Source organism: Nuphar pumila, chromosome 12, assembly GCF_984573655.1.
Source record: "Nuphar pumila chromosome 12, dmNupPumi1.hap1.1, whole genome shotgun sequence".
NCBI lineage: Eukaryota > Viridiplantae > Streptophyta > Magnoliopsida > Nymphaeales > Nymphaeaceae > Nuphar > Nuphar pumila.
In genome coordinates this window covers 32,988,516-33,132,694 of record NC_143260.1, presented here as the reverse complement: position 1 = coordinate 33,132,694, position 144,179 = coordinate 32,988,516, and the positions used below count along the sequence as shown (strand labels likewise).

The 144,179-nt window shown below is 39.4% G+C and overlaps 3 protein-coding genes across 6 annotated transcripts; 2 read left to right on the top strand and 1 right to left on the bottom strand.

Annotated features, from left to right (window-relative positions):
* Positions 1-5,017: 5,017 nt before the first annotated feature.
* On the top strand, positions 5,018-17,503 carry LOC149820601 (ABC transporter C family member 14-like). 3 transcript variants are annotated; one of them, XM_089983860.1, is made up of 12 exons: positions 5,018-5,184; positions 6,038-8,179; positions 9,586-9,906; positions 10,031-10,117; positions 10,968-11,597; positions 12,176-12,340; positions 13,609-13,903; positions 14,538-14,752; positions 14,901-15,206; positions 15,567-15,630; positions 16,495-16,734; positions 16,928-17,503. In XM_089983860.1, exons 2-12 carry the CDS (start codon positions 6,098-6,100, stop codon positions 17,026-17,028), a joined length of 4,506 nt encoding a protein of 1,501 aa, XP_089839986.1. In that variant the 5' UTR covers positions 5,018-5,184; positions 6,038-6,097; the 3' UTR covers positions 17,029-17,503. The 3 variants fall into 3 exon arrangements, with proteins under 3 accessions (XP_089839986.1, XP_089839987.1, XP_089839988.1); XM_089983861.1 differs by having other exon boundaries at positions 5,175-5,312; XM_089983862.1 differs by lacking the exon at positions 5,018-5,184 and adding an exon at positions 5,582-5,645.
* A 7,269-nt stretch (positions 17,504-24,772) lies between these two features.
* Positions 24,773-80,507, top strand: LOC149820600 (uncharacterized). Its single transcript, XM_089981831.1, has 10 exons — positions 24,773-24,854; positions 25,102-26,372; positions 34,351-34,430; positions 34,532-34,631; positions 34,726-34,824; positions 46,620-46,712; positions 46,812-46,931; positions 79,010-79,113; positions 79,539-79,611; positions 79,725-80,507. Exons 2-10 carry the CDS (start codon positions 25,383-25,385, stop codon positions 79,785-79,787), a joined length of 1,722 nt encoding a protein of 573 aa, XP_089837957.1. The 5' UTR covers positions 24,773-24,854; positions 25,102-25,382; the 3' UTR covers positions 79,788-80,507.
* Positions 80,508-81,438: 931 nt separating this feature from the next.
* On the bottom strand, positions 81,439-97,185 carry LOC149820599 (kinesin-like protein KIN-13A). Of its 2 annotated transcripts, XM_089983827.1 has the most exons (13): positions 96,866-97,185; positions 96,290-96,516; positions 95,530-95,751; positions 93,282-93,464; positions 93,058-93,162; positions 90,801-90,878; positions 90,583-90,664; positions 90,118-90,280; positions 84,047-84,343; positions 83,535-83,753; positions 82,870-83,458; positions 82,686-82,751; positions 81,439-81,763 (listed from the first exon to the last, which is right to left on the bottom strand). In XM_089983827.1, exons 2-13 carry the CDS (start codon positions 96,461-96,463, stop codon positions 81,581-81,583), a joined length of 2,361 nt encoding a protein of 786 aa, XP_089839953.1. In that variant the 5' UTR covers positions 96,464-96,516; positions 96,866-97,185; the 3' UTR covers positions 81,439-81,580. The 2 variants fall into 2 exon arrangements, with proteins under 2 accessions (XP_089839953.1, XP_089839954.1); XM_089983828.1 differs by lacking the exons at positions 95,530-95,751; positions 96,290-96,516; positions 96,866-97,185 and adding an exon at positions 94,631-94,758.
* Positions 97,186-144,179: the final 46,994 nt, after the last annotated feature.

The following is a 144,179-nucleotide window of genomic DNA, read 5'->3' as shown; positions in this document are numbered from 1 at the left end:
ACCCCTATATGACATAATGACATTACCTTGCTTTGTGGTTTTTGTTTTTCAAAGGCAAGCTGGGGTTAGGCAGACCCAACCAGTTATTATTCAAAGTACCACTGGGATTTGAATGCAACGTCCCACCACAAGGAGACCTGTACTGACAGCTCCTACCCAACCACACGGAGCCCTGTTGGTAGGGTTATTATTCAAAGTACCACTGGGATTTGAATGCAACGTCCCACCACAAGGAGACCTGTAATGACAGCTCCTACCCAACCACACGGAGCCCTGTTGGTAGATTTTCTTTAGTCTGTTTTTTTAAAGGCAAGCTGGGGTTAGGCAGACCCCACCAGTTACACAACATACCATTGGGTTTCGAACTTGCAGCATCCCAACACATGAGGACCTGCACTAACAGCTCATACCAAACAAGCAGAGCCCCCATTGGTGCGTTTTTTAGTCTTTGCTTACAGCCTTACATATAAAGAAGGTTTTTAAGTAATGTGCCGATCCAGGCTAGTATCTATCCAGGACTCTAGAAGTAGCTGGTACCTAAATCTGGCATGCCTTGTAACTAGCTAAGCCTTGGCTAGATCTGTTTACTAAGCCTGGGCTGGGCTCGACGCCATAGGGGTTGGGATCAGGTCATATTTTCAACATCCACCACACATCTTGTCCGTACCACCAGAATGTCCTGGTAGTACAAAAATGCTCTTGTGAGGAGCTTAAAAGGGCTCACCATGGTGGTGCTCCATATATACCACCATAATTAGGGGTGGAAAATGGGTCGGGCATGGGCCAAAAACCGACCCGGCACAGGTCAGGTTTGGGTCAAGTTTTTAAGCTCTGACCCCATTAGCTACCTGGCCCGGGTATGAACTTTGTTCGAAAATAACCTACAAATGGGGTTGGGTTGGGTTGGACTGACCCGCTAAACATTTGCCCATTAAGCCAATTGGTCGGGCCATAGGCTGCACTTCAAACCCCAGATCATTAAGAACCAAGTTACACTTAAAACTCGATGGGCTGAGCTTTAAACAGGCTTGGGCCGGGCTGGCCGATACCCACCCCTAACCATAATGAAGGTGGATATTGAAAATATCATCATTGGTGGTGATTTTTAATATCTTCTGATCTCAACCAGGGCATACCCTGCTAAGTAAATAGTATGATTATCAAGTTCAGTTCAGTCAAGTAGGCCCACATACTAGCTTCTAGATAGATCTGATCAGGCCATAGGCGGAGCTGGGGGAGGGGGGGGCGGCAGGGCTGGGCTGTAGCCCAGTCCTGCCTCCCGAAACAGTTAATTTTTTTTTTTGTAAAAGCCCAGTCCTAGCCCAGCCCTGAATCCATATGAAATAGATTTTTATCCATTTTTTTAGCCCAGTCCTAGCTCAGCCCTGACTGCAGCAAATAGTTTGATTTGTCCATATGAAATAGATTTTTATTAATAATTGTAGCCATTTTTTATTTTATCTCAAAAAAAATTTTGGGGGTGTGTGGGGGGGGGGGGGGGGCGGCGCTGCCCCCGAACCCCCGACTATCAAACCAGTTTTTTTTTTTCTACACCCCTGTTTGCCCCTCCCTCACATGAACCCTAGCTAGGCCACTGGATCAGGCCCCACCTAGCCCACCTATATAGTTGACCATTAATTGGTTAGGTAAAGTTTTGTTTTTAAGCCAAAAGTAGACGTATTCCAACCTATTTGGCCCTACTAATAATAAGAGCAAATGTAATTATTTTTTACTTGAAATTAATTGCCAGTTGCAGGCATTTTATTTCAAAAAAAAAAAAAAGGAAAGAGGTGATCCGCCTACTCCAAGGCTTGTGAAGCAACCTCTTTGAATGAAGTTCTTCTTCTTTCTTTTCACAGTTAAGGGCTAGACAACTAAGTTTTTGTGAAGTCCAAGTAGCAGTTTACTTTTACATGGAAAGGTAAACTAAGATCTTCTAATATTACAGAAGAAAATAGTATGGTATTAGAAGAATTTTTGTTACTAATCTAAACTAATGATCATGTAAATACTCCTTTGATCCGTAGGTGAACCAGCTTAGCCTATAGGACTGAACTTCCTAGATTTTGCCAGTCGGCTCTTGTATCTCCTGTTTCTTAAACACAATGTACTGCATATGCTCCACTTAGTTACATCGAGTCCATTGGGCCAATCTGCCTATCCCTAACTATTGCCCACAAGTGCTCATTTGGGAGGGAAAACTCATAAAAGTCACCAAGTTGAAAGGACATCATAAGGTCGAAACCACGGGTACACGTCCCTTGCTGTAAGGTCGAAGCCGGGCCTACTCCCTCATAGGCTGGAATTTTTATACCAATTAGCCTGAGACTTGTAACTAAGTGAGGTTGTTTAACCTAACTATTAAAAGAAAAAAAGAAACAATTTGGTTCTTTACTATTCACTTTATATATATATATATGAATGATGAATTATGATCACTGTTGTCGGTTTGATTTGCTTGATTATTCAGAAACATTTCATCTTCGACTGCGGGAATCTGCATGCACCTTGGTGCCGGTCATTGCAAGCATCCCACACCTGTAACACCCCTCCCCCTCTGAAAAAAAAAAGAATTTTTTTTACACGAATAAACCACTCTCAGGATCAGAGACTTAGAAGTGCTGACTCTACTTGCCATACTTACGGTAGCTTAAAACTCTATCATGAACTTACCCTTTGCCCAAAGATCACACACCCAAGGGATTTGAACCTAGACCACCGGGCCTAGGTCCCATGCCACTACTCCAAATCCCCTTGGGGAAAATAAAAAGAAGTTGAATATTATATTAAATGTCTTTAACTGGTCGGCTCGCAATTAGGGCTTGGGTGTTGATGATCCCAGCAAAGGTATACCTCGTAGGGGTGGCAGAATCTGACCCGACCCGCTTCTTAGCCGGGTTAGGGTTTGGCTTAAACGGGTTCGTGTCGTAAACGGGTTGATCCGTCTAACCCGTTTATTAAACGGGTCGTGTTCGTATTAGGGGTATGCCAACCCGCCAACCCGTTTAATAAACGAGTTAGGCGGGCGGGTCAACCCGTTTACACGAACCCGTTAACCCGCTGACCCGTTTATATATATATTAACTTATCTAACCCTAACTCCGACCCGCCAACCTGTTTAATAAACGTGTCGCCGTGTCGTGTTCACCCGACCCGTTTATTAAACGGGTTAAGCATGTCGTGTCGGGTTACCCATTTAATAAATGGGGCGTGTTCACGTTTGCCACATTCTGACCTGCCAACCCGACCCGATTGCCAACGCTATTACCTCGCATGGGGCGGGCCCATTAAGTGGTCCAGTTCATGGTAAGGTATAAAAAATATAAAAAACAGAAAAGAGTTTAGTAAAATCATGAACTTGGTAAACTATTTTTTTATTTGATAAAGGCAATGGAATGCATCCAATGGAAATTTACAAGTTTATGAAAGCTTGAAATATTTCACTAGCAAGTAAAATACATGAACGTGGTCACTAGTAGCAAGTAAAATACTGAACGTGGTCACTAGCAGCAGACGGAATAGGGTTTTTGTTTATAATGGAAGAAACTGCAGAGAGAGACCTAGCCACGCTGGCTCAGCCTGCTGTACTATGGTCACTGTCCATGCCGGCGTAAAACTCGGAGGGCTTACCCCTGTTAAACTTGTTTGAAGCAACTTTTGTTACTGATAAGAGAACAGCAGAACTCTCTGAGATTCTCATCACTTTTTAGCAGGAAAGGTGTGGGCCGAGTTTGAGGAACTTTTGTTTAACACGTGTCATTGGCAGACACGGTGAGGATTCGTGGTGGTTGATTTACGTGTGGCTGAAAACGATCAATGGTGACCTCATGCAGACAACCAAAGTAACAAAAAAAATCTTGTTGTTTTCCATGAAGAAAATGCATTTATTACTGAAATTTATGATGGCCCTCGTGATCGCCCTTGGTTTGTTGACTTTATTTTATTGTGTTTGTTTTTTCTCTTTTAAAAAATAGAAGGGAGGGGCATTTTGTGGGAGTAGCCGTGAGTCATTAATGAGGGAGTGGACATAAAGAGAATTGAGTACCCGACGACGTCCACGAACGAATTTGAGCAGCGGTTAGAAGGATCATGACTCATGAGGGTGCAGTTGGTCGTATGGGTCCCACCATCTGTGTATCACTGAGGTACCACTGTAGGGCTGTCAAGCCGGCGGGTTTGGTTCATACTCAGGTAGAACCAAACCCAGACCTGATTTGAGATGATAGCATCGGGTTCAGACCCGAGTCTAATCGGACTCACCATAAGAGAAACCATACCTGAATCATATAAGGATTCCATGAACAGACCAGAACCATATGCAGTAAAATAATATTTTTTTATCTTTTTTGCATTGAAAATTTGTGGATATTAGTTAGAATTCGGGTCAGGCCCTATCAGGTTTGGTATGAAATTTCACAAACTATACCCGGCTCTATATATTAATTTGATCCTTCGAGTCACACTTAGATTCTAATCAGACCTTCTTGTTTATGACCAAACCTTAACCCTACAGTTATGGTGCGGGTTAGGTAGCAGGCATACTTTTTTTTTTCTTCTGCCTCTGAGAGTCAAGTGAGACCACCTTATGCTTTTATGTATATAACTCCTAAAATAGATGATTTGAGATCACCTTTTCATTAGAATTAGCAAAAGCAATGTGTATTTGCATAATATGAATTTCAAACATGATGAACGAGTCGATTACTTATCCTACTGCCTAAGAAAGAGAGAGGCCACCTTATAACCACGTCGGGAAATTAAAAAAAACTGAGAATACTGTTGACGTCTCCCTGTTTCAACACACTCATTTTACCACCAACTACCAATACTCTCCTCTATATATATATATAAGATTTTATTAAATATTCAAGGCTAACAAATTACTTTTTATCAAAAAACATAATTTAAGTATCGTTTCTTAATAAATCTATCATGTCGAATACTGATCTGTATGGCCAGATTTAAGTGAAAACATGGAAAAAACCTTTCAAAAGCTCGATTAACTAGCCAGTTAGTTAGAAAAGTGGTTAGTAGCTACCACCTCTCTTTCTCTTTATATTTATATATATATATATATATATATATATATATAACAGGAGAAGTGCAAACTTAAAAAGTTTTGGTTCAGCTTCTTATTATTTGCTTGTAATGATTGGTGACGCCGATACTGTCTAGTCTTAGAAGGTTGGTCCTTTTTTGCTTCACTTTTTTTTTTCTTTCACGAGATCAGAGATGGTGGTGGTGAACTGCTCACTTTATACGGTGGTGTATTATGGTGTTGGTGGGATTAGATGGTTTGCGCTACTTTGATGGTATCTTTATGTGATTTTACAAATTACTGAAGAATGGTTTTATTTTGCTTTGTTTATGTTTTTAATCGAGCTGTTTAATTTATCTAAATATTTATCATAGACGACTTTCATGTGTCTGTGTGTGTGTGTGTGATTTTAGTAGATATTTTTTTTCCTTTTATGACCAACTTATTTGGTCCGGTTTCCTTGTTAAATTTATGTTTGGTTTTTGGTCTCTTTCCTTTTCATTGTTTACATTATTTTTCGTTTTTTTTACGCATCTTTGGAGCTTGTTTTGCGCTTACTGTCTCTAAGTCTTGCCTGTATTGCACCATATTGTGCTGCTACAAATCTGTAATCTGTTGGAAACTTTGATACCAGTTTCATTTTTTTATTCTTATAGTTATTTTTTTCTAGTTTCTGATAATAATTCAGTTTATGCTTTTTTTAAATAATTTAGAATAATATTCAGTCAAATTCTTGAACTTCATATACATGTTTAATATCATCCTGCTAGCGTAATCCTTGCCTGAATTTATGGAGTTTCCAATGTATTGATCCATATATTTGGTAGCAATATGATGTTCTAGTAGAACCAATATGTTGGTTTTTTTACAAACCTCAACTTACGATGGGTTTGTTATTCATAGAGTGTGAATATTTTAGAATTTGTGAAGTTATGTTTTATAATTGTTGTGGTGGCTCCTTTGTGGTTTATGTGTTTGTGTTCTCTCACTTCCTTGCAGGAGACGGTTAGTGTCGCAGTTGCAGAAGGTTTTGCTTTAAAAGTCCTTATATAGACGACGATGCCACCTTCTTGGATCGCATCTTTTACATGTTCCCCTTCCTATGTTATCTCTTCACAGGAGCTTACTGGCTTGTTTCCATTGTTATTTCAATGGTTGAGATTCATTCTCCTCTCACCATGTCCTCAGCGGCTTTTAATCTCTGCCATCAATCTCATTTTTCTACTTACAGTTTTCGGATTGGCACTTCGAAAACTATGTTACAGATTCTGGTTGTCTGGAAATTCATCTGATAAGGCAATGCTGAATTTTCCAACAAAGACTGGTTTTAGATTCAAGCTCACTTTGTTACTAACATGCTTATTAGCTGTAACCAATGCCGCACTCTGCATAAAATATTTCACACAAGGGAACAGTACATTCGGTACTCTTCATGATGCAATTTATAGGCTGATAGAATTCATCAGCTATGTCGCAGCGTCGATGATCGTAGCCCACGAGAGGAAATTCAAGGCACTTTATCATCCGACCTCTCTTCGTAGTTGGTGGATTGCTAGTTTCCTGCTCTGTTTTCTAATGTCTGTCTCTGCAATTATGCGGTTGAACTGGACTGTCGACTGTGAATTGAGGATCGAGGACATTTTCTCTCTGGTCACCCTTGTCCCGGCAACAATTCTGTTTGTGTTTGCAGTTACAGGGTCTACTGGTTTAAGCTTAATTGGTGAAGTTGAGGATGATGAATCTACAGATACTCTTAGAGAGCCTCTTCTTGATAAGTCTGTTGTGGACAAAACAACAGCATATGAGTCGGCCAGCTTATTGTCTAGATTAACATTTACATGGTTGAATCCCCTTCTTAAGAAAGCCTACAAAAATCCTCTTAAGCTTAATGATGTACCTCCACTTGCCTCACTTGACAGAGCTGATGTAATGTACAACCTCTTCCAATCGAAATGGCCGGATTCTGTGGTTAAACATCCCGTCCGGGTCACCTTATTGAAGTGTTTCTGGCCAAATTTGTCTTTAACAGCAGCACTTGCTGTCATCCGTCTCAGTGTTATGTATGTTGGTCCCACTCTGATTCAGAGGTTTATAGATTTCACTTCTGGCAAGCGAGAATCTGCTTATGAAGGTTATTATCTCGTTATCATTCTCCTTGTGGCAAAATTTGTCGAAGTTGTGTGTTCCCACCAGTATAATTTTCATTGCCAAAAGTTGGGTATGCTCATCCGAGCAACCCTGATAACTTCTCTCTATCAGAAGGGTCTTAGACTCTCTTCCTCAGCCCGGCAATCACATGGAGTGGGTCAGATCGTCAATTATATGGCTGTTGATTGTCAGCAGCTTTCAGACATGATGCTTCAGCTTCACTATATATGGCTAACACCTATTCAGGTTGGTGTGGCATTAGGCCTTCTCTATGGTTACTTGGGAATGTCCATGACTTCAGCAATGGTGGGTATAGCCGGAGTCATGGTGTTTGTGCTAATGGGCACTCGGAGGAATAACCGGTTTCAGTTCAATTTGATGAAGATGAGGGATTCGAGGATGAGATCGATGAACGAGATGCTGAATTATATGAGGGTGATAAAATTTCAAGCATGGGAAGAACATTTTAAGAAGAGGGTGCAATCATTTAGGGAGTCTGAGTATGGGTGGCTAAGCAAATTCATGTACTCTGTTTCAGGGAACATAGTTGTGATGTGGAGCACCCCAGTTCTGGTTGCCACATTGGCATTTGGAACCTGTATACTCTTGGGGGAAGAGTTAACAGCTGGGAAAGTTTTCACTGCCACTTCCTTTTTCAAGATTTTGCAAGAACCAATCAGGAACTTTCCACAGGCTCTGATTTCTTTGTCACAGGCCATGATTTCCTTGGATCGTCTGGATAGGTTCATGACTAGTCAAGAGTTGGATAAGGACGCAGTTGAGAGGTTCGCAATTGCTGACATGAGAGATAATGCAGTCAAGATTGAAGATGGTACATTCAGTTGGGATGATGAATACGGTGCTGGGGTACTTAGGAACATCAGCATAGAGATCAAGAGAGGATGGCTTGCTGCTGTTGTGGGTACTGTTGGATCCGGGAAGACATCGCTAGTTTCCTGCATACTTGGTGAAATGGCAAACATTTCTGGAAAGGTACGATAGCATAAAATGTAATTTTAACAAATGAAATTTGTTAGTCCAGGCCTTAAAAGAGAAAGTGATGAGCCACAAGTTAGATGAATGAAGAATTGGTTGTTTCAGATTCTTGTTCTAAGTTCAAGAATACTGAAATGGGTTCCTCATAAGTCATAAGTTATGTCAATACACCTGCTGTTCAAGATTATTTAGGATGATTGCCCCAAGCTAGGACTTTGAAGGGCAATTAATGCTTTGATTAGGTCAATTTAAATTATGCTTTTAAATCACTTTAACAAAAAACATATTTTTATTTTATAGTAGGAGCCTTTTGCTTAATTGAATGGGTTTAACTTTTTGGGATTTCTGGTCCCAATGTGCTTACTTCTTAGTGAATTAACCCTTGACTTGAGAAAAAAAATCAGTTTAACGTTATTTCCTAGTGTTCTTAGCAGCACCCTATGATCAATCATCAATGCAACACTTCAGATTCTCAAGGCAATAGAAGTTTTGTAGGTTTCCAAGTAAATTTTCTAAAATGAGATTTCCAAGGTACCCTTTTCTGTAAATGAAAGAATGCACTTGTGAGATCTACTTCTATATAGATATTGTATATGGTACTTTTATCATTAATCTTAGTCATGAGGTGCACTGATAATTTTTAAAATTTAAACTACTTTTAAAATGGGAAGGAGCTTATCAATTTTACCATTCTAAGGATTCCTGTGGTTCTGGTGCTAGCTAGAGAAGAACCAGGAATATCTCTACCCTAAATGAAGTGCATCATTCACTGTTCAATTTTTTAAATCCTCTATCAATATAGCATATTTTTATAGAACACCATATATTACTTATCCGTTTTTCTATCATTCAATGCCTTTTCATGCTATTTTCTATTGGTGATGGTGCATTCCAAATCTTTGGGAAAACCCATCTCCTTTGAAATTCTTATTTAGTAATTAACTGTAGCCCTTTGCCTCCTAAAAGATTAAACACATAAAAATATATCCATATTAATGCAAGAAGCATGGTTCTTTTTCATTTTTGTGATTAACTTCTAGTATAACATTATTCTCAAGAAAAAGCTTCTAGTACAATATTTCTATTTAATTCATCTCTTAGGAAATATTTTTGCTTCTGCAAGATGTGCAGTAACATGGCACTTAGGCATCCGTAGCTAATTGGCCACCAGATTTTCATTTGCCAGAAACCGATGTCTGTGGGATGTTTGCTGCACAATAAAGCTCATTATTTTGTAATATCTCATAAATGATTATCAGTCCCTTATAGAACTCGCCTTGAAGATTATTCTTGTAAAATTGGATGTTTTAAGAGACTCAAGACACTAGAAAATAGCCTCGAGTTATTGTTTTGCTTCTTTTTACTGCTTATGTTATGTAACTTAATGGTTTGTAAAAGCACAGGTGAGAGTGAGTGGTACCACTGCATATGTAGCTCAGACAGCATGGATACAGAATGGGACTATCCAAGATAATATCCTCTTTGGATTACCAATGGATGTTGGTAAATACAAAGAAGTGTTGAGGGTGTGCTGCTTAGAAAAGGATTTAGAGATGATGGAGTTTGGAGATCAAACCGAGATTGGAGAACGAGGGATCAACCTCAGTGGAGGCCAGAAGCAGAGGATCCAGCTAGCTCGAGCTGTTTACCAAGATTCAGATATCTATCTTCTAGATGACATCTTCAGTGCAGTTGATGCCCACACTGGTTCAGATATCTTCAAGGTGGTTATATGTTTCTCCTTGCTTCAATTTTATGATATCTTGTTAAATGGTTGAAACTTAGTCCTATATGATAGAGGAGCTTCATAATTGTGATTATGCTTAACAAAGTTTTCCTGGTGGCCAGGACTGTGTTCGAGGCACTTTGAAAGACAAGACTGTTTTGCTTGTAACTCACCAGGTTGACTTTCTACACAATGCTGATATCATCTTGGTAAGTATGATACTTTGAACAAATTAGTTGTTCCCAATGTTAGGAGGCTAAGAAATTAACATAGCATTGAAAGGAGAAAATTGTTGTGTTTTTTTTTTGTGAAATGCAGATTATAAGATAGCTATTGAAGTTAAGGTTAATTGTATATGATAATATCTTAAGATAGTTAACAAATATGCAAAGGTTATAATCTTCATAGCTCCTTGACTTTTGAAAATTTTAGTTAATGTTTTGACAAGGAAAAAACACTACCTTGATCATCTATAGCATTTAGTTCTTACATCCTACATGTCTTCATACATCCAAGTACATACATGACACTTATTTCATGGATGTTTGTTTCAGAAAATATATACTAGTTTATGTGTGATAAATATTATGCAAATTCATATTTTTGCTGTACGTCCACCTTGACCTGATAACTTTACATCTTTCGCTCATATCAATGTAATTCATGTATTGTTTAAAGAATAGCTAGACTATGACACATATATCAGATCTTCTAGTGACGAATGATGTTGCTCTGATTAACAGATTTTATCTTCAAAATCCTAAATTGATGTCATTGAGCTATCATGGGTATTGTACAAGGCCATAATATGGAGCGGATGATCATGCCTTTATACCCTAGAATAAAATAGTAAATATTATAACAGATTCTGCAAAATTCTTGTTATTTAAATTCTGATATATAGTGTTATGACATCTCAGTTTCTTCTTAATTGTTCTGCCAATAATGTTGGCAACATGCTTAACGCCTCAAGTTATCTAATATGTTTGAAATTCTGCATAAAAATAATTGAATCAATTAGTTTTCCTGACATCAATTTCTTTTCATGTTCTATAACAGGTTATGCGTGAAGGAATGATTGTACAATCTGGAAGGTATAATGACTTACTAGAGTCTGGGACTGTTTTTGAAGCACTGGTTTCTGCTCATGACACTGCCATGGAGCTTGTAGAAAGAAGCACGACCATTATCAGTGATCATCGCAGTTCAAAACCAACAGATGATTCTTTAGCAAATGGAGAAGAAAATACAAAGGATAATCATTCCAGGGATATTTCCTTGAAGGAAGATAATAGAGCATCTAAACTCATAGATGATGAGCAAAGAGAGACTGGCCATGTCAGCTGGCACATGTACCGCACGTATTTGACAGATGCATACGGATGGTATGGGATCATTATACTTCTCATATTTCAAGTATTGTGGCAAGGATCATTAGTAGTATGTGACTACTGGCTTGCATATGAGACGTCAGATATGAGCCCAGGATCATTCAATGCAACAATGTTCATTTCAGTATATGCAATTATTGCAGCAGCTTCATGTGCCTTTGTGGTACTCAGGGTCTTCTCTATGACAATTCTAGGACTAAAAACCTCTCAGATCTTATTCAAACAGATGCTTAACAGCATACTGCATGCTCCAATGTCCTTTTTTGACACAACACCTTCTGGAAGGGTTCTTAGTAGGGTACTTCCGTTCAACTTTTTGATGTTGTCTCTTATCATTTATTATATGCTGCAAAAAAATCTTTTTTTAATTATATGCTATAGGATGCTCATTATGGCCATTATGGATTCATAGATTCACTTGTTCGTATAAATTAGCATTAAAAATTATCATTGTATTTTGTGATAACTGAAGTGCTAGATTTCTTTATGCTTTTGAGGTATAGTTCAGCAAATCATTAGTTGTACTTTACATTAGGCTCGTCTTTGTCAAAACTAAATATTAGTGAGATCTTCACTTCCAAATTATGGCAGCTAGTGTCGTTAACAACATAATTTTATTATTCTTGGATATATTTCCTAAAATATTATTCATAAAATAAATCAACTGGGTCAAAAGAAAACAGAAAGTGCATCAAAGTCCACTCGTGGTAATCTAGTACTAAAACTTAAGGTTTTTTATTGGATTTGTAATTAGTGACTCTCTTATGATTTTGTAAAAGATTAGTTTTAATTAGACATTTCTTTTTGTTTTCGTTTCATTTACCTTGATGAGGGATTTATGGTTCTGACTTCTTAGTTTTTGTGTTTCTGTTGCAGGCATCTACAGACCAAACTAATGTAGATATCTTCCTCCCTTTCTTTATTGGATTGTCAATAGCCTTTTTCTTCACAGTGTTGAGTGCCATTATTGTCACTTGTCAAGTTGCTTGGCCAACAATTCTAATTGTAGCACCACTTGCTTGGGTGAATTTCTGGTACAGGGTAAGGAAAATCATTATCATATTTTCTATTTCTAGTATTTTACGGAATCTTCTCTCAGTTTATAAAATCGTGATAGAGAAATAGATAGTGGAGTCTGTGTTCAACGCAGCAATACTCTGTGTGGTACACATGAAAACTTATTGAAATCATTTGATGAAGTCATTGAGGTGAAACTTGTTACATCTGCATATTTTCTGACAGATTCCACGTTGTCTATATACTCCTCATTTTCTTCAACAATATACAAGATAAGATACATACCAGATATGACAAAAGAAATCTTTGCTTCTCTCTTTTTCAAGTTTTACCCTAAATGCCATTTTCTTGCAATGGAATGCCGTTCATAATAAATTTTGGAACCAAAGTCGCAATTTGGTCATTTACTTGAGAAATATTGAATTATCTTTCAATAGAGCAAAGTTCTGCTGGGTTGCTTGGGTTATCTCACACCAGGCATTGTGATGCAGGAGCAGGAGCGAGATACTACCGGGTCTAAACGGATCCAACTTGATTATTTGTATTTTTTTTAGCTATTTAGTTGGATATTGAGTTTTGGATCTATCTCAGATCTACATTAGGATTAGGGTTTCTATGGTTTTCCTATTGTTCGGTATATATACTCTTGTAAAGAGGAGAGGGTTCAGGAGCGATCCTCTTGTTCATTGCATCACATTGCCTGTGGCTTGACTATGAAAGTTAGTGAACATTTACTTATATTCTACGTGGCCTTTATGATGACATAAGCGAGGTATTTTGTAACCCTTGATTTCATTGAAGACTTTATTTAGGAGAAATACATTATTCTTTGTTGCATACTTGCATCTTGTGAATAATTGTAATTGCAATGAGTAGCATTTTTAGTCCCTGAACATGACCCATTAATAAACCATATAATTTACATAATCTTAAGGCAATGAAGTTTGCAGAGCACAGTTTTGGAGTTTTGAGTTTGTAGAAGAAAGAAGATTTTGTAATATAGCTCTTTTTATGAGGAAAAATATATGAAATTTCCGGATAGTGGTAGCACAATTAAAAAAGTTGGGAGTATGTAATTAGTGGAAAGTTACATGTCTTATATTGTTTCTTTCTCATTAATTGTTTTATGTACATGTTGGTCAAGAATTATAATTCCTGATTAAGGGTGCATATAACTTACACTAGCATTAGTATCTCCATTTGAAACTGCACTATCAATTTTGGTCACTGATGCTATGACAGTTCTTTATCCTTTCACCTTGTTATATGTTAAGAAAGTTTTCTCCATGCAGGGATATTTTCTTTCAGCATCACGTGAGTTAACTCGTCTTGACTCTATCACAAAAGCACCTGTAATTCATCACTTCTCAGAGAGCATTGCTGGATTTATGACAATCAGATGCTTTAACAAAGAGGGAAACTTTTCTCAGGAAAATATCAATAGAGTTAATTCAAACTTGCGTATGGACTTCCATAACTTTTCATCCAATGAATGGTTGGGGTATCGCTTAGAAATGATTGGTAGTAGTGTTCTCTGTTTATCTGCTTTTTTCATGGTAATGCTTCCAAGCAATATAATCAAACCAGGTAACCTCCTGAACTTGTATAATCTTTTCTATTTTCAAATTTGTCACCCTTTTATTCTAGGAGAAGAAAATCCTATGAACACATTAGTTACTTTAGCAAACTTTGCTTTTATCCTACATAGTTGTTCGAATAGTTCAGGCAGTGTGACATAGATTACTTCTCTTTGTTATGTGACATTCAAGTCATAAGGCATTTGCACTATCAAGGTTGCACATTGGTTGAATCTGCACTTGTTAAAAAAAAATATTCCTCTACTGCTTTAATTTTCAACGAAGTTTTCCAAGAAAATATGAGAATTGCATTAAAAAAATCCCCTCTAAAGAAAGTGTTTGGATGTCCCTTGTTGAGTGGCTTTTACAGCAGGACTAAAATCATATGTTTTTTTGTGTTACGCTAAATTTTCTGCCACTGTCTTATGGGTTTTGTATTGTGGCCTGACGTATGTTAGTTGTGGGTTGCACTAGAAAAGGCTAGAGAGTTCATCTAGTAGAGGTTATCTATGCAAACATGTAAGCACCCAGTCATGAATGTTCTATATTTCACTTGTTTGTGCCTTTCCAAGCTCATCAATTTGCTCCTGTGATTTATTTTCTGGCAGTGACCTATCATTTCTCCCCTTCTGTTTTGGATGCAGAGTTTGTGGGCCTATCTCTCTCATATGGTTTATCTTTGAATTCTGGACTCTTTTACGCAGTACTAGTTAGTTGCTTTGTGGAAAATAGAATGGTCTCTGTTGAGAGAATAAAACAATTCACCAACATCCCATCTGAAGCATCATGGGTTATCAAAGATTGCCTTCCATCTTCTGATTGGCCTACTCATGGCAATGTTAATCTTCATGACTTAAAGGTACATAATCATCCTTTGAGACCAGTAGGCCTTTTTAGGAATACTGCATAATATTTTGAGAATAGTCTGAGCACCAAACTGCATGTTCATTTTTCCTAATGAAAACAGTCAATGAATTGTAAATTTTAGCATTTTCATGATATTTCAGGTAAGATATCGGACAAACACCCCTCTGGTCCTGAAAGGCATAAGCCTTGGCATTCATGGTGGTGAAAAGATAGGCATTGTTGGTCGAACTGGAAGCGGAAAAACGACACTTATCCAAGCTCTGTTTAGGATTGTGGAACCTTCAGGTGGTAACATAATTATTGATGGTGTTGATATTTGCAAACTTGGCCTCCATGATCTCCGATCTAGGTTTGGTATCATACCTCAAGAACCTGTTCTCTTTGAGGGAACAGTGAGGAGCAACATAGATCCTATTGGACAATATACAGACAATGACATTTGGAAGGTATGCAAATTTCTTCCTTGATTTGCCTGTCTGTAAACCAATACAAGAGCCTGATTTAGTTGAGAACAGAATTGACCACTATATCCTGCATCTCCTGCTTAAGGAAAAAAACACCATACAAATTTCTAGGATAAAGAGTTTGATTTAGTTTGTACTGTCAAAGAGTAACAATTATGTGAGCTTTTTCTGTCTAAAATCCCTCTGGGGTCTATATTCTAGCTTGCTTGTAAAAACAATGATAAGAAAATGTGAATGAGGACAATTTATTCAGACATATCTCTTTGAGTTCTTTATGTAAACCAGTTGCCATCAAAATTATGTTGCTTGAACATAAAAAGTTCACTCTTGTATGTCTTGCAGAGACTTGAAAGATGCCAACTGAAAGATGCTGTGGCCTTAAAACCTGATAAACTCGACTCACTTGGTAATTTTTCCTCTTTTAGGCTCTTGAAGATACATAGCTGAAAGGAGAAAAAGAGAATCTTTCTTGTTTTTCTATTCTTTTTTAAAATTTGTTTTGTACTCAGTCATGCACTCCTACATGTACATGCATGTCTAGAATTCCAATGATATAGGTTCCCTGTTTCTAATGACATTTTATTGTTTCCTGTGGAATTTTATTTTTTACATAGTTGGCAAACCCTGCGAGTCGACATAGGAATCACCCGAGTCGACCCGGATTGGACCTTAACTGGGTCACCGATTCAGGACCACCTATCCACATGCTTCTTATGTGTTTTTTTGTCATGCATTTTGTGGTTTTAATGTATAATGTTTATAAAAGAATACTTGTTATAAAGAATCATATGTTTTTAAATCATAAATATTAACAACTATGTATAGTTGAATACTTATATAACTTAGTCATTGATGTCATGTGCTAAATTTAGTGATTCTATAGTATAGATTTTGATTTTTTCCATATCTTAACACTAGAAAATGCATACTTCTAACTCGTCTGAGTTACCGATTTGACTCGCTGACTCACGAGTCAAGGGTCAAGCAATCCGAATCCGGGCCATGAGTTTGCCAACTATGATTTTTTATACTAAACTTTAAACTTTATACCCAATACAATTTAAATTTGGGCTTTTTTGGACAATAAGAGAAAAGACAAATAATTGTCATCCATTAGAATGACAATGCATAATCAGTTGGTTATTGGGATTGAGGATACCAATTATTTTTACTATATACTCCCTCTTGTTCTGTTAGCTTTAAATTCATCAAGTGTATATGAAATATTTTTTAGTTTCACTTCATCTTTTGTTGCATTTGGTCTTCTCAGTTGTTGACAATGGGGAAAATTGGAGCGTGGGGCAGAGGCAGCTTCTTTGCTTGGGTAGGGCCATGCTGAAACGTAGCCGGATTCTGTTCCTTGATGAAGCTACAGCTTCAGTTGACTCGCAAACAGATGGTTTGATACAAAAGATAATTAGGGAAGACTTCTCTGCTTGTACAATCATCAGCATTGCTCATAGAATCCCCACGGTCATGGACTGTGATAAAGTTGTGGTCATGGATGCAGGTAATGTTCTGAAATCTTTTGTTATTATATTGAAGCATACCATGATTAAACCAGTTAAAAAACAAAGGCTAGATCATTCAGAAAAGCATCCCCTTGAAGCAACTTAGAGATATTGAGATCCTTGTTTTCTTACAGCTTGTTCATCATATGATTGTTACGAACCTAAAACTAAAATTGCAATTTGTTTGATCAGGACTGGTTAAGGAGTTTGATAAGCCATCTCGTTTATTGGAAAGGCCATCACTCTTCGGGGCACTTGTTCAGGAGTATGCTACTCGGTCATCAGGCCTATAAGCAACTGTCTTGCTGCTTTCAGATTTGGCTTTGATGGTGATCAACTGGTGATGCTGCTGCTGTTGAATTCTTTGCGGGGACCAGCTTCCAAGCTTGCATCCAATGTCATGAATCTCTGGGAACGATGGTTGTTGTGTTTTATCTGCGAAAGAAGGAACAAAAAAAAAACAAATAACATAATAGTCAATCTCAATTGAGAATGATAAAACACCAATAGAACAACTTTTATATTGAAGTCGCTGTGAGTACTAACAATAAGATTCTTGTAATAAATGTAGTTTAATGCTTGCATGTCTCATCAACAATGGCTCTTAGCAGGTAGAGCTTTACAGTTTGTTATACTTGTGTTGCAGAACTGTATCCTCAGTGCATTGTATTATATCTATTAGAGGCTCAGTGCATTGTATTATATCTATTAGAGGCATTGTTTCTAAGCAATTCCAATCAGTAGTTATCACATCATTCATTCTGCTAATAAGTTTTTATTGACTTTCCTTCAATCAGCAAATCCCTGACAAGTACCACAGTTAATTCTTGAGCAACAATCTCACCGTCAGTGACCTAGATTAAACCAATAAATGAAATGTTGATTCATACATAATCTGTGAACATTGCTTGAAAATGGAATGCTCTTAAAAGTTCTTACTCAATTCAAAGTCTTTACAAAGCAGCTTACAGGATGTGCAAGGACAGAACAGTAGCACTAAAAAGCTCCTGAGTATGGTTTGATCCAATGTTATCAGAATTGAATTGAATCAGTCAAATTGATTCACTTCAGGGTCGAATCAAGCCTTAAAATTGGCAGATTCAACGCCGAATCAGAAAAAATAGTTTGAAATAGGCCCCTTTTTTGTTGTGTGTTTTTTTTTTTAATTATATGTTTTTTTATTGAAAAAAATCAAAGGACAGATTCAGCCCAGGTTGTCCGTTTTTTCTGAATCTTTTTTAAAATAGATTCTAGAAACAGATTTTGACCACATTTGCTCGCGCCAACTTACCATGCACGGCATGTTTGCATGTCTGAGGTTCTCATATATAAATATATGAAGGTTTTAGCTTTTAGTAAGAGCTCAATAATTACAAAGTGCCACACTTCAGCTTGCGCAAGGGGTTACACCCATGAGATTTGAACCTAGACCACCTGCCAAGCGGGCTAAGCCCCAATCCCACTATGCCAAACCCCTTTGAGGGGTAAACCAAACTCACTACAAAGGCACAACTCTTTTCATTATTTAGTTGGTTAACTTTTTAATGTTTTAATGTATACAATTGAATTAATGATTAAAACCGATACAAAAAACTATTAAAACTATCAAAAAAATAATAAAACATTGTTCATATGTATAATTGGCATGTTAGTGTCGTGTCCCTAGACTCAATCCAGGAATGGTGTGTCCTGTGTTGGGTCCAGCCCTATCCCTCCATTAATGATGCGGGGAAGTGGAATAGCCACCCACTGCTTCCCATTAATGCATAAGAAGTTGAAGGGCCAAAACCCCTTCGGTTTCTGGAATGAGTCTAGAAGGCTCTATGCCATCTATAAAAGAAGGTGCAGTGGCTGTGTGCAAGAGTAGAGTGTTGTGAGTAGAGTGGCAGTGTGTGTAGAGAGAAAAGAGAGAGAGGGAGTAGAGAGAAGAAGATGAGGGAAAAAGGTTCGTCAACACGCATTGATCCTCAGAGAGAGGTGTTGGTTATGGTGTGGGTTTTGACTCGGGTTGTGCACCCGGGAGGTAATCTTGTATCCCTTTTTTTCTGTGATCTTTTTGTTGTTATTCTCTTTAGCTTTGGGCAAGCTATTGGACGTTGTACTGTCTACTCTTATTATAATGGATTATTCTCTTTGTGCCCTGTGGATGTAGGTCGTATTGACCGAACCACGTAAACCCTTGTATTGTGATTTGATTGTGCCTTTGTTAGATCCTATATTGCTTCCACAAATTTTTTGTTATCTTCATTTCATTACAAGTGGTATTAGAGCTGGTTTGTGAAAAATTATGTCTTATAAGTCAGTTTGCTCCAAGTTTGAGGGCAAAGAAGGGTGAAGGCTCTGCTTGCACAACAAGAGTTGCACAAGGCCCTTGTCGGGAAAGCCAATAAGCCATAAAGAGAATGATCGATGATGAATGAAATGATCTTGACTTGAGGGCCGTTGGTGTGATTGAGCTGTCTCTATCAGATGAAGTCATGTGTAACGTGATGAAATAGATGACAACGGCGGGATTATGGTTGCGGCTAGAGAGCCTCTATATGACCAAGAACTTGTTCAACAAGTTACACCTCAAGAAACAACTTTATACTCTTTGTATGAAGGAAGGTACTCTCATTCTTGACCATCTCAGTGTGTTTAATAAGATTATTGTTGGTCGGTTTAGTTTGGATACTAAACTTGAAGATGAGGATAAAACTTTGTTGTTACTAACCTCATTGTCCTCATCCTATGAGCATCTTGTGACAACCACAATTTATGGAAAATAAACATTGGATATGGAAGAGGTCACAGGTACGCTCATTTTAAATAAAATTAGGAGAAGACCATCACTGAATGAGGATTCTGGTGAAAGATTGATGGTGAGTTCATCCAAAGGCAGGGGTCGATTAAAGGACAGGAAAAATGACAACATATATAAGAGCAAGTCCAGGTCAATGAAGGACATCACTTGCTACAATTGTGGAAAGAAATGACACTTCCAGAATCAGTGCAAAGAGCCAAAGAAAAATCAGAAAAAGAGGAAAGAGACAGAATCATCAGAAACTAAAGAAAATACCACAACCACAGTTGAAGGTGAGTTTGTGATTTTGTCTACTACTAATGATCCATGTATCTGTGTGTGCCAAGATACATATTGGGTCATAGACACAGGAGCCTCGTACCATGCCACACCACAGACAAAATATTTTAGTACATACAGGACCTGTAATTTTGGTGTTGTTCGAATGGGAAACACAAAAACATCAGAAATTGTAGGGATTGAAGATATTCATATCCAGACCAATCTTGGGTACATGTTGGTACTCAAAGATGTCTGACATGTTCCAGACTTAAGGTTGAATTTGCTTTCAGTAGGAAAGCTTGATGAAGAGGGCAGAAGCAGTGTTTTCAGCCAAGGACAGTGGAAACTCAACAGCGGGTCATTGGTTCAGGCCAGAGAAAAGAGGTGTTGTACTCTTTACAAGATGCAAAGCAAAATATACAATGGACAATTGAATGCAGCTGAGGACTCTTCTATTGATTTGTGGCACAGTTGATTAGGCCACATGAGTGAGAAGGGCTTGTAGATTCTTGCTAAGGGGGAACAACTTTCAGAGTTAAAAGGTACACATCTAAACCCGTGTGTTCATTGCTTAGCTGGTAAGCAACATATATTATCTTTTGTTAGAAATGCCTTTAATAGAAAACCTCTCATTCTGGAGCGAGTTTATACTGATGTTTGTGGACCTCTGAGAACAAAAAACTGTTAATGGTTTTATTGATGTGAAAACTTTTAGTGGTGCACTTTATTTTGTTACTTTTATAGATGACTTCTCCATGAAGGTTTGAACATACCCTCTGAAAACCAAGGATCAGGTTCTTGATGTATTCAAATAATTTCATGCTATGGTTGAGAGGGAAATAGAAAAACAACTGAAATGCATCAGGTCAGATAATGGTGACGAGTACATAGGTCTATTCCATAAATATTGTAAAATTCATGAAATTTTCTATGAGTTGACAGTTCCAGGTACCCCTCAGCACAATGCAGTTGCATAAAGGATGAATCGTACAATTTCAAAAAGAATCAGGTGTATGCTTGCGCAGTTCAAGCTACCAAAGAAATTATGGGGTGAGGCTTTAAAGACAACATTTGATGTGATCAACTTGTCTCCTGCTCATGCCTTAGCAAATGATGTTGTAGATATGGTGTGGTTAGGAAATGATGTGTCTTACAAGCATCTGAGGGTATTTGCAAGTAGGGCATTTGCACATATCCCTGCGGAGGAGAGGTCCAAGCTTGATGATAAAATAAGGCAATGCATTTTTCTGGGATATGGTGATGCTGAATTCGGCTACAAGCTATGGGATCCAGAGAAGCAAAAGGTATTCAAATCCAAAGACGTGGTATTCTTTGAAGACCAAACACTTAAAGATATCAAGAAAGAGGTGTCAATTCATACTTCTATAGGTGAATCTATCCACTTGGATCCAGTTACTTCTCTACTGGCACAAGTTGAAAGAAGAACAATGCAGGAAGATGATGCAGAGGCTGATATTGATTTACCTGCAGGCCATGTTGAGTAGGAAGAAGTTGGAGAACAACCTCCTCCAGAACCCCAACTGAGAAGATCTTCCAGAGAGTCACAACCTTCTAGAAGATATTATCCACATGAGTATGTGATGCTTACTGATGCAGGTGAACCAGAGAGTTACTAGAAAACACAAGAGTGTGAGCAGAAATAGCAGTGACTAATAGCTATGCATGATGAGATAATTGTAGAAGAACCACGCTTATGACTTGGTGAAACTACCAGAAGGCAGAAAGGTCTTGAAGAACAAGTGGGTTTTCAGATTGAAGACTCAAGAACAATGTTCTCAACCAAAGTACAAAGTTAGATTCGTTGTGAAAGGCTTTGGTCAAAAGCAAGGTATTGACTTTGAAGAGATTTTATCTTCTATTGTTAAAATGTCTTCTATTCGTGTTGCTCTAGGTATTGTTGCTAGCCTAGACTTGGAGATTGAGCAGTTAGATATGAAGACTGCTTTCCTCCATAGTGATTTGGAGGAGATATACATGGAGCAACCAGAAGGCTTCAAAGTCAAAGGTAAAGAAAATCTTGTCTGCAGGTTGAAAAATAGCTTGTATGGGTTGAAGCAAGCTCCAAGACAGTGGTACAAGAAATTTGATTCATTTATGGCTGAAAATAGATACAAAAGATCGGTTTCAGATCATTGTGTCTACATAAAATGGTTCAGTAAGAATTTTGTTATTCTCTTGTTATATGTTGATTATATGCTTATCCTTAGGAAAAATATGTCTATAATTGACAAGCTCAAGAAGGAACTGAGTAAGACGTTTGCAATGAAGAACATGGGTCAGCAAATAAAATATTGGGCATGCAGATCTCGCATGATAAAAAAACCAAAAAGATATAGATATCACAGGAGAAGTACATCGAGAAGGTGTTGGACAGGTTCAGTATGAACAATGCAAAGCCAGTTGGTTCTCCTTTTGCAGGTCACTTTAAGCTAAACTCGGAGCAGAGTCCATCAAGTGATGAGGAGAAGGAAAAAATAAATAAAGTTCCTTATACTTCAGCAGTCGGAGACTTGATGTACGCGATAGTACGTACGAGACCAGATATCGCATATGCAGTAGGTGTTGCTAGCAGACTTCTTGAAAATCCAAGAAAAGAGCATTGGGCATCAATAAAGTGGATCTTTAGATATCTCAGAGGGAGCTCCAAAGTTTGTTTAAGCTTTGGGGGTGGACCATCTGTCTTGACAGGTTACACAGATACAGATATGACTGGAGATATTGATACAAGGAAGTCCACATCAGGTTTTGTACTCACTTTTGCAGGGAGAGTTGTATAATGACAATCAAAATTGCAAATGTGTATTGTTTTGTCTACTACTGAGGCATAGTACATTGCTCTTACAGAAGCTTGCAAAGAGATGCTATGGATGAAAAGATTCTTGAAGGAGTTGAGTTTAGAGCAAGACAAGTACTTGGTGTACTGGGATAGTCAGAGCGTCATTCATTTCGCCAAGAATCCGAGTTTTCACTCAAAGTCAAAGCATATAAATATCAGGTACCATTAGATCCAATATGTGTTTGAGAACAAATTACTTCATCTTGCAAAGATCTCCACAAATGATAATGGTACAGATATGCTGACAAATGTCTTATCGATAGAGAAACAAAATACATGTTGGCAGTTGGCCGACATGGGCTCTAGTTGATTAGTTGAATTGAAGTATCTATTTGGGCTGCAGGAGGAGATTGTTGGGTCCAGCCCTATCCCTCCATTAATGATGTGGGGAAGTGGAATAACCACCCACTGCTTCCCATTAATGCAGAAGAAGTTGAAGGGCCAAAACCCCTTTGGTTTATGGAATGAGTCTATAAGGCTCACATCTAGAAGGCTCTATGTCATCTATAAAAGGGGGTGCAGTGGATGTGTGCAAGAGTAGAGTGTTGTGAGCAGAGTGGAAGTGTGCAGAGAGAAAAGAAGTAGAAGAAAAAGAGTAGAGAGAAAAAGATTAGGAAAGAAGGTTCGTCACCACACATTGATCCTCAGAGAGAGGTGTTGGTTGTAGTGTGAGTTTTGACTCGGGTTGTGCACCCAGAAGGTAATCTTATATCCCTCTGTTCTTGTGATTCATTTCTTGTTATTATCTTTAGCTTTGGACCAACTATTGGACGTTGTACTCTCTACTCTTGTTATAGTAGATTATTCTCTCTGTGCCTGTGGATGTAGGTCGTGTTGACCGAACCACGTAAACCCTTGTGTTGTGATTTGATTGTGCTTTTGTTAGATCCTATATTGCTTCCGCGATTTTTTTGTTATCTTCATTTATCTACATCCTATGCCATAGCGGCATAAAATTTCCAAACCGGGTTCAACTCTATCTCACCATAATCTTGTTGGTCAGTTCAATTTCTCAAAATTCAGAATTCGACTTAAAAGAATGATCAGATCTGTTTGCACCGCAGCAATTGATACTCATTCCTGGGCCCAATCCAGCTCCTCGAACCTGAGGGTCCACTGCTATGTCACAGGACACACCATTTTGGTGGCGTGTCCATAGTGACATAAGTGGGAGTGTTCAAACATGTGGACACAGACACCATGGGTGCATTGAATACTTTAGTACTATCTTAATATTTGTTAACGTTTTTACTGTTGTTTCAATAAAATGCATGTTTAATATTAAAATGTCAAAACAAATAGTTTTTTGTTTATTAAAAATTTTAAAAATTCCGTGTCCTCCTATCTTATTTCCCCCCCCCCCCCAAAAAATGCACTTGCGAATTGAATCGCGCGCCACGTATTCTTTTGTTTCATAAGCCTGATGTAAAAGACCCAATCCAAAACAAAGGGTCTGACTCGACAATCAGGTCGGGTAAGCCATCGTATATATATGTGACCAATCCGATGAGAAGTCGACCCGCTTTTTCTCCTCTCTCTCTGGTTACTTTATGTTCTCTTTGGGCGGGAAGAAGATCCAGAATTGCCTCTTGATTATCCCAAATTATCTTGCTTCTTTATCTCTACGAAGTGTTTATCCGACAAAATCTCAAGTTATCCCATTAGTTCATTGGTTTTAGTTAAGGGTGTCAATGGGTCTGGTTTATCTGGACCTGACTCGGAGCAAACCCTATAGGAACCGGGTATGGTGATAAATAAAAAAACTTGATTAAGACCCGTGTTCAGACCCGAAGGCCCAATTAATACATGGATTCAGATATAATTTATGAAATTTTATACCAAATTCTGAATTTTGACTAAGACCCAGAATTTTTCAATGTAAAAATAATAAAAAATATTATTTTACCAGGTATGGTCCCGGTCTGGTTCATGTAGTTCTTATCGAATCCCGGTATGGCTTCTCTTACGGGGGATTCGATTAAACCCGGGTCTGGACTCGATATCATACCCGAAAATTGAGCCCAGGTCTGGTTCCACTTGGGTCCGAACCAAACCCGACCCGTTGACACCCCTAGTTTTAGCGCGTTTCCTTTTTCCAACTTTTTCCCGAAATTTCCTTTTTTCTGGTTTTTGCTTGATCCGCCGATTCTAAGGTTCTCTTCCGGTGGGAATCGGAGGGTGTTTGTTTGTGGAACGAGGTAAGTGTGCATCGATTGGCTATCTCTGATGTTTTCTGAGATGTCGTTTTCCTTTTTTAATTGTTTCCGCTGTTCGTTATTCGTTCTATTGTTTGGCGTGTCCGATGCTTCACCGATCGTTTTGAAAAACCATAATTTTCTTTCCTTTGGTCGATTGAGTTTTGAATTTCAGTTTCGTTCCCGTTTGGTGTTTTGGAAATCCAATAATTGGGTGTGCGTGTTTTTAATCCCATCTTTTGATTTGTAGGGTGTTTTTCTACTATTAGTTCATCATTACTTCGAAGGCCCTAGTGTTTTCTTATCCTTCTATCATATATTCGTTCGATTTCTTGAGTTTAGATTGCGTCTAATTGGGTTGGAATCCAAACAGATCTTGCCTATTTCTTTGAGTGCATGTTGGGTTGAGTAAATTGGGTGGGGCTTTGATCAGTTCGTGTTGCTTTGAGTGAATTGGGTGGAGTTGGTATTCTATGACAATTATCAGATGGGGGGAACTTATGGGAATTATGTGGTGGTAGAGCGTATTGAATGGGTGCATTAACAGATGGTAGGAAGCGAGTCCTTCGCGCTTGCTCATGCTTTGGAAAAGGTGAGAATGTGTGCCCCCCACATTGCTCTGACTCAGGAGTTTTCGAGGATTTAATGTCTTCAAAGAAGCCAAAGATTGCGCCCACACAACTTGTTTCAGAGCCCTTTGCGGCTGCTCAATCTTCGCAGCCATCGTTTGTGACGAATACAATTGGATCGAGAATAACCCAGTTGCCGCCGCCACCTCCGCTTCCCCGTGAGGTTCATGGTCCCCAAAGATCACTGAAGTACATGGCACATACAAGTTCGTCCTGGCGGCAGCGGGGAGGAGTAAGCAAAGAAGGCAGAGAAAGTGATGTTATTTCTTCTGATGTTAAAGAGAATTATATGGTCAGGGAAGGTTGGTTAGTGGAAACTAGGAGAGATGCACTTCGGTTCATACGTGCAACAGGAAAAGATAAGGCTGTGTTTGGTGATTCTGGCCGAGGTTCAAAAAGTGTGGTTGCCAGATCAGACAAGGGAATTTATTCTTCTTCACTCTCAGTTGCTGAAGATATGCTTACTGAAGGTTTGGATGTCGAAGAATATAGAAGAATGGTTGATGGTCGATTAGGTGATTCAAGTTGTGGCACCAGTATTCATATTCATATGCCCCAGAAGTCCCTTGGCGCCTCAGTTCATACACCTCAGAAGTCTCTTGATGTCTCTGTGGTGAACCTAGATGATTATTCTCAACCTTCTACTCCGGGGGTATCTGTTTTAACAACCCTGCACAATAAGATTGATGTGGCTGAAAACACGGAGACACAAGCGACAAGCAGTATAATAGTTGTTGAGCAGGGATGGAAGAAACCTGCTTACAAAGGGTTGCAGGAATCTATAGATAAAAACCGGGAGCCGGCATTACGCAATCTCGACCTTCAAATTAAATTAACTGAAGCAAGGTTTGCAGCTCTTGGCCTCATCAGGAAGCAAAAGAAACCTGTAGAGGTGGTAAAAGCTTTTTATTATCTATTTCATTTGAGTTGGTATTATTTCTGTCACATGCGCAAAGTTTTTTTATTTATGCTTTAACCATATATTCTCTCTTATTTATGTTATAATCATTTTGTCATGTTGAACACATAGTTGCATTGGTGGAAGCTTTTAGCAAAGATGATTTTCTACTTTGGAAATGATTTAGGTGAAAGAATGGTGTGAACACGTAAGATTAGAAGCACATCTTCTGGAAGAGTCCTTTATATATATATACCCTCTTGGGTAAGGAACCCCCTAGTTGGAACTCATAGGGGGAGGTTGTCTTGACCAAATCTACCCTCATGGATGTGTTCTGCATGGTCAAAATAGTAAGAATCAACCCATGGATCATAGTTTTTTGATGTAAAAATATATTTTTTTGAGGTTTGAAAATTTGGTAGTTTGTAGGCCATTGATTTTTTAACGCTTGTAAAATCTGGCATATACGTCAAGGAAACATGATCCAAATGTCAGTTTCTACTAAACTTAATATGTAAATTACATCTGGATGGTCAAATGTGGGAAAAAACTGAAAAAATAAAATATTATATTTTTTCACTAGGGGCTTCCTTACCCACAAGGGTAGCAAATATTACCCCTATATATATCAGTGTCACCAATATCACCGATATTTTCAAAATATCGCTAGGAACAAAAATACCATGGTAATATCATGTTATTATAGCGACATTTTTTGGAAAAAATCATAGTTTATATATTTTAAGCCCTTTTTTATTTTTTGGTTTCTTTGTATTTTAAAAGCTTATCAAAGTTATTTCCTTATATTTTGCTTAGACTACCTATTATTTTCTTATCTTTCTTATTATTTTTCATATTTTTTGAAAATTTTAAAGTCCCAAGACTTTCCTACTTTTAAAAATCTCTCTGAGAAATACCCTCGCTGAGAAAACACCTTGAACGATATATATATATATATATATATATATATATATATATATATATATATATATATATATATATATATATATATATATATATATATATATATATATATATATATATATCTGCCATTGTGTTATCACAAAAAATGAAAAGACTAATTGCACTATTAGAGGCTCGTGGTCCACATCCAGTTTGATCATAACCTCCCTAATCCAGATAGTATTTTTAGGAATACTTTTAAGGCATGGGATAACATGACAATAAAATAAATTTAAATGAAGAATGATATCTTAGAAGACTAAGATGTCTTCATTGTTTGGCTTTTACCTTAAACAGTGGTGTTCCTCCAATAAAATGTTGCCCATGTTTGCATCTTGTGAGTCGTGAAGAATCTTCCATCTCCAATTGTTTGAACTGTAGTCTCTTCTATACTTTTGAGCAGCAAGGGAATACTTCTTCCTCCTTTCATCTCTATCTATTGAAAGCCTAGGAGTGATCTCTGCACAAGGATGTCATCCATTCACCAACTAATTAAGTTTTTTGGCAAAGTCACGTTTATTCCTATGAAAATGCTGAGCTGTCTTAAAAAGAACACTTTCAAGGTTGTCTTTAAGAAACCGATCAATTCATTGAGGCCAACAGGGGAACATGTTAATCACGTGGGACATCTGTAAAATAATCTTACGCATCTCAGCTACACTCATTTTTTGAATATGATGTCTCTTGACAGCCCAACATTCCGTACCATATAGTAAAGCGGGCCTAATTGTCGTCCTATAAAACTTTTCCTTCAACCGTAATGGCATTCTACGATCGTACAATACTCCAGTTACACTTTTCCATTTCATCCACCCAACATTTATCCTATGATTTACATCTCCATCAATTTCTCCGTACTTTTGAATGATAGATCCCAAATATTTGAAACAGTCAACAATGAGTATAGGAAAATTCTATAACCTTAGCATCAAATGAAAAGTTACTTCTCCAAGGTCCAAACGATAGAAGATGTCATGTTAAATGCTTCTAGAACTAAAAAAACTCAGTTGCACTTAAGACTAACTACACAAAAGAAATAGCAATAATGACACACAACAATAGCTAAAAAATGAGCAAGGATCACATGCAAAATTTTCCTACATATCACATACTAACATTGCTAATGAGATAAACATCAAATAGACTGTTGATGTTCTGAAAATAAACACAGAAATCGGGGTAGATAGATAGATAGATAGATAGAGAGAGAGAGAGAGAGAGAGAGAGAGAGAGAGAGAGAGAGACGACTGCTTAGAAAAAAGAAAACTCGTTCCTTTGGATTAGGGCTAATCTCTATATTAAATAGAGATAGTCCAAGGAACAAAATTACACCCAGGTCCCTCATTAAATATTAAGATTCAAATAACCTCTAGTTTAGAAAAACTTATTTACTAAAAGCCTCTTAGTCTCAACACTCCCCCTCAAGTTGGAGCATAGATATCAATCATGCTCAGTTTGGTCTCGCCAGGGCTTTGGTAAAAATATCAGCTACTTGATCTTCGGAAGATACATGATCGGTGCAGATATACCCAACCTGAACCAAGTCGCGAACATAATGATAGTCAACTTCAATATGTTTAGTCCTTTTATGAAACACTGGGTTGTTGGCAATATATGTAGCAGCCCTTGTCACACATCATCAACATAGGTAGGGATACTTTCTCCTGAAGCTCGGTCAAGACTGATTTTACCCACATAATCTCAGCTGCAGTCTGGGCCATTGCTCGGTATCTCGACCTGGCTACAACGGTTTGTTTCTTACTCCTCCAGGTAATAAGATTTCCTCCCATAAACACACAAAATCCAGATGTTGACTTCCTATTTTCAACAAATCCTGCATAATCTGCGTCAGTGTAAGCAACAACGTTCAAAGATGGTTTTCGTTTAAACAAGAGACCTTTACCAGGAGATGCCTTTAAGTACCGAAGAACCATCATAGTTGCATCTCAGTGAACTTTTGTAGGTTTGTCCATGAACTGACTGATTTTACTCACAGCTAATGAAATGTCAGGTCTGGTAACAGTCACATATAGCAACTTACCCACCAAGGATCTAAAGCTGGCACTATCCACATAGTCAGACTTCTCATCGAACATGTGAGTTTTGGGATCCATTGGAATATTAGCTGACTTAGCTCCTAGCATTCCAGTCTCTTTTAATAAGTCCAACACATACTTTCTTTGAGACAACACTAAGCCCTCTCTGTTTCTTGTAACCTCGATACCCAAAAAATATCGAAGGTGACCAAGATCTTTAGTAACAAAGTGCTTCTGAAGATGATCTTTTGTTGCAGAAATATCTTGGGCACTGCTCCCTGTTAATATGATGTCATCGACATATACCACCATAACAACAATTCCAGCACTGGTTTTCTTGATAAACAAGGAGTGATCTGAAGCTGACCTGACAAATCCAAAACTCGACATTATCTCAAATAATTTGTGAAACCATGCCCGCAGACTCTGCATCAGGCCATAAATAGCCTTCTTAAACTTGCACACCTTTTGACACTCCCCCTGAACCTCGAAGCCTGGGGGTTGTTGCATGTAGACAGTTTCATGCAAATCCCCATACAAAAAGACATTCTTGACATCCAACTGAAACAGGGGCCATCCATGGTGCACAGCAACAGAAAGAACGAGACAAATAGTGCCAAGACGAGCAACTGGGGAGAAAGTTTCAAAAAAGTTAACACCATAAGTCTGAGTGTAGCCTTTTGCAACCAATCGGGCTTTGTACCGTTCAAGCGACCCATCCGAGTTATATTTAATGCTATATACCCATTTGTAGCCTACAATATCTGCATCTGTGGGAGGATCAACCAAGTCCCAAGTGCCTCGAGACCATAAGGCATCCATCTCATCACGCATAGCCTGCATCCAGTTGGAGTCGACTAGAGCTTGACTGTGATGAAGCAGAATAGAGGAGACAGACAGAGCAAAAATAAAATTCTTCACAGATGCCCCAAGATTAACTTCTGATACAAATTGCGAAATGGGATAGAGAGTGCACTGTCTCTTTCCCTTGCGCAGAGCAATGGGAAGATCAACATCAGATGTAGGGACAATAGTTTGCTCAGAAATACTTACCTGAGGAGAAGGAGGTGATGGCGGCATGGAGGTACCCTGTGAGTGTATACTATGGGAGGGTTTCGGAAGCGAGACACACCCGACGCTGGAACCAAGGACTGAGGAGGAAGCCACTCTAACGGAAAGGGAGGAATCGACAGAGGAAGGATATCACCAAGGCTCTCCTGTAGTCTTAGAGTAGTACTTGAAAAATAAGGAATAGACTCAAAGAAGGTAACGTCTGCACTAACATACTCTTTATGAGATATAGGTTCGTAGCAACGATATCCTTTTTGGTTCTTAGGATACCCAAGGAAAACACATTTAATAGACTGCGCAACAAGTTTATCTCGATCCGGACCCAGCTTATGCACAAAACACACACATCCAAAAACTTTAGGGGGGATAGAGAAGAGAGGAGCCTCTGGATGGAGAATTTGAATTGGGATTTGATCTTCTACAAAGCTTGACGGCATGCGATTTATAAGAAAACCGGCTGTCAAAACCGCATCGCCCTAGTATGAAGCAAGCATATTGGATTGAATCATAAGGCACCGAGCAACATTAAGGATTTGTCTATGTTTCCTCTCAGCCACCCCATTTTGCTGAGATGTATGGGGGCCATGTAAATTGAGGTTGAATCCCATTAACAGAATAGAATTGAAGTAAGTCTTTGGATTTGAACTCAAGAGCATTATCAGTGCGAACAATTTTAACACATACATCAAATTGAGTTTTTATCTCTGCAATTAAAGATTTAAGAATGACAAGACCTTGAGACCAATCTTTTAACAGGAACACCCACGATAACGTTGAGAAGTCATCAACAATAACTAGATAATAACGACACTGAGACCTATTCAGAATCCTACTCGGACCCCACACATCGACATGGAGAAGATCAAACAATCCTTGACTTGACGGACTCTGACTAGAGGGGAAAGAGCTTCGACAATGTTTTCCCAATTGACATGTTTCACACTGAAAAGAAATTGAGGGAGGTATATGAGGGATGACACGACGAAGTTTTGTCACTGGAAGGTGACCCAAACGATGATGCCACAATAGAGGACTTGAGGATGATGTAACAACAAAATAGGCCGAAACTTCTGGTTGGTGTAGGTAATACAGACCACCTTCCTCATAGTCGTCACCAATCCTTCTCCCCGTCAGCAAGTCCTGAAAGGTGCACCCCATAGGATAAAAAATCACTCTACAATTCAAATCTTTTGTCATTCGACAGACGGATAATAAATTCTGTGGAAACGAAGGAGCATGAAGAACATGCAACAATTGAAGAGTAGGGGTAATAGATATGTTTCCCTGCCCTACAATTGGAGAAGAGCTACCATAAGCAAGAAGTACCTCTTTTTGACCAGTCACAGGTTTTAAACTCAAAAAATTACTCGAATTTTCGCACAAGTGACCAGAGGCTCCAGAATCAATGATCCACCTACCACCTTGACCAGATAGCCATCACCTGCCGAACACACAACCTCCGCAACAAAAGACTTCGAAGTGGATGATCGTAAAGCAAGGAGCTCGTCATATTCAAGTTACATAATCATTGGAGGAATCTGCATCTGATTTAACCACTTGAGCCATAATATAAACTAATTGGCTTGATTCACAAAATGCAGAAGCAACCACACGCGCACATCCACAATCAACTACGAACCCGACTATATCAAGTTTTGACTTCACCAATGAAATCTGAGAAACACGACCTTCGACTATTCAGATCCAAACTTCAAAAATAGTTTTAAAGAAACTTGACCAAAACCTTCCACCTCAACCACGGATGGCTATAGGTTGCAAATCAAGATCACACATCCAACACGATATAGCGTGTGTTATAACCCCACTTCAGGCAAGTCCACGACTACACAAGTTGTCACACCAGAAATGAAGTCTTGACAGCAGTACTAATTGAAATGAATGTTTCCACACAACAGTAGTACTAATTGAAACAAAACTTTCCACAAGCCAATACTACGACTAGCAGCAGTACCAACAAAATTTCACAACACAACAACATATGTTTCCACACAGCAGGAATCACACATGCGGCTTTAAAAAAAAACTGTTGTTAACAATTTGTTTTTCACAGCACTTCTGCTACAACTGAAAAGAAATATTTCACGACACAGCCTGCTGCTTCCACGAACAAAAATTGCTGTTAACATTCTGTTTTCACAGCACTCATGCTACGCCTGAAAAAATTATCCATAACACAGTCCACGAATAGAGAACTGATATTAACATTCAATTCTGATCACGTCTGAAATCAAACAACTCTGTTCCACGAACAGAAAACAAAAAAAATTCCACGACACAGCAGGAATCACGACTGCTGATATTTATGTTCTGAGAAATGAACAACCAATTAAGATCTGAGAGGAACTCGACACTCAGATTCACTAGCAACGACAACATGTTACGAAAAAAAATTATTTCTCGATATAGCAGGGAATCACGTCTGAAATCAAACACCCAAATGGATTTTAAGGAGAACTCGACACCTAGATTCACGACCCATGATAACATGCGCACACAGATGCATAGAGATCACGACCGCTGCTCCCATATAGATCACGTCATCCAGAACTTTCATTTTTTTTTTGTTGGAAGAAGATTGATCACGCTCTCAAGATCAACTGCTCTGATACCATGTTGATGTTTTGAAAATAAACACAGAAATCAGGGTAGAGAGAGAGAGAGAGAGAGAGAGAGAGAGAGAGAGAGAGAGAGAGAGACGGCTGCTTAGAAAAAAGAAAACTCGTTCCTTTGGATTAGGGTTAATCTCTATATTAAATAGAGATAGTCCAAGGAACAAAATTACACCCAGGTCCCTCATTAAATATTAAGATTCAAATAACCTCTAGTTTAGAAAAACTTATTTACTAAAAGCCTCTTAGTCTCAACATAGACCATGATAATCATACAAGACCATAAAAAAAGTAGAGGTAAAGAATTATTAAACAAGTCTGTCTATGCATTTTTTCACAGAAAAAATTAACTATGCATGCTTTCACAAAATTATTCAACAAAAATGAAGAGGGGAGAAATTACTAGAATGCACAAGTGCTAAAAAAAGAAGCTCAACACAGAAAAAAATAAGGGAAATTTTATTAGAGAGAGGCCTAACAACAAGGCTGAAGATTACAAAGGGGTCCATCCCCTATTTATAACATATTGGCCATATGGGAGCTCCCATATAGATGTTGAGCAACTCCCAACGGTCATAAATATGACCGTTGGGCACCCCTAACGTCTATATGGTTAAAGCCCATATTGCCCATGTAAAAAATAAGAAATACATCAATAAAAAAGAAAAAAAAGCGAATATTCTAATCCTAAAGTTACATGGTCAAAAGACAGAAATACCCCTATACAAGAATGTATATATATACATGTGCAAGTATATATATAGCTATAATATACACATATATATGTGTATATTTTAACACACTAGACTTGTCATCTCTATGTAAACTACTTGGAACTTGTCAAAAATTGTATCCAAAATTTAAGTAAGACCTCAAATGCATAATGTATATCAATAACAAAAGACTACCTCACCTCCCTATGGCATTATAATAGACCAACACAATTTGGAAATTGTCAAGTTATCAAACCAAGATTCTAGACTCCCATCAGCTGTTAGAATGCAAAATATATTTTTATTTTTACATTCAGAAGTTGTTTTGTCTTGTAATTCAAGTCTTCTGCTTTTATACTGTTGCCTTTTCTTTTTTAAGTATTCGCCATTATTTTCCTTTCTTAACTTAGGGAAGATAGCATGCCTTTTTTCTTGTATCTCATCTGTTATTTTTGGCACAATGTAAGAGTCCATGACATTGATTCCATTCACCACCCCCAACCCCCTTCCCTTGTTGCATGTCTTATGTATTCATCAACTTCAATTTGCCCTGTTATAGGATGTGTTTCACAAACCTTTTGCTCCTCTTACTGCTGAGGAAGAAGAGGAGATTGCAGTTGCTTTGAATGGTCCCAACAGGTATGCACGTCACATGGCTTTTCAGTGGGTGAAATAGCAGCTGAAGTTTGAACTTGGAGCAGTACCATTGAAATAATTACTGGCGAGTGTGAATTATGCAGGCGGGAAGTCTTGATCATGCATGAGAATTCCAATATTGAGATTACTAGAAACATCTTGCAGTGCTTGCTACCTGGTGCATGGTTGAATGATGAGGCCTGTGTTCATGAGTTCCTTGAAAATTAAAATTTAGTTGAGCATTTTGATATTCTGACTAAACCAAACGCATCTGATCTGTATTCTCTTTATTGTGTAGGTCATCAATTTGTACCTTGAATTGTTGAAAGAAAGGGAGATCCGAAATCCGAAGCAGTTTTTGCAATGTCATTTTTTCAACACATTTTTTTATAAAAAGGTTTGGTCATATAATCTGATGCACTTTATTATATCAATATCCAACTACTATTATGTGATCAGAAGGTTTTCTATAATGGTTTGATATCATTTCTCTGCAATAATCAGGAACTTTTCAGTCACAATCTTTTCTCCTGGTTGAGCACCACTCCCTTCTTATACCTAAGGCTTCACCTGTGTTATGAAGACATTGATTTCCTTTGAGTTCATTCATCTTCAAGAATCATTATCTTATGGACAAGAACATATTTCTTCCTGAGTAGTTGTTTGCAGTTTGATGTTTTTCAAACATCATTTGAGGCATGCCATCATTACTGTGACGTGCAAGCTTTTGTAGTGATTGAAATGAAATGGGGATCTTCGAAACACGAGCTTAGATTAACAAGAGCAAGTGTCAAGAATGACACTAAAGCATAACCCTTAAAAAGGGTATAACTGGAAACAAAATAAAAATAAAAATGTATTCTTTATTGATATGAAAAACCAATTGCTTAAGAAGCATTGGAGTAAAATACAAGAGGGGCTGCACCCCTTTATATACACAGCTGAAAGAGGACTCAATAGAGCTGTTGGGCACAGTCCAACAGCTCTATTACTAGTCAAGTCTGGACAGGACTTGACTAGCAACAGTCATTCTAGTTCAAACTGAACTAGATGACATAAAGACAAAAAATAAAAATAAAGGAAAAAAATTACAGAAATAAAAGAAATGAAAAATGTATTTATATATATATATATATAATATAATATTATTATATATACATATATGTACAGTTTTACATTTTAACACTCCCCCTCAAACTTACGGTACAATGAGCGAAAGTTTGTCTAAGAGAAAGTGAAATCGGGGAGCAGCAAGAGGCTTTGTAAAAAAGTCTGCTAGCTGATATTCTGAAGTGACATATGGCAGATCAATTATCCCGTGTAGATATTCCTCTCTGACGTAGTGACAATCCATTTCGATGTGTTTGGTACGTTCGTGGAATGTTCTGTTACTGACAATATAGATCGCACTTTTGTTGTCACAATACATTTGTGAAGCCTTTGTTGCTTCAACTCCCATGTCAGCAAACAGTCGTCGGAGCCAAACTACTTCCATGGTCGTGGTTGCCATGGCTCTGTATTCAGCTTCGGTGGATGAGAGAGATACCTTCTGCTGCTTTTTACACCTCCACGAGATTAATGATTCCCCTAAAAAGACACAAAAGCCAGTGGTTGAGTGTCTGTTATTGGGATCACCTCCCCAATCAGCATCAGTATATGCAATTAAATCAAGAGAAGAGGAGGAAGATAAGAAAAGTCCTCGTGAAAGAGAGGACTTGATGTATCTGATAATACGCATGACTGCTCCCATATGAACAAAAGTAGGAGCATGTTGAAATTGACTTGCTGTATGAACAACATGTGCTATATCTGGTCTGGTAATGGATAGATAGGAAAGTGCCCCGACAAGCTGTCTGTCAGGAGTAGGGTCTGCAAGAAGTTCTCCATCATCAATCTTCATTTTAACATTAACAACTTCTGGAGTGTCGACTTTCTTATCATCAGTAATACCAGACCTGAAAACAATATCAAAAGCAAATTTAGTCTGAGATAATAAATATCCTCTAGGAGAATAAGCAACTTCAATGCCTAAAAAATATCTCAACAAACCCAAATCAGTCATTTCAAAATGAGATTTAAGAATTGTTTTGATTGTTTCAACTCCCTGTTTATCGCTTCCGGTGATGATCATATCATCCACATAGAGAAGAAGCACAATGATCCCTGCATCAGAATTCTTAATAAACAAAACAGTGTCAGTTAAACAGAATTGAAAACCAATATCAATCATAACACGACTAAACCTATCATACCAAGCTTTTGGTGCTTGTTTGAGTCCATAAAGAGCTTTTTCTAAGCGAAGGACTTTACCCTTAGGAATACTTAGACCAGGAGGGGGTTCCATATATACTTCTTCAACTAGCTTTCCATTTAAAAAAACATTTTTGACATCCATTTGAAAAATAGACCATTTTTTGATAGAAGCTAAGGCAATTAAGGTTCAGACAATAGTCATACGAGCCACCGGAGCAAAGGTTTCTTCATAATCAATCCCATATTCTTGGGCATAACCTTTGGCTACTAAACGGGCTTTATATCTTTCAAGAGTACCATCACTCTTGGTTTTAATTTTATAAACCCATCGACATCCTATAGTTTTCTTCCCTGAAGGAAGATCTTGAATATTCCATGTAGAAGCCTTTTCAAGTGCATCTAATTCAGCTTTCATGGCTTCTATCCATTTGATATCATTTTTTGCTTGAAAATATGTGGATGGTTCTTCATATGAGTGAATTAATGCAATAACTGCCCTATATGTGGGTGAGAAAGACTCGTCTGATACAAACTTTCCTGGAGGCCTCGAGATTCGGGTTGATTGTCTAGTTGGAATGTTAGAATATTTCTCAAGTGCACATGGAGGATTAGACTCTTGTCGCCTGGAATATTGAATACTAGTATCTCTATGAACTTCTTCATTTTCAACATTAAGATCAATAATTCTTTGATCATCATCAAAGTTACAGTCAAGGTCATATTCATCAGATGTTGATGTTAGATCTAGCAAAAAGGAGTACTCAGTGACGTCTTTTAATTTTCTAAAATCAAAGAAGCTCTCCTTTTCAAGAAAGGAAACATTTCTAGACACATAGTTTATTATTTTTGAAGTCAAAACATCTATAACCTTTCTGGTTTTCAGCATATCCTAAAAAGGCACAGGGAATCGCACGACGGGAAAGTTTATCATTTTTTTCAGTAAATATGAAACATTTGCACCCAAATATTCTTAGTCTAGAGTACTCTGGAGAAATGTTCATAAGTTTTTCAATGGGAGTAATATTTTGTAACGAAGAAGATGGCATCCTATTAATGAGATATGTGGCAGTTAAGGCAGCTTCTGCCCAAAAGTCTTTCGGGACTTGATTTGCTATTAATAAAGTCCTAGTGGTTTCTATAATATGGCGATGTTTTCGTTCTGCCAGTCCATTTTGTTGAGGTGTATAAGGACAAGATCTTTGATGTGTGATGCCATGCAATTTAAGATAATTTTGAAAATCTGTGGATAAAAACTCTCCCCCTGAATCTGTGCGAAAAATAGTAATATCATTTTGAAACTTGTTTTTAACCATATTATGAAAAGTTTGAAAGTATGAAAATACTTCAGACTTATGTTTGAGAAAGTACATCCACGTATGTCGGGAGAAATCATCGACAAAAATAACATAGTAAACAAATCCTCCTTTAGAAATTACTGGTGCAGGACCCCAAACATCCGAGTGTATTAATTCAAGTGGTCTTGAAGAGAAAAAGGTTCTGTTCTGAAATGGTAATCTTTTCATTTTGCTGAGAATACAATCTTTACAATCAAATGATTCAGAGTTACAAAATTTCTTTAGATTTGGAAAATGTTGGATTTTGGCTATATGTGGGTGACCAAGTCTCTTATGCCACAGTTCCAACTCTATTTTTTGAATATTATAACAAAAAGCTTTCTTCGGCATTTCCAAAAAATCCATGTAATAGAGTCCTCCTTCTCTATGGCCTTCCCCAATCAGCTTGCCTGACTGGCGATCCTGTACCCAACAACCATGAGAAGAAAAAGAAATATTACACCCATAATCAGAAATTTGAGATACAGATAAAAGATTTAAATTTAATTTGGGAACATGTCTAATTTCTGGAATAAATTTTTTTTTTTGTTTTATAAATTTTTTCAAAATTTCCTATTCCTTCTATTTCAAGAGAAGTCCCATCAGCAGTAAAGACCTTTGACACACTTGTTTTATTTTTAACACATTTGGATAGATTTTGATTATTTGGGGTCATATGAAAAGATGCACCAGAGTCAAGAAGCCAAGAAATTTTACCTAGATCAGAAAAAGATGAGGCTGCTGCGCCGGTTGAAGCTTCAGATGAGGAAGAGGCACCTTTGATGAGAGGCTGAAGAATCTCCATTAGTTGGGCCAGGGAAACTGGTGCATCCTGATCTTTAGGCTCCGATCCAGCAATTGCAACTCTTTTTTCTCTCAGCTCTTTAAGTTTGGGACATTGTGGCCTGTAGTGTCCCGGTTCATAACAGTGATGACAAATAACTTTCTTCTTATCATAGTCACCATTTTGTCGGTTAAAGTGAGGAGGCCTATATGATCGAACATGATTCCCTGGTCTAGACACGGCTAAAACGGAATCATCTTCAATTTTTAAAGAACCTTTCCGGAGACGATTTTCTTCCATTGTTAACTCTTCAATAGTTTCAACAATAGAAGAAATTTTTCCCCGGTGAAGTAGGGCCGATTTAGTGGTTTCAAATTCCGGCCTTAATCCAGTGATAAACTGGTAAAAATGTTCAGCATCGAGTTGTTTCTGACGAAGCTCGATGTCTTCGGCACAATGCCACTTTGGTTCTAAAAGGGAAAGTTCTTCCCAAAGTTCGGACAACCCATTATAATATTCACGAATAGTTTTGTCTCCTTGTGTCATCATTCGAACTTTTTCTTGGAGGTTGCACACGTGTGCAATATCTTTAAGGGAATACTTATTCTTAAGGTATTCCCATGCCTTATCAGCATGATCAAATTTGGCAAGACTTGAGCATTTTTTAATGTCAACGCTATTGATAAGCCATGACATTATCTTCGCATGAGATATTCTCCATTCTTTCCATTTCTTCTCGTATGAGGCAATAGCCTTGATTTTCTCTTCTTCCGATAGAGGGACCTCTTTATCTCCCTCCTTTTTAGTAAGAGATAGCTTAGGTTCCGAATCGGAACCATCCACAATCCCCCATAAGCCTTTTCCCCATATATGGTGCTTCATGATTGAAGCCCATGTTACATAGTTCGTATCACTTAGTTTCATAGGCATGATAGTGACTTTATCATTGTCATCCATCGATTACAAGGAAAGAAAGAATAGGGATAGAAGAAAAACAAGAAGGAAAATGAAAAGGAAAGAAAAAAAACAATACAACAAGATGTGAAATCCTCTCCAATGAAGTGATAAAACACTTCTCTTCAAGTGGCGAACACTTTTGCAAACGGGCACGAAAACCGAGGCAGCTTTTCCTCAAGATTTAGTACTTCTGCGGCTCTGATACCATGAAATGAAATGGGGATCTTCGAAACACGAGCTTAGATTAACAAGAGCAAGTGTCAAGAATGACACTAAAGCATAACCCTTAAAAAGGGTATAACTGGAAACAAAATAAAAATAAAAATGTATTCTTTATTGATATGAAAAACCAATTGCTTAAGAAGCATTGGAGTAAAATACAAGAGGGGCTGCACCCCTTTATATACACAGCTGAAAGAGGACTCAATAGAGCTGTTGGGCACAGTCCAACAGCTCTATTAAGAGCTGTTGGACTGTGTAAGTCCAACAACTCTATTGCTAGTCAAGTCTGGACAGGACTTGACTAGCAATAGTCATTCTAGTTCAAACTGAACTAGATGACATAAAGACAAAAAATAAAAATAAAGGAAAAAAATTACAGAAATAAAAGAAATGAAAAATGTATTTATATATATATATATAATATAATATTATTATATATACATATATGTACAGTTTTACATTTTAACAGTGATGACCAGACATGTAAAATTACATTAGGATTCTCTGTAAAACATATCCAGTTTAAATTACCATCAAGAAAAAAGTTTTTTTCTTTCATGCGGGGGTGGTTGAAGGGTTGCATTGATTTTTGAGGAGGCTGTAACGCCCTAAAATCGTGGACTTGAAACCTTTTATGAAAAAGGTTGAAAGTTTTGAAATCAATCGTTTATCAGAGTTTAAAACAAAAGTTCAGCGGGAGATCGGGTTCAAAACAGCAAGTCCCTAGACCTTGGGCGCATTACAACCAAAAGCAGATTCCCCCTTTCAAACCGATTTGCAGTCCAAGTACATATTTTATTGAAATGAAAAGAACCACGTTTTGGTAATACAGTTTTAGAAATCCAGAGTTCTAATCAAAAGAGATGCTTTCAAAGAAACCTTGTACCACATTTATCAAAAGAGTCCCTAGGAACGCAACGTCAGGAAAGGGCATTGCCTTGAATGCATCGCGTCATCGTGCCATCGCAAGCTGTCTCAACCTGTTCACCACCTGCCTATGAAAATGGGTCAGTCTCACAACAGACTAGTAGGGGTGCAAAGGACAAGAAAGTGCAAAAGGCTACAATAAGCAAGATAAATGCTAGCTCAAGCAGGAACAAGCAAAACTAGCAGATCTAACCAAATGTGCTATAGAGTACGCAAAACTTTAGTAAAGCAAACAACTACACACAATAACAGGAAGGATCAGAGTGCTAAACAAACAACTATAACAATTCCACAGATATAATAGGTGAAGAGTAACTAACTCTATCCACCAGCCAAGCAAAGCAATTGCATAAGACAAGTATTCATAACAACACTCGTAATACATGTATAAGTACCATAGGATGACTCAGTCCATCGACAAATGATTACATTAATCGTGAGGCACAAGCTATTGCATCACAAGCAATTCATAAGCTACACAGGATAAGCAACCAACTAGTATGAGAAGCTAGTCATTACCAAGCAAGGAACTGCGTAAGCAGTTTAACCAACAAGGGTAACGCCTCGACAGACGTACATAGCTCAACGAGTAGCGTACCTAACTACCGAGCTAACAAGTAAGCAAGCAATGCACGTCACAACATGCATACCTCATGATCAATTGTATGAGTTATATCTTGTCTCATTACTGAGCAGGCCGTTGTGGGTACGCACAAGGCAAAACGTAGAAACAACCAAGATCAATTCGAGGGTCCATTATGCTATGTATTTTATTATACCCCGAATGACTGACTGAGTCCGCTTCCTAAGGGGATGGTCTGTGACCAAGAGAGTAAATCCCCAAAGGCAAACAAAGGCCCAATGGATGCGCATCCGAACTTCTGCAGAAGTGGCCCAAAGGATTTCCCCTAACCTCCGATGACTGGGGAAGGTTGGATCTTTGCCCGAGATTGCCATTAATGACTGTCCATCAGTGTTTTGTACCATTCATCCTCTCTCTTGATGAACCGTCCCGAATGAGCACGACGGAGGGTTTCTTAACCGCCGTCCCATTCTCATGCTCTGGTCTTTCAACCCCAATCGAGCATCTTGCCTGTGAAGGCGCATGATTATTATTTAGGTGAGTTATACGCGCCGTTGCGAGTTCGAAGCAACTATACAATTTACATCCTACTCACCGCAGTACGCATCGTACCTATTCAAATGTATAATCACGATGAAAGAGGTCAATCCATAGTGAGGGCAAAAACATCACTCTTGTGATCTCAAACACATGTCATTGCATGTTCGAGGCAGACATAGACCTCTCATCCTATTCATCGTAGTACGCAATGTACCTGTTCAAAAGTACGACCACGATGAGAGGGGTACGAATCTCTCGCAGGAAATCCCAATGCTTCTACTTTATAGAAGCCTACAGTGAACTCATTCCAGTTCCAACTGATCGTGCTCGGGTCCTTTAGACAATCGCGAGCAGTCTGCCTATTAGGCAAAATCAACATAACAGAATTTAGCTTAATGTGTCAATACATGTTTTGAGGTTTCTATAGACCTCTCGTCCTGCTCTTTGTAGTCCAAACATATCGTACGTGACTAAGGGTACAACTACAAGAGTAGGAACATGGATCCCTTGTAAGAGATCCAACAATACCTTCGCAAAGGAAGGAAGGTGCTACCATCTGGGTTTGGCCAGAAAGCCTAGAACTAGGTCTTGCATCAGAAGTGATGCAACGCTGATCTAGCGATGACCCAAGTACCTCGAAAGGATTCCCGTCCTACTCGTGCATAGGCTTCTAAACAAGGTTATCTGAGTCGTATCGAATAGACGAACTGAGGTTGTAACATATCTATCCCAAATGCATCGATTTGGGAGGTTCCGGCCGCTACCTCTGCTTTACAAGCTATACATCTTGAAAATAAGTTTGCACCTAAGACGATGTCTTTGGAGAACCGAAGTGCATAAGTGTGTGTCGTGGCTTGTAAGACAAGTGAAACGCTATACACTATACATTCGAAGCTGCACTCAGGTAGTGCAAGCTGACAAGAGGCAAACTCATGCACAATACTAATACAAAGGCAAAACGAGGGGCAAGACTCGATGGGCGAAGCTGCACCGCAAGGGTAGAACGCTAGAGCTCCAGATGAGATATGAGATCATACCTCGATCATCGCAACGCACGAGCAAGCAACTACGTAAGCAACTCGTGAGGTAAGAGATCCTATACTGACTACGCAAGTGTAAAGAACGACTCACGAGGCATGGGGTTGCACCTCGATAGATCGCTAAGCGTAAGCAAGTAAAGAAGCATAGGGCAAGGATAGAATACATGCATGAGCAAGGCATATGCACGAAGTGCGGCAACACGGTAAGGACGAACACATACAAAAGGTAAAGGCAAGAGCAAGCACGACAACACAGGAAGGTAAAGCACGAAAAGTAAAGCAGAAGCAAGGCCATGACGCATAAAGCGCGGGGCAACAAGTAAATGCAGGAAGTAAAGTGCAAGAACGTAAAGGAGGACCAGGATGTCCTGGAGTAAAGACAAACATGAGCAAGTAAATGCCAGGGCGCAAAGCGCGGGGCAACAAGAAAGTAAAGTGCGGGAAAGTAAAGAGGACAAGGATCGCAAAACCGCGTCCTTGAATTAAAAGACATGAAATGTAAAGACAAGAATGGAAAGCCTGGGCACATATAGCGTGACGACGACATAAAAGAAAGTGCGAGAAAGTAAAGAGGACAAGGATCGCGAAACCGCGTCCTTAAAGGTAAAGACATACGTATATATATTATACATATACATATATCGTCTTCTTTTAGTTATCTTTCTTATTTTAGCATTTATCAGTTCATTGTCCTTTCACGCAAGAATCCCCTACCTTAAGGGGTTGCGGGTCCTGGTACGTAAGCAGCGTAGGCAAGCAAGAGCTCGAGCCACAGAGGGCGAGTTGGGTCCACCGTTCAACCTGGAGAGCTTAGAACGTTAGAATATGTCGTAAAGTAAACGAGAAGCAACAGACGCAGCAAGGCCTCCTGCCTGTAGGAGGCAGAGGCAGGAGCTCTGCATCCTGCAGACAAGGGTGCTAGAGGCAAGGGCCTCAGCCCTGCCTGGCAACAACAACAGAGGCAGGGAGCAGGAGCTCCCTGTCTGTCAGGCACAAAGAAAGGCAGGGGAGGGAGCAAAAACTCCCTGCCACGCCTGCCGCAACAAGGCAGGGGGGGGCACCCCCTGTCAAAGCACGAGGCAGGGGCGCAACCCCCTACCGACAACAAGAACAAGGCAAGGGGGCAAAACCCCTTGCCAGAGAACAATCAGGGTACAGGGGGCAAGCCCATGCTGGCAAAAACCCAGGAAACAGGGGGCAGAACCCCCTGCCGAGGGACAACAGGAGAGTGCAGGGGGCTTCGCCCCCTGCAGGGGAAACAACAGGAGAGCAGGGGGCTTCAACCCCTGCTGAGAAAAAAAAAACAGAAGGCAGGGGAGGAGCCTCTCCCCCTACCGGAAACAACAAGGGAGCAGGGGGACTCGTCCCCTGCCAGAAGACAAATGCAGGGGGCCTCGCCCCCCTCCCCCCTCAGGCAAACACAAAAAGGAACAGGGGGGGAGGAACCCCCTGTCAACACAACAAATGGCAGGGGGACGAAGCCCCCTACCAGCATAACAAGAATGGCAGGGGGAAGCAGAGCCCCCTGCCGACAAAGCAAAAGAGGCAGGGGGCCGATCCCCCTGCCGAGAAGCAACGGAGGGGCAGGGGGAGCTTCTCCCCCTACCAGAAAACAAAAGGAGTGCAGGGGGGCTCGCCCCCTACCGGGAGACAATCACGAAGGTAGGGGGACCCCGCCCCCTACCGAGAAACAAGAAAAAGTGACAGGGGTGGAACCCCCTGCCAAGAAGAGTCGACGACAGGGGGCTCAACCCCCTGTCGACCAACCTCAAAAAGGGAGGCAGGGGGGTTTAACCCCCTGCCAACAAGCTGTGACGACAGGGGGCTCAACTCCCCTGTCGATCAACCCTGCACAAAGGAGAGAGAGAGAGGAGGGTTATACCTCCGAAGACGACAGCAACAGGGGAGTCCAAAAATGACTCAGGCGAAGGCGATGGCGGTGACAGGACCCCCGTCAGCAGGCAAGAAGGAACGAAGGGAGGAGAAGGCCGAACAGGGTCGTCGAAGGCAGGAAGGATGAGGCCACCGGACGGAGGGTGGTGGCGCTGCCGAGGCTCAAGGGTTGTCGGAGCGTCTGCCAGACGCAGGGAGGAGCAGTAGAGAGGCAGAAAGGGTGGCCGAGGCTACCGGCTGGCGAAGGCCACCAAGAGGGGAGGATCGCTGGTGCTTGCGCTGTCGGGAAACCTCCAGGACCGAGGAAAGGTGGCCCCCTGCGTCGATTGCCGGCAACCGAAGATCGCCGAAGGCTGAAGGGTTGCCGAGGACTTCGATCGCCGGCAGCAACAAAGGTGGAGGGTCGGCTCGAAGGTCGCCAGACTGAGAGGGGAGGCGGCCGGACGGAATCGCTCGCCGGCGTCTCTGATCGCCAGCGGCAGCGTGAGGGGGGAGATCGGAGCAAAGGAGAGAGAGAAGGGGCGAGGGGTTCTGCCCCTCGCCTGAGACGCCTGTGACTTATTAAAGTCACAGGCTTCTCGAACGATCGAGAAGTCGGGTCCGAGTTCGGGCTCGGGTCCAGCTCGGATCCGGGTCCGACACGTCAGACCGACTTGACACGTGTCCGACACGTGCCTGACACGTGTCCGACACGATTTTTTTTCACGGTCGTTACAATTTTAGTTGCACAAGTGGTGACTATGGAAATGGTGCCCATTTCCATGGAGTAAGTATCCCTCAGTGAAGAAACTTGAATTTTTAAAATGAAAAATAAAAGGAGAGAAAAGTTGGATATGCAAAGGCAGCATCAACCTTTTAAAATTGCATAAAAATACTGCTTCAATATTATGATATTATTCAAAATTTGCTAGCCTCTTTACTGTAAAAAAATGAACTTTTCATGCTATTCAAAATGTGCAGTTCATCATCACACTGATCTGTATTAATTTGGAGGTGGACTCCAAATCAGTGTTGAAGCTAAAATGGATCTGGAACCGCTCTAGCACCTCAGCTTAACTTTACGGGAGAACTAACTGCAAGAAAGACATTAGTAGATTTACAGCATGAATAGGATCTAGGTGCCTTAATCAATTGGTGCAGCAACTTGAGAAAAACAACCATGAAGCTTTTAGGAGTAATTTTCCTTTTGATCAGGGATCCTCATTCTGTATTTCTGAAAAGCAACTTCACTTTGTTCTCATGCCCTTGGAATTTTATGTGCATGACGGGTCTATCAATTATGTCTAAGTCACCTCAACCCTTGAAAAATCTCTGCAATCTAGGGGTTATGATTCCTTTGTGACAATATGCTGAGTATCTGTCATTGCCACTGATGATTGTATAAAAAATGAAAATTAAATTTGTCACAACTGTTTTTCTGACAAAGCTAGTGAAAAAGAAACAACTTGGGGTGTTCTTAATAAATTAGGAGAATAGAAATGAAACTTTTAAATCCCAGTTTACCAAAGACAACTGGGCATGAGATTTCTTTTGTATATTGGAACATATGGCATTATTAAGAAAACGATACTTCGGAGCTCAATTATGGCAACCACTTTTATGTCTGATTTTGCTCAGTAGTTTAGTTTATATGACCAGCATGTTGTGTTTCCTATGCAGCTGGCTTGTGGAAAGAATTGTTATGATTTTCAAGCAGTCAGAAGATGGACAACCCAGAGGAAGATAGGGTACGACCTTATTGAGTGTGACAAAGTAAAGTTGTTTTGCCCTTTCTAATGCTGTTATCTTTGTTTTAACATTTGCAGCTTTTTATTTTCTTTGGCATTACAAATGAAGTTTATGTTCGTGCAGATTTTTGTCCCCATACATAAGGAGATACATTGGTGTCTGGCAGTAATAAATGTAAGAGACAAGAAATTCCAGTATCTTGATTCACTTGGAGGCATGGATACCCAAGTTTTAAAAGTACTGGTATGTTCAATTGATCTTCCCATTCCTTGATTGTTAGTTTGTGTGTGTGGGTGAGTGAGGTGTCTGTGTTGCATAGCACAACGTGCTTCAATTAATTGGCTTCAGGTTGGATTTCCCATCTTGGCCCTGAACTACATGAATGGAATAAGTAATTAGGCCACACTCTAATAGAGCTCTACCTCATCTCGAAGAACTCCCTCTTTTTCCTCTTCTTCTTTCTATGGTCGCGACACTAATGCTAACACCAACAACACATTTCTCCTTCACTGCAAAACTTTCTACTTTTGATGCTATGCTAGGTGTTATAAGATTAGAAGTAGGAAGCTCATCTTCATTCTCTCAGGGCTCCACATACCCAATTTCTGGCGATAAGGAGTAGGATCTTCAAGCAGTATGCTATCTTCAAGTCTTAATTTTACATTTATGACTTCTAGGGTCTCCACCTTTTCTTCATAAATTCCTGACCTAACACATATGTCAGCAGCCAAATTCATTTGGAAGAAAATATATCCTTTATGTGAGTAGATAACTTCAATTCCTAAAAAATTATCTCAAAACCCTCAAGTCAGACATCAAAATTTTTCTTTAAAACAAAATTTAATTTCAATAACTCCTTTGCCATTTCCTATAATGATCATGTCATCAACATATAGTAGAAGTATCACAATATTAGTACATGTTTTTTTTGACAAAGAATGCAATGCCAACAAAACAAGAAATAAATCCCAAACCAATCATAACATTACTAAATTTATGATACCAAGCCTTAGGGGCTTGTTTAACCCCATAGAAGGCCTTTTTTAGTTTCAAAATTTTACCATCAATATCAACTCTTGGGGAGATCCATGTAAACTTTCTCACAAAGTTTTTCATTTAAAAAGACATTCTTAACATCTAGTTGATAAATTGACCATTATTGGATAGAGGCAATGGCGATTAAAGTTCAAACACTAGTCATCTTGGCGACGGAGGCAAAGGTTTTCTCATAATCTACTCTATATTCTTGATCATACCCTTGAGAACTAATCTTGCTTTATACCTTTCTAAAGATTCGTTGGTTTTGGTCTTGACTTTAAACATTCACCTACATCTTATAGGTTTTTTGCCTAGAGGAAGATCAACTATTTCTCTGGTGTTGGCTTTCCTAAGAGTATCAAGCTCTATTTTCATTGCTTCAATCTAATGAGTGTATTGTTTGACATTATTATAATGGGATGGTTAATAATAGAGTGAAGAGTTATTAGACATGCTCTAAAGTTGAGAGAAAATGAATCATAAGATACAAATCTACTAGGAGCATTAGAGATTCGATTAGATCTTCCTAAGGGTATGTTTTGAGATTACTTGTCAAGAGCACATGGATGGTCACTTTGTCCACATCGGGTATAAACATGCATATTATTAGAGGCATCTTCAATTAAACTTTCATTTTGATGACATCAACAACCGGTTGTTCATTACTAGAATCATCATTCAAACAAGGATAAAAAACATAATTAGAGTCAAACTTGTTAGATTCATCGTGTCTTGGTAAGCGATCAAATAAAAATGTATAATCAGCTTCCTTTTAGTTCCTTTGTTATCAAATCCATTTTCATTTTCTAGAAAAGTAATGCCTTTAGAAACTTAAAGTTTTTTGTTCTTTGGGTCAAAACAATGATACCTTTTTTTATTTTTTTCATATCCCAAGATAACACATTAAATAACTTTTGGAGATAGTTTATCATTTTTATGAGTAAGCATGTAACACTTACAACCAAAGATTTTTAATCGTTTAAAATCAAAAGTCATTTTGAAAAGTTTTTCAAATGGGGAGATATTTTGTAAAGGGGATTAAGGTATTCTATTTATTAAGTAGATTGAGGTTAAAACGACTTCGGCCCAAAAAAAAAAAATTTAGAATGTCCCTAGAAATGTGAAGAGTCCTAGCAGTTTCCATTATATGTCTATGTTTTTTTTCTGCTAACTCATTTGTTTTAGGAGTTTTAGGGCAAAACCTTTGATGATAAATGTTATTTTGTTTCAAATAATTTTGAAAATCATTGGACATATATTCTCCTCCTGAATCAAATATAAGAATAGATATGTTGCTAAGAAATTAATTTTTAATCATTATATGAAATTCCTTAAAAAAGAACACATCAGATTTCAAAATTAGAAAATAAACTCATGTATATATAGTGAAATCATGAACAAAAATAGCATAATACGAGTAACCTCATTTCGATATGATCAGTGAAGGGCCCCATATGTAACAAAAAAAAATTTGTTTTGGTTCGGGCCGGATGCGGACCCGACCCGAACCCAACCCGGACCCGACCCAGACCACCGCCTCTCGCCTGCCTTTTAAGACAGCGAGGCAGGGGGAGGGGGGTTATGAAACCCCCTCACCGCCTCTCACCCTCTCATCTCTTCTCGACTCTCTCCCTCTCGCTCGTCCATTGTCGCCGACGCAGGTGACCCGCGGCCATCGGCGACACGCGTACTCCGACGGGCTTCTCTTCGGCAGCCAACCCAGGTACGTTCTTCCTCTTCTCCTCTTTCTGTCTCTCTCTCTCTCTCATTCCTTCCCCCTCGTTTCTCCGTTACGCAGGGAGGGGAGGGTTGAGCCTCCTCCCTGCTTTCATACGGCAGGGGAGGGGCGGAGCCTCCTACCTACTTCCGTACGGCAAGGGAGGGGCCGAGCCCCTCTTCCCTGCTTTCGTACGGCAGGGAAGGGGCAAAGCCCTCTTCCCTGCTCTCTGCTATGGCAGGGGAGGGGTTGAGCCCCTCCTCCCTGCCCCTTTTAGTTGTGCCAGCAGGGGCCATCGGCCCCTGCCTTCCTTTTTGCAAGCAGGGGCGGCCCCTGCCTTTCTTTTTGTCAGCAGGGGCCTATGGCCCCTGCCTTTCTTTTGCCAGCAGGGGCCATCGGCCCCTGCCTTCCTTTTTGCCAGCAGGGGCCTATGGCCCCTGCCTTTCTCTTGCCAGCAGGGGCCATCAGCCCCTGCCTTTTCGCCAGTAGGGGCCATAGGCCCCTGCCTTTCTGTTTGCCAGCAGGGGCCTATGGCCCCTGCCTTTTCGCCAGCAAGGGCCATCTGCCCTTGCCTTTTTGTTCGCCAGCAGGGGCCGATGCCCCCCTGCCCTTTGTGCGCGAGCCTATACCCTTGGTCGACAAGCCCGTGAAATCTTTGGAAGCTACGTCGTAATGGGGACAGATCATTACAATTGTTGGTCTCCAGCGAGGAATTCCTAGTAAACGTGAGTCATTTGCTCGCATTTACTACATCCCTCTTTAGGCGGCAAGGCTCATTTGGCTCTGCCCCATCCTTTTTTTTTCGAGTCATTTGGGACGGTTGGCCCCACCCCTATGTATCAGAGAAGTCGAGTCTTTGCCGTGCTTTTGCTTTTGTCTGGGTTTGCATGTTAATATCGCATATTTGCAGCTACGACGGATCCCACTCGCGCTCCGCGACCCGAGCTGCCAATCGTGTACGTCCGCAGACGTCAGCAAGCTCGTAACCCTCCACGGTGGGGGAAGATTGCATGAAAGACTTAGATAATTGAATTAAGTTCAATTAAACTAAAAACGACCATTAAATGAATATATATATACAAATATATATATTTATATACGAGTATGCACTTCACTCAAGGATGCGGTTTCACAATCCTTGCTCTTTACCTTCTATCAGTTTTTACTTGCCGTCGCGCATCGCGTCGAGATTTAGCGTTGCACTTCTGCTTACTGCCTTTACCTTGCCGTCGTGCTCTGCGCCTAGGCTCTTGCTTTTGCATATGTGTTGGTATTGCCTTGCTATTGCAGATGACGTGCAGGTTCTTGCTCTTCGCGTATGCCTTAAAGGCATCATCGTGGAGGATGCAAGGAGCATTTACCACTCTCCCTCTAGCGACAAAAGTTTAGTCGGGAGCGAGCGAATTTCTTATTGTGTGTTCTGTTGAGAAACCCATATCCCGTCTATCGAGGCCGGTATCGAGTCATGCGAGACATGTAGATACCCCGATAGCGGATGTGATTTTAGATAATCACATGCATAATGTTGGCACAAGGTACTGTTGTTTCAAAAGATAATGTAAAGTAGATAAACTTTACATCTTTGTGAAACACTCCTGTTGAGGCTTCTATTGAGGAGCTATACCCCCTTCATCCTAGAGTACTTGTAGTCGTGCACGACACGTCTAGTACTGCGATGATCGGATGAGACGGTCGTGCGACCTCAAACAGTGCTAAAGGCATAATGCTGTAATTCACATAAATGACCTCACATTCGCCTTCACAGGCAAGATGCTCAAGTGGTTTGAAGACCACAACATAGGATGGGTCGTTAGTTAAGCAACCCCTAACGCACCCATTCACTTCTGGTTGCTCTGTCAAGGGAGAGGACAGAGCGGTACAAAAACTCCAATGGACAGGTTGTTAACAACCACCCTACGGGCAATGATCCGGCTTCCCCAATCATTGGAGTTGGGGGAAAGGGGCTACAATAGTTAGCTCAACACTTCTGCAGAAGTTGGATACATCCGTGACACTGCTTTTCAGCCTCTGGAGAATCCTCTCTCGGCTAAAGCCGTCCCCTTTGGAGCGGACTCAATTAGTTATTCGGGTTATTGAAAATACATAGAATAACAGACGCCCGAACTAGTCTCAGTTGTTTCTATGTTTTACCTGCGCGTACCCGCAGACCAATAATATCAGAACATAAAGTCTGTTCACATTGGTTGTTGGGTCGCGAGACTCGCTTGCACTACTGATTCGCTTGCACTACCGATTCACTTGCACTACTGATTCGCTTGCACTATCGATTCGCTTGCACTACTGACTCGTTTGCACTACTTACGCGGTTGCGCTAGTTATCTGCGTGCATTGCTTACCTGTTTAACTGCATATCTGCTTTAAACTGCGTAACCTACTGAATTAAATTTACATAATTCAGTTTCTTGTAGTCTCTCTTGTGCACCTACTAGTTTTTCGCGAAACTAACCCATTCTATGGGTACAGGTGATGATTAGGTACACCACAAGCGATGACGCGATGACAAGATGGCCCCAAGACGTCCTTCTAACTGCTCTTAGCTCGCGTCCTGTTGTTTGGGGTTTTTGTAACGGATTTTCCTTGGGATATCCGAATTTTGTACTATTTGGAGAACTTCTTAAATGAAAGTGGTTCTTTTCCAAGTGTTTGCAAGTAACATGGGATGTGCGTTTTGGTCTTTTTAGCTAACGCGCCCAAAGTTGTCAGCTTGCCTTTCTGAAATTAACAAAAGTATAGTCTTCCGCTGATTTCGTAAACCATCTCTAAGATGAAGGGATTCTTTTTTAGTCTCTTGTCTGTTTTTCTGAAAGGTTTGCAAGTTTGAAATTTTGTGGTGTTACAACTTGGTATCAGAGCTAAGGGAAACAAGGATTCTTGACCATTGAGCATCCGCATCGCGCTGTGAGTATACTTTTCCTCTTTCTTAGTAGGTGCACATTGTATTGTTAAGTTAAGTGGCTTGACACGTTTTGCTTATGTACCAACATTGCTGGGGTTACATAAACTACTCTTGTTAAACATGAATAGTACTTATGTTTTTGCTTGTTTTGAGCTTCCTAAAATTTCTAATTATTGGTATGCCTCCTTTACTTTAAGGATGGCAAGGAACTCGAACGAAGGGTCTGCTGACGAATGGTCAGATTAACGGGGATTCGTGATGGATTCTCTAGGTTCCCTGGCAGCGACTATACGAGACCAAATTCGTTCCCAAAGGGAACCAGCGCCCGTTCTTGAGCCGATCCCGCATACCGCACTGACGTATGAGAAATTTTTGAAGCTTGACCCCCCGACCTTCGACGGCAAGCCCGACCCAGACATGGTCGATAACTGAGTGAAGGAGGTGGAACGAGTGTTCGAGGTCTTGTCAGTGCCTCACGCGAGGGAGAAGAAGAAGGTGGAGTTCTTGGAGCTCTGTCAGGGCAATTCGAGTTTGACGGATTACATCGCCAAATTCCAGAGTTTGGAACCCTACTGTCCCAACCTGTTCGCAGATGATCGTGAGTGAGCAGGAAAGTTTGTTCGGGGGCTGAAGGAGGGACTCATGCATCGGGTCCTAACGAGCATGCCCTCGACCTTCTCTGCTGCAGTTGCTGCCGCCACCATTCTGAGTGAAACCTGGGAGCGCACTAAGAGTGCTCAGGGCAGGAGGCCACCCGCTACGGGTTGTGAGCCGAAGACACCTTTCGGCGACCCAGGCAAACGACCGTTCCTTCCTGTAAAGAGCGAAGGAGGAAGGAAACAATATCCTCCTTCGAAGCGTCAGCGGCCACAGGGCAACCCTCCAACCAGGCAACAGGCTGGCAGCGTATGCCCCAGATGCCAACGATCTCACTTTGGGCAGGCGTGCCCGCTCGACACAGGCGGATGCCTGTATTGTGGCAAGATGGGCCACTACGTCCGTGATTGTCGTAAAAAGGCGGCTGGCGATTTCAGGCAGACCAGCGGAGCACCTTTGCTCCCTCGGCCACCACAGTCGCAACAACAGTATCAGACGTCGCAACCGCAGGCGAGCGGTCAAAGGAGGGTGCCGGGACGCATCTACTCAGCAAAGGCTGAGCAGTTGACCAAGGGCGACCTAATGCAAGGTACCCTTTTTGTCGCTAACCAAGCGGCTTTTGTGCTTTTTGATTGTGGTGCCACACACTCTTTTATTTCGGTAAATTTTGCCGAGTTTTTGCACATACCTGTAAAACCCTTGCATAATACCCTTGAAGTGTATAACCCGATTGGGAAAAACACCATTTGTGCGGCCTACGTACCGGAGTTGGACATAATCTTGGCAGATCGACATTTACCGGCTTGTGCTATCCTGCTAGTGATGACGGAATTTGACGTCATCCTAGGCATGGATTGACTGCACAAGTATCATACAAAGATTTTCTGCTGAGATAGCAGGATTGTCTTATCTCCACCAGGAATGCCCAAGATGAAATTCAAGATCGTGAAACCCGTCCGGGCGAGCAAGTTGATTTCGTCTCTGAAGGCACAGAGATACCTGAGGAAGGGATGCACTGCCTTTTTGGTTAGTGTCATCCAGTCCGAGCCGACGTAAGTCCCGATGGGAGACTTGGAGATTGTTCGAGATTTTCCAGACGTCTTCCCGGAGGAACTGCCAGGCCTTCCTCCACCTCGCGAGGTGCAGTTCAGCATCGAGTTGCTGCCGGGTACTACACCAATTTCTAAGGCTCCATATCGGATGGCACCAACCGAGCTCGAAGAGCTCAAGAAGCAGTTGCAGGAGTTGATGGATCAGGGATTCATTTACCCCAGTGTCTCGCCCTGGGGAGCTCCCGTCTTGTTCGTGAAAAAGAAGGACGGATCATTGCGGTTGTGCATCGATTATCGGATGCTTAACCAGACGACAATAAAGAATAAGTACCCATTGCCACGCATCGAGGATCTGTTCGATCAGTTGCAGAGGGCCACGATCTTCTCAAAGATCGACCTTAGATCTGGGTACCATCAACTCAGAATTAAGGGAGATGATATCTCCAAGACAGCCTTCCGGACCAGGTATGGGCATTACGAATTTACGGTCATGCCCTTTGGACTCACTAACGCTCCTGCAACGTTCATGGATCTCATGAATAGGGTGTTCAAACCCTTCTTGGACACCTTCGTGATCGTGTTCATCGACAACATCTTGGTGTATTCAGATAGCTGGGAGCAACATCGTGAGCACATGAGAGTTATTCTCGAAACCTTGCGAAATGAGCGGTTGTTCGCTAAGTACTGTAAGTGCGAGTTTTGGCTCGAAGAGATCATGTTTTTGGGACATGTCATCTCCAAGGAAGGTGTGTCCGTGGATCCAGCGAAAGTCGAGGCTGTACTCAGTTGGCAGCAGCCGAGGAATGTTCGTGACATTAGGAGTTTTCTTGGATTAGCTAGGTATCACCGAAGATTTATCCAGGACTTTTCTAAGATCTCTCTACCCTTGACGCAGCTCCTGAAGAAAGAAGCTAAGTTCGTGTGGGACAACATGTGCGAGAGCAGTTTTCAGATGTTAAAGGAACGTCTTACGACTGCTCCTATTTTGGCCTTACCTTCGGGTCAAGGCGACTTCGTGATTTACACCGACGCTTTCGGGACAGGTTTGGGTTGCGTCTTAATGCAGAACGATAGAGTGATCGCCTATGCATCGCGCCAACTTAAAATACATGAGAAGAATTATCTGACTCATGATTTGGAGTTAGCAGCGGTGGTCTTCGCATTGAAGATATGGCGGCACTATTTGTATGGGGAGCGGTTCGAGGCTTTTACATATCATAAGAGCCTAAAATATTTGTTCTCGTAAAAGGAGCTGAATATGAAGCAGCGACATTGGCTGGAATTCCTCAAGGATTACGACTTTACCTTGTCCTACCACCCAGGAAAAGCGAACGTTGTGGCCGACGCTCTGAGCCACAAGTCTCCCAGCGTTTTCGTTAATTTGTTATTTGTGGGGTGGAAGCTGATCGAGGATCTGATATTGTGGGAACCGTTTGTGGTCACTTCAATTTCGATCAGTCTTTCCAGCATGGTAGCTCAGCCTGAGCTATTGTCAAAGATCTTTGTCAGTCAGAAGATCGATACGCAGTACGAAAAGCTGAAGGCTCTAGCGCAGCGGGCCGATGCCCCCTTCCGACTGAGTGAGGAAGGAGGTGTATGGCGTAAGGATCGTCTCTGGGTGCCAGAAGATCCTATTTTGAGAGATGAGATTCTCGCTGAGGCCTACAAGTCCAAGTACACGATTCACCCGGGTGGCACAAAGATGTTCAAAGATTTGCAATGCAGATATTGGTGAAATGGAATGAAGCGGGACGTAGCTGAGTACGTTTCGAAGTGCTTGACTTGCCAACAGGTTAAGATCGAGCACCAGCGACCAGGCGGAGTGATGCAGCAGATGGAGATTCCACAATGGAAGTGGGAGGATATCACGATGGACTTCATCGTTGGTTTGCCGAGGACGCGGAGGAAACACGATGCGATTTGGGTGATCGTGGATCGACTCACTAAATCGGCACATTTCCTCCCTATACGGCTCAGTCAATCGTTGGACAACTTGGCAGACCTCTATGTTAGGGAGATTGTGAGATTGCACGGTGTCTCTGTGTCAATCATCTCCGATCGTGACTCGAGGTTCACCTCCAGGTTTTGGGGGCAGTTGCAGTTGGCCTTGGGCACAAAGCTAAAATTCAGCATTGCCTTCCACCCTCAGACCGATGGACAATCTGAACGCACGATTCAGACTTTGGAGGACATGCTGCGAGCGTGCATGTTAGACTGGAAGGGAGAATGGGACTCTCATACCGGGTTGACAGAATTCGCGTACAATAATAGTTATCATGCGAGTATCGGCATGGCCCCGTACGAAGCCTTGTACGGGAAGCCTTGTTGATCACCTGTGTACTGGGATGAGGTTGGTGAACGGATGCTAGATGCACCTATAGTGCTACAACACTATACTCAGCAAGTGCAAATGATCAGGGAACGTCTGCGTACCGCGCAAAGTCGGCAGAAGTGTTACGCCGATCGTCGACGTAGAGAGCTAGTGTTCTCAACGGGAGATATGGTTTTTGTTAAGGTATCTCCTACAAATGGCGTTTTCCGATTCGGAAAGAAGGAAAAGCTGAGTCCGCGATTCGTCGGACCTTTTGAGATCCTGGATCGGATCGGCGAGGCGGCTTACCGCGTTGCGCTGCCTCCTCAGTACGCTCAGATCCACAACGTCTTTCACGTATCTATGCTGAGAAGATACGTTCACGACCCATCACACATCATTCATTATGATGATGTGGATATCCAAAGAGACTTGACGTTCCAGGAAAGACCCGTGGCAATCGTTGATCGTCGAGACCAAGTGCTCAGATCGAAGACGATTTCTCTTGTAAAAGTACGTTGGCAACACCATGGAATTAATGAATCTACATGGGAGCCTGAGTCTGATATCAGGGATAAATACCCTGACTTGTATTTTGACCAATTTATGCAATAGAAATTTCGCGGACGAAATTATTTTAAGGAGGGTAGGATGTAACAAAAAAAAATTGTTTTGGTTCGGGCCGGATGCGGACTCGACCCAGACCACCGCTTCTCGCCTGCCTTTTAAGACAGCGAGGCAGGGGGAGGGGGGTTACGAAACCCCCTCACCCTCTCGTCTCTTCCCGACTCTCTCCCTCTCGCTCGTCCATTGTCGCCGACGCAGGTGACCCGCGGCCATCGGCGACACACGTACTCCGATGGGCTTCTCTTCGGCAGCCTCCCCAGGTACGTTCTTCCTCTTTTCCTCTTTCCGTCTCTCTCTCTCTCTCTCATTCCTTCCCCCTCGTTTCTCCGTTACGCAGGGAGGGGAGGGATGAGCCTCCTCCCTACTTTCGTACGACAGGAGAGGGGCGGAGCCTCCTCCCTACTTCCGTACGGCAGAGGAGGGGCCAAGCCCCTCTTCCCTGCTTTCGTACGGCAGGGAAGGGGCCGAGCCGTCTTCCCTGCTCTCTGCTATGGCAGGGGAGGGGATGAGCCCCTCCTCCCTGCCCCTTTTAGTTGCGCCAGCAGGGGCCATCGGCCCCTGCCTTCGTTCTTGTCAGCAGGGGCCATCGGCCCCTGCCTTCGTTCTTGTCAGCAGGGGCCTATGGCCCCTGCCTTTCTTCTTGTCAGCAGGGGCCTATGGCCCCTGCCTTTCTCTTGCCAGCAGGGGCCGATCCCTGCCTTCCTTTTTATTAGCAGGGGCCTGGCCCCTGCCTTTCTTTTTGCCAGCAGGGGCCATCGGCCCCTGCCTTTCTGTTTGCCAGCAGGGGCCATCAGCCCTTGCCTTTTCGCCAGCAGGCCCTGCCTTTCTTTTTGCCAGCAGGGGCCATCGGCCCCTGCCTTTTTGTTCGCCAGCAGAGGCCGATGCCCCCTGCCCTTTGTGCGCGAGCCTATACCCTTGGTCGACAGGCCCGTGAAATCTTTGGAAGCTACGTCGTAATGGGGACAGATCATTACAATTGTTGGTCTCCAGCGAGGAATTTCTAGTAAACGTGAGTCATCTGCTCGCATTGACTACATCCCTCTTTAGGCGGCAAGACTCATTTGGCTCTGCCCCATCCTTTTTTTTGAGTCATTTGGGACGGTTGGTGTAACGACCCCAACTCATCCCCTCGAAAATGCGGATTTTTTTTTTTTGAAAATATTCCCAGAGACCTGGGGCCTTTACAGTTCCACTCACCGCTGGATAACCACACACCACGATAGAGCTTACACTTATCTTCCAAACCAACATCAAATCATTATTCATTTATTGAAAAACTGATAAACATGTCTAGAGACACTTGCACAATGAATTACTGAAAGTGCAACATCAATTAATAGAACCAAAAAGGAAAACAAATGTAAAGCCATGATGTCCTTCTAAGATGTATCCAGCAAGTGCGTAACACCCGTGACTTGCCCAGACACCAGTCGCTTCAATGAGTTCCTGCTCCTGTGAAAAACCATAAAATGAGGGGTCAGAAATCCAAAAGATTCTGCGTATAGATCCCTCTAATGAGAATAAATGAGAATAAAGAACCCAAGTACAATTTTATGCAATTCTCCTTTAGGAAAAGCAACTATTACATCTACTCAATCCAATTTAAGCATCCATGCAATATCATTTAAGTATGCATAAACTTTCATCAATAACAGGTATTCACTTCGAGTAAGCAAGGTATTCTACATACATTAAAGAGTAACCATCATCCATCAACAACATATATCAGGGAAAAGAAACAGACCATGCCTGATCTAATGCATAGCAAAATTATGCATGATATATGTGTAATGTATGAACACCTTATTTTCTTTTATTTAAGTTCATGTTTCCATATGCATGCCCTATTAAATGCATAAAATTTTAAGTTCCTCTTTTTAATTTCATCGCCCGCGGATACACCAAACGGGTAAAATCCCCGAGGTCAAGTTAGGTTCCCAGGGTAGCTTAGCACACAATTTATATTTTATTACTGGGTTCCAACTTAGCTCTCGACCGAATCACCTTCGGAACATTAGACCTCCACATCTAATGTCGGGGACACAAGGGACACCCCACGCCTACAAGCACCACTTCCTTGGTACCATAACCTCACAGCTGTGACTAACACACCACTCCCGGGTAAAGTGGCGGATTCTCCCTAAAACCGTGGCCAGGAGAAGAACCTCAATATCGGGTTCAGGGGCAACAACGCATACGGAGTTTTTGTATCCTTACAGTCTCCCAAAGACCGGATAGCTAAGATTCTCATACTCCAGATGAGATATCTCCCAATGTATATTACACTGTTCTTGTTTCATTATATTTTTATTAAAGTCGATTCTTTAAGTTTACAACCCCATATGCAAAAGTAAAGTGAAAACCCGCATCCTCCCTTGCGGGAACCCTTACGGGACTCCAGCCCGTGAGGACAACGGGAACAGTGTAGTAGTGTGCCCTACCAACTGGTGTGGTTTGAGTGATGCTATTAAACATATAGGAAAAACAACCAAGTTCACGGCTCTACCGGCCGTGATGACCCATTAGGCCATCCATGCATCACAACAAAAGCAAAAGTAGTGTTTTATTTATAACACTAGGCCAATGTGTCAAAAACATGCAACCATAAACCCAATTATAAGCATGTCATTTTTACATTCTCACTACGAGTACTACCTCCATCACATATGGGTATCCATCAAAACGTATCTCCTGCAAGTATGTGCACGTGAATAAACCCCGCAATTTTGCACACTTATTTTAAATGAGACATCCATAGTCTAGTAGAAGCATGATTATACAGTTTACATGTATACTCATAACTTTGCTCATTTCTATCAAAATGTGCATCTATTAAACTCACACTCCTCCTGTCGAACAGAACAATATATCACTGAAGGAGGGAGGCAGAAATTAAATATATATTATATTTATATATATATATTTTTATAACTCATCCAGCCCAGCCGACAAGGTCGGCTGGGTCTGACAGCATATGCATAGGCCCGGTGTGGGCCTGTGTATGCTGTCAAGACCTAAACAGCATAGGGGAAAAATCCCCTTTTTTTTTTTGAAATTCTGTATTTATTTTATTATATATATATATATATATATTTTCTATGGCATCCAACAACCCCTATCATATGCCTACACACACGACACGCCCAAGTGAGAAAAAAAAAAACTGCATTCAATGATACTCTGCGTCCTACACCCTTATGGCTACCAGGCTCTTTATCAGCCGTAGGACATTCAACAGTTGATTTGACTACATGCCACAACTATCCCAATTTAAAAGAAAGCCATAGGGTCTGATTTTATCCCAACCCTGCACTAGACATGTGAATCTTGCTTCCACATAATGGACCTCTCACATGCCCCTTTCCAAGTAAAACAGAAGGGTTCAATGCTCCTACTTACAGGGATTAACATAACATGTAGTATTTTAACTAGCTTGGTGGAACGAAAATATCCGTGTTACATGGTCCAAATCTAGCAGAAAAAAAAAACTATAGATCAATCTAATCTTCCAGACTCAGCGAGCAAAATTTAGAGTGAGCAAATTTCATACCAAATCCGGTTTTCAGTTTGTACGCATAAAAATCATAAATCATTATTATCCATCTCTTCCCTGACAGCCGTTGACAACAAAGCATAAAACTACAGTCTTCTCAAAACAATAGAATATGCAAGATCAAAACACAGATCAAGTAATCTATATTATGCATACCAGTCAGCCAACTTAGATCATTACCGTATATATATATATATATATATATATATATATATATATATATATATATAACTGCGCAGGATGATAAAATAACACGCCCCTTCTTAGAATTGGCAGTACAGAACTACGAATCACAAGCTCATACCAATTGAACTGGTCTATAAAAAAAAAACTGAATGTAGTCGAACCAACAAGGATTTTGGCGACTTTAGATTTCAGCAATCACAAGCCGGCTCATCCATAACATACTGTCCAGCACACTCCAATGGGGTGAGCAGAGGATAAAAGGAATTGGGGTTCAAAAATCCAATATATGCAAAAGAAAAGCCCTCTTTACGATACCCAGTAACCCCACCGAACCAAGGTTCTGCACAGACTTAGTCCACTCAACAGTACAATCGACCCTACTCCCCTGGGTTTAATAAACCACCGAACCCTTTTTTTTCTGTTTCCATCCAAAGAAAAAGAGCACAAAATCGAACCGGGGTTCAATTGCTCATTCATTTCCATGAGAGGGGACCCGTACCTCTTATGGTGGTTTTCGGTGGCCTGAGACGAACGTCGCAGAGGGGTGCAGACTGGTGATACTCCTTCCAACTGCTGTGAAAGGAGATGCTCGAGGGGCCCTTGACGCCTGCGGATGGCCGGTACTGGGCTCCTTCCTCCGGCGTGCGCACACAGCGAAAGAGAGAGAGAGAGAGAGAGAGAGAGAGAGAGAGAGAGAGAGAGAGAGAGAGAGATGAACCAAACGGGGGAAAAGACTCGTTTGGGACCTCCTTTTGAAGAGGAAGGCCCGGCAAAATCGGAGCCCCCTTCCCTCCAGCGGCTGCGTTTCCAGCCTCCGCCCTTTCCTTCCTGCGATTTCGGTTAGGGTTCTCTCTCAGAACCCTAACCCCCCTTCCTTTTTTTTTTTGTTCAGATATATCGGGCAACCCTTATCGGGTTGCCCCTTACTCTTATAAGCCCTGTTACACAGGGTTCGGCTCGGGTCCGGACCCGAGACCCGCAAGCCAAATCCCAATGATATGGATCCACAGTTGGATCCAAATGGATCCAACTGGGGATCCCCAGATTAACCTTATAAAAAAAATTTATTTTATTATTTTTATTTCCTTTTTAGTTGACACTATTTATAAGTGCTTGCCCCTTTATGGGTCCTAGATCCGAAATGTGGATCTAGGCCCAAATTGCCTATTTTTATTATTTTTTTTTTGAAATATTTTGTAAGATAAACAAAAAAATTTAGTAGCAACATTTTTCGGTTTTTACAGTTGGCCCCAACCCTATGTATCGGAGAAGTCGAGTCTTTGCCGTGCTTTTGCTTTTGTCTGGGTTTGCATGTTAATATCGCATATTTGCAGCTACGACGGATCCCACTCGCGCTCCGCGACCCGAGTCGCCAATCGTGTACGTCCGCAAACGTCAGCAAGCTCGTAACCCTCCAAGGTGGGGGAAGATTGCATGAAAGACTTGTATAATTGAATTAAGTTCAATTAAACTAAAAACGACCATTAAATGAATATATATATATATATATATATATACAAATATATATATTTATATACGAGTATGCACTTCACTCAAGGATGCAGTTTCACAATCCTTGCTCTTTACCTTCTATCAGTTTTTACTTGCCGTCACGCATCGCGTCGAGATTTAGCGTTGCATTTCTGTTTATTGCCTTTACCTTGTCGTCGCGCTCTGCGCCTAGGCTCTTGCTTTTGCATATGTGTTGGTATTGCCTTGCTATTGCAGATGACGCGCAGGTTCTTGCTCTTCGCGTATGCCTTAAAGGCATCATCGTGGAGGATGCAAGGAGCATTTACCACTCTCCCTCTAGCGACAAGAGTTTAGTCGGGTGCGAGCGAACTTTTTAGTGAGTGTTCTGTTGAGAAACTCGTATCCCGTCTATCGAGAGCGGTATCGAGTCATGCGAGACATGTAGATACCCCGATAGCGGATGTGATTCGAGATAATCATATGCATAATGTTGGCACAAGGTACTACTGTTTCAAAAGATAATGTAAAGTAGATAAACTTTACATCTTTGTGAAACACTCCTGTTGAGACTTCTATTGAGGAGTTATACCCCCTTCATCCTAGAGTACTTGTAGTCGTGCACGACACGTCTAGTACTGCGATGATCGGATGAGACGGTCGTGCGACCTCGAACAGTGCTAAAGGCACAATGCTGTAATTCACATAAATGGCCTCACATTCGCCTTCACAGGCAAGATGCTCGAGTGGTTTGAAGACCACAACATAGGATGAGTCGTTAGTTAAGCAACCCCTAACGCACCCATTCGCTTTTGGTTGTTCTGTCAAGGGAAAGGACAAAGCGGTACAAAAACTCCAATGGGCAGGTTGTTAACAACCACCCTACGGGCAATGATCCGGCTTCCACAGTCATTGGAGTTAGGGGAAAGGGGCTACAATAGTTAGCTCAACACTTCTGCAGAAGTTGGATGCATCCATGGCACTGCTTTTCAACCTCTGGGGAATCTTCTCTCGGCTAAAGCCGTCCCCTTTGGAGCGGACTCAATTAGCTATTCGGGTTATTGAAAATACATAGAATAACAGACGCCCGAACTAGTCTCAGTTGTTTCTACGTTTTGCCTGCGCGTACCCGCAGGCCAGTAATATCAGAACATAAAGTCTGTTCACATTGGTTGTTGGGTCGCGAGACTCGCTTGCACTACTGATTCGCTTGCACTACTTATTCGCTTGCACTACCGATTCGCTTGCACTACTGATTCGCTTGCACTACTGATTCGCTTGCACTACTGACTCGTTTGCACTACTGACTCGCTTGCACTACTTACGCGGTAGCACTAGTTATCTGCGTGCATTGCTTACCTGTTTAACTGCATATCTGCTTTAAACTGCGTAACCTACTGAATTAAATTTACATAATTCAGTTCCTTGTAGTCTCTCTTGTGCACCTATTAGTTTTTTGCGAAACTAACCCATTCTATGGGTACAGGTGATGATTAGGTACACCACAAGCGATGACTCGATGACAAGATGACCCCAAGACGTTCTTCTTCCTGCTCTTAGCTCGCGTCCTGTTGTTTGGGGTTTTTGTAATGGATTTTCCTTGGGATATCCGAATTTTGTACTATTTGGAGAATTTCTTAAATGAAAGCGGTTCTTTTCCAAGTGTTTGCAAGTAACATGGGATGTGTGTTTTGGTCCTTTTAGCTAATGCTCCCAAAGTTGTCAGCTTGCCTTTCTGAAATTAACAAAAGTATAGTCTTCCGCTGATTTCGTAAACCATCTCTAAGATGAAGGGATTCCTTTTTAGTCTCTGGTCTGTTTTTCTTAAAGGTTTGCAAGTTTGAAATTTTGGGGTGTTACACCATACATCCGAATACACTAATTTTAAAGGACGAGGAGAAACGAAAGATTTATGTTGAAAATTGATGGCTTTTATTTATTTTTAAATGTAATCTTTATAAGATATATCCTTTTCATTAAAAATATTTTTCAAAAAAGGTAATGCATTTTTGAAAACCTAGGATGTCCAAGTCTCTTATGGCAAGTATCAATATTTTTATCTTAAACATAATTACAAAATGACTCGAGTGAAAGAGTCAAAAGGTTCATGAAGTAAAGATCGTCTCTCTTATGGCCTTGCCCAATCAACTTTCCTGACTGGAGATCTTGTACGATACAATCTTTAGATGAGAAATAGACTTTGCATCGACGAAGAAAATATTTAAATTTAATTTTCAAACAACCCTTATCTCTGGAACAAATTTTTTTTACAAGATTTTAAATAAGAGTTCCAATACTATTTATTTTTAAAGAGGTTTCATTGGCAGTTGAGATAGAAATCGAATTAGTGCAAACCAGAGTTACTGGAAGCGCCTATGCCTTAGGGGAAGCACACTTTCCTGATACACGCTTCTGAAGCGCGAAATACGGCGCTTTCGAAACGTACGAGGAAGCGTACATTTATACCGGGAAGCGCGTACCCCTTTAAAGGGGTATGATTTACTTGATGGACAAGTTTGCCCCTTTTGTTAATTTTTTTTACCAAAAAAATTAAAAGAAAGAGTTTTTAATAAGGGCAAAATGGAGATTTTAAAAAAGTCGTGAAAAACAAAACGCAAAAGAGGGCTTTAGGGTTTTTTTTTCAAGCTTCATCCCATTCTCCTCCTCACTCTCTCTCTCAAGATTTGGCCACCCACCGGCGACCTCCAAAACTTTCGACGACTTTCACCGACGTCTGGCGACCTCCACCGACCGACGATGAGGATGTTCAGGTACGTTCTCTCCTCTCTCCTTCTCTTCTCTCTACCGACCGACGATTCACGATTTTTTCAAGAGCTCTGCGCGTTAGCTCTTATCTTGTTATCTGCAACCAATGAAAGTACACCAACTGCACGTCAAAAGGCCACTTTGTAGACAATAACCCCAACCCAGCTCTTATCCTGTTATCGATTAAGATATGGATTTATTAGCCCTCATTTTTAGAAGATTTTCTAATAAAAAATCTTGGCAATAAGTTGAGTGGTTGATTTTCTATCGATTTTCTGGTGATTTTTGGATATTGAGGTTTCTTATGTCCAGATTTGTTTTTTTGTTTAATGTAATCCAATCGGTGAGTGTTTGGGTCTCGGATGGATTATATTTTGGTCGTTTTGATGTATACCATCAGTTAGACGTGATTTGGGTTGATATTATTCATGTTTGGCTGAGTTCTCGTGATGCTTATGAAGTGGTATTAGAGGCGGTAACCTGGATTTGGCTTGATGCTCTTATCAGCATCGTGAGATAAGTTCATCTCATTGTATTGATGGCTTGGATATCATCATGTATGATATTTGTGGTAGTATGGATGTGATATACTCAGTTTGGATGTTAACTTATTGTTAGTTCTCGCTTACTTTTGGTGCCTATAGTTGAATATTCATATTCATGTGAAGCTAGTTGTGTGATATTTTATTGGTGTTATCGTGCCGAGTTTTAGATATATTCTGCATATTTTTTCTTGGTGTTCTATTTGTATGCAGGAACATTAACAACAAATACAATATCTCGAATCTCCAATGCTCAACCAATTTTACAATGATGAACACTAAATTCATGTGTACGATCTCTGGCAATGCACATCAACATAAAATAAATAAAAAACAATAAAAATTGGTAATCATATCCCAAAATTTCTTCCAAGCCCATGCCAAATGATTTGGCAACGAAATTATGGATATCAATGCGTTAGCAAGTTGCAACCCGTTACCAGTATCACTTGCTTTTAGAAATTGGTTTACATGCACTTAATTCTTAACATCAAAATTGTCCATATGCAAATGGTGGAATTTATATTTATCTCATATATGCAATAATGAAAAAATATTGTTCAACTTTTCATTGATTCCTATACTTTTATGATGCAGGTATATTTGTCTGTTCTTTGCTTTACTAATGACCATCACAAACTACAATCATGACAATCATGATGACGATGATGATTATTTTTGCAATTTGGAGCATGAATCGTCTAGTGGTGTTGGGAATGACAATGCAAGAAGGGGCAAGGGGTCTTCTGATTGTCCATATCAGTTTGAGGACAAAAAAAAAAGTTTTGATGAGGAAGATGAAGAAGAATATGACTTGGATGACTACTATTCTGAAGATGACCAAAATGATGAACCACCTAGCATGCATAAAACAACTGTCCTATGATGCCATGTATTGAAACAAAAGAAGAGTGGGCAAGGAAAGCAAGGTGGAACCCAATTTTTTATGTGCATGCACTGCAAAAATGTTTATCATGGGTCATATACTCGAGTTTTTGTACATCTCATGGGATCTTCAAAGGGACAAAGTGTTGGGATTGCCTTTTAGCCTGTAGTTGCAAAAAATGTAGAATTGGTAAGAAAAATTAAGAGGCAAGTTCGACGAGTGGAGGTTTCATGAAGTGCATTTGAGTTGAGGAGATCAAGAATTGATAAACTAAAGAAGCCTATTAGTATGACTACATCATCTAGTGGAAGCCGAAACACAGTTGATATTCGTGATACCTTTAAAAAGGTAGAAAAAGATGATGTAGATCATAAAATTATCAGATTTTTGTGTGCAAATGACATACCTTTCAATGTGTTGCGATCACCATATTGGGAAGAGATAATATCTGCATTTAGTAAAGTGCCTGGATATAAACTCCCATCATATGAAAAAGCGCGAACAACGTTGCTTGATAGTGAGAAAGAGTGTGTTCACAGGGAGTTAAATGAATTTCAAGAAATGTTTGAGGAGTTTGGAGTTTCCATTATCTCAGACGGTTGGACAAATATCAAGAACAAACACTTTGATAAATATACTTGCATCAAATTGTTTTGGCTTGATGTTCTTATATGCAAGCGATTTTTCTAATGTGTAACAGTCAGCTGCAAACATCGTTGAGTTTTTGAAGACGAGATTTAAACTTGTAGGGCCTTCTAATGTAGTGCAAGTGATTGCAGACAATGCAGCAAATTGCAAGTTAGCAGGTGAAGAATTAAAACAAACGTATAAGTATATTTTTTGGTCACCTTGTGTTGTACACACACTTAATTTGATCTTTAAGGATTTGACACATGAGTTTCATTGGTTGGGAGAAACATATTTGCAGAGTAAAGAAATTGTGAAGTATATCACAAATCATTCAAAAGCACTAGCAATCTTTAGAAGCAATGAAAAATTAGAGCTAATAAAGATTGCAAAAACAAGGTTTGCTTCACATTATACTACTTTGAAGCGCTTGCTTGATGTGAGAGAGAACTTGAGGCTCACAGTAATTTCAGATAGATGGAGCGAGTGGAAGCAATCATGCACGGATGAAACTATGAAAAAAGGGCTGTTACAACACAAACAACCGTTCTTGATGAAGAATATTGGGATTATGTACGTTTAACACTATTGATAACAAAACCCATATATAAGATGATTAAATTTTGTGATTAGGAAGGCCCTATAATTGGTGAAGTGTATGAAGGCATGAACAACATGTTGGGAGAAATCAAAGACAATCTAAAAGGCCAACCAGATATGCATGAAAAGATTCATAAGATTGTCTCAAATAGATGAGATAGAATGAATGTGTCTCTTCCATAGTCTAGCCCACATGATTACTCTAAAATATTACGAGTCAAAGTATCTCAAGATCCCAGCAGCAGGAGGGGTCAAACGAGTTTCTTCTGGTAAAAAGATTATTCTATCTATTTAATAAAGTTTAAAGTTTAATGATTTAATTATTTTATTATTTCATTTGCATTTTCTTGTTATAGTTATTAAACATTTTTTTTGTATAAAATGATAATGTTATCTTAGACGGTGCAATGCTCACACTTAAAGTCATATCTGCTGGAAATGAAGAGCTCTCTACACTTTATAAGTCACAACTTGTGGTTTTTGCATTAAGAAGTGGAAGATTTAGCCGAAATGCAACAAGAATAGATGCATTGAATCCTATAATGTCGGTGCTTAATTGGTGGCGTTTTTATGGTGGTGATACACCTGAGTTGAGAGCATTAGCCATTAAGGTTTTATCTCAATCTATTAGCATATCTTCTGCAGAAAGAGTGTGGAGCACCTATAGTGATATTCATAATGTTAAAAGAAATAGGCTCAATGAAGATCGTGCTGATACCTTGTTGTATATTCATTCCAATCTTCGATTGATTGACAAGTATAATTAAACTGTGTTGTACTTTTATTTTGGTATTTTATTTTCTCTTTTTCTATCATTGATTGTTTATTAGCATTTATATTTTATATTCTTGTTATAAAAATGTACAACAATCGCTACAAAGAAGGACCTAGTCGAAAATGAGATATCAATCCAGAACTCCTTATTGTGGAAGAAAATACGTTGAGATTAGAGGACATACGTCAGAGAGATTTGAATGATAATGCACAATAATCAAGCACTATTTTCAAATATAAACCCAAAGACGCACAACCAAGCGCTCTATTACCTCCAATAATCATACGTACAAATGAAGTTGAAGATGATACAAATCAATTCAACAGAGCTAGTAGAACTACAGATATACAAGAGCGACCATCAGTTTCTCAAGGCCGGATTGATCATTTCTTTAGCAGGAAACCTAGGCAAGGTATGCTGTTCTTGTATTTTTTATTTTTACTTTTTTCTATAGTATTTTTTATATTTTAAATTAAGGTTTTTGAACATTTTCATTTTTTAACACATGGTCGTAGAGGACAAGAAGCACGTGATGATGCAAAAAGTTCTTGATCTATTGTTGACTTGAAGGGGAAGAGAAAGATGACAAATTAATGAACTCTTGAATTTTTAATTATTCTTTTGATGATGTAGTTGGAGTAGTCTAACTTAAAAACTTTTATGTTACTTTTTTTTGTTATGGTCTTGTAATATTTTGTTGGTTTGATATGTACTTTTATTTTGAACCTTGCATGATAAAGTGAAGTAGCGGATTATGTTAATTTTAAGTTTATAGTTTTATAGCTTATAATTTACAATTTAGAACTTTATAACTTAAAAATTTAACCATATCTCTATATAATCTTTGAGTTTATTGATTTCTCATTTTCTATGTTGCAAAGATCACAAGATTTACAACAATCAAGTCATTTGATTCATTCATTGAAAAATGTACGCTTTTTAATGAAATTTATTAGTTTTCTTAATGCATTATTTAGTGTTTGCATGCATTTGTTAAATGGTTGCAACATGAATGTGAATTATGATCTCTCTTAATGTATTATTTTTTAAATGCTTGAAAGTTGCAAATGATGCATTTGTTAGATAATTGCAATTTATATTATTTATTGTCTTAGATGCATGTTTTATTTTGTCAATGATGACATAAATCTTATTTTTTGATAAAATAAAAATATATAATTACATTTTCACTTCCATTTCGATTCTTATTCGCTTCTCATTCGAATCCTGTGTCGCTTCCGGTTCGCTTCCTAGGTCGCTTTCGAGACACTTTCCAGTTCGCTTCTAAGTCGTCCCGCGCGTCTCGCTTCCTAAAATTTTAGAAGTGCCTCGCTTCCGCTTCCCGTATCGCTTCTCGCTCCCGCTTCCTCGACTGACACTCTGGTACAAACTTCAGAAAGACATTCTCATGAGGGGTCATATAAAAGGAAGCACCTGAATCAAGAATCCACATACCTAAAGGAGATAAAGAAGATGCAATGACGACACCCGAAGTAGAAGATGGTTTGAGGAGTTGTTGTAGTGCCTCCAATATTTGATTAAGAGTGTCTTTAATATATCCTCTATTCTTGCTAGATTCTTCCTTCTTTGGTGTGATTTCTTCAACGAAAGCAATTTTTCCTTTAAGCTTTGGGCAAACCGGTTTAATATGTCCCAGTTCATTATAATAATGACAAATAACACCTTTTATGTATCCTCTATTATAGTTATTTTGCTTTACAAAGTGAGGGAGCTTATAAGCTCTTACATAGTTATCCGGCCTAGTAACAACCAAAATATCTTTACCCTTAATAGTCATGCCAACGCGAGTCTCATCTTGGCATATCTCGACAAGAGAATCTTCAAGAGGCATAGACGAAGTCCTATGAAGTAGAGAGGGTCTAACTTATTCAAATTCCGGTCTTAGGCTATGAAGAAATTGGAAGAAGTGTTCTCTCTCAACTTGATCTCTTTTAAGTTCATTATCTTCGGTAGCTACCTATTTTGGCTCAAGAAGTGCTAATTCATCCTAAAAAGTTGACAATACTAAAATAGTCACAGACATTTATGCCCCTTTGTTTAGTAGTTTTAAGCTCGTCTTGTAAAAAATATTTATCAAGGTCTTTTTTGGTATACATACCTTTAAGAAAAAACTATGCCTCGTTGGCTCTTCTAAACTTAGCAATGTTAGCATGTATTTTTATGTCAACATTGTTCATAAACTATGTTAAAATCTTAGCATGGTTACTTTCCCAATCTTCTACCTTTAATTGATGCTCATGGATAGCCTTATTGTGATCATCTCCTTCAGGGACCTTTTTAACACCTTCAACTTTGGTGAGCTTCAAAGATGGTTAAGGAGTAGTGCTCATCACGAATCTCCAAAGCTTCTTTGCCTTTGAGGTAATTTTTCATTGTCGAAGACCACGTCATGAAGTTGTTTCCGTTGAGTTTGAAGGAGAGCTCGAATCTTGATTCATGCTCCATGACGAACAACAAGAGAAATGGATAAAGAAGAAGAGAGCACCACAAATTTTAATCGCGAACACACGATCCTCGATTATCATGAACAACGCCTCCAAGATCAAAAGAACCCAAAACCCATAGAGTCGTTGGATGCAAGTATTTTGTTCTTGAAAAACATGATAAATTCTCCCCCAAAGCTATTGAATGTGTATTTTTTGGATATGCCAATAATAAAAAAATCTATTAGTGTTATGACTTGAAAATGATAAATTTTATGTCTTTAGGAATGTTACTTTTCTTGAAAAAGAAAAAGGATTTGATCTTCAAGAATCTAAGGAGGAATCTGAGTATGCTTTCTTGTTTGATTTATTGCCCCCCAAAAATATTGTAGTTGATGATTCTACTGAGAATGTTGATGATAATTTTAGGTGTTGATGAAGAACCAAGTAATGAACCAAGATGGTAGAGAACCTACTCCTGAACGTATACATTACTCTAGACGTAGTGACGGGCAACATCCATGTGCACTTAATAAATATAGTCAATCACTTGAAATAAAGGAACCTAGTCTTAAGAGATCCGAACACATATCTAGACTACCAAATAAGTTTGTCTTCTATGAATCCTTCTCTCCTAACTGTAGGACATGTCTTTTAGCCATACATTCATATCATGAGCCTTTAAGCTATAAGGAAACCAAAGGCATAAAAGAATGAGTTGATGCAATGGACTTAGAACTAAAAGCATTATATAAAGCTAGTACTTGAAAAATTCAACATCTTTCTAAGGAAAAAAAGACTATAGGATGTAAGTAGATTTTTTTAATTAAAATAAAGAGTCGCGGATCTCTAGAAAGATACAAGGTTAGGTTAGTTGCAAAAGAGTACTCTCAGGAGTATGGTATAGATTATTAAGATACCTTTGTCCCTGTAGCTCGTATGACCATTGTTAAGACTCTAGTTGTTGTAGCATTTATTAGGAATTGACCCATATACCAGGTAGATGTTAAGAATGTCTTTTTAAATGATAATTTGAATGAAGTCTACATGGATCCTCCTTCTGGTCTAATTATTGAGAAAGGTATAATTTTTCGCCTTCATAAAGCTTTATTTGGGCTTAAACAAGCCCTTAAAGCATGGTATGATCAGTTCAATAGAACTATGTTAGATCTTGGTTTTAAATTATGTTATACTGACACTGCTCTTTTTATAAGATCTACATCTTGGTTTTAAATCATGTTAATACTTATACTGCTCTTTTTATAAGATCTACAGGTTCTACGTCTGTCATTCTACTCATGAATGGATGATATGATCATCACTAGGAGTGATAAAAAAGGAGTTGAAGAAATTAAATTTATGCTTAAATTTCTTTTTGATATGACTGACATTGGTTTCTTGAGATATTTCTAGGTATTGAATTGCCTATTTGCCAAGAGGATACATCTTGTCTCGGATGAAGTTTTCAACCGATATTGTTGCGTGTTCAGGAATTACAGATGAAAATCACGTTGATACTCCAGAAGTGATCAATGTTAAAATAAGAGCTGAAGATAGAGTCTTGTTGGATCACCCAAACCTTATAGACAACTTATTGAATCACTAACTTATTTGTCTATTACTAGATCAGATATTACACATGCATTTCATATTAGAAGTTGATTTCAGCATGCGGCAACTTCAGTCCACATGCGTACTGTGTTAAGAATAGTCTAATACATTAAAATACTATATCTAAAGAGTTTTTTTATCTTCTTTTTTATCATTAAATCTTATTGCATATACTGACTCTGACTCTCTGACTGGAGAGGAGATCTCAATAATCGACATTCAATTATGGGTTTTTGTGTGTTCTTAGGTGTTTTTTTTATATCTTAGAGATGGAAAAAGCAATATACAACAACAATCAAGGCCGTGTGGTTGAGATCTTTGCATAAAGATATGACAGTTGATGTCTCGGAACCTTAAAAATGTTAAATTATGTATCAATTGTAATCTCGTATATATATTCATATATATATATATATTGAAATACATATATATATGTACTATGTATATATGTATTAATACATATGTATATGTATCTCAATATATATATATATATATATTTACTTATTTCCTTTTTTGTTTCTTTTTACCCGAAAAGGGTGTTTCTGTAAAATCCTATTTTACACATTTTCCCCTTGGAATATGATTGTAATTCTTTTCTACTTTTTACTTTTTCTTTTCTCTCTTTCTTTTCTTTTTCTTTTTTTCTTTTTCATATTTGGTTTTTGTGCCACTTACGGAGGCTCCCCAAAGAGTTATTGGGGAGCCTCCAACGGTCACATATGTGACCGTTGGGGGCTCCCAACGACTCTCTTGGGAGCCCCCTTTTGTGGTCCCTTTGTGTGATTATAAATAGGGGTTTCACCCCTTTGTATTTTTCATGGCTTTGAGTCAAAGCCCAAGTGCTCAATAAAGTGATTCCAATATTTTTTATGCCGTTGTCCATTTGTGAGATTTTGTGAGTTGTGCTTTTGTGTACAAGTGTTCTAAAGTGCTCTTATCGTGCATATGTGCCGAGTTTGTTATCAAGAATATTAAGGTCTTGATCTTAGTATCTTGTTAGAGATACTTTTACATGGTATCAGAGCCTCGTTGAAGAAGGAGGATCATGGATCTCTTCATTTTTGAAGTACCTCATAAAACATGTCTTCAAGCTATTGGAGTTTGAAGTGGATCATCTTATTTGGGCAATATTTTAGAAGCCTCTTTTGTCAAGAAGACTTGAAAATCTTTTGAGGTGCGTGCTATTTTTTATCTTCTACCCTCTCTGTTGGGTGAAAAAGACTCTCACTTCTCCCTCGGTTTTAAACTTAGTGGTACGAACTATCATGTTTGGGCCGGCAATATGAAAGCCCATATCAAAGGAAAGGGCCTTTAGGGGTATGTTCAAGGTTCAATACCGGAACCCGAACCCAAACTTACCATCATTGAAAAAGGAGATATTAAGATTCTTGAAGGGGAAGATAGACAAAAAGCCCTAGAAGATTGTTCAAAAAAGCATGATGAGTGGGAGTTGAAGAACTTCAAGATCTTGTCTTGGATTTTTTCATCTGTAGAAACCAAGATCAACACCAACATCATTAAGTTCAAAAAGGCCTTTGAAGCTTGGTTGTATCTTGAAAATATGTATACTTCAAGGGATTTATCACACAAGTATTACCTTCAAAAGAAGGCATTGACCCTTCAACAAAACGATTTGTCTATTCGAGAATATTTTGCCGAACTATCGTTTATTTGGGATGAGCTAGCTATGCTCGAACCAAAATGGAGCGGAGAAACAATTGAGTTAAAACACAAACAACTAGAGGAAGATCGATTCTTCAAATTTCTAAATAGACTTAGATCCGAATTTGAACAAATTTGGTCCTCTTTTCTATCCGCCTTCACATCTCCCTCTATTGAAGATGTAATCACTAAGCTAAGTGGTGAAGAAACCTGTATGGGGATTAGTAAAAATAATCCTAGCATCCTTGCTACATTTTCTCAAGATGATTGTGAAGGGATTAATGTCGTGTCAAGACCCAGGAATAATATGAAGGCCTACAAACCTCCTCCTTTCAAAAATCAAGGTCAAGGAGGAAATGATCGGTATGACAAAAGAGACTATAGCAAATTAACTTGCCATTTTTGTAAAGAACTCGGTCATATCAAAGCCATTTGCCCCAAATGGAAGAAAATACTTGCTGCGGCTATGGCATCCCAACCAGAGGAACGACCATCTTCATCAAATGGGCCTCTTTCCCTTCAACAAATTGTGGATGCTCTACAACCTCTTCTCAAGGGAGGCATTTTTGGAGCCGTTATGTCATCTTCCTCGCCTCCTGGTAAGACATCTTGGCTCCTAGATTCTGGTGCATCTTTTCACATGACTCCAAGTGCTTGTTCTTTTTTCGTTTTTTCTAAAAATTCTCTTCCATCTTTTGTCTCAACGGCAGATGGAATACCTCTTGAAATTAAAGGAATAGGCAATTTTGAAAAACAAGACTTCTTTATTCCAAAAATTCATCTTATACCAAACTTAAACTTAAATTTACTTTCGGTCTCTCGACTCTCGGACTATGGTTGCGATATAAATTTTTCTTCTAATAAATGTTGGATACAGGATCGCCAGTCCGGGAAGTTAATTGAGGAAGACTCTAGGAGAGGAGACTTCTACTATGTTGATTTTCTCCAAATTTTCAAGAACCAGTTTTGTAATGTTGCTCAAAACAAAGATATTCATGTATGGCATAAGAGATTGAGGCATCCCAACATTGTTAAAATCTCTTATTTGCCTTTTATTAAGCATCTTTGTAATGAGAATTTTGTATGTAATGAATGTATTCTTGGAAAAATGAAAAGTCTACCGTTTACTCAAAGATCTATGTTTACAACAAAATCTTTTGAAATTGTTCACTTCGATGTATGGGGTTCAGCTCCTGTGATATCTAAAGGAGGTTTCTCATACTATGTTATTTTTGTGGACGATTACACTAGATTTTGTTGGATATATTTTCTTAAACATAAACATGAAGTTTTTTCAATTTTTAAAACCTTTCATATGATGATTTTAAATCAATTCAATGGAAGTTTAAAAATACTTTGAACCGACTCCGGTCGCGAATATCTTTCAAATGAATTCAAAAGTTATATTGAAAGTTATGGTATTCTCCATAAAAAATCTTGATAAAAAATCCCACAACAAAATGGGTTGGCTGAACGAAAACATAGGCATATCATTGAAACAACTAGAACCTTGCTCATTTAACAGAATATTCCGAAAAGACTCTGGGCTGAGGCAACCCTTCCATCGGTCTATCTCATAAATAAACTCCCATAAAAAATTTGAACAAAGTTTTCCCGTTTGAATGATTGTATGAAAAATAACCTGATTATAGCAAGTTAAGGGTTTTTGGATGTAAATGTTTTGTCCTTACTGATAAAAATGACAAACTCTTCCCCAAGGCCATTCCTTGTGCCTTTCTTGGTTATTCCGAAACTTAAAAGGGTTTTCGGTGTTATGATATTAAAAATGCTAAACTATATGTTTTCAGAAATGTAAGTTTTTTGGAAAACCTTAGTGGTTTCGAAAAACTTAACCTAATGACGAGAATATAGACTATTCTTTTCTATTTGATCTTTTAACTGAAGGTGATGAAACTAGTGATGATGAGTCAAATCAGAATGACTCAAGTGATAATGAAACCAGTCCTGTATCCTCTTCATTTCATCAACATGTCAATGAGGAACCACATAGAGTTCCCATAACCTATACTCATAGAGATAGAAATACTTTCAGAAGTGCCCTTGAAAGATATGATGATGCTGGTGGGACTGCTCCTTAAAGTGAGAAGAACCTTCGTAGGACCGAAAGACATAGAAAAATCCCTTCTAAGTTCATCTCATATGAGTTTTTTTCACCTAAACATAGAGCCTATCTAAGTGTCATTCATTCTTACATAGAACCTAGAAACTTTGAGGAAGCACGGAAATGTCCTGAATAGATAACCGCAATCGATAATGAACTTGAAGCTCTGAGAAGAGCCATATTTAAGGTTAAGAACAAGAGTGATGGGTCCCTCGAGAGATACAAGGCCCGTTTAGTTGCAAAAGGATATAGTCAATAATATGAGATTGATTATGAAGAGACCTTTGCCCTGGTAGCTCGAATAGTCACTGACTGTTGCCTCAATCAACAAGTGGAACATCTATCAAATAGATGTTAAGAATGCATTTCTAAACGGAGATCTAACTGAAGAAGTGTATATGGATGCTCCTCCTAGAATGGAGTCTCCTAAAGGAAAGGTGCTTCGCCTTCGAAACCCCCAAGGCTTGGTATGATAGGTTTAATTCCGTAATGATAGAAAATGATTTTTCATCCTGTTTTACTGATACTGCTTTGTTTGTTAGAAAATCCAATGCAGGGATTGTTATTTTACTTCTATATGTGGATGACATGCTTATAACCGGAAGCGATTCTAAAATGATTAAAAGTATAAAATTAATTTTAAAAGATAGGTTTGAAATGTCTGACTTGGGATTTCTAACTTATTTTTTGGGTATTGAAGTAACATACTCTTATAGAGGGTATTTTTTATCTCAAACTAAGCTTACATCTGAGATTATTGACAGGTCAGGGATTACAGATGATAAGGTTTGTGAAACTCCTGCTATAGTAGGAGCTGAAATGAAGATTGATTATGGTGTTCTTCTCTCCGATCCTGCTTCCTACAGACAACTTGTAGGATCGTTGATGTACCTGAGTATTACAAGACCAGATATCTCACATGCAGTTCATACGGCAAGTCAGTTTCAGCACGCACCGACTTCTGTTCACATGAGTGTTGTCTTACGAGTCGTAAGATGCCTAAAGGGTACTCTAAACAAGGGAGTTTTTCTGTCATCTTCTTTTGATTTAAAATTAATTGCTTATACTGACTCTGATTAGGGAGGTAACTCAAATAATCGTCACTCCACCACTGGTTTTTGTGTGTTCTTAGGTGATTCACTGATCTCGTTGAGATGTAAAAAGCAACAAAAAATTTCTTTCTCTTCAACTGAAGCTGAATATCGTGTCATGACAACTACTACCATGGAAATTGTATGGATCCATCAGCTGCTGCTTGAAGACATGAAGATCACTATTGAAGGGCCCACTAAGCTATGTTGTGATAACAAGAGTGCAATTTATATTGCCAAAAAATCATACTTTCCACAAGCGGACTAAGCACATTGAAATGGACTGCCATTATGTTCGTGAAGCCTATTTAAAAGGAATCATTGGTTTGCCTTATGTTACCTCAGAATATCAGTTGACAGATTTCTTCACCAAAGCTTTATGTACACCACGATTCAACTTTCTCCTTAGCCAACTTTCGGTCATCATGCCCTAAGTTTGAGGGGAAGTGTTATTATGTATCAATTGTAATCTCGTATATATATTGAAATACATATCTCAATATATATATATATATGAATATATTTACTTATTTTCTTTTTTTGTTTCTTTTTACCTGAAAAGGGTATTTATGTTAAATCCTGATTTACGCATATTCTCCTTGGAATATGATTGTAATTCTTTTCTACTTTTTACTTTTTCTTCTCTCTTTCGTTTCTTTTTCTTTTTTTCTTTTTCATATTTGGTTTTTGCGCCACTTAGGGAGGCTCCCCAAAGAGTCGTTGGGGAGCCTCCAACGGTCACATATGTGACCGTTGGGGGCTCCCAACGACTCTCTTGGGAGCCCCCTTTTGTGGCTCCTTTGTGTGATTATAAATAGGGGTTTTACCCCTTTGTATTTTTCATGGCTTTGAGTCAAAGCCCAAGTGCTCAATAAAGTGATTCCAATATTTTTTATGCTGTTGTGCATTTGTGAGATTTTGTGAGTTGTGCTTTTGTGTACAAGTGTTCTAAAGTGCTCTTATCGTGCATATGTGCCGAGTTTGTTATCAAGAATATTAAGGTCTTGATCTTAGTATCTTGTTAGAGATACTTTTACAAAAAAATATGTTGTGATAACAAGTGCCGTATATATTGTCATCAATTATATATTTGATGAACGAATAAAACACATCGAGATGGATTGTCACTATGTTTGCGAAGAACACTTGAAGGGAACTATTGATTTACCATATGTACTGTTTGAAATTCAGATCGTAGACTTCTTCACTAAAACACTTCTTTTATGGTGATTTCTTTTTCTCGACAAACTTTCGGTGATGTCACCACAAGTTTGAGGGAGAGTGTTAAAATATGATAGATATAAGGGGTATTTTGGTTATTTCTCCTGTTGTAATAGGGACAGCCTAGTAGGGGTTGTTTTGTATTCTTTTATTTTCTATTTTTTTTTAATGTATTGTTTTTCAGTCAATATGATTGTTGGGGCAGTCCCACGACTAGTTGGACTGCCTCCTTTAGCTCTCTCTCTTGTCTCTATAGGTAGGGTCATTGTCCATGTTGTAAGGTACGCTTTTCCAAGCATATTTGTGACTAAAAATACAATTTATATTTTGATATTGTGCCTCTTGTGTGATTTGTATCTGGTGATTGTCTCTATTGTGAGATTGTATTTGACCCATTAGTGGTCTTTGTGTATTTATGCTCTCTTGTAGCCCTTGGTGGCATTCAATTGTTTTTGTTATTACTTCATTTCACTTTTGACATCCTTTTTCTTTTCATTGTGTGGCAGTCCAGATACCTTGCAGATGAGGTGAAGGATAAGAGTGATGAGGTCATGGACTTCACTTCATGGGAGCAAGAATTTGTGGTTGACCTGCCTGAACAGCACAATGGGTATGGCTTCTGTGCTTTGTAGTGGTTTGTGTTTGAAGGGCACCTCCATTGCATTTGGTCTGCCAGCAGGTTCTGTACTGGACATGGTCACCATATTGCACATTTTAGTTATCTTTTATCGGGCATATGTCTCTGTGATGGCTGGACTATAGGCTGGCCTATTTGAAGGCTAGAGGGGGGTTTTGGGCACAAGGCTATGGCCTAAAGCCTGGCAGGTAATCAGGCTAGGTGGGATTCCAAGTTTTTTAGTAACTGGGCCAGGTTTGTTACTTGTTTTTCTCTGGCTCTTGCATATCCATTGCGAGTACCGCCCCGATTAGAGAGAGAAAGAGAGAGAGAGAGAGATTAATGTTGGGTCAAATGTATTTATTGGGTTCATTGGGTAACACATGTAAGCTGCTTTTCTAAGAGAGGTTTATTGACAGATGGGATTGTGGCATGTTCATGATCAAGTATGCCGATTTCTATAGCCGAGGCATGACTCTCTCTTTCAGCCAGGTAAATCTTTAAATATTACATTCTTCAGTTTTTACAGTTTATTTTCTGTAATATTCAGTTACATTTACACATGAAACAATTAATCTCTTCTGCTTTTGGATATTTCTCCGCAGGAACACATTCCGTATTTCAGGAAGAGAACAGCCAAGGAGATTCTTCATTTGAGGGCTGACTGATCATTTTATGAAATTCAAGTTGTTATTTGCTCTGCGCACCTGCTTATTCAGCGCTCTTAGGAAGATTACTGCTGTAATTTAGCAATACAAGAGATTCTTTTTTTCACGAGATTGCTTGACCAACTGCAGCAAGCAGCTATTGCAGGGTAGTTTGTGGGGGAATATGGTTAGTGCATCTTGGATTATGACAGGCCAGGTTGCTCCCTCATGCATGCCATGTGCACCACTGTCCCGCTATCAGGAAGCCATGATTGGTTGGTGGCTTTTACCATATCGTATTATGGTGCAACTACGGGGCATTATCACCTGCATCCCCAGCAGATATGTGGTGTGGTTTCAGATTTTGGTCATCGGCAGTGAAAGTATGTTTTGGCTTCGCAGGAAAGACTTTTGGCAACATTGCAAAGCTGGCTGTTTCTGCCCTGTGCTTGAGCTTGAGCTGTACAAAATCTTCATGAGAGATGTTCTTTTTTTTCCTACTCTGTACATCTCAAAATCTTCATATGGATGCATGCACACTCAAACGCACATAGATATTATTATATATGAATGGTAATCCCTACTGTAACGGATAAAGATCATCATGCACTTGGCAATGGGTGATCTACAGACTACAACCATGCTGTGCTTGGTTCTGATTTGTTTCCCATCATCATTTTTGTTATTGTCCTTTAGTTTTAAATGTAATTATTCATGCTTATTATATTGTTTGGCTGGCAATATTAGAAATTTTTAGACTTACTGTTAAAACTGGTGAACGGTGTAGATAAACATGGTGAATGCGTGGTCGAGTAGTTGCAATGTGCAGGATTGGTGGTGAAGTGATGCTTGTCGCTCACCATGATAGCAATATAGGGCTTTAAGTGACGAGTGATTATGATGGTACTAGACATTGAGAATACAAGGTTTGGAATTCTATCATCTTGAAATAAAATCAATTTCTAAATTACAGCCAGGGGAGGAATGCCTAATTTTCAAAATCTAATTTCATTCTTGCATTTCTTGTCCCAAACTCACTTTAGGGAAAGGTGCTTATTAGCATTCTGTAATTTGAAACAACCAAGAGTTTGTGAACATCTTTCGGAAGCGCAGGTACTCTACTGGCATGGAAAACAAAATAGGGGGAGAAAAAACAAAGAGCACTTCAAGTTGTACACCTAAACCACATGAATTTCCTTTTAATTACACATCATAGATCAAGCAAATTCCAATTGTTTTGTTCAAAAGAATTTCTAGCATGTCATTTTGCATAAATTTAGAAAAAGAAAAGAAAAGAAGAGATGCCAACCACTTGTTTGAATTAATATGGCTTTTATCCCCTCTCAATTACCAAAAGAGTTCTCAAAGTAAACAGTCTAGCTATCATCAGGGGCTCCGCTTGTCTGGCAGGAACTGTTAGTGCACACCATCTTGTATTAAGACATTGCAAGTTCGAATCCCAATGGTATGATTGTATAACTGGTAGGGGTCTGCCTCTGTCGAAAAAAAGTAAGACTATCTAATGAATCCATTGTTGAACTATATGGGTAAAGATGTTCGAAACTTCAGGTTTTGGCATAACAAATCTCATCAGGGGCTGCTGCACTGGTGTATGCATACTTTATATTGAGAAAACATGGAACTTTAACATCTCAAACAAAAGGCCAGAAGATGCATGAAGACTGAATTGATACATATGCATCATCCAGCGACAAGAACAATTAACATTTTCACAAAGGGAACAAAGGCAATTGGACAAAGAAAAGCTATCAGATAGACCACAATTTTAACGATCAGACTCCACAAAAAAACAACTATCGAGGTGCTTTCTTTCGGCTGAGTATCTCCTGCTCTTTTAGACGATGCTGAAACCTTGCCAGGCATGCCTGGAGGCTAACCAGACCTGCTGCTTTTCGAGACAGCACGAAGCTCAACTGAGTCACATAGTTTTCGATAAGACTGCCTGGTTGGTCCACTTCTGCTAACAGCTTCATCTCCTGTATCCAGACAAAGATCAGTAAGTAAATGTGGTTTGATGCTTAGGTCACAAACTATGATGAAAGTAAAACAAGAGGTTCAGACTGTACATCAAACTGATGAACAAAACCATAGTCAACACTCAACAGCAATGATATATAATTTTTCCTTTCAAAAAGCAATGGTACATATTTCACGATCACTTCAGGACAGGTTCTTGAATTTGCAAGATTCAACAAACACTAGTGCCTGGATATTTTTACTAACCAGATGTTTCTGGCACTACCTAAAGTAAGAATAAACACACATGCATGAATGCACACAGCATTCACCAGTTGGACAAGGACATCTTTCTACAGTTGGATACTATTTAGAGAAGATGCCTGAGCATGGGAACTTATTTGGTTGCCTCAAACGTGCTGAATTTTGATCACACAGAGGAGACATGCAAGAATGCAATAACATTAATTCAGCAGGGATGCAAAGATGCTTTTTAAAAGACATGAACATATAAAACCATACTTTGTCAACAAGGTGGACCATTTTTTGATGTTAGGGTCAAAGGTCCCTATATCATCATTTTCCTTTACAATTATGCATGCACTAGCCATCCTAAAGTGGGAAGGTGCCTAATAGGGCAGGTCGATTTTCAAATCAGACTCATAGAATTTCTAAATCATAGCTCCCTTTTTCATGGTATATGATAATCTGCAGGATCAGTCAAAATACAAGGCTAAGCAAGACCGTAACAGCAAAGCAAAACTGAAACTACAGAAACTGGATAACATAGATATAGGAAAGAGCTATGCATCAACACCCAAATCAAACAAAAATGAACGATATCAAAGTAGCTAACAGTAAGGACATAAAAGCAGCATGAAGAATATTAAGCATCAAACTCCCAAAATAAATTCACAGGAAGAAGCCAATCTAAATACTTACTTCACGAACCATCTCCATGGTATCTTCAATTTCTTTTCTATGAGCAGATATTAGAGCCTCTTCTTCCTAAATAGGTCAATATAGTAAGAGATGGTATCAGAGAACAGTGAAACGCAAGGACAAAAATATCAATCTGGCAACTAAAACACCAAAATGAGTTTTCAGCACCAAAAACAGGCTTTACCTCTAGCAGTGCATTGAACTCTGCATCCTGCCGTGTAGGGTCATTATCGTATTGCTTCGCTGTGGTATTATTTGAATTAGAATCATACTGTTGTTGTTTATAACTCATGGATGGAACATCTGCCCGAGCATCTTTTCTAGGCCAGTTACTTTGTTTTTCAGGTCTATCTTCCCTTGTAACCTTTCGACGAGTCGGAGAAACCTTTTGTACTCTCTCTTCATCCACAGTGTCTTTGTTAACTGAGGAATACTGTCTATTGCTGGAAACTGAACCACCAAAAGCCTCCCTGGCATCAGGCCTATCCCTGTCCATGGAACCAGACGGTAGTCCACCTTCCTCCCTACCACTAAGGGCATAGTTCGGTAGCAAGCTGGAAGAATATCTATCAAGATCTACATTAGGGTTATAGAAGCTCTCTGCTGCCCTTCTTCCTGTTTCAACTGTTTTCACATCTTGATTTTGGTCGTAAAGATCATCAGCCTCATTGGAAACGAGAATTGGTGATGCTGATGAAGAATCTTTGCCAGTAGGCAAAGAATTATAAGATTGCTCTTTCTTAGAATTACCTCCCTTAGAGAGGCTCTTAACCCTGACAGATCATCAAGAAGGATTATTACCAACATACAAATTAATCGGACTTCTCTACAAGAAAAAATACAACTTACCTATCTGCATATCGGATGGTATTCAGTGTGTGCTCACAAGAACCAGCATTTGGGGATATACAAGAAATCATTACAGTCCTTGAGTTTCCAACAAAAGAATCACGAAGCACCTCCGTGAGCTTGCTTCCTCTAAATGGAATATGGATTTGATCATTGTCAAGTGCACGAATACACTCCTTCAGGGCCAAGAGGCTCTTATTAATCTCTGCTCCCTCAATCCTGCGGCATGTAAAGAGATGATATATCATGATTAGTAATATTCATACCAATTACCCACTCTGTTCACCTAGGAACTAACATGTCCCATTTCTTTCTTTGTCTGATCAACAGTTGGTTCCACTTCTATATCCAAGTGCAGTTACACTTAGAAAGTATATCAAGTGACCGCAGTGATGAAACGGTATTTCAATAGATATTGTGATTTAATATTTACAGTTTCATGCATTACATAAGTTTTTGAAAAAACTTTATCTAGAACCTTTTTGCTTAATATTTCACAGTAGCATATCCACCTTGTTTGGCGATCATTGTCTGTTGTGTCAGCACCACGCTCACTACCAGCAAGGTCAATAAATGAAATCTTCCCTACAAGCTTTCCTCCCTTGGATTCATTTCCATGTCTTTTGATTGCAAGTTGCAATATAGCATGGGACCGTGAAGACTCCTCATTGGCACCAGTAGAGCCGGTGCTTCTGGCAGCATTTCCTTTTTCAATATATTCTCTAACAATCTGCACATCAGAGACTTCAAATTCCTGCAAGCCAACGATACAAACTTGTTGCCTGCCATCTTCCCTCATGCACAACTTTCTAGAGAAAAGCACAAAGGCAAGAGTTATATTTTATAAAAGTGTATGTATAATATGCACAATATCTATTCAATGAGTTAATTAGTCATCAAGATGGTGCATGCAAAAACTAAACCTCTCAGGCAGATATCTTAAGTATCCACGTGAGAAAATGGCATAAATATTAAGCATTTTACAGTAAATATTTCAAATTCCTCAAGGGAAAGACTGCAGGTAAGAGAACTGAAAAATAATATTTGACGAAAGCTCCACCAACACAACCCAACCAACCCCCAGGTACTCATGTTTTGAATGCAATCTCGAATAATCCAAATATCCGCTCACTGCATACTTCGCATGGAAGGGATTCTATTTTAGTTTAAAGAATGAAAAATTAAATTTTTCCAGAAGTATATATCTTGGAAAGCTTTCTTAAGTACAAAGGAGTTACCATGTAGAGAGTGGCCTGATATAACAATTGTGATGGTAGATGGTAGAGAAGGAAGGTGAGGAGAAGCATTATCTAATATCTCCATTTTAACCTTACATAGAAGCAGGCCCAGAATTCATACACTGTGTCTACAGTTGGAATAAATGGAGTTTTAGATGACGAAGGGGAACAATCTCTTCTAGAAACGGCATACAAACATCAACCAATTGATCAAAATCCAAAAATTCTGTAGGAAGCATACCCCAGGCGGCTAAAAAATATGGACTTCAATTCATGGCTACAAATTGGATGTGCTCAGACTAGAGGCCAAAATACAGGTTCTAAAATACAACTCCCCAGGAGTAAATGATAAAACTCAAGACTTGTCAAATCCAAACCCAACTCAATGCTCGATTAAAATAGGAAAAGCAACTCCTAATCAAATGCATCAAATTGCACACAGTAATAACAGGAAAGTAGTACATCTCGACGTGTATTTAATTCTGTTCTATGTAGTCAAAGGCGCCACCTAGGCACCTAGTCGAAGGAAAAACTAGGAATCAGCCGGATTCCTAGTTTTCCCCCTTCAGGGGTACCGATTTTCCTGCCTACCCTGAAACTTGTTATGTGCATTTTTTGCTTTTTTTTAATTAATTTGTTATGTGTTTGTTTATGTATGTAGATGTGTCTTAATTTTTGGTTATAACAGGTTTACTATGTAGCTATGCTTCTTCATAGTGGTATTTTGTACTTTGTGCATTTGTTGATCTATGTCACAGGGATTCAGCTAGCAGGGTGCCGCACCCGCGTCGACGCAACGCGGGTGCGGCACCGGGTGCGGTCAACACATCCAGGGTCATTTTGGTCCAATTTTTTCAGACTTAAAAAAAAATTTGCCAAGAAATTTTTTTTGCCCTATATGTCACAGGGATTCTCCAACTAGGTGCCGCACCCGCACCCGCACCCGATGCGGTCAACCTGACCCTGGGTGCAGTCAACGCACCCAAGGTCATTTATGTCCAACTTTTGGACTTTATATATATAATTTTTTATATTTTTGCCGTACCCCCGCACCCGGGTTTTTTTGGAAGTGCCGCATCCCCGCACCTACACCCGCACCCATGTGACATAGCTGTTGATTAATTTTATGTTGGATACATCTTTGTTGTTAGTCTTTAATAATTTGGGCAAGTTTTGTAATATAACACAAGGTTGTAAGTATCGTATTGTTACCCGTATCGATCGGGTCCAAAGTAACATTGTATCGTATCGTAAATGTATTGTAAGCTTTTAATAAAAAAATTCAAAAATTCTAAAAAATCTACAAAAATCAGAAAAATTTAGCATAAATTTTAAACAAATCATATCACATAAAACAATGATGAATTGCACAAAATACAACCATAAAATCACATATGAAGGCAACTACATAATTTAAATTAATAACAAACCATGCAACTGATAACTGACAATGTAAATAAAAAATAACTACATAATTTAAATTTTAAACACAATTAAAGTCTTACATTTAACCAACTAACTAACAATATTAAATTCACATCCAAGTCATAATAAAATATCATAAGTCATAATGAAACTACTAAGAGTTCATGATAACTAAAAACATTACATTTAACCAACGTCTTACATGTCAATCTTCATCTCTAAAGTTCTAAACTATAAAGATCCTAAAACTAAACTATCTTCTAGAGCCTATTTGCCAAACATTAGGACAATATTTCCTTAGCATTACATCCAACTTTCGCGCGATGATCTCTTTATCTTCGGCCATTTTTTTGGCAATTGGGTCATCATCATCATCTTTCGAATCTGGAACAATGGTTGAAAGTCTTTTATCTTTGCATTTTTGCAAAATTCTTCTTCTTCGAATTTCTTCTAGTTCAACAATAACATCAACACGAAAAGTAAAAGGAATAGATGGAGAATCACATGGACGTCCATTTTGATCTTGACCTGAAATAAATTGTTTAAATCTATACAGTCCACCTATAATAATAGCATTACAAAACATACATCACAAATTCAATGGTAACCCTAGTCGTGGTACATCATCACGCTTCTGCAGTATTGCCATGCAGAATCATCGCTAATATGACATGAATGTGAAGACGACATTGAAGGATCTAAAATAAAACATAACCAATTAAAAAACTCAATAAGAAGCATCAGACACACCATTCCCCAAAACACTTAATAAGCAAAAAAATAGGGATTTTGTACCTTAACCCACTTCTTTGAGTGAAAAAAATGGTGAAAATGCACTCTTAATAAAATCGCAAAATCTCTCTCCCTTGCGCACAAATAGGTGCACAAATCAATCTCACAGAACCTAAGGTTGGTGGGTTCCCTTTTAATGGACTCTAAACATATGAAAAACTCAGCCCTCAAGAGTCCTTCTAAACTCAAAATGAAAAAAAGACAATTTTCGGCCTTTTTTAAGTGTGTCGATACTATATCGTACGATACAACACAATGCATGGGTGTATTAATATTTGGGCGCTCCATTCTCACCAAGCTACTAAGTGAAAACTCCCAATTTCAGGTTACTCCAAGCTATAAGCTTACCTATTTGACAAAATTAAACTATAAAAATTAGTCATGCTAACTTTATTAGGGAATCTCTAATTCCATTTAATTTATCCCCAGGGTACCACCCAACCCTACAACATAGTTGGCAAACACGTGACTCGGGCTCGGATTGCCCAATCCTTTATTTGTGAGTCAGCGGGTTGACTTGGTCACTCGGATGAGTCACTCTATATTTTATAGTGTAAGCACATGAATAAGACATGGAAATAACTAAATTTCAAGCTAATATGCCATCATATAAGTTACAAAAGCATATAATTATACATGATTATTAACTTTTTCATTGAGCAATATTAGATTCTTCATAACAAGTGACTTTATATAAGAATTGTGCATTAAAATCATAAAATACATGATAAAAAAATTATAATCGGCATTAGGATCGGTAACCTGAATCAGTGACCCAATAGGGTTCCGATCTGAGTCGACTTGCCGCGTTTGCCAACTATGCCCTACAGATCCTCAACTCATACAGTCTAATCTTGTCCCAACTCAAGAAGGACCAATTTCTTCTTTCACCAAGCAAGCCATAGTGACTTCTTTCACCAGGGAGGCTATTATAACCTCATACCAGTTATAAAACATACAGAGCCAAGCCCTTTATTCTGCTAAATTAGATGAAATTCAGAGATCTATGACATACTGTCTGTATGCCAGCAGTCTAGCTGAAGTACCCTCAGTACCAAGTTGGCAACCATTAGTTTACCTATTTTCTGATTCGAATATCCTAACATATGCAGCATTCATAGTAGAATGGTCCTCAAGTGGTCCAAGATGGCGAGCAAGAGAGGCCAGGAAGCCAACTCTCCAAGTCAATCAAAAGTAACAAATCTGTCAAATGCTGCCTGTATACAAGTGTGTGCTATGTGCATGCTCATCTTCTGATACTGGCCCCTATATGTTATTTGTATAGCTAAGATTATCTCTTCAACTTGAATTTACATACTATAACCTAGAGTGTTTGAAGCAGCAGCATCAGGAATGTCATGGTTCTCAATCTTATAGGGAATGCATGAAAAAATACAGGAATGGAAGCAGTGATACATAGGAATTTGCGGATTGTACTACTAAAGACTAAAAATTTTCATACCTTGACCTTTGTGATCTCAATTGTCATAGTTAGAGACAGATAAACCATTTGATTTTGATATTCTTCTTTATGCTATACATTGTGCTGGCAATAATGTTACCTAGAGATAGCGACCAAGTAGTTCATTTCAATATGAGCACAGCATTGGTTATCTGTACTATAACTTAGGCTTAGTGACGATGCTGCAAAAATTTGAACTCATTAGGGCTGGTAAATGAACCAAGCTGATGATAGATCAGCTTTGTTTGGCTTGATAATGAGCTTGCTCAGGCTCGTAAAATAGGTTCATCAAGCTTAAATATGAGCCTATTTTATGAGCACATCATCTCTAATCAACCATGCCTGAACAGGGGCTGCTCATCTTCATTTCTTTTTTGTAGGCTAATGAAACAGAAAAATACATAAGTGCAACATGCATAAATACATTTGTGTGTGGGTGCATGCGTGCATGCGTGCATGTGTATGTAGTTATACATACATAACATTGTGTGGATGAGTTCACTTTGTGTGGCCTATCCCTCTTAAAATAAGCTAGATCTGCCTCAGCTTGAGCTTAGAGACAGAGTGCAAGCTCAAGGTTGTATTCGTCCAAGAATGAACTCAAGGCAAGTTCAGCATGCCTACCAGTGGTAGAACCAAAAGCTCTATTGATCTTCCCGTCAGAATTCAGAAATAAATCAGGACAAGTACAAGAAAGATGGGGAATGAAAACCTACCAAACCTACCCTCTAAGAAACATTTCATCGGATTTTCGATGTTTTTTCAAAATTCTGACCTTACAGATGTGATCTGTGTGCTTGTTTTTATAGGAAACAGTTCTTGGAGTATTTGATTCCGATACATGGATAGGTTTTTATAAGGTTTCAAAAATCAACAGCCTATAATTTTTATAATTTTTTGAGGGTCCAAATACCATTTTTTTCACCCAAAATGCATGATCCAAATGTCAATTTCTAGTAAATCAATCATGCTGAACACATTTGTAAGGTCAGAATTTCGAAAAAAACACCGAAAATCTGCTAAAATGTTTCTTAATGGGTAGGTTTGATCGAGAAAACACCAAAAATTTCGAAAACCCAAGAAATATTATTCATTTGTTTGCGTTGGTCCACATTCAGTTACATGCAAGCAAACAAAAAGTGCTTGTTCTAAAATTTTCCAAAACAGTAAATTCATCCAATTTCTTTTCGTTGGATGTGTGTTATTGCACACATGTAATCTGTGCAGCTAAGCTAAGAGATTGAAATTGTACCATCGCGGACACCACATACAAAAGTCAACGAATATCTACAGCCAAAACACATGAACGAAAAAATGGAACCACTACAAAAGGAAATCGATGGTAACCAATGAACAATGAAACATAAGTACAATGACCAATGATAAGGGAAGATCTGCAGAAATCAATAGCAAACAGTGGCAACAAGAAGAAAAATAATACCAAGGTCAATAATTGTAGGAGCAGCAGTAGCAATGGTAGCAACAAGGAACTGGTGATAAAATAAGATGTAAACATAAATTTCACAGAAATAGGAAATACATTAAGACCACATATGCATGCAAAATGGTGCGGTATTTGTCAAAAACAGTCTCTTATCAGTTCTCTTGTTTTTGGCTTTACCAGTAAGACTAGGACTATAGAAGAAAAAGCAGCCACAAAACTAACCTTCTGTCACTGAGAAGATCAAAGAGTTTTCCACCATAGATCTCAAAAAAGCTGAGCCACAATCTGAAATTCTGATTACGGTATACTGGCTGATGCAGTAACCTAACAATGTCCTCAGAAGCTTTAAGAGGCAAAGGTTGCATGGTGTATGTCTTACCGCTACCTGGAGAAACAGAAAAAAAAGAGACATTTAACGCCATACACACGGAACAATTGGAGTAAAATACGCTTCAAATGAACAATAGCAGGTATTCCAGATCCCAGAAAAAGTTTATAAATGACATAATGAACTTATAACAGACAAATAAATATGTAAGACCCATTCAACATTAGAAACAATTACAGCACGAAAGAAAACTAAAATTTAATAGCAATTATTAGTCATAGCCCGAATATTTATCCTGTATAAAGCACACAGCATAGCTCAAGATGTAATGGAACAATATTTAGTAACTCTTTGTTTACCTGTTTGACCATATGCGAAGCATGTTGCTTTTGTACGCTCAAAAATAGTGGGGATGATCGGCTCCACTGTCACACGATATACCTGTGCCGAAGGTTAAAGATACTCAAAACATCAATAAACATAATCAATGCTGCCAAGCAACATATATTCATTAATTGACATGTAGACCTGTGAAAAAGGTAGAGAGACAGGTCAAATTTAGGCTGATAGCTATTACCTCTTCATTAGTTACATACTCATCCAAAACAGCATCAAAACAAAATTCATGCTTCTCCACGTATGCTGTCAAGTCCACCTTTACACAAAAAGGAGGAAAAGAGTCAAAGGTAGATATTTCAACATTATAACTTATAACACCATGGTTTCCACTTTTCTACTCTCAAAAAATATCACCCATTCAACATGTACTTTATTAGTTCCGTCATAGTTGCAAGAGCCAGGGGGGACAAAGAAAGGGATGATCAATGGCTAAAAATTAGGTCACCAAAACTTTCATAATTAAAAATGTGGACTTTAGTATCATCAAATATCATAATGAACAAAGTAAGCACTGCGAAATGAAGTAGAACGGCATAAGAAACTCACAATAACAAGAACAAGTCAACTTCAATGTTTGTGAAGCATCAGATTCTACCAAGATCTGAGAAATAGTTGCATCTTGATTTGGGTATACCAATGATATACTTTTATTGTGATCAAGGCTTGAAAATCTACTCATTTATGTGTGACCTGTGACTTAGCTATATACAGACAACCCGCACACACAAGTACATACTTTTGTTCTTGTTTGAAAAGGAAAATAATTATATTGTGTGTATTTTCATAATAACGTTGCATTATTGTCATACTGCAATCTTTACATTCTCAAAATTGGATTTTAATTTTTTGTGATATTTTGGATTTTTAATTATTCTCAAAAAGGCCTCCAAAAGGTTGGTTGAAGAAGAAAATTATTTAGGACTTAGTGTGAGAAGCAAGATGTTTGGTTAGGGTTGACCGTTCAACTCTCACCAAGTATGCAGATGGTGTATCAATGGTCTTAGTGTGCATTTTTAAGGTAAGTGTACAATAAATACAAGATTAATGAGTCATCATTATTTGTTTGGTAGATGTTACATATCAATTCCTTAATGACTTCTTGCTGTCCAGGTCATATTTAAAATCTTGTGTCAAAAAAGAAAAATCCCTTTACATCTCACATCAAACATCAAAACCATAGCATTAAACCAGATTTTCAATTCCCACATTAAGAGCCAAAAAACCTGCTTATTACTTACAAAAGACACCAACCTCATAATATATAACAATGTGTGAGGAGACTTGAGTTGCAGGCTTGCAGCACATTGCAATTCAAGCGATAAAAGAAAATTTTTGATAGCAAAAGGATGCACCAGGAATTTTGATTTATAATTGAAAGAGACTTTATATATCATGCGCCTGTTAAAATATATACATATTTATATATGTATATGTACATACCTGTTTATGTATATATACATTTATATGTATAACTATTATGATGTAATTAGTAATGCCCTCTAGGGGCATTTTTATCTTTCTATGTAATAGGAGCTGCCCATTAGGGGCAGCATTGTAATTCTTCTTTTTCTTTTTCTTTTTCTTTTTTCTTTTTGCCCCTTTCACAAATGTGAAAGGACTTTATTGTAAAAGGCTTGTAGAGCCATTGGGAGCTCACCAACTGCGCTAAGAGCCTTCTTGTGGCCTATGTCACCTGGGTACGGGTTCGGGTACAGAGGGTATGACACGGCAATTCCAAAAATGTGGGTACGGGGACACGGCTAAATATATACTGAAAAATATATATTATATATCTAAAACATATACTGAAAAAATATATTATATATCTAAAATATATAATATATATAATATAGGACACGGCAAATGCCTATGTCCAGGTCCCAATACCCGACACAGGTACGGCACCCTAAGTGCCGTATCGCGGTAACATAGCTTGTGGCCTATTTAAAGATGCATCTTACCTCTCTTATTCATGCCTGTCTCAAGTATTTTCAATGTAAATTGTTTTTTATATTTTTGGTGTTCTCTCACTCTTTTACTTCTTGTGAGTTGTTTATGTTAGCTTTTGTGTCTTATTGTATTTTTTCCATTAGAGACTTTATGATTGTGCACTCTTTGTAGTCCATTAGTGTCATTGTATTTGTGCACATTTGGTTTCATTACAGCACCATGCTGTTACTATTTCTCCAAACCTAAACTAAAATAGACCATAAATAAATTCTGACATATAAGTACGAATTATGATGGACCATGCACAAAGCAGCCTGGTTCAGACTTTTAAAGCAGCTTTATCATATAATAGAATAGTAGAATACATAACATGGATAATATAAAAATGCTAAATAATGTGTTCAATCATCATTAATTTTTGAAAACACAGCCAAGAAATGTAACAAAAGCATTCAGGAAACCAAATAAAACAAACAACATCAAACCTTTAGCTTCGGCTCATGAACAGTTAAGCATGAATTGTCAGACACTGTAACAATATCATCCTCTTTTCTAAAGATCTCCTTTTTGTTCAAAGGCCTTTTGCGAACCTGGCATTTATGATAGCATATATGCATGTTTAAAGAGAAATCACTAAAGCCACAATTCTTAACAGAATAATCAAGATATGAAAACAAACAAATTGTAATAAATACAATCAGCATCATACCACAACTTTAATCTTGGCAACGTTGCTCTCCTTAGTATTGTTATCTTTTTCATTGCTTGATAATTTGATAAAGGCATCAGTTTGTCCCTTTTGTGGCTTGCTAACCATAGAATCAAAATCATTATCAAAACCCCTTATAGCAGGCATAAAGGGTGATGTCTCAAAAGGTTCAGATATCACATGCTGCCAAGAGAAGGAAACAATGTTATAAACGTCTAGCCTTTTTGAGGAAATAGCATCACATGTTTTAGTAACCAAAGCATCTCATGCAATCAATCAACCCAAAAGTTAAACCCTTAGAACTGGTGACCCCAATCTAACTTATTACCATTATCATCAGAATAAATTATGGCACAAACCATGACAAAGAAAGTCAAATTCAGCACCAAGACCATTGAAGAGTACATTTTTCATAAAAAGATTGATATCGCCACTGTAAAACAAAATCTGCTATATGGAGGTAAAATAGAAGGAAAAGGAAAGCATCAAGTTCATCATTCTAGCAACCACCAAAGAGACCCAAATCAAGAAAACAAATCCCTTGGTCCATGAGCCCGTCTTAATTTGGTTATTGCTTTGCCATCAAAGAAGAAATGTCATAATGCACCCGAACAAAAAAAGAAAATAAAGTGCAACCAACTTATGTGCAAATGCTCCCTTAAGCCTTAAACATGAATAAGAACCCCAATGTTGACAGGATATTATTCAAGTGCATATACAGCAACTCAGAAAAGCTAAATACTTGATTGAAAATTCTTAAGAAAAAGCAACTACAATAAGAGTTTTCTTCCCTATATGTACAACATCCATCCAACAATTTGGCAAAGCATAAAACAGCTCGGAAGAAACGTGGGAATGGAATTTATCAAAAATGTTCAGAAAGTTGGTTTTGCTGATAGAATTGTCAGTAAATTATAAGAAAATGTTTTTTAAATAAAATAAATTTGAAGGTTCACATTTTCTTACCTTTGCTACAACATCACCAAAATAACTCAAGATATTGGCATGAATATTTCAGTGTTTGCAGTAAAAAAAATCCAAGTTTTGGATTTCTTCTAAATAAATTGGCAATGCATACTTTCATCTGCATTTGTTAACATGGTTCAAATGTTTCAGGCAACTAGTATTAATTCCTTTTCTGAACCATGTCACATAATGCCACTAAATAAATACAAAATGAAACTTTTAAGTATGGATTTCATAATTATCCACTAGATGGCAATGCACTAAGAAATGTACATTTCTCAAATTTAGGCAATGGCTTCCAAGCTGTTATTCAAAGTCAAGCAAGGTGAACAAATAGTCAACTCGTAGTAGACTTGGGGACCTCTGCTGACTAGTCAACCTACCTTGGCTGATTAGCACGTAGAAGAAACCAAGGTTGACTCGTAAAATCAACTTGATGGTTTTACATTATTAGATGAATTTCAAATATCCTTTTTGCACATAGAGATCACTGTCACTTTTCCCATGCCTACTGCTTGTTACTATGCAGTTCATAGAATTTTGAAACTGCCACTCCAATCTAAATCTGCAAAAACCCTTGCAAAGTAAATGTCAAAATATAAGGTTTATATGCATTATGTACATCAATTAATGACAAAAAAGAACAAGCAAACTCATCAACGCAAGGTGGCTGTGGACCAAGCGAGTTCCAAGCAGATCAGCTCCACAAACACTAAGCACATAATCAGGGTTAACTGTTGTATGCATTGGTGCCAGATGATACCGAGAGCATAGATGGTTTCAATAAGCAAAATCATCCAAAGTTATAATCTCAAAGAACATGTTTATTCTTGGGAAGCTCTCAATATTTTGTTTCCAGCATTTTCCGCATTGCACATATATTCAATAATCTCAAACATGTCTACAAAATATTGTACAACCAATTTCAGATTGCTCCATGGTCCTACCAAGGGGTGCAGAGGAAATATATAAAGGACAACAAAATATTATTCTTCATGCTTCAAGTGTTGATATCAACTTTGTGGAAAATATCCTGCACGAGTTTTACTAGGACCCCTAGTAACAGAAAGAAAAAAAGTATAGTACAGGCAGTGAGCCTAGATACACTACACGATATTCTGCACAATGAAATTAATTTAAATGAGAAATAGCCACCCATCTCAGCTTCGCACTGACAGAAAATCTGTGCTTACCATACCAGTAAGATACTAACTTTCTAACCCTAAGGAAAAACTGCAAATTTGCAAAACCATGCAATCTATCCAACTGGCTAACCTCATACCTCTGAAAGCAATTCTGTGTCATCCATTGCATGCAGATCCAAGAGCCCAGCTCCAAACTCCCCTCGCAGCTCGGGAGAGTAAAACCCATCCATTGAGGAAGCCACCCCTAAGCTTGGTGTAGTTGGTGTATAAGGCTCAGATACATTATCACCATTCAGATTCAAATTCCTTAAAAACTTATACAGTCTCTGCTTTTCTTCCACAGATTGCGCTCCATATCCCTGAGAATACAATGTTGCAGGTTGGATGCAATCAACAGTTTGCTTTCCCAGAATAAAAACAAATAGAAATTAGCTAGAAAAAGGAAAATGGTACACAGATGATATCACAAATATCCAAATACAAATTAATTGACATTCAATAATCAAACTCTACATTCCATTCTGATGCAGTTCAATTTTAACTCCAAAACCAACAGACAAAAAAAAACATTTCAACTGTATAATTCTCCAAGCTACATGCATGCAACCATTGGTTCAATAATTCCATCTATACCAAGTGTCTTTAGAAACACCTGTTTTTTTCCAATTGATATGCACATGCAGACATGCTTAATGCGTCCCTACCATATCAATATTGCATATCTCCGCATAATCATGTTCCATTACATGCACAAAAATGGATGGGACCACATCAATCAACAAAATGCATAATCAAGAGCCCATATACGCCTCTTTGTTTCAAATAAGAAAGAAACCTCTGCATCACAAAATGCAATCACCAACCAAAGAAACCAGGCAGAAGGGAAGGAGAAGAAACCTGCATAAGAAGATTCGGGAGTGTCCGATCGATACCCGTCGAGGCCAGCGGGGAAGCGAGATGCTGCAGGCCAGCGGACTGCAGCCAGCGTGCCATTACCGCGTCCCCGGCATCGCTCGTCGTCCCCACCTGGTCATACAGAGCTGCATTGCTCTGATGCATCTGGCCACCCATGTGGCGCTGGGTTCGGCGTTGGGGCGCCAATTTCAGCAGCACAAATCCACACACTGAACCCACCAAGATCAAACACCAAAAGAAATCACAACCCAATATCAAAAAATCAACGAGAATCGCTACCGATCGACGATAAGCGTCTAAATTATGCCCAAATTTGCACGATGTGTTTTCCCACTGCATTGCTCGAAAGGAGGAGAAATTAAACAACAAAATCGATTATTCCGAATCACAAAACAAACCATCTAAACCCTCAAATGTCAGAACTCATCATGATAGCCGAAGACCAACAATAGGAACACGATAGGCGACGAAGAAAAACTCCAAATTATTCGACAAAAAGGGTGGGGAACAAATCGCCTAATAATTCCTGAAAGAACGAAGCGGGCGGAGAGAACTCACGATCGCGATGATGAATTGAGCGCTACGCATCCGAAGATCGTGAGATCGGTGGGCGGCGGAGCCGATCGGAAGCGATGGGAGTTCTCTGGGTGGGTATGCCGCCCTTAATTCGTCTCAGAGGCAGTGGAAACGGCGAAGAGATGTGGGTGGTGGGGGAAGGGCGCTACTCTCTCTCTATTTCCGGCTAGGGTCCCCGAGATCTGAGACACCCCGCCCGCTCCCATCCGACCCTCCGCCCGCCCGACGCAGATCTGGGCGAGCACCCAAGAGACAGAGACCCCAACTCCTCTCTCTCTTTCTCTCTCTCTCTCTCTCTCTAGAAGCAAAAGCAAGCAAGAAGAGGAAGAAGGAAGAAGATGGATGGTGGTATAGAGAGAGAGAGAGAGAGGAAGCGGAGGAAGATGATGGCAAGGGCTGCACGCGTGAGTACACTTCTGCCCTTTTTTACAGTCCCTTTTATTTTAAGAAAATGCATTTTTTGAAAAATGCTTATTTTTTTATTTTTTTACCCTTTCCTTTTTCTTGTAAGCAATAATGTTATTTTTTAATAATTATTTGTTTTTTGAAATATAACGGACGTATCATTTAAGTCAAAGACGAAACTGGATCCATGTCTTAGTGCCCTGTTTTGAATTTGAGTTGGTGGACGATCTCATGGATTCGGATCTGGGTCGGATAGGATCTGGTCTACTTGCTAGAACCTGACTGTCGCAAAAATCTCATTCTTCCGAAAACCTCATAATATATTGAAAAATGTGACCTATTCGAATAGAATATTATTAACATATATAAAAATGCACAATATTATTAAGAACTAAAAAGTGTTTTAATCACTTTGATATCATGTCAAATTATGATATTTCAAAAAATACTCTAATATAAACATTCATTCATGTAAATTTATATCTATTAAGAAAAATGGTTTGGAAAAATTCATTGACTGAATATGTTTTTTTTTTTAGATAATCCAAGAAAAAACACTATCATCAGCCTTACTGTCCTTTGGTTGGTAAAACCTTTGTGATCCCCCTTGACCACCCGAGGGAACAAAGAGATTGCATCTGTATGAAGGATGAAAAATATAATTTATAATCAATGGTTTATTTATTAAATAAAAAAACTTAAATTTTTATTCCCTTCACCTTTTACATTAAAACAATTCAAAAGTAAAAGAAAGAGAAAAATAAACTATTCAATCTAGTCATAGAAAAGCTCATAAACAAAATTATATTGTGTTGGGACGGGGGCTCAGATTGTCTGGTTGGAGCAGCTAGTGCGAGTCACCTTGTGTTGGGACGTTGCAGGTTCAAAACCCAATGGTATTATTGTATAACCTAACACCAGCTTATCTTAAAAAAAAAAAACTATATAAGCGAGAGAGGAATGATAAAACTTTTGCTATTTGACAATTGAGAGGCTTGCTTCACTAGATAGTCACCTTTAGTTTTGCTTAGCATCATTTATGGGGGAAAAGCAAAAGATCTCAACCAAATATAACATTCAAGCATACACAATTTGAATTAAGAGCAACTTTTTGGAATGTTTGACTAAAACAGGTACATGGCAAACTCACTTCAATTTTATGGGTATGGTCATAAAAATATCAACTCAATGAGCTATGTTTTTCTTTATTTTTACTCGGAGAAACCCAGGCGCAGAGACCTAGCTGCACTGGCTCAGCTGGTCATACTTACAGTCTTTGTCCATGTCGACCTAAAACTTTGAGGGCTTACCCCTTGACTCTAGGGAGTCGCCAAACTTCAGCTTATGCAGCAGGTGATGCCCATGGGATTTTAACCTAGACTGCTCATCAAACTGTCTAAGCCCCATCCCACTATGCCAAACCCCTTGGGTCTAATGAGCTATGGTTTTTGAGATATTTGACTTGACCTTACCTTACTCGAGCATTTTATATGTATTTTTAATATAAGTACACCTTCTAAATACCATTTAAATTATATGAATTAGGTTGGGGTTTCTTTTTTCTTCGCTCCATAAGCCAAAGCCAAATCATAATTTGAACATAAATTATTTGTGTGCACTTCACAAGAGGGTGTTTGACATCCAAGAACCTCTGTTTGCAAAGCTGGGGTTTGACCTGCACCTACGGGTGTCAATGAGTCAGACCTCTACAATAAATGGGTGGGTCTAGACCTAGATCCAACTAAAAGGTGCTGGTATGAGGTCCGGACAAGAATTCCATCGAATCTACCATACAAAAAAAAAACCATAGTTGGGTCCAATAAAGATTACATGAACCAGACTTGGTCCATACCTAGTAAAATAATAACTTCATATTTTTCTACATTGAAAAAAATTTGCAAGATATGAATCAAAACTCAGGTAAGGCTTGAGTCCCACAAAATTTCATAAACCATACCCAGCTCAGTAAGCTAATCAAACTTTACAAAACCAACTTAGATAGTTAACCACCTTTCTTTCTTTCTTTCTTAATGAAGAAGGGGGTACCACTGTCCGGACCAGAGACCTAGTAGCACTGGCTAAGCCTGTCGTACTTATGGTCACTTTCTAGACAATATAAACTTGTGGCGCACCCTTGCCCCCAAGGATTCACCTTGCTTCAGCACGATATAATCCCCTTACCCATTCCTATATGCAATGGGCTGAGAATGAAACCCTAATTACCTGTCTAGCAGCCAAGGCACCCTCCCACTAAGCCAAACCCCTTGGGCTGCTTAGGGATGGCAGTGGACCGGGGTGGGGGACAAGGTCTCCACCCCCGCCCCGTTTCAAAATCCAAACCTTCATCCCCTCCTCCATCCCCGGACGGGGTTGGATTTTAACCTCCATCCCCGCTTCATGTCCTCCATTCCCGGTCCAAACGGGGGGCAAGACGGGGCGGGACCCCGTTTCCTCTTAGTCTATAGTCATCCCTTAAAGGATTGGAGATGGGGCGGGGCTATGCGGAGATTGGGACGGGGACGGGGCGGGGCGGGGAAAAGTGTAAGTCCATCCCCTCACGGGGATAGATTTTAACCTTCATTCTCCGCCTCCATCTCCGTTTCATGCCCTTCATCCCTGGTCCAAACGGGGCGAGGTGGGGCAGAGCCTCGTTGTCCCCCGGTCCACTGCCATCCCTAGGGCTGCTACACTTCCTTTGCTATGGAACCCTAATAGTACAAAATCCGGTATCGGTACAATCAAAATCCGGTCATGTGACCATTCACACCCTTACACGGGCCTCAAACCAGATCATATTCTTATATATGAGATCTGAGGCAATCAAATGCTCTCTTTAAGGTCATGTTCAGGTTTAGGGTTGGGTCACTTAGGCATGTTTTAGAAGATAAAAATCTAAAAACTTTATAAAAACAAAACCTAACCCAGGTTGCTTAAGCGCCTGGTTTAATAAAATCAAGACCAAACTCAGCTGGTTGGACATGAATGACTCGACCTTATTAAAAAACAAGACAACTTAAAATATAATCCTTTGACAAAAAAACCAGTGAGATATTGAATTGTTATGTGGTTTACAGCAAGTCAAAGGGTATGCAGAGTCTATCTTAAATTCAGGCCCTGTTTTGGTATGTTGTAGTTTGACTATTATTTATCACAAAATAAAATAAAAAATTAAAATATTCACTGAAGAAATAAATGCATATACGTTGTACTAAAAGGGCATGTCTTTTTCTTTAAATTTAAAGGCAGGGGTGATAGTCAGGTATGCTCCCAACCTTCCCTTTCAACTGAGTAAACTAGTGCTCTATGTTTTCAAAATAGCAAAATAAAAGTGTTATTGACAACTTGCTTTACCAACTTTAAAATCATAAGTAATTTCAAAATGCCAAACTTATTCAGTAAGTAAAAATTTTGTAGTGATGCAAACGGATCGGATACTGATCAGTTAAATACATACAACAGTCGATCCGGATTGAGCGGAAAGAGGCAAAAGTCATAAAAGTGACATACTGGATCCGGTCCATTTGCATCCATAATTGATATCAATGAAGGAAGAATATAAGTGGCTCAGGCAGAACGTAACACCCAAGATTTTTAACCCTAAAATTTTGATTTTTTTTATCATCAAAAACATTTTTCAACTTCTTGGATCAAAACTTTGGGCAAGTTACATAGAATGTGATGGTCGGATGATTAGTTCGCACTATCATGATTAAGGGGTCTTAAGTTGGAATACCTGTAGGGGTGTCAACCGGTTGGGTTTGGTTCGGACCCAGTGAAACCAGACCTTGCCCTGATTTTTGAGTATAGTATCGGATCTGGAGACGGATTTAATTGGACCTACCATAAGAGAAACCATACCCAGACTCGAGCCATACTCGATAAAACCATATTTTTTATCATTTTTACATTGAAAATTTGCTGGTTTTAATCAGAACTTGGGTCGGGTCTCGGTCAAGTATAAAATTTCATAAACTATACCCGAGTCCATGTATTAATCAGACCTTTGGGTCTGGACCCGAGTCTTATTCAGGTCTTCTTATTTATCACCATACGCGGACCCCATAGGGTTTGGTTCGGGTCAGATCCAGGTAAACCCGACCCGTTGACACCCCTAGGTTTATCCCTCACGTTACCTAAAAAATAGAGAGAGCGAACGAGAGGCAAACAAGTCGGGTTTGGGATCCCAAGATACATTCAAGAATTGGGTTGGTTTGAATCTTACAAATTTCTCCTTATGGTCCAACCCATTTGCAAAGAAAGCTTCTAGACTAGACTCGGTTTCAAACTCATGACATCTCATCAATATTTTTTTCCAAGACAAAAAAGCAGATTATAGACTGTGCATAGTGCTAAAGAACAAGTAGAAAGGGGGGGGGGGGACTGTTGTCAATTGTTTGAAAATGCAAGGGCAATTCGGTTTCTGGTGACATCTTTCGCGACCTGAATTGTCGTTTCTTTAAAGCCCCATAAATAGCTGTCGACACAGGCTGGGTCCCATGGGTCCCGCGGGTCCAGCATCTCTCTCTCTCTCTCTCTCTCTCTCTCTCTCTCTCGTAGTGACAAACGTTTTTATCGGTAATTTCTAGTTTTTCAAAAACTCGCGAGAAATGGAAAAATTTCCAGAAATCTCGCATTTTTGGGGCAAAATCTCGGCAATAAAAAAAAACAAATTAAAAAATATAAAATTTATTTTTTATAAAAATATTAATAAAAATTATTTAAAAATAAAAACACATGCTTTTTCATTGTATATAGCCATTTAAAACATAAATATCGCATTTAAATCATGGTATTTATGTTTTTTTCATAAATCTCACGGTATTTTGAAAATCTCGTGAGAAATTGTCATTTTAAACTTTCAAGCAATTTCTCACTATATTAGCGTGAGATTTTCAAAAATCTCGCGATATTTGTCACTATGCTCTCTCTCTCTCTCTCTATATATATATATATATATATATATATAAAGAATCTATCTGCTTCATCCATACCCGACCCATATGAGGTGGTTTTTTTTTTTTAAATTTTGATATTTTTTCGAAATTCTAATCTTACAATGTGTTCTACATGTTTGTTTTCATAGGAATTGGGTCTTAGATCATTTGATTCCAATGCGTGGATAGATTTTTATAAGGTTCCAAAATCAATGGTATATAAAATTTTAAAACATTTTAGACTCTAAAAACCATTTTTTTCATCCATAATGCATGATCCAAGAGTCAATTTCTAGTGAATCATGCAGAACACATCCATAAAGTTGGATTTTCAAAAACATCTCATTGGGTACACGTCTAGCAAGGACGGGGTTCAGGTATATTATCATTGCTTAAAATATATATATAATCACTATAATATGAGAACTGAAATATGAAAACTAAAATATGAAAACTGAACATATGGGCATTTCCAATACTTTTTTTTGCAAATCCAACCATATTGATGTGTTTGGCATGATAAATTTGCTAGGAATCAACCTTTGGATAGTGTATTTTTGATGAAAAATATAATTTTTTAATGCTTGAAAATTTATGAAAAATATGCACCATTGATTTTGAAAGCCTTAAAAAATCTCATTTATGCATCAGAATAGGATGATTCAAGAGCGTGTTTTTTTAGGAAACCAAGCATGTAGATCATGTCTGTACAGTTAGATTCAAGAAAAAAGAACAAAAATTTCATAAAATTTGTGGTTTACACATTAGTTCTCATAGTTCCAGTTCTCATATATATATATATATATATATATATAGAGAGAGAGAGAGAGAGAGAGAGAGAGAAACTTGTATCTTCGATCAACAACACACTTTTTTTAAATGATGGTTCAAAACCGCGCTAAATGTCCAGTTTTGATTTTTTTTTGGAGCGGATTACACTGCACATGCGAACTATGTTTAAAAAAAAAACTCATTCGAAAAAATGTTTTTTTTTTCTCTCTTTATATATATATGATAAATGAACATATTAGGCACTCTTTTCTCATTCTGCCCCATTAAACTTCATAGTTTGGAGTGTTTTGTGATAGATATGAACCGTTAGATTTGTTTATCATGCTATATTTAGTGGGAATCAACTCTTGGATCATGTTTTTTATGAAGAAATATATTTTGATGAGCCGAAAAAATTGATGCCTTCATAGCTATTGATTTTGGATCACCGAAAAAAACTGTATACAGGTCAACTTCTAGTGAAAAAAAAGTCAATTTTCACTAAACAAAACCTATAGATCACATCTATGGTGTTAGATGAGAGAAAAAATACCAAAAACTATGATTATTGAAGGGGCCTAATGGGCAGAATGAACACATTACTATCTATATGTGCCATAATAGGATGTTTCAAATATATGAATGAAAGACTATTTTTTTTTTTGCTCATGTGATTTTCTAAATGTGATCTACATGTTTGGTTTAGTACAAACCAGTCTTAAAATATGCTTTTATGATATGTATGTTGGATTTTGTAGAGGTTGAAAAACAAAAGCACACAATGTACCCAATTTTCAATATTTTTATATTTACATAAAGAAACCGCCCCTAAGATCAGAGACCTAACTGTGCTGGCTTTGCCTTCCGTACTTATGGTCGTTGTCCTGGCAGCGTAAAACTCTATGGGCTTGCTTATTTTCTCCAAGGAGTCTCAAAAAATTTTAGTAAATATTTAAATAAGAACTTTATAGAAATTTTAAGGCATATTTCATGACTTTTGAGTATACAATTGTATTCATATCAAAATTTTAAATAGAGTTGTCTTCGTTTCGTCGAATTCAAAGTTGAAATGAGTTAAAAGCATATCTTATAAGTTCTAGGGGTATTGTGGTTATTTCAAAAGAGTTTCGTGGGTATTTCTATTCAGAGGGTCATAGTCATCCAATTAGTGTTGACCAACTCAATCAACTGCAGTGGAGACATAGGCGTCATTCTATTTAATTAAAATATCCTTTCAGATATTTTTCTTTTAGAGATTTATGTGAAAATTTTATAAATAGGTAGGAGTATTGTATCTAATTCCATTAACTTGATTGGAACCTAGTTAGTGAAACTAAAGCCCCAACCAAAAACCTATTAAATCTGAATTGGATCACACAAGATTCAACCTATATCCAAAACCCAGCCATATGTTTTGCACCAATGGGTTTTTTCCCCTTACACTTCATCACACCCAATACACATGGCCACCACTCATCCTCTCTCCCTATAAATACCTCCCCTCCCTTCTCATTTTTTTTAAAGAGCTATATGTTACTCTCACCTCCCATGACCCCTTCTCTCTTCCGGTGAGCCAAACCACCACTGACCACCAGCTTCTTCCCCACTTCTTCCTTTTCTCCTTGCTTTTTCAGTGGCAGCAACCCCAGTCTTAAGCCCCACTCTGCCGCCTTTTGACGAGGTTTCTTTAGCTAGACCCGTATCAAGACCATGCTCGATCAATAACGCTATTCACGTTGTGTGTTTTGGAGGAAAAACCCTAGAGGTATTTTGCAATTTTTCTGCTTCTCATAAATCCAGCCGCATTACGAGGTAGGTTGCCATGGAAGAACCTACATGTGTAGTTTTAGGTTGCATGAACAATGCCCTTTTCATAATTAAGTGTATTCTTTTTCCTTATTTTTTTGTATTTTTATTCAACATGAAGATCTATGTTTTGTTTAGATGCAAGCATGATATTCCTCATTATTTTTTTATATAGAAAATTAAATCTATATTTCTTTTTGATAAAAACCAATCTTTAGTTTATGAAACTGATCAATTCTTGTATTCATGGCTTAAATAGAGTTTCGATGTGTAATTAAATCCATAATTTTATCGAAAGTGGCTTGAAATGCTCATAACACAGTTTTCGCAAAACTACTAAAAGCTGAAGAGAATAGGAGTCAACCCTAGCCCTCTTGGAGTCGACCTCTGTTGATCCTAGACCATTGAAAAGACCGAGGGTCAGCCCATGCTATGAGGGAGTCAACCTCTGCATCCCGAGTGTTGACTATCTGTTCCTGAGAGTCGAGTCTTGGACTTTAGAGAGTCGACCCTTGCTTTGATGAGTCGACTCTTGGACTTCAGAGAGTCGGCCCTTGATTTGATGAGTCAGCTCTTTGATTTTAGAGAGTCGACTTTTGCTTTGAAAGAGTCGACTCTTGAATGAATGAGTAGACCTCTGATCACAGAAGAGTTGACTCATGCATAGCAGAATATATTTTATGGTTGTCTTGAGTTTGAGGAAGGGCTGCTAAGCTAGATATTCAAGTGAATCACCTCTAAAACAGATTGTGAGACCTATTCTTCCTATGATTTTGATGAAAATGCAGTGGTAAGTGCTCAATTGGTCTAATGAGGGACCTATTTTGTGTTAAGATATACGGGTATGCTAACATGTGTGTAAAAATGTGATTTGTATGCATGAAATTTGAAATATGCAATGTATAAAATTAAAAATATGTCACGCATGGTATTGAAAATGTGTAATGTATGCTAAGGAACTATATGAATGAATGATATGCTAATGCATAATATTGAAATATGTATATGAATATTATTTGAGTATGCTTATATGTGACATGCACATGGATAATGTGTTGAAAAGATGGATGTGCGAGCCTAGACATGCGGCTCATGACTTTATGTTTGGTTAACTGAACTAATATGTGCTAGTGCCACAAATGGGTGGCTGATAACCTTATAATAGGTTAATTGAAATTATATATACTTAGGCTTGTTAGAGGCTATTGAATATATGAAAGATTAATTATTGTTTAAAGACATGTATGTTAAGAAAATTAATTAAATGATAAAGAATATGTATGTTAATTTTCTTATGACTTATAATAAGAGAGTAAATAATACATAAGGATTTATGGGGTTTTATCTAAGTACGAAAGGTTGCTTTCCTAGCCATGAAGATAGGGGGTAGTCACCACTGATATCGGTGGGTAGTAGTGAGATTGTTTCAGCTGAAAAGAAATTCTGATATATCAGGTTGCACATATTGGAATTTCTTTCTTGACTGGATCGTTCTTCATTGGAGATAGAAGATGAGATGCAAGGTTAGGCTAATAAGATACAAATCAATTGAATATACCCTTGTGTCGGGCCTCTAATTCGAGTATTGTTTATGTTGTACCCATATAATATTGTAAAACAGAAATAAAAGTGTATTGTGCATATAGTAAAGCATGATATGCATCATCTAAGAAAGAAAATATAAATAAAAAGAATTGTAAGATACCCATGTCACGTTGAATGCTTCATCTCCACTAGTAAGTCATGTATGGATTGAATGTTCATGCATAAGTAAGATTAATTGTTGAAATACTTATGCACTGATTGTTGTTGTTTCGTATGAAAAACATGTTATTTTATGTATGCCTATGTCTATGTATCTATACTTAGTTATGGTAATCCTATTAAGGGTTGTTCTGATCCTCTATTAAAAGCAATTTTAGGTACTTAATAGTTGAGTCAGAACGGTTATGGGAAGCTGAGGCGGCATCAATGAGTCAATCATTTTTCTTTCTTGGGCAATGAATTTTAAGATGCATGTTTTGTAAAAACGTTTGTGTTATCATGAATTTTGTAATTACTGACTTATATATTATAATTATTTTAAGAAATGTTATCTACTTAAAATTCAGTATTATTGTGATCGATCAATTTGTAACTCACTCGAGGTTTTGACCAAAAGCTAAGAAAGTTTTCGCTGATGATTAAAAAAAAAAATCCTGTTTTTTCTAGTTTTACAAATGGGATTTGAACCTAGACCACCCGCTTAGCGGCCTAGGCCCCATCCCACTACACCAAGCCTCTTTAGGAATTTTAAAACAGTTGAATTGAAATATTAAATGAGACATAAATCGCTAGAGGAAGGGCTTAAACCATCAACCTTGTGGTTACCTAATTTTCAACATTAAAGAAACATATTTTTACTTTGAAAAAAAACAAAATTCGAGTTGATTCCTACTATTTTGACCTTGATGAACACATCCATGGGTCAGATTTGGCCAAAGCAATTACCCTTTTAAGCTTCAAATAAAGGGCTCAAAACCCATGAGCATAATTGATATAATCTCTTGAACCATTGTTAAAGTACCTTCCTGTCTAGCAATAGGACTGGGAACAAGCTGAGTTGCTCCATGTTTCTTAGCTCAATTCACCGAATCCTCGCTCTGGATCCACAAGCCAAGCCGTGATCAGCATAAATGAGTCGAGCCACAAAAAAGGTGCGGGACTGCGTTGGGCTTGTAATACTCTTAACTGTATAATAAAAAGCCTAACACGAGAGATGTTTTGAATCACTCCCTGGGGACAAGGGGTATGCTCACAGAGTTTTAGGCTGTCAGGACAACGATCATAAGTACAACAGGCAAAACCAATGTGGCTAGGTCTCTGATCCTGAGAGTAGTTTCTCTGTATAAATATAAAAAGGCGAGATATTTTGAACCTAGAAATTGTCTAGTTTGGGTCAATTTGCCAGCTAACTAGATCAATTGAGTCTATTTGTTAGTTGTGCTTAAAGAGGAAACTAGCTCTTAAGAAGGTTCAATGGTGTAAGGCCCAAGCAGGCTGCACCCACCAAACTTTCACAAGGCAACAAAAGCTTATCTTGTCCACCTGGTCCACGACACCTGCTAGTTACTTTATCCAAAAGGAGGTCTATTTTGTTTTTGGATTGCATTACATGATCATAAAGTTGCACAAACCCACAGTTTGGACCCAACATTGGCACTTGACATTTTTATAATTACATTCTTTGAATGCTTTGCTCTTCTAAAGCAATTACAGCATTCCTAGATTAAATATGAATTGCTCTGTAAATAAGTCTATTTCCAGCAATCAGCAGATCAGCATAATAAAGCCAATCATGTCAAAAGAAAACAAGAGAGAGAGAGAGAGAGAGAGAGAGAGAGAGAGAGAGAGAGAGACTAAAGTTGAGTATTGGCTCCATGGGCACCGAAAGGTCATACAATACTGTCTTTTTTTATATTTACACGGAGAAATCATCCACAGGATCAGAGACCTAGCCCTGCTGGCTATGCCTGCCTTAAGATTACTGTTCTAGCAGTGTAAAGCTCATTGAGCTTACCCCCTTGCCCTCAGAGAGTCGCCATGCTTAGGCTTGCGGGATCTGTCTTTGATTTTCTCAATCACCTGAAAGAATGAACCCAACACTTTATCCTGTTTCACGTTAATGTGTCAGCAGTTTCTAGTTCCTTTCTCACAAAGCCTGTAATATTGTTCTTTTCTTAGCGCTTTGATACTCATGGAAGGAAATGAAATTGGTTCCAAAAATGCTGTTGGGTCATCTTTATCTCTCTCTCTCTCTCTCATTTGGCTTCTTATTTTGACAATATGCCCATATTCAAGACACACCATCGAGGGCCAACAAGATCTACACACACTTAGTCAGGCGAGCAGTGCTGCCCAATTAAGGGGAGCCTCGTAATGGCTGCCTAAAAAAGGGGGCAACCCCTTATTAAAGAGGATGCCTCAGTGTACTGCCCTCCACCCTTAATAAAAGGGCCCAATATTATAGAGTATTGGATTCCGAACACAGGACCACACCTACTTAGCTAGGTGGGTTGGCTTTATAAGATGTTTTAAGTTAAAAAGAGGTCAAGGATTATATTCAGGGTGCGCGTCCCTTGCAGCAAGGTTGAATCCAATGGAAAACTATCCCAGATGGGCAGGCTGTTTAGGTTCAAATTTCATGGGAGTCACTCCTTGCGCAAGCCGAAGCGTGGTGACTCTATGAAGGCAAGGGATAAGCCCACATAGTTTATGCTGTTAGAACAGCGACCGTAAGTACGGAAGTCAATGGCTATGTCTCTGATCCTGGGGGTGGATTCTCCATGTAAATATATAAAAAACAAGCTAAACAACTTTTGTATGAGTAGCTGATCTGAAATTAGGGGTCTATTTTTATTTTTTGAAATAAATAAATAAATTTTAATAGAAAGAGAATCACACCCAGGATTATATCATCCGTGAGACAATCTTCTTCACTATTTGGTTGGCTCATCTTTTCTTTTTCTTTTTCTTTTTCGGGCTAGGATACATTGGCAAAACTGCAGTTGGTAAAACCCTTGAGGTCTCCTTGCCCAATGAAGAGTACACCCAGCTTCAACCATGCAGCAAGGGATGCCCCCTCAAGTTAGACACATGATGTCCCTTCAGCTTAGTGTCATTCACAAGTTGCTCCTACCAGATAAGTGGATCCCTTGTGCGCTATTTGGGCACTCATCTGATACTAAAAAAAACCCGACAGGAAAGCAGGCTGAGTCCATTTTTATTGGAAATACTCAACTAATAATGTTGCACAAAACCGCTAATCCTGTTGGTACTCAAAAAATTGGATCTATAAAGCTAAGTTGATTTTCTTTTCCACAAAAATCACACTCTATAAAATCAAGATTCAATATCACCTTAGATTACCCACAGGGCTCAGCTTGACTGGTAGTAGCAGCTAGTGCATTTCACCTTGTGTTTGGACGTTGCAGGTTCAAAACCCAATGGTATAGTTGTATAACTGAGAGGGGCCTGCCTAACCCCAGCTTGCTTTTAAAAAAAATAAAAAAAATATCACCTTAAATTTTACCAATGGGGCCGCTTGTCTGACAGGAGCAGTTAGTTGTGTTGGGAACGTTGCATGAAAGTTCGAATCCCAATGGTATGATTGTATTTCACATGGCTAGACAAAGTCCTCCAAGTACCTAGAAGAGAACCAGAGTCCGGCTATTCTTGTTTTTGTGTGAAATGGACAAGCTTAGGCAGCCTGTTTTGTTGCTTGAATGATCACTAGTCTAATACTGTACGTTAATAATAGAGATTCTTTCACGCAGTTGCACAGTGATGGCTAGATTCCACGTTTAGATTGAAAGTGCTGGATTGAGGAAAGATGGCCTCTATCTTTCACTGTAGAATAGTATTATGTTGGATAATGGGACTAACAAGTTCTGCACTCTGCGTTACTGCCTTTTCTTACAGGAAAGTTTCGTAAGACCTCTGAAGCTTGTTTTGGAAGGGAGGAATTACACAACTCATTCTCTTTGTTCCACCCTGCCATGTTGATTCCTGCTTACTTGATGTAAATACCTCTTTGGACCCCTGCGAGTGCTCTATAAATGGCCTTTGGCCTAAGATCCCCCGTTAACCAAGAAAAGTAACGGGTCCCTCCCCCCTCTCTCTCTCTCTTGCTCTCCCCCCCCCCTTTTGTAATTGCCAACTTATGAATGGAAGTTGCTTTCGTTGCCTATGCTGCTATCTCTCTCTCTCTCTCTCTTTGCTGCCCTCTTTGAGATTGTGTATGCTCGGATGTGATTAGACACCCTTGTGAGGGGTGTTTGCGTGCTTTCTGAACTAGGAAGGCTGACCTGGTTGGGTTGCCAGGTGCCGCACGGGGCTTCCAAAATAAGCCCGTGACAACTGGTACCAGAGCCTAGTTGAGAATTTGGGAAGTAGAAAGGAGGGGTACTTGTTGAAACCCTCGTGACGTTCAAGAATGGATACTGAGTTTGGTGAACTCGTCGGAAAAGTTCACAAAGCGAAAAAGGCAGACAAGGAAAAATCTGTTGTAGAGTCGACAGAGATGTCTCGCCTTGAAGAAACGGTTGGTCCTCTAGATAAAAGAGTGACCAAGATGGAGAAAAAGATGACAGATTTGACAAGGGATGTTCGTGGTTGCTCAGCTGCGCTAGAAGGTGCACATGAAGATTTTGAAAAGTTGAATGAGGATGTGAGAGCGGAGGCCGAAGAGTTGAGGGCCACAGTCCAGGAACTATCTGATCGGTTGGTGGCTCAGGAAACTGACATGCGGGAACTTCGGGAACGATATGGAGTCTTAGAAAGACTACTGGGAAATGGAATTGGTGGTGTGGCCAATGCTGGGAATCGCGGGGGTAATGCAGTGGTGGTTCATCATGAACGACCGAAATTGAAACCAGTGGAACCGACAAAATTCAAAGGTGAAAGGGATGCCAGAATCGTGGAGAACTGGCTATGGGACGTAGAACAATTCTTCGATCAAGCAGAGATTGACATCGATGCTGATCGAATACGCACGGCAACCAGGTATTTGATTGAGAACGCCGCTGTATGGTGGAGGACGCAATATCGTGGCATGGAACGTGGAAGGGTCCCTATTGCATCATGGGATGACTTTAAAAGGGAACTCAGGGGGTATTTCCTTCCACATAACGCTGAGGAGCTTGCTCGTGACAAATTGATGGCCTTAAGGCATACAGGAAGTATTTCGGAATATGTAGCGGCATTCTCCACAATGATGCTTGACATAGAAGATATGTCAGAAATGGATCGCATGTATTGCTTCAAAAAGGGCCTACAGTTCTGGGCTCAACAGGAATTAACTCGTATGAGACCGACAGACCTGATAAGTGCAATGACTATAGCGGAACAGATAGTTGAGAACCCAAATCGCGGGGCCGCTCAGGGACGGCCAAATCAAGGCAATGGTGCCGGAGGTCAAGCCAGGAACCAGTATCGACCTCCCCCTAGAGATCAGAGAAATCAGCAACAAGCACGTCAAGAGGGAATTCTAGGGAACAGGCCGATTCACCCAAATCTTCGGTGTTGGTATTGCAGCGGAAATCACTTTGCTCGAAATTGCCCTAATCAAAATGCGGGGAATGCAGGAAGAAGGGCGGCTAATGCCATTGAGATGGAGGAAGCCCCGGTAGAGGAGGACGTCAGGATGGGGGCGGTACAAAGGGTGAATGCGCTAGGAGAATCTTCTTCTGCAGCCCCCACGGTTAAGAAGGAACTAATGTACCTAGCGATGTCCATCAACGGAAGAGCTACGAAGGCAATGGTCGATACGGGGGCTACTCATAATTTCATGGCCGAAGATGAGGCCCGAAGGTTGGGCCTACAATGGGAACAAAAAGTTAGTCGCATAAAGGCTGTGAACTCCGCAGCACAACCTATTCTGGGAGTCTCTCGAAATGTGACAGTTGGGGCTGGTCAGTGGGTTGGCAGAACAGACTTCTCTATTGTTCCGTTGGATGACTTTAAAGTCATTTTGGGGATGGAATTTTTACGAGCAAGCAAGGCTGTGCCTATGCCTCACTTGGATGTTGTCAGCTTTATGAGTGAAGAATCACCATGTATGATTCCTGCCTCGACGTTGGGGGCACCAAATGTTCGTTTGGTTTCCGCCCTGCAAATCAAGAAGGGCCTCCAACGAGGTGATCAAACATTTCTAGTGACAATGAGAGAGGAAACCAGTGAGAAACTTCCTACGGAGGTGCCACCACCTATAGCCGCAATATTGGAAGAATTTCAAGAAGTAATGCCCGAGGAGTTGCCGAGACAGTTGCCACCGCGAAGAGAAGTAGATCATCAGATTGAGTTGGTGCCAGGTGCACGACCCCCTGCCATGGTGCCTTACAGAATGGCCCCACCCGAGCTGGTTGAACTCAGAAGACAGTTAGACGAAATGTTGGCTGCCGGAATCATTCGCCCTTCAAAAGCCCCTTTTGGAGCCCCTGTCTTATTCCAAACCAAGCATGATGGGTCCAAAAGGCTCTGTGTGGACTATCGGGCACTGAACAAACTGACTGTCAAGAACAAATATCCCCTGCCACTGATCGCTGATTTGTTTGACCAATTAGGGGAAGCCCGGGTGTTCTCGAAATTGGACTTGCGTTCGGGGTATTGGCAAGTCAGAATTGCCGAAGGAGACGAAGCCAAAACCACTTGTGTGACGAGGTATGGTGCTTTCGAGTTTTTGGTGATGCCGTTTGGCTTGACGAATGCTCCTGCAACGTTCTCTACACTGATGAATCAGATATTCTATCCTCACTTGGATCGTTTTGTGGTTGTATACCTCGATGACATTGTGGTGTATAGCCAGGATATGGAAGAACACATGCGACACCTGCGCATAGTGTTCAAGATTTTAAGAGACAATGAGTTATGTGTAAAAAGAGAAAAGTGTATGTTCGGCCAGGATGAGATAAGTTTCTTGGGCCACGTGATCGGGAAAGGCTGCTTAAGGATGGATAGCCAGAAGATAAGAGCTATTCAGGATTGGGGAAGTCCAACCAAGGTTCCGGAGCTTCGATCCTTCTTAGGTCTGGCAAACTACTATCGGCGCTTTATCAAAGGATATTCAGCTATCGCGGCGCCGCTAACTGAATTATTGAAGAAAGACAAAAAGTGGGAGTGGACAGAAGAGTGTCAGCAAGCCTTCGAAGGTCTAAAAGACGTCATGGCCAAGGAACCAGTGTTGCAATTACCGGACCAAGGAAAACCATTCGAAGTCTATACAGATGCGTCGGATTTTGCAATTGGAGGTGTACTAATGCAAAATGGTCACCCAATAGCTTTCGAGAGTCGAAAGTTGAACAGTGCGGAGCAGCGATATACAGTGCATGAACGGGAAATGACTGCCATAGTCCATTGCTTACGTGCCTGGAGGCACTACTTATTGGGGTCGACATTCATTACCTACACCGACAATGTAGCCACGAGCTACTTCCAAACTCAGAAAAAGCTCAGTCCAAAACAAGCTCGGTGGCAGGAGTTTCTAGCAGAATTTGACATGGTTTTAGAGTATAAACCTGGAAGAACTAATGTAGTGGCGGATGCCTTGAGTAGGAAGGTTGGACTGGCGGCCTTGTTGGAAGATGCTAGTAGAAGTACTGGACCTCGAAGTGACCTCCTCGATAGAATTCGGGAGGGCTTACGGAAGGATCCCATGGCGCGACAGCTGCTTTCTCTGGTGAAAGAGGGGAAAACCAGGCGATTTTGGGAACAAGATAGATTGTTGATGACAGTTGGGGGTCGAGTTTATGTTCCCCGGTGGGGGGCACTACGACGAGAAATATTGAAGGAGTGCCATGACTCCCTATGGGCTGGTCACCCAGGCCAAGAGAGGACCTTTGCCTTGATAGAGCGAGTTTACTACTGGCCGCAGATGCGCGATGACATAGATGGGTACGTGCGTACCTGCTTGGTCTGTCAGCAGGACAAGGCCATGAATCAGAAGACAGCAGGATTGTTGGAGCCACTACCTGTGCCGAGTCGACCTTGGGAAAGTATCTCGATGGATTTCATCGTCAGCTTACCAACAGTTGAGGGATGCAGTATCATCTTTGTCGTGGTTGATAGATTTTCAAAATATGCAACATTCGTGCCAGGCCCAAATCATTGTTCGGCAGAGGACACAGCTCAACTCTTTGTGAAGCACGTTGTGAAGTATTGGGGAATTCCAGAGAGCATTATTAGTGATCGAGATGCTCGGTTCACAGGTAAGTTTTGGAGAGAAGTCTTTCGGTTGTTGGGATCCGAATTGCACTTCTCTACCAGTTTTCATCCCCAAACTGATGGCCAGCCAGAACGCATTAACGGGATGTTGGAGGACTACTTGAGACACTTTGTGAACGCTAATCAGAAGAATTGGAAGGATCTACTCGATATAGCTCAGTTCTGCTATAATCTTCAAAAGAGTGAATCATCAGGGCATAGTCCCTTCGAGATTGTGATAGGACAGCAGCCTCAGACACCGCACTCCTTAGCTGCTCGAGGTCGAGGAAAGGCGCCATTTGCCTATAATTTTGTTAAGAACTGGCATGATCAGACAGAACTAGCAAAGGCATTCTTACACAAAGCAGCTAAGCGAATGAAGAAGTGGGCAGATCAGGGACGACGGGCCGTTGAATTCCAAGTTGGAGAGAAAGTGTTGGTCAAATTATACCCTGAGAGGACAGCTATATTTCGGGGGCACCATCGGGGACTCATTCGAAAGTATGATGGACCCTTCCCCATCGTCCAGAGAATAGGCAAGCTAGCTTATAGACTAGACCTCCCTCCCAGCTTTCAGGTACATCCTGTCTTTCATGTATGCAATCTGAAGCCATTCCACGAAGATGAAGAAGATCTGAGTCGCAGTCTGCCTCAACGAGCTCCTATTCCTCAACGAGCCCCCTCTACAACAGTGCCAGCCTCACGAGAAGTTGATTTTATCATTGATCATGTTCATAACTATCTTGGAGAAGTGAAGAAGTATCTAGTGAAATGGAAAGGTCTACCAGTGAGTGATGCCAGTTGGGAGACTCCACGAAATATTCGTCAGTTTCAGCAAGCAATCGAAGACTATCAGAAAAAAGATGGCGCCGAGGACGGCGCCAGTTTGGGTGGGGGAGTGTGTTCCACCCTGCCATGTTGATTCCTGCTTACTTGATGTAAATACCTCTTTGGACCCCTGCGAGTGCTCTATAAATGGCCTTTGGCCTAAGATCCCCCGTTAACCAAGAAAAGTAACGGGTCCCTCCCCCCTCTCTCTCTCTCTTGCTCTCCCCCCCCCCCTTTTGTAATTGCCAACTTATGAATGGAAGTTGCTTTCGTTGCCTATGCTGCTATCTCTCTCTCTCTCTCTTTGCTGCCCTCTTTGAGATTGTGTATGCTCGGATGTGATTAGACACCCTTGTGAGGGGTGTTTGCGTGCTTTCTGAACTAGGAAGGCTGACCTGGTTGGGTTGCCAGGTGCCGCACGGGGCTTCCAAAATAAGCCCGTGACACTCTTAGGGGGGGAGTTTGTTACAAAGCAAGGCGTCATGATGGAATGCGAGGGCAGATCAGGTGCAATGTGATTGCAAGCTTTTGGTGTGCTGCTACACCCGATCACCCACCATTTGCTGTTGGTCCGCTGTGTCTCAAAGATGGGTGGTGATTAGGTGCTGCAGCACACTGAAAGTGTGCAATCACATCGCGCCTGATCCTCCCTCGACTCGATCCCCCAACGAGAAGCCAGAAAGGAAGGTGGTCACATTGATTTTGGGGCTCTCTTTCAGCTGAGGAAAGAGAGTCCTCTGTTTGGGTTGCCATGATGGGGCTCACGGAAATGCTTCATGCTTTGTGCATTTTTGCCAAAACCCCACTTTTTCCCTGATACACAAACGCACCCCTAGGGACCGTTTGACCCCACCCACACCTACTGTGGAAAGAAGGGGTTCAACGTTGATTTTGGGGTTCTTTTTACGCTAGGAAAGGGAACCCCACATTTGCATCACCGCTGTGGGCCCCACAGAAATGCATCAGAACCTGTGTTTCCACGGAAAGCCCCAGCTTTCCGCAGCACACAAACGTGCTGCTAATGCTCAATGAAGCATTCGTTTCACCCCTGGTGAGAAAGAGGCCCTCTTTCCACTGAGAGAAGGCCTCTTTCATACGAAGTGCAGTGCGGGTAAAGCAAACGCCCCATTAAAATGAAAAGCTTGCTTCTGCTAATAAGAAAATGAACTCTCTTGATATGGTAAATGCTCTTATTTTTAATGTGTTATAATAAAATCTCTCTCTCTCTCTCTTTATATATATATATATATATATATAGAAAAACCTGTAAGGTCGGGCATTTAGGGATGGCCGTGGACCGGAGGAAAACAGGACCCTGCCCCACCTCCTCCCGTTTGGTCCGGGGATAGAGGACATGAAACAGGGTTGGAGGCGGGGATGAAGGTTAAAATCAAAACCCATGTGAGGATGGAGGGCAGGATTTTGAGATGACAGGGGTGGAGACCTTGCCACCCACCCTCACCCCGGTCCACTGCCATCCCTACGGCCATTCCTCGAATGAGTGTTAGATGAGGCTGGTTCGCCCAAGTGTTAAAAAGAAAAAAGAATTAGCAGCGGTCCTTGACTGCCACTAATTACCTGGGCAAAAAATGACCTTTAGGGAGGTCATTGACCGCCGCTAAAGGGTCCAAAAATGCAAAAAATAAAATTAATGAGCATCGCCGCTGATCGCGCATACGATCAATGGTGACACTTCGTCTATATATATGTGTGTACCATACGGATGTGTTCTACATATTTAATTTCAAAGAGAACCACTCTTGAATGATCCAACTGTGAAAATCAACGGCTTAAAATTATCATAAATATTCAAACATCCAAAAATCATGCTTTTTGTTGAAAATGCATGATCTAATAATCATTCATATGGACACATCTGCACAGCTCAGTTAAAAAAAAGTATAAAACATTCCTAACTCACACTTTAATTCTCATATTCTAGCAGCTCTAATATATACTTTTCAAAAAATGCTTAAATTTTACTTTCAAGAAAAGAATACTAGTTTTAACTATACTTTCTTTCTTTTTTAATTTTCTACTTGTTTCCATTGTTATTTCCAACTCACCTCTGCCTCGTGCTTTCTAAGGCTTCACGCTTTGTACATCCGTCCATTTTTAAAACACTGGCTTCTTGCTTCTTGCTTCACACATTGCTTCCTGCACTCGCCTATATAGACTATTTTTTTAAAAAATGCTTAAAATTTATTTGTAAGTAAAGAACACTCGTTTTAACTAATGTTGTTTCCCTCATCTTCTACCTGTTTCTACTGCTATTTCTTACTCGCCTCTCCCCACCCCTCCTTATAGTTTCTAATGCTTCAAACTTTGCACATCCAAGTATTTTTTAGAAACTCGCTTCTCGCTTCACATATCTCTTCTTGCACCTGATTCTTACTCTGATAAGTTGATAACTATGGTACCACCATTAACTGGCAACTGCTGGTGCAGCATTGACCAAGAAGAATCCAAACACCCTCTGCATTGCTTACTGTTAGGCAAGTGCAGATTGGAACTTAAGATCCAATGTTAAAAGGTGCCAAACTGTAAAAGTGTGATTATTTAAGCAAAAGCAGAAATAAAGAATTCTTACACATTCATCTTCACCCAGTGACAAAAAAATACAGAGAAAAAGTACAAATTGTTGTCTACGATAATCAACATATCCATCTTCTGCCTAAAAGTGTGATTCTGCAAAAGACACTGCACTGCCACTATCTCTGTCTGGTTGTGCTGAATTATCAGAATTCCAATGATGTCAATACAAACAAAACTCCAAACAAGTACTTACAGACATACCGCGCGACACTGAGTTTCCCAATGCCTCTTTGCTTGTTGAACGCGCTCTGTTCTTTCCTGCTGAAGACGCTCCGCCCAGTACTCTGGGCAACTGTAAAATTCATGAGATGGTCAGTTAATCCAGTGTAATGAAATTAAACAATTCCACAGCAAGATCATCAAAACTTACCTCCTACCTAGTAGAATGTTTAATTCGTCCAAGTGCACGGAGCCTTCATAAACTCCTTCCTGAAATAACATCAAAGACTCTGCTCAAGCGCATTCTTGTGATCCTTTAGGCGAATTACGTTCTCGTTTTTTCTGTTTAAGGTCCAGTAGGCTAGGAAACATGTTTGGCATAGCACACCAAATGTTTTGATGTGCATCTACTGTGAAATTGCACACAGTTTAAGAGGGGTGATGCATGTTACCTAGTTTGCTGCTAATAGTTGAGATCTTTTGAATGAAACACTTTAATAAAACAAAAGAAAGGAACTCAGGTTTGATGTAAAAAGCACCGATAGATTATTCAGATGGGACCAAAAGGACTATGAAGTTTGAAGAAATTTATTTTGCTGAAATCACTCACTAGTACTTGGCATGTACAGGAAACCATATAATGTATCAGTTATGGAAGAATATGTTCCGACCATGTAAGTAGTTCTGTATGTATGTAGTTAGATTGCAAACCATGATTAGATAAAGTACAGACATTGGGTGGTCATAACCAAACCTCACGAATAACAAATTCACTCGGGATTTCTGCATTCAGTGCAGGAGTCTCCTCCCATTTACTGCAGAAATCATAGGCATACAGTTTATACTTTATTAATTAATCAAAACAAAAGGAGGAATTCAGCTTTGATGCAAAAAGAACTCACAGACCATTCAGATGTGGCCAAAAAGACTATGCAGTTTGAACAAATTCATTTTGCTCAAATCACTCACAAGTATTTGACATGTACAGGACTAAACAACCATATTAAGTACCAGTTATAGAAGAATATGTTCCGACCATGCACGTAGTTCTGCATGTATGTAACTAGGTTGTGGGTCATGATTTGATAAAGTACAGACATGGGGTGGTCATAACCAATCTTCGTGAATAATAAATTCATTCAGGGGATTTTTGTATCGTGGGGTAATACTCTCGATGCAGAAGCAGAGTGGATAGTGTTACCGCGGAAACATTGACCGTCCATCAGACTTTGTTTCCATGATAAATAGGGGAGGAGCAGCAGAAAAACAAAGGCGGGCAAAGAGCTTCCCGCAGAGCAGTCTCCTCTGATGTTTGCATGCAACATGCCTAATGGTGTGGGTCCCACCGAGAAAGCCCCATTTACCACAGAAGGGGAATCTGAAACGCAAACAGACCCTCGGTAATGCAATCGAGTTGAGAGGGAAGTTTGAGTTTTCCCCTGTTTTACCATGAAAGAGAAAGTATCAAGCTGGTAGTGAAATGACACCATCTGAGGAAACATATGCAAGGTAAACCTAGACATATGGTTGTCACTGAATGACACAGAATCTGAGACACAAGAAACTAAAAATAACAACACTGATGAAACCCAAATGCATTATAAAAATGCCATTGGCTAGATACAATAAGCCTTGCAAATACAAGATAAGAAACAAGATATAAAAAATTAAATATTTTATTGATGTGAAATAAATAAAAATATACAACACACTCACACACACCTAAGCTATATATATATATATATAGATTTGGCAATTTTTCCTACTCAGGCATCTAAATATAATTTTGTGTTTCAGATTTGTCAAGTTTGGTACGCATGCATCTGAATAAAATTTTGTGTTTCAGATTTGTAGAGTTTGGTACTCATGCGTCTGAATATAATTTTGTGTTTCAGATTTGTCGAGTTTGATATTTATGCATCTGAATATATATTTGTTTTATCAGATTTGTTGAGTTTGGTACCTGAATATATTTGTGTTTTCAGATTGGTCGATTTAAGTAGTCATGCATCTGAATGTATTTATGTATTTCAGTCTTGCCAATATTTTCTGTTATGTATATGTTCTTTTGAATTTTTAATGTTTTAGCATGTCGGTTGTTCATTGGATTGAGATTGAATCGTGTATGCAGCTGTTTACATACTTATGCAGGTCTGGCCGACTCATGTACATGATTCTGATCATGTACATGGGTCGGCCAGCAGCTGCTTACCTGTTTGTACAGGTCTAGCCGACCTATGTATATGATTTTGATGATGTACATGGATCAACCAACAACTGATTACCTGTTTGTGTAAGTTTGGCCGACGCATGTACATGATTCTGATCAGTCGAAAGTTGTTTACCTGTTTGTACAAGTTTGGCCGACCCATGTACATGATCAAAGCAATTGTTTACCTTTTTATACAGGTTTGGCCGACCCACGTACATGATTTTGATCATGTACATGGATCAACGAGCAATTGCTTACTTGTTTGTGGAGGTATGGCCGACCCATGTACATGATTTCGATCATGTACATGGATTAGGCAGTAGTCGTTTACCTGTTTGTACAGGTATGACCAACCCATGTATATGATTAGAGCAACTGTTTACCTATTTATACAGGTCTGGCCGACCCATGTACATGATTCTGATCATGTACATAGATCACCCAGCAACTGCTTACCTGTTTGTACAAGTCTGGCCTACCCATGTACATGATTCTGATCATATACATGGATCAACCAGTAACTGTTTATATGTTTGTACAGGTCTAACCGACCCATGTACATAATTCTGATCATATACATGGATAAGCCAGCAACTGTTTACATGTTTATTTAGTTATGTCCTACCCATGTACATGTTTTGATCATGTACATGGATCAGACCATCCTATTTACATGATTATTCAGGTCTGGTCGACCCATGTACATGGTTCTGATAATGTACATAGATCAGACCAGCTGTAAAGATGTTCACATATGACAGGACAATCCATGTACACAAATCTGAGCTGTGGATTGCATATTTATTGACATGGTTGATATATGTACATGATTTTGATCATGTACATGAATCTGACTAGTTGTGGATAGCATTCTGATGGTCGATACATATACATGATTCTGATTATATATACATGAATCTGACCAGCAGTGGTAAATTTACTATATAATCGATTGTGTACATAAAATTGAGCATGTACATAAATTTGATCGGCTCTTAAAATTTTTTTGCATAGCCGATTGATGTACATGAATCTTATCGGAATATGTATTTTTTGATTTGATATATATATTTGATCCTAAATTGATCAGTTTGCGATTGTGCATATCGTACACATGAATCTGAAAACAATTTGATGTTTGCATGACTGTGATAATATGCATGTTTGGTTAATTATATGCATGAAATTGATCATTGATGGTGTGGTCTGCAAGCATTGTATTCGCATGGGTATGTACTTGGCTTAATGTGCATTTTTTTGTGTTTTGAATATGCATTGTGAACATATTGAGAAACTGTGTGTGTATTTATGTTCATTAAAAATTTTCTATTGACATAAATTACTTGAGACATGCTAGTGGTCATATGTGAACCACTGCAGGCTGTGTAGGTCAGGAGCATGCATTTCTCTAATATTATTTCTTTGTTTATGCATTTGCAAAATAATTTATGAAAATGATTGGTTTTTTAAATTTAATTACATTATTAAATTGTGAGGGCTAGAACCTAAAATTGTTTGTTTTGCATGTAGATTTACAAAACGGTTCTTATGTAAAGAATTTAAAATTGATTTAAAATGGTAAAAGAGACCAAACCATGTAATTAATCTCTTTCTTGATGTCCCTTCCACGGTGTGAGAATCTTAGATGACAGCCATGGAGGATCGTGAGGATACTAAATCTCTGTGTACGATTGTGCTCTAGAACCCAATGTATGATTCACCTCTCGGATACAAATTTAGGAAGCTTTCGACCACTTTGCCTTGGGTAGTGGTGTTGACTAAGCTCTAGTTATTGGTATACCAAGAAAATGACATCAATAGTTGAACATTTCCATTGATGTCCCGATATTAGGTGATGATTCTTAATGTTCTGATGAAATATGAGGTTTTCTGATATCGGTCAATAAACAAATGTAGAATCCAATAATAAAATACAAATTGTGTGTTAAGCTATGACTGAGAATCTAACTTGAACTTTAAAAATTTGTAACCGTTTTGAGTATCTGCGAGTTTAAGAAAAAGTAAAAATTAAATTTGTATACATTTAATAGAGACATGCATGCAAAAGCAACTTTGATAAATAACTTAATAAGTTATTCATGCATGTGCATGGAATCATGCATATTTTACTGTTCAATATTAATTTATGTATTTTTGTATATTTAGTTATGCATGATATTTGGTTGAATGCTTGAATGGTAAAATGTTTGTGGTAAGTTATGACTATGAATTTCTTCTGAAATTTATGCATGAATTGATTTATGATATTTTTTTATTGTTTGGATTTTTAGAAGAATTCGTACGCTGATTCCAGTTCTTACACGTTTTCTTAAAACTATTTTACAGGCACAAATGTTCAGTGATGTCTTGGATTCGCTAGCTGGAGGATACAAGTCTTGTGATGGCATTTGGGTTCTGACTGGATGACATGAATTTGATATTGACAATTTTGTTATTCTTAGACATTTTTATTTTTTGATTTAATTAATGAAGTTCATTTATTACTTTAAGTTGATTTAATGCACATAATGGTTTGTGGTTTGGTATATTAAATCTCTGATGTGCTCCAAATTCTTAGAAGCTTTTCTGCAAATGTTTAAAAAAAAATCCATTATTTTCGAAGGTCAGTTGAGGTCGGTACTACAATAAAGGAGGCCAATTTTCACTAGTGTCATGTTACGAGGTTCAGGGTACACCAACAATTACTTGGTTGCCTAAAAAAAGTCTTTGAAGCTAGGGATTGCTCCCAAGGTCTTCTTTGTTTGGGTGGATGGTGCTTCCTGACAATGTGAAAATGCAATGCTATTTGCAAAGATTGGGATTTAGCCTAACGAACGGGCGCAAGTTGTGCTAAAGAAAAGTTAAAGCTTGGAGCATTTTTTGTTGATTGTAGCTGGCTCTAAAAATTACACATCAGATTTTGGAGACGTGCTCTTTCACTAGATCAATCGACTGCGTGATTTGTTCTTACCTAGACGACTCAGTGGGGAGTGATTATGAACGGAGACATTGGGTTTTGGCTAAATGGAGGCAGATCTGGATGCACAGAAATGAAGTCATTTTTTAAGGTGCTGACCCAAACTTGTAGGTTATCCAGAATAGAGTAAAGGAAACTTCAGAAAATATTTATGTGCATGGTCGAGCCTTAGCGCTGCCAGGGTTTATGTATTGTGGGTTCTATGTAACATGTAATAGTATTGTAATAGGGTGATCCCTATACCATGTACAAAACAAATAAATGATGAATGAATACAATTGGTTACGCTGACCCCTACCAGTTATACAACCATATACCATTGGGATTCGAACTTGCAACATCCCAACACAAGGTGACGTGCACTAACTGTCCTGCCAGACAAACAGAGCCCCCGATGGTAATAAATACAATTGCCTTTTCTGTAAAAAAAAACTGAGGGTGTGTTTCAATGCCATGAATCTTTGAGGAGTTCCACCAACTCACAGATCAAGGTATGTGCCCACGCCTTAGGGCACGTTTGTGTGCCACAGAAAGTGTGTGTGGTGTGTGTGTGTGTGTGGGGGGGGGGGGGGGCGTCTACAGGCCCCATAAACATGCCCTTAATCCCCTTTCACTTAAGCAGTGGATTTTAGATCCTCGGATTTGAGATCCACTACAGGCTAACCACCTCCTTAATAAAGTTCAATAGAGGGAAGTTGGAATAAATATCTTTAAATCTCCAATTGAAGAATCTGGTCAAAATCTCTCATACTCGAGGGATTCAAATAGGGATGCAAACGGATCACATCTCGGATAGCTAAATACATTGAAGAGTAGGATTCAGATCGAGTCAGAACAACCAAAAATCAGAAAACCTGCCTCCCAACTCCAGTCCGTTTGCATCCTTCGATTCAAACACTTCCTAAGCGGCACTTAAATGATGTCTAAAACCTGGTCAGGAAGTAGGGTTTGGGCATTAACTAGGTTTAGCATGTTAAATAGGTTTTAGTGGCTTGTTTAGATGCCACCAAACCTATACTTTCATAAACCTGATTTTTTCAAAACTGCCAACACCCTCCAAAGACCAATTCTTTTGGTAGTCATCCTTGTGGCTCCCAGACTTTTTTTTTGTTGCTTTTGGCAACTGGGTGATCCAAAAAGTATCAAAAAAATTTATTTTTTGGTCACTTAAACAAGAAAGAACTAATTTTTTGATAAAATTCAATTCACTAAAAACTTGGTTTGGAGCCAAAACTTGGGTTTTACACTCTCTCATCCAAAAGGCTCCTCAGAAATGAATCAACCGAATCATGAAAGTCTTATTCTTCTTTTTACGACCAAGAACCCTCAACAAGAATCAAGTCACTTAATTGGATTGGGTTCAGTATGATTGCACAAATATTTGTGCATTAAGCACCTGATCACCCTCCATCAGGCCTTGAGCCCCACAGAGTGCCCTTAAGATGGAGGGTGATCAGGTGATTGATACACAAATACTTATGCAATCATATTGCACCTGATCTTTTCACAATTGAATTGCCTCCTGCGAGGTAAACAATGATCACCAATATCCAAACATTTACAGACCCCACCAGTTAAAGGCACCAACACACCCGGCAGAAATCTAACTTGGGATGAATGGGTCAGTGATGAAGATAAGGGAAGTCGGCAAGCATTGTTTGTTAAGTTTCCTAAATCTCTCTCTCTCTTCCTGTTGAGATAAGATTGAGTTTCCTCTTTCTTCTCCTAAATATCCTCTTTCGGTTAATTAGCTTTGCTATAAAAATCGGGATGTAGCTCATATGTTTTTATTGAAAGAAAAATAAAGAGAGTTGTAGTGGTTGCCTATAATGGACGTAGGTCTTAAAGATCGAACTACGTAAATCGGTGTATGCAAATTGTGAAAGTTACAAATCGTGATGCCTGTAATTCGTAGTGCCTATAAATCATTGTGCAGGTATATTGCGGTACCTGCAAATCGCTACCCATAAATTGTCATGGTATCAGAGCGAAAGTTGTGATCCTATCGTCTGCTTCATACTAGTTGCCACAGTGCGTTGCCTGCTTCGTCATGGCCAACACATCAGAAAAGATTGTCATTCAGGAGCAGGTATCTCCTTCTCTCAAGATCGCCTCTATCTTACTCAATGGTTTAAACTATATTTCTTGGGCCAAATCGGTGACTCTATTCTTGAGCGGTAAATCCAAGATAGGTTTCATCAATGGAAAAACTCCCAAACCAGATAAAGATGAAACACAAATCGATAAATGACAATCAGCCAATGACTTGATTATGTCTTGGCTCCTTAATTAATTCTATGGAGCCTAAAATCGCTGAGAGTTTTTTGTTCCTCCGTACCACTAAAAAAATTTGGACTACGGCTAAGGAGTTGTACAATGAGCAAAATAATATAGCTCGCATGTATCAACTCACACAGACCCTACACGAACACAAGAAGAATAACTCATCCATGAGTGAGTATCTTGGAAAACTCAGAAGTATGTGGGATGAATTGGATTCTATGGTTGTTTCTTCTTCAAATTTTTGCACTATTCAAAAACTTAAAGAACAAGAGAAACATTTTCAGTTCTTAGCCGGGCTTGGATCAGACTATGAAACCATTCGAAGTCAAATTCTCTTAGAGCAGGAATTGCCATCTCTTAGTAATGTTTGCTCTATCATCTTAAGGAAAGAAAGTCATAGAAAAGTAATGATGAATAATACTAAACCATTCATCGAATAATCGGGTGAGAGAGTTGCCTATAACTTGTACTCCACACCTCAAAATACGAAGAATGAAGATCGATCGAATAAACACAAAGGAAAACGTCTTGTTTGCTCTCATTGCCAAAAGAAAGGGCATCATAGAGATAAGTATTGGTTTCTTCATGGTAAACCTAATAACTATAGGGATGAAAGGAAAGATACTACTAGAACTAAAACGGCCTATCTTGCTAAGGATGATAATCTATTCTCTCACTACAAAAAAATAGTTGATTAGCGACGGAATTTAGCGACAGCGTTATATCGTCGCTACTTAGCGACGGATTAACGAGAGAAATGAATCTGTCGCTATAATTGGAGAATTTTACGAAACTAGCGACAGATTATATTCCCTTGCAAAATCCGTCGCTACTTAGCGACGGATTGTGCGAGAGAATATTTTGTCGCAATAAATATGGCAGTTCGCGACGGACTTGCGCCGGCTAAAATTCCGTCGCAAAATAGCGACGACCTAGGCGACAGAATATTTTCTGTCGCCTTTTTCGTTTTTTGAATTACGATGGCTTAGCGACGGAATTAATCCGTCGCGAAATGTCGCATTACCCCTAATCCCAGCCCTCTTTTTCCTTTCTTTTTTCGCTGCTCCCGCTCGCCGCCCTCTTCCTTCGGCCACCCTATCCATCCCGTCGACCTCTCTGCCGGCCCCCACCGTTCGCCGGAAGTCGATCTCCGTCAACCTTCCGCCGCCGCCACCCGGAGCAATCGCAGGTATTTCTGGGCCCCACCGTTAAATGGATTGGGGGTCGACCCCCTGCGTTTTCCGGCAGGGGGTCGACCCCCTGCCGTGTCCGGCCAGGGGTCAACCCCGGCAAGGGGTCAACCCCTTGTCATGTCCGACAGGGGGTCGACCCCGGTAGGGGGTCAACCCCCTGCCGTGTCCGGCCGGGGGTCAACCCCGGTAGGGGGTCAACCCCTTGTCATGTCCGGCAGGGGGTCGACCCCGGTAGAGGGTCGACCTCGGCAGGCGCTCGACCCCGGCAGGCGCTCGACCCCGTCAGGGGGTCGACCCCGGCAAGGAAAAGCCCTTTCCCATTGCACCCTCTCCTTCGTTGCGCTCGAGTTCAACCCTCACACCTCTCCATTCGCAGCTTCCTGAGCCTCTCCCATGTTCGTCAGAGCCTCATCGGAGTCACCTACATGTGCCTCCAATCGCCAGAGCCACCTCAACTCATCTTCCACAAAAGCTGAGCCCCGTTGAATGCTCAGCGGGGCCCCTCCACACCTCATTTTCCAAACAGCGCTGCCCATTAGGTCTGATAATAAAACTATAATTAAAAAAAGTAAAGTTCTAATGTTAAGTGCATTTTCAGCATCAAGAAAGTTTGATTTCACATTTAGAAAAACAAATTTTCCATTTTTGAGAAGTGTCATTATAAGGTTTTATAAGCATAAAAAAAGTTGTTTGAAACAAGCTTCTTACCTACCTCATGGCAATTTCTGCCATCCCTAGTATTCATCGGTTCTTTGTAAAGGTTTTTTTCTCCATTACAATGGGGAGGTCATCCGAATGACTTCTAACTGGTTCAAGTCATGAGCAGTGATGTGTTGTTAATGGATAGAACCTAGAAGTAACCAGCGTGGAGAAACTCGAGCAGTACTATAGTTAGATGTGAGCACCAGAGGTGGATGAGATAGGAGATTTGGTTCCTATGCTAGGCTAAGTTGGCTTAGCTAGGCTAGAGGTATTAGGTCTAGTGCAGATAATTCAATAGTGTTGTTATGTCTAGATCTCATACTTCATATACTGGAATACTGGTGGGGTAGACCCCAATTTATAACTTTTCTAGCAAATTTAGTCACAATTCCTACAAATATGATATTCGTGGATCCATATCCGCCCAAGGATGAGTTGGCAGGATCCTATTGTCCTAAGTTTGAAAGGTTTTTTTTTCATGGCGACTTCATTTTAAAACATTATTTTTTGTGTGCAGATTTCTCAACGAAACTCGCTTGTGCCCCGCCACCCGTGGTAAGTAAGTAACAAAAACAATGCAAATCGGGTAAATACCCGTGGTGAGTAAGTGATGCAAGTGCATCACATGTTATTTAATTTATTGAATGTAACACTTTATTGTTCACACACTCACTTAGTTATTGATATCTAGGACTGCTTTGTTGGAGTTCGGAGATCATGCTGAGCATGATTTTAATGTATGAATATGAAAGTGTTCTTATTTTTGGAGTACGGAGTCCATGCTAGGCATGGTAGTAGTGGTGTGAGTTTTATGAAAACCCTTTTTAAAACAATATTTTTAGTGAAAATTCAGTGAAAGCCAGACACCAAAAATATAAAAACCGGCTCGCACAAGTGGTGGAGTCTGGGTCGATCTCAGGGAACGGAAAATACTTCGTATTCGAACACACAATCTAAACTACTCTTTATTGCCAAAATGAAAAGAATTGATTAAATAATTAACTAACTACGAGAGTACGGCCCTACGCAAAGGGTTTAAACAAATAATTAAAGTGCCTTATTACAAACCCAAATGAATTGAATTAAATGAAATAAAAGCCTAATCTAGAAAGAAAAGCAAGTCTTCAGTGCTTGAGGCTTTCTGTCCCTTCTTGAGGTAATGTATGTTTGCTTGCACTTTGGTTTTTTTTTTTGTTTTTTTTTTGCTCGAAATCGCTTCTCTCACACGTCCAAATGCTTCCCTGCAAAACACAAAACACAAAAACAAAGCAATACGAGGAAACTAAACAAGAAATTAATAACTAATGACAAAAAAATTTATTCAGCAAAACAAGAGTTGAATTGACTAACCATGAACTAAACTCTAAGAAACTAATCTAAAGAGCTAACACTAAAAGACCAAATATCAAAACATATTTGACTAACAACCAATTAAACACTTTAAAACCAGAAAATCATGAACTAATCAGACTTCCTAATGTATGATCTAACTTAGCCTAATTGAATATACCCACTAAAGTTATATTCTAAAAAAAACTTACAGAATTAACTACACGATTAAAGAAATTCACCTGTTGGAACTAAGCAATAAACTATTTGCTATCGACTAATTAAACTTTCCTTAAATGGCCTAATGAGATACCAAGTGCTAAACTATATTAAAACTGATATTAAAGCTGAACCGTTTACTAAAACAACTAAGGACTGGAGTGACTAACGCCTAAGATACAAAATGACTACTGCAAGACGTCAATGCAAGTATAAAATGCTGTAAACAAATACCTAAGTGATGAATCAAAACTAATAACATATATATTAAACCCAATAGCTAATGACTTGACTTGTGACTAATGTAATGAACAAAGAACTCAATTAACGTGTACTATTAATGGAATAAAAGCAACAAATAGCTAATGCACCACTTAACTATGAAACTAATAAAAGCAGAAAACACACAGTCTAACTACAATTCAGGAATAAAGAAAACGTGAACTCTAAAAGTATGCAATAACGTAAAGCAATATAGAACTGATGATCTGGACTGGTGATGAAACCAATAAATAAAAAATGCTGCAACACAGAGTTATACGATCCAGCTAATCATCAAGGAAAATATGCAATCAGACCTAACCTATATGCATAAAAAATAAATCAAGATCTCAACGTATGCTACAGGCAATGAAGATGCAGAAAAATGGGAAGAAGGCATGTATTGATCCTATGCTACTAAGATGGGTAGAGAGGACTTACCACAGTCGGCTAGATGGGTTGAGGAAAGACCGGTTCATCCTGGTTGTTGCTGCACCTTCCCAATGAAGAGGATGGAAGAATCGGTGTTGGGGAATACATCAAGAAGAGAAAGAAAAGGAAAAAGGGAGAGGAAGCAAGAGAGAGAGAGAGAGAGAGAGAGCTTCAAAGTGGGCTGCGTCAATTCCAACGTGAGAGAGCCCCCTTTTTTCTGCTGTAGAAGACTACTTATAATATTAAATTAGGGTAAAAGAAAAAATTTCAAAACAAGTCCACAATTTTCAATATTTTTCAAAAGACCCATTTTAGTAAAACATGTTTTATTGTCCATAAAACAAACAAACAAACTTCCTAAACTGATTAAAAATTAGCTAATGAAAACCTAAGCAAACTAAACTATGATTAAGACATTCTAACTATAATAGAAACACTAAAAAAAATATATGCAGGGAAAGCTTTAAAAATACGATTTTCTGATAAAATTCAATTCAATGCAATTTCTCAGAACTAACAATAAAAATGGGTTTTTAGAGCAATTTTAACACGGATCATGCATAAATAATGATTAATAAAATGCAAATATTATGCATGATCAAATACCCCCATGCTTATTGTTTGCTAGTCCTCGAGCAAACTGAAGCAAAAACAAAAATACTAAACTAGACACACAATAAATACCTAACTCACTTTCGTAGGAATCACGGTTGCATATAGCATATGCAACAAGCCCTTTCAACCCCTGGGTTGCCCCAGTGGACGAGGAAGGTCTCGTGAGTTTTTGCAGTGATGCTACCCACAAACATCTGTGTCAAGTATGCATAAAAATTTTAAAACACAAAGCATTAGGCAGTTAAGGAGTTCGTTTCCACAAGTATTTCATGCCATTGCATCATCAAAACATGATTAGAGTCTTCTACTTGCCACCACAGAATAAAATATTTTCTTTCACTTTTCTAAATAGCATAATCATTTATGTTTCATCCTCAGAAATTCAAATACATACATATCATTATTTACTTATCCTCACTCATATGTGTTCTGCACAGGTTTCCTCAATATTTGCTTTTAAGCAATGAACTTTTCTCTTTCTTGATTTTCAACTTTGCACATTTTTTTTTTAAACTTTTCTGAGCACTATACCCAATTTCCAGTTTTTGTGACCCGTGTAACGAGCTTTGGGTCAGTGACTCCCAGGCCAGACGACCTTAGGGCACCAGATACAAAGTATCCCTCAGACTTAATTGCTCGAGTCACTAGACCTTCAATTTTCTATAGTTTACGTATAGTCTACTTCTTTGTCATGTGCAATGTCAATATCTATTAGGCTCTCTATAATGTCCATGTAACGGGCTTTCAAGCCGATGGCTCCCAAACCAGATGACTTTAGGGCATCAGGTGTAAACACCCCTCAGGCTCTACTTTATAGAACAAAATAGGCCACAGATATCAACGTAGACAAAGAATATACTTGCTTCGTTATCCTTTTCAACGTGGACTCAAACACTTCAACTTGTGTCTAAGCCCAGCTACTAGGGAGTACGAAGATATCAAACAACTAAACGTATGCTCGTTTCACTTTTTGAGCTCTTTTTCAACGTTGTTCATTTGCTTAGTTTTCAAAAATAAAACTGTGCATATTCATACTTGTGATTCAAAATAGACTCTAACATGCATTTATAATCATTTCTTTGAAATCCACATAAACAACCATGGTTTTCTAGATTCGTGTTAGAAAAAAATTTTCGTGGGGCTTAAAAATTCTCTAAAGACGTTAGATGTTGCAAAGCAGTCATATAAGTTCAAACTCATTCCCTAAAAGCCTAATTTTAATGAGTTGACAAAAAAATTGCAAGTACAAAGACATGAAAAGTTTAGGTGTGCACACTACACCCTCCCCCATGCTTGAATGACACTGTCCTCAGTGGCACTCCCCCATGCTTGTATGAAACTAAGAGGCTGCACTTGAGAACAAAATAATTGGGAGAAAAGAGCAGAAGTCACCTGAGATGACATATGAATGCATGTCCTACGATTACACAAGAATGCATACCTGATCTAACAAAACACTCATGAGATACAAGAAAGCAAAGCAAAATAACGAAAAACCATCTATGATATTTACTAGATCCTACTAAAAATACAACATACAAACCTGTGCTCCCCCTCATGCATCCACAAGGTTAATAGCCTCAATGTCGTGTTGCACCACCATATCAGAAATGTAGGGCTTCAGTCGCTGCCCATTAACTTTGAAAATGCTACCCGTTTGAGGGTCCAAAAGATCTACCGCTCCATGTGGAAAAACTCTATGGACTATGAATGGTCCATCCCATCTGGACTTCTGCTTCCCTGAAAAAAGATGGAGACGTGAATGATAAAGCCACACCTTTTGACCAGGCTTGAACTGCTTCCTCACAATATGTTGATCATGGAAATGCTTGGTTCGAGCCTTGTATATTTTGGCACTCTCGTAGGCTTCATTGCGCAACTCCTCAAGCTCACTCAACTGCAACTTCCTCTCAGCTCCAGCTTGGACCATATCAAAATTGAACTTCTTGATAGCTCAATATGCCCTATGCTCCAATTCAATAGGAAGGTGGCATGGTTTCCCAAAAACCAATCGGTATGGGGACATGCCAATCGGAGTCTTGAAAGCAGTCCTATAGGCCCAAAGGGCATCATCAAGGCGCTGAGACCAGTCCTTGCGGTCTGGCCGGACTATTTTTTTAAGAATCCGCTTGATCTCCCTATTGGAGACCTCGACTTGGCCACTAGTCTGTGGGTGGTACGGTGTGGCAATCCGATGATGTACCGAGTATTTCCTAAGTAAGGAAGCTACTTGTACATTACGAAAGTGCGTACCACCATCACTAATGATCGCTCTAGGGACTCCGAACCGACTAAAAATGTTGTGCTTGATAAATCGGAGCACCTCCTTATGATCATTGGTTCGGGTGGCCACGGCCTCGACCCATTTGGAGACATAATCAACCGCCACTAGAATATAAGTAAATCCGAACGAAGGCGGGAAAGGACCCATAAAATCAATGCCCCACACATCAAAAATCTCAATAATCAAAATAGGAAGGAGGGGCATCATATCACGCTTGGCGATGCGTCCCGTCTGCTGACAGCGCAAGCACCTCCTACAAAAATCGTGAGCATCTCTATGCAATGTCGACCGCCAAAATCCTGACTGGAGGACCTTTGCGGCTGTCTTTCGACTAGAAAAATGACCTCCACAAGCCAAGGAATGACAGAATGATAGAATGGAGTCATACTCTTCCTCAGGAACACACCTCCGAATCATCTGATCCGGGCATAATCGAAACAATTCTGGTTCCTCCCAAAAATAGTGCTTTACCTGCGAGAAAAATCGATCTCTCTCATTGCGGTTCCAGTGCGAAGGGTACTCTCCAGTCACCAAAAAGTTGATGATATGCGCGAACCAAGGCAAATGCTTGACCTGAAAGAGCTGCTCATCCGGAAATGAATCATCAATCTGACCCTGATCAGTGGATGTCTCCACTGTCAGTCTGGATAAATGATCTGCTACAAGATTCTCACATCCACTCTTATCTCGAATCTCGATATCAAATTCTTGTAACAGAAGAATCCATCGAATGAGACGCGGTTTGGCATCCTTTTTACTCATCAAATATCGCAATGCTGCATGATCTGAGTAAATGATGACCTTGGAGCCTAACAAATATGATCAAAACTTCTCAAGAGCAAAAACTACGACTAGTAATTCCTTCTCTGTGGTGATATAATGCATTTGCGCATCAGAGACGGTCCTACTAGCATAATAAATCACATGAGATCGTCGCTCAATCTTCTGACCGAGAATCGCTCCAACCGCGTAATCTGACGCGTCACACATAATCTCAAATGGCACTGACCACTCAGGAGATCGAAGAATAGGAGCAGTAGTCAGAGCTTCCTTCAGGGCCAAGAATGCCTTCAGACAGGCATCATCAAACACAAACGACTGATCTTTCGTTAGCAGGTTGCACAACGGTCGAGAAATCTGGCTAAAGTCCTTAATGAACCTTCTATAAAAACCTGCGTGCCCTAGAAATGATCGCACCTGCCGCACAGAGGTCGGTGGAGCTAATCTAGCAATGGTCTCCACTTTGGCCTTATCAACCTCGATTCCTTTCTCAGACATAATATGTCCAAGAACAATCCCTTGTCTCACCATGAAATGACTCTTTTCCCAACTAAGAATCAGATTTGTTTCCCTACAACGTTGAAGCACACGAGATAACTTTTGGAGACAATCGTCAAATGAAGAGCCATAGACCGAGAAATCGTCCATGAAAATCTCCAGGACATCATCCATCATATGTGAGAAGATCGCCATCATGCACCGCTGAAATGTAGTCGGGGCATTACAGAGCCCGAATGACATTTTCCTATAAGCAAAAGTGCCATATGGACAGGTGAACGTCGTTTTCTCCTGGTCCTCGGGATGAACGACCACCTGGTTGTATCCTGAATAACCATCCAGGAAACAAAAATACTGCTGGCCCACGAGTTTCTCCAAGATCTGGTCGATGAACGGCAGAGGGAAGTGATCCTTCCTAGTTGCACTGTTCAACTTTCTATAATCTATGCATACTCGCCATCCCGTGGTAGCCCTCATGGGGACACTTTCTCCTTTTTAATTCGTCTCTACAGTGAGCCCAGACTTCTTGGGGACAACCTGGGTAGAGCTCACCCACTGACTGTTGGAGATGGGATAAATGATCCCCGCATCCAACCATTTGACTACCTCCTTCTTTACCACCTCCTTCATATGGGGATTTAGTCTCCTTTGCGCCTCTCTTGAGGGTTTAGCCGCCTCATCCATGATAATCCGATGCATGCAAAAGGAGGGATCTATCCCCTTCAAATCTGCCACCGACCATCCAATCGCCTCTTTATGCTCGTGCAAGACATGTAAAAGCTGACACTCCTGTGTGTCAGTCTGGTCTGCGAAAATAATGACGGGGAGAGTCTGATCCTTGCCTAGGAAGGCATACTTGAGTGAGGCCGGTAAGGGCTTCAACTCAAGCTCAGGCAGACTCTCTATGGATGGTCGGGCTGGCTTTTCTGCCAATTCAGGAAGCGGCTCGAAGTGCCAGGTCCAACTCAGATCACCTGTCTGACTCTCTATCGACCCATGGCAACCTTCTTTGAGTGATTCATCAACCTCCTCCTGAGGTGGATCACTCAATAACCAGATATGCTCTGCTTCTACCAGGTCCTGAATGAAGTCGACCTCGAAAGAAGCCTCATCGTCGGCAGGTCCCATCGCTGCGTGAAAAATGTTCAGCCTCATCTTCCTGTTGCCAAATGAGACATCCATCGCGCCTATGCGACAATTAATGCACGCATTGGCAGTGGCCAGAAAGGGGCGTCCAAGAATGATGGGGGTCTGTCGCATATCATTAACTCCCTCCATATCTAAAATGATGAAGTCGACAGGGAAGTAGAAGTCCTCTACCTTGACTAGAACATCTTCCAAAATCCCTCGCGGGACCTTGATTGATCTATCTGCAAGCTGCAGGGTCATAGGTGTTGGCTTCATCTCCTTTAATCCAAATTTGTCATAAAAGAAACCCGGCAAGATATTGACACTTGCCCCAAGGTCGAGCAATGCACGCTCGACAGTGATGTCTCCTATGACACACGAAATAATTGGAGTCCCTGGGTCCTTAAGCTTTGGTGGGGTTTGGTGTTGCAACACCACACTCACCTGCTCAGTCAAGTATATCTTCTTCGGCACTTGTGACTTCAACTTTCTTTTCTGCGTACAAAGCTCCTTTAGAAACTTTGCGTATGCAGGGACTTGCTGAATGGCATCAAGCAAGGGGAGGTCTATCTGAACGTGCTTGAATATCTCAAGCATCTCCTGCATATTCACTCCATGTTTGCCTAATGACTTCGGCCTCTCTAACGCCTCAGGAAAGAGGGCTTTGGGAATATAGGACTTTGAAGGCTCAGATGGTAGAGCCCTCTCGCTTTCCTGAGGTGGGATGGTAGGGACAGGCTGCTTCTCACTCGTTCTCTCTCTTTCTTCTGCAGCCTCCCTCACTTGGTATTGCTTCCCATTCCTATGGGTGATTACCGCTTGAGCCTGCTCTTGATGGGCATCTGTCATATGCAGACCATGCATCGGCTCCTTACCCCTAGGGTTCACCACCGGTTGGCTAGGTAAAGCTCCCTCACTCCGCCTGCTAAGCGCCTCGGCGACTTGTCCCATTTGCGTCTCAAGCTTCGCAATAGAATGTGTATGGGAGCTCAGATTGGCCTTGATATCCGAGAAGGCTTGCAACATCTTGTCCTCAAAAGACTGGCTGGACGAAGGCTCCTGGGACTGAGGCTGACTATAAGTAGGCTGAGGTGAAGGGTAGCTGGTTCTCTGAAATCCAGGCGCATAATCGCCTTGCCTGGGTTGACTTTGGGATGGGTTGGGAGGTTGGGATTGTGGATTTCTCCATGAAAAATTGGGATGGTTCCGCCAGCCCGGGTTATATATACTGGAATATGGATTGGGTGCGGGCCTAGCGAAACTCTGCGCCATCTGAGTTTGCTCCTGGATAAACTCAGGGTACTGTGGCGCAACGGGGCAATCAGCAACATGGTGTGCAGGGCTAGCACACAACGCACACACCTGTAGGACTGGAGAGGGACCCGACAACAACTGATCCAATTTCTGGGACAGTTGGTCGACCTTGTTTTGCAACTCAAGGCGCATCCCTATCTCGAATATACCAGCCTTCTTCGCGCCATCTTGCACAGGTGTGGCCCTCTCAGATCGTGAAGCAGAAGCATGGTGCATGGAGTTCTCGCTCAAGGTCTCAAAAAGGGACCATGCTTCATCTTCACTTTTAAGCATAAAAGTGCCCCCACAGGCAGCGTCAACCATTTGACGGTTCTTCTCAGTGAGATCATCATAAAAATATTGCACCAGCTGCTAGCGGGGCACCTGGTGGTGGGGACACTTGCGGAGAAGGTCTTTCATCCTCTCCCACGTTTCATGAAACATTTCTCCCTCGATCTGTGAAAAGCTGGTGATGGCTTTTCGATACTGGTTCGTCTTACCAATTGGGAAGTATTTCTTTAAAAACTCCCTTTGCATATGTTTCCAAGTGGTAATTTGAACTGTATCGAGGGCCTTCAGCCAATGCTTGGCTTTAGCCTTAAGGGAGAAGGGGAATAACGTCAACCTTAACGCGTCATCTCCAAAATTGTTGATCCGCACCGTAGAGCAGATCTCGAGAAATTCGTCGAGATGACGGTATGGGTCTTCGTTGCTAAGGCCATAAAAGGAGGGTAACATCTGGATGACACTAGCCTTGATTTCAAAATGGTTCGCTCCCACATCAGGTCTTGTGATGCAGGAGGTAGGAGTGTATGTGTTGGGCATGAAGTAATCCCTAAGAGGACGGATCAACTGCTGATCTTCAACCATGGGGCTGGATTGATGGGCTCTCCTAAAGAAAGATTCGGGATCCTCAACAAATTCGGCAAGCTCCGGTTCAAGCGAACGTCGCCCGTGCACGCACCAAAGGGTAGACCGGTGCAGCAACCGTCCTAAATTGGTTTTTTCTACCTAACTAACGCGCTAGCGGCCAAACCACACAAACCACAAAGCGAGTAACAAAAACAATTACTGAAAACAAGAAATAAACAAGCACCACGCAGTTGCACTCAGTAGAGAATTTACAAAAATGAAATCTATGTGCACGGTACCAATCGTACACAGTCACTTCTAAGGGGATCCTAATGGGTGAGCTGTGCAAAAAAGTAAGCTTGTCTCTACGATATGCACACACGTGGTTCTAAGCCTAAATGCGAAAAATAAACTAAACAATCCTAATTAAAGAACTGAATTAAACTAACAACCTATAAATACGAGAACAAACATAAGGCAATAAAGTGAATACTAGTATTTCGCCGTTCCCCGGCAACGGCGCCAAAATTTGGTGTGAGTTTTATGAAAACCCTTTTTAAAACAATATTTTTAGTGAAAATTCAGTGAAAGCCAGACACCAAAAATATAAAAACCGGCTCGCACAAGTGGTGGAGTCCGGGTCGATCTCAGGGAACGGAAAATACTTCGTATTCGAACACACAATCTAAACTACTCTTTATTGCCAAAATGAAAAGAATTGATTAAATAATTAACTAACTACGAGAGTACGGCCCTACGCAAAGGGTTTAAACAAATAATTAAAGTGCCTTATTACAAACCCAAATGAATTGAATTAAATGAAATAAAAGCCTAATCTAGAAAGAAAAGCAAGTCTTCAGTGCTTGAGGCTTTCTGTCCCTTCTTGAGGTAATGTATGTTTGCTTGCACTTTGGTTTTTTTTTTATTTATTTTTTTTTCTCGAAATCACTTCTCTCACACGTCCAAATGCTTCCCTGCAAAACACAAAACACAAAAACAAAGCAGTACGAGGAAACTAAACAAGAAATTAATAACTAATGACAAAAAATTTATTCAGCAAAACAAGAGTTGAATTGACTAACCATGAACTAAACTCTAAGAAACTAATCTAAAGACCTAACACTAAAAGACCAAATATCAAAACAGATTTGACTAACAACCAATTAAACACTTTAAAACCAGAAAATCATGAACTAATCAGACTTCCTAATGTATGATCTAACTTAGCCTAATTGAATATACCCACTAAAGTTATATTCTAAAAAAAAACTTACAGAATTAACTACACGATTAAAGAAATTCACCTGTTGGAACTAAGCAATAAACTATTTGCTATCGACTAATTAAACTTTCCTTAAATGGCCTAATGAGATACCAAGTGCTAAGCTATATTAAAACTGATATTAAAGCTGAACCGTTTACTAAAACAACTAAGGACTGGAGTGACTAACGCCTAAGATACAAAATGACTACTGCAAGACGTCAATGCAAGTATAAAATGATGTAAACAAATACCTAAGTGATGAATCAAAACTAATAACATATATATTAAACCCAATAGCTAATGACTTGACTTGTGACTAATGTAATGAACAAAGAACTCAATTAACGTGTACTGTTAATGGAATAAAAGCAACAAATAGCTAATGCACCACTTAACTATGAAACTAATAAAAGCAGAAAACACACAGCCTAACTACAATTCAGGAATAAAGAAAACGTGAACTCTAAGAGTATGCAATAACGTAAAGCAATGTAGAACTGATGATCTGGACTGGTGATGAAACCAATAAATAAAAAACGCTGCAACACAGAGTTATACGATCCAGCTAATCATCAAGGAAAATATGCAATCAGACCTAACCTATATGCATAAAAAATAAATCAAGATCTCAACGTATGCTACAAGCAATGAAGATGCAGAAAAATGGGAAGAAGGCATGTACTGATCCTATGCTACTAAGATGGGTAGAGAGAAGGATTTACCACAGTCGGCTAGATGGGTTGAGGAAAGATCGGTTCATCCTGGTTGTTGCTGCACCTTCCCAATGAAGAGGATGGAAGAATCGGTGTTGGGGAATACATCAAGAAGAGAAAGAAAAGGAAAAAGGGAGAGGAAGCAAGAGAGAGAGAGAGAGAGCTTCAAAGTGGGCTGCGTCAATTCCAATGTGAGAGAGCCCCCTTTTTTCTGCTGTAGAAGACTACTTATAATATTAAATTAGGGTAAAAGAAAAAATTTCAAAACAAGTCCACAATTTTCAATATTTTTCAAAAGACCCATTTTAGTAAAACATGTTTTATTGTCCATAAAACAAACAAACAAACTTCCTAAACTGATTAAAAATTAGCTAATAAAAACCTAAGCAAACTAAACTATGATTAAGACATTCTAACTATAATAGAAACACTAAAAAAAATATATGCAGGGAAAGCTTTGAAAAATACGATTTTCTGATAAAATTCAATTCAATGCAATTTCTCAGAACTAACAATAAAAATGGGTTTTTAGAGCAATTTTAACACGGATCATGCATAAATAATGATTAATAAAATGCAAATATTATGCATGATCAAGTAGTTAGTGGGATATTTAAGTGTGTTTGCTGCAGGTACATGTTTGACATTTGTTTGATATGAATTATTTCGATGTATTGCAATGTTTGATGTGATTGTATCCATGCTTACATGTAGTTACTTTCAATTTCATTATGTTTTCCATGTGAAATTTTATACTGAAAGCATGCTTTAAATGAATGTATCGTGTCATGAATAGTTTGCACCTAAAAATATTAAGTTATCAATGCATGCATCATAATTCTTGTGATTGTATGACATCATATATTGCATGATAAATTTGATATTTTCTTCATCATAGCATTCTGATGGTTCTCTTTTAACTGGTTAGGATACTATTCGTAACATCATACGACAAAATGACTGCAAACCGTGAATGGATGTACCGTAGGATAGTGGACAATGAGTTATCGCATGAATATATGGATGGTGTTGACAGTTTTATTGAATTTGCAACGGCAAGTGTCAGTACAGTAGATCCCACAGGTCGGATTAGGTGTCCCTGCAAGATTTGTAAGAATAATCGATTTGTAGAACCTCATGGCGTTAGACATCACCTATACAGGAAGGGTTTTGTGAGTGATTATCAGAACTGGACGTTTCATGGAGAAGAATTTAGAAACGATTTTGATGCACGGGTGAATGTGGTGCACGATAATCCATATACGAATTTGATATTTGATGCCGCAGGAACTGAACTGGGTTCTGCTATGAGTTCTAGTGATGTAAGAACTGCCGTAGATGAAGAATCACCAAACAATGCAGCTAGTAGATTTTATGATTTACTTAGAGATGCTGATAAGCCACTTTGGAACGATTGTGAGAGTCACACTATCTTGTATGCAGTTCTTCAACTAATGAATTTGAAGTCCGAGTATAATTTGAGTCAATCATGTTTTGACCGTTTGTGCATGATTGTGAAGAGTATGTTGCCCAAAGATGAGAAATTGCCACAAAATTTTTATCGTGCGAAAGTTATGGTCAACGCTCTAGGTATGGGTTACAAAAAGATTGATGCTTGTCCAAATCACTGCATGTTGTATTAATTATTAATGAATACTTTAAACATTATTTTGTAGGAGGCATATGAGCAACAGATGGTAGAGCGATATGGCAATGACGCTACTCAGCATCCATCATTTGATCCTACAACATGGGTGACTGCAGCAGGTGAACCCAAAAAAGGTCGCATGTTCGGGTTTGGGAGTAATATGAACACTTCACCAGTTATTGGTTCTTCCAGTTACGGCTCACCGACTTCTTGCGCCGACATAAGCTCCAAGCAGCTGACTATTCTTTCCGGTGATGATGTACGCCAGATCGTTAATGAATCACTGAATAACTACTTCCAATACACAGTCGCCCCCTTTCTCCGAAATGAGATCAAGGCCGCTGTTCTGGAAAGGGGATCTTCGATTCCAGGTCCCTCTCAGGTATAATCACATATTCAGTTTTTTGTCTGCCTTAGAACACATATGAGCATAATCGAATCACATATATAACTTTTTGCCTGCCTAAGAACACATATGAGCATGTTATAATCACATATTCAGTTTTTTGATTGCCTTAGAGCACATATGAGCATGCTATAATAACATATAGAGTTTTTTTATTGCCTTAGAGCACATATGAGCATGCTATAATCACATATAAAGTTTTTTTGCCTGCCTAAGAACACATATGAGCATGATAGAATCACATATAAAGTTCTTTTGACTGCCTTAGAACACATATGAGCATAATCGAATCACATATATAACTTTTTGCCTGCCTAAGAACACATATGAGCATGTTATAATCACATATTCAGTTTTTTAACTGCCTAAGAACACATATGAGCATGATAGAATCACATATAAAGTTTTTTTGACTGCATTAGAACACATATGAGCATGCTATAATCACATATTCAGTTTTTTGACTGCCTAAGAACACATATGAGCATGTTATAATCACATATTCAGTTTTTTGACTGCCTTAGCACACATATGAGCATGATAGAATCACATATAGAGTTTTTTTATTGCCTTAGAACACATATGAGCATGCTATAATAACATATAGAGTTTTTTTTATTGCCTTAGAGCACATATGAGCATGCTATAATCACATATAAAGTGTTTTTGCCTGCCTTAGAGCACATATGAGCATGCTATAATCACATATTCAGTTTTTTGACTGCCTAAGAACACATATGAGCATGTTATAATCACATATTCAGTTTTTTGACTACCTTAAAACACATATGAGCATGCACAAATCACATATAGAGTTTTTTTACTGCCTTAGAACATATATCATTTATGATAGAATCACATATAAATTTTTTTGCTTTGCCTGCCTTAGAGCACATATGAGCATGCTATAATCACATATTCAATTTTTTGACTGCCTTAGCACACACACGAGCATGATCGAATCACATATATAGTTTTTTGTCTGCCTTAAGGCACATCTGAGCATGGTAGAATCACATATAGAGTTTTTCTAGCTGCCTTAGAACACATATGAATATGCTATAATCACATATTCAATTTTTTGACTGCCTTAGCACACATATGAGCATGATAGAATCACATATATATAACTTTTTGTCTGCCTTAGAGCACATATGAGCATGATAGAATCACATATAGAGTTTTTTTATTGCCTTAGATCACACATGAGCACATGATAGAATCACATATAGTGTGTAATTTATTTCATTATATTTTGTTTATCAATACTGACTGTTCTTTTCTTGTGTAGGCTGCTAGCGATAATCAGCGTAGTGGAGCTGAAGGGACAGCTAAAGACAATGAACAAGAAGACGCACAAAATCTTGGCAATGATTAGAGAACTGTGTTGAAGAAGTTCTATTTTTTTATGTTTCCTAATTGTAATTGTTGAATTGTAAATAATTAAACTTTTTAATTTTAAGGTGGAACGATTAATTGTTGTAGATTCTTGTTATATAAAATTTTTTGTGTGGTTTGTTTTTTATTTACAGGAAATATAAATTGTACAGAAAATATAAATTGTACAGTTCTCAGTATTTAATTTTCAAATATTTTTTTTTAAAAATTTTTTTCGTGTTTGCGACGGAACCATCTGTCGCTATTCATATAAATCTAGCGACGGAAGTAAATCCGTCGCCAAGTCGTGGTCGCCGTTTAGTACCGACGGATTGGCGATGGAATATAACGCTCGTTAGTCCGTCGTAATTAGCGACAGAATAATTCCATCGCCAGTTAGCGTCGAAATATTCGCGACGTAAGCATACCGTCGCCTCGTTGTCGCTAATCCGTCGCTAACATGGGTAGCGGCGGATTATCGACAGAATTTGATCGTCGCTAATCTACTGCTTTGTTGTAGTGTCTCTGGACTCTTTAAGAGATTTTTTAAACAACATCGAGGGAAGTAAGAAGGACATCCCTACTATTGCTGCATCAGCTGTTACGTCTGCCGAGACAGGTATGTGTTCTTTCTTCGCAAAACAAAAACCGAATATTTGGGTTATAGACTCAGGGGCTTCAGATCATACGGTTCAATCTGCAACAAATATCGAAAACATGCGCCAGTATATGAGAAAGGTTCAGTCATCATAGCCAATGGATCCTCCATCCAAGTCAAGGGAAGAGGAGAAACATATTTGTTTGACAAAAAGATTTCAGTCCTTCATATGCCGGAGATTTCTTCAAATTTATTATCTATCTCTAAACTAACACATGAACTAAATTGCAATGTTGTATTCTCTCCATACAATGTTATTTTTTAGGACCGTCTGACACACAGGAAGATTGGTGAGGGACGTCTCACTACAAGAAATATGCGAATTAGCGACGGACGATATCCGTCGCAAATTTATCGCCAATCCGTTTAGCGACGGCTTAGCGACAAATAGCGTCTGTCGCATAATCTTGGTCGCTAAATAGCGACAGAACTAATCTATCGCTAATTCGTCGCTAATTAGCGACAGATTAATCCATCGCTAAACAAGCACGTATTTGGTTTTGCAGCGAAATATAATCTGTCGCTATTTTAGCGACGGATTACATTCCGTTGCAAAACCAAATATTAGCAACGAATATTATCCGTCGCTAATCCATCGCAAAATTTAAAAAAAAAATTAAAAAAAATCTAAACGAATCGGGTTTGATCCATAAGAAACCGGGTCCCAAACATGAGCCCGAGGAAAAAAAATCTTTTAAGGGGGGCGTTGCCTCCCTATAACCCCCCGCCAGGGGCGCCCCCCCTAGACCCCTGCTGACCGCGCAGCGGGACCCGCAAGAGAAAAATTAAAACAATTGTGTCTAAGCTGCGGGGTAAAGTAGGAACCACGAGAGAAGGCTTACTAGTTAATATCATTCCCGCATAAGCACATATGTAGAAATCAAAGTGTCTCGGATGACAGATCTATTAAGGATGGTAGTCATTCAGGGGTATTTA

Bases quoted from the DNA above. Each gene is read 5' to 3' on its own strand.
- LOC149820601 (XM_089983860.1), top strand. From the start codon at position 6,098: ATGCCACCTTCTTGGATCGCATCTTTTACATGTTCCCCTTCCTATGTT. The intron at 8,180-9,585 runs GTACGATAGCAT...GTAAAAGCACAG, and splicing joins TGGCAAACATTTCTGGAAAG to GTGAGAGTGAGTGGTACCAC. The intron at 9,907-10,030 runs GTGGTTATATGT...CCTGGTGGCCAG, and splicing joins CTGGTTCAGATATCTTCAAG to GACTGTGTTCGAGGCACTTT.
- LOC149820600 (XM_089981831.1), top strand. From the start codon at position 25,383: ATGGGTGCATTAACAGATGGTAGGAAGCGAGTCCTTCGCGCTTGCTCA. The intron at 26,373-34,350 runs GTGGTAAAAGCT...GCCCTGTTATAG, and splicing joins AGCAAAAGAAACCTGTAGAG to GATGTGTTTCACAAACCTTT. The intron at 46,713-46,811 runs GTAAAGTTGTTT...ATGTTCGTGCAG, and splicing joins ACCTTATTGAGTGTGACAAA to ATTTTTGTCCCCATACATAA.
- LOC149820599 (XM_089983827.1), bottom strand. From the start codon at position 96,463: ATGGGTGGCCAGATGCATCAGAGCAATGCAGCTCTGTATGACCAGGTG. The intron at 93,163-93,281 runs GTATGATGCTGA...CATAAATGCCAG, and splicing joins TTGCCAAGATTAAAGTTGTG to GTTCGCAAAAGGCCTTTGAA. The intron at 90,665-90,800 runs GTAATAGCTATC...CCTTCGGCACAG, and splicing joins AGTATGTAACTAATGAAGAG to GTATATCGTGTGACAGTGGA.